At 38.9% G+C, this 144,179-nt stretch overlaps 3 protein-coding genes and 1 pseudogene across 3 annotated transcripts; 2 read left to right on the forward strand and 2 right to left on the reverse strand.

Annotated features, from left to right (window-relative positions):
- The first annotated feature begins 210 nt into the window (after positions 1–210).
- meox2a (mesenchyme homeobox 2a) lies at positions 211–10,741 on the forward strand. Its single transcript, XM_086312274.1, has 3 exons — positions 211–1,105; positions 5,224–5,396; positions 9,835–10,741. Exons 1-3 carry the CDS (start codon positions 553–555, stop codon positions 10,051–10,053), a joined length of 945 nt encoding a protein of 314 aa, XP_086168400.1. The 5' UTR covers positions 211–552; the 3' UTR covers positions 10,054–10,741.
- A 3,008-nt stretch (positions 10,742–13,749) lies between these two features.
- Positions 13,750–61,373, forward strand: agmo (alkylglycerol monooxygenase). The gene is made up of 13 exons (XM_086312275.1): positions 13,750–14,175; positions 18,284–18,414; positions 19,146–19,297; positions 31,734–31,837; positions 32,974–33,069; positions 36,301–36,367; positions 36,556–36,621; positions 38,408–38,487; positions 38,890–39,024; positions 41,089–41,205; positions 44,672–44,754; positions 45,909–46,014; positions 60,764–61,373. Exons 1-13 carry the CDS (start codon positions 14,068–14,070, stop codon positions 60,845–60,847), a joined length of 1,329 nt encoding a protein of 442 aa, XP_086168401.1. The 5' UTR covers positions 13,750–14,067; the 3' UTR covers positions 60,848–61,373.
- Positions 61,374–80,083: 18,710 nt separating this feature from the next.
- On the reverse strand, positions 80,084–84,452 carry LOC147319570 (macrophage mannose receptor 1-like). The gene is made up of 6 exons (XM_086310061.1): positions 84,405–84,452; positions 82,988–83,035; positions 81,315–81,719; positions 80,663–81,004; positions 80,457–80,545; positions 80,084–80,362 (listed from the first exon to the last, which is right to left on the reverse strand). The coding sequence occupies exons 2-6, from the start codon at positions 83,022–83,024 to the stop codon at positions 80,264–80,266; spliced, it is 972 nt and encodes a 323-aa protein (XP_086166187.1). The 5' UTR covers positions 83,025–83,035; positions 84,405–84,452; the 3' UTR covers positions 80,084–80,263.
- A 32,313-nt stretch (positions 84,453–116,765) lies between these two features.
- Positions 116,766–121,114, reverse strand: LOC147319571 (macrophage mannose receptor 1-like; annotated as a pseudogene).
- Between the last annotated feature and the right edge of the window lie 23,065 nt (positions 121,115–144,179).

Here is a 144,179-nt window from a genome sequence, read left to right on the forward strand (position 1 = left end):
AGGTCAGATCCAAGTCCAAAATAAATTGCCTTCTTTCCTGAGGCTCAGCCATTTTAATAGTACAGATTTATTATGCTGTGCTTTTTGGAGGGTGATCATATGTATGTGGTCAGTAGCGCGTATGCAGTCTATGACCCAGCCTCCCTCTCACGTTACACCCTATTTATAACATCCCCTGCGCTGGCTCCCCTCGTTCTGCAGTTCCTAGGAACCTCCTTCTGCTCCCAGCCTAGAGCTCCAGTCCCGTGTTCCTCCTGACATCTGAGAGGCTCAGCTGCAACTTGTCCTGGGCTAACTGTTTATCCTGTACAGCCGGGCAACTGGCCGCATGCTCTGGATTACCACAGGACACCCATTTCAAAACACATTTTACTTGCTGCTCTGACTATTTTTTTGTAACTGAAGAGAAAAGTTTTGGGATAGTCAAGGGAGAAAGGGAAGCATCTTGGATATGCGCTTGTGATCTTTCTGTTTTTGGTTGATTTAGTAACATTGCCTCTTACGCTTGCCCTTCTCCCTTTTCCTGGAGGGCCGTGTGTGTGTTTGCACACAATGGATCACACACTGTTCGGCTGCCTGCGGAGCCCCCACGCCCCGGCGCAGGCCCTACATCCCGCCTTCACCCAGTCTCCCCTGGCGCTTCACGGACGCTCGGACCACGTCTCCTACCCTGACCTGGCCTCTTCGTCGTCCTCCTCCTCTACCTCCTCACCCTCGCCCTGTATCATCTCCAGCTACCCGGGTGACGACAGCCTGTTTCCTGGGCAGCACCACCACCACCCTCACCGCGGCCACCTGCCCTCCCAGCAGCATCACCACCCACCTCAGCACCATACATCTTGGCATATCCCGCAGATGCCGTCACCTGGCAGCAGTACTCGCCACAGTCTTTGCCACCCACACTCCCACTCATCCCACGACAATGGGCCCACGCCTTCAGACCTGGGCCACCCCGGTGGGCCCAGTATGTGCGCCAGCACCCCCAGTCTAGGCAGTGGCAGCACCCCTACAGGGGCCTCTTGTGTGCCTGCAGACTTTGGCAGACAGACTTTGTCACCTGCTGAGGCCGAGAAGAGAAACGGCAAGAGGAAAAGTGACAGTTCAGGTAAGAGAAGCTGGGATTTTCTGAAGCGAGAAGTGAAGCAGTTCTAAAGGCAGAGATTTCATTCGTGTGTTTTTTAAAGCTGACACATTGCACAACCCGAGACTTCATGTAAAATACATTGGAGGCATTTCTAAAATCTCTTTGTTCATTATTTTACTTGGATAAACATTTTAACATAAATATCAGCGTTTAAGAAATTCCACACAGAGCTCAAGAATAACAGAAACATCTGTACACATCACTCTAAATCATTCAACAGCACGACTGTTGGGAATTCTGCAGCTCTGATACAAAAACAAAAAAACGTCTGGAAAGCAGTTTGTAGGTGCCGGCTGACACGCAGCAAGGCAGGAGGCGACAGGCGGACTGAAGCGTGGAGCAAAGGCCACATCATAAGTGTGCGGGCACATCTGACTACTGGCATGTTTTGTTTAAAAATCACATCTGGTTTGTTGCGACACTTTTTAGAGAGCTGAGAATAAAGAGGGCAGTAAAGAATTAATGTCATGGATTGTAAAAGACTACACCGGTGCCTCATGGCACACTAAACAACTGGGCGGACGCAAATTGTTTTCATTTACTAAAAACTGCAGTTAAAAGAAATCGCAGGTTTACTGAAGTAAAATGAAAGTGAAAATATTTGAGTGTCATGTTTAACAAAGGCCAAGTTTAGATAGGGAACTTCCTACTGTTACAAAATGAATGTAGCTAATCATATTAATATTTGATCTTTTTTCATTGATTTTAAATTATCTTATTATCACAACAAAAAAAAACCACCACTTAATTCCTATAAAATTTAAAAGACCATTACAAGTTTCCTTTATTTTTATCTACAGGCAGTTGTATGTTCAGTACAGTAAAGGTCCCGAGGGCAGTGAGCTTTAACAACACCTTTTTGTTAAATTTTACATTTGTGATTCTCCCAAAAATCACCCTTGAACTATGCATGTATAATCATTTTATTGTTCTTAAATCGGGCCTCATTCATACAAATGTATTTAAAAATTCAAAACCACAGATAATTATAAAAAGCACACTTCTCACAAATCATTAATAAATAAACACCTTTTTAATACAATTTTTAAATTGATGCTAAACCAGCTGATGACCTGCAAAACCTTTGCAACCTGCAGGCACCACAATAATCAATCACACAATGACAAATGGCCGGGGTCGGGTCGCAAGAAATCTCACTAGCAAAGTGATATCAGTGAGAGTTTCTCACAGAAAGTCTGCTTGCCAGTTTGTTTCCATTTGAGGATTGCAGCCTGTCATTGCTAATCCTGCACCCTTTGGATAAGGTCTCTGTACTCACAGTGCATCATCCGCAGTTGACCGGTGATATTCCCACATCTCCACAGGATACTTGGAGAGTGTGTTTTTTCTCCCTCTGACTGGTTGGGTGTTGCTGTAGCTGACAACAAGTTTATATACCAAAAGTTGGGGAAATATAACAGGATTAACTTCAGACTGACTTTAAATAATAATACAAAACAAAACACCACTGGCACTAATTTAGTTTTCAATCCAAATTCTGCGGTGATTATTAGAAACTCCATAAGTGAACTGAAATATTTGCCATTTTACAACATAAAAAGACAAAGATTTCAATGTTTTATTTTCCTTTGCACTAAATGTCCAGTTGTCCACATGCAAAATGTTGAAATAGTACATTTAACCCATTAATTCATTACTCTACCTCCTACTCCCTTTCCTCTTTTGTCAAATCACTGGAAAACTAAGCCCTTGCCTCCAGATCCCACTTCCTCTGCAACAATAGTCACTACTCATTACATGTGCAGTGCATTCTCCCAATGCTAACACCAATCATGCTGATTATTGGGGCTAACTAGGCTGCTGACTCATTCAGCTGTCTAAATATCAGAGCGCTGCCTGTTGCATGAGATAGAGCTCTGATTAGGTTTCACCATCTGGACGAGAAACTTGAGCAAAACCTGAATTTAGATACAGAAATAATAACAAAACCCGAGAGCTCACTTCCATGCTAGAGTTTACCCCCTTTTTTGCTCAAATATGAAGCTTCTCGGCTTTCTGTCTTTAATACCCAACTGTGAATGTTTCCTTAAGGAAGGACGGAGGGTCAGCTAATGAGATGAGTCCGTGTGTCTGGTTTCTGGGGAACCTGCAGCAGACTTTCAGCTGCAGTGACGGCAGAGGGCCTTTGCTGAGTTTCTCAGTCACATTTGCACAGTACTGTCAAGGGAGTGGTCGTCCTTTAAAAGTTACTAGATTTTCTGTGGGGAACAATAAAAGGTGCTTCAAGTCTTATTTTGTTGAGGCAGAGTTGTAAAACAGACGAGTGAAGTGCCGAAGGCGTTTTGCTGGCATTCAAAATTTCTTTTAAAGCAGTTTAAGAAAAACATTGCGGCATCGTTGATGTGTTTGAATCCTTTTTTGTGCATAAAAATAAAATTTAAAAAAATAAATACATTTTTCAGTAAAGGGAAAACAACCAGTGCTTATGTTCCCAGCATAAGAAAAATAACCCGATCATTATTTTATCCATCCAATCTTACATTATTTTTTAAAAGCGTCACTCCTGTAATGCGCTAAGTTCATTTGGGAACCCTCAACGATGTGCCCTGTCTGGGTGCATGTATTTTTCTCATATTATTCCTGCTTTTTTGTGGAGAGATGAAAGTTACAGGGAGAACCTAATTGCTGTGGTGTAGTGGCTGGGTCATAAAAGCTCGCCGCTTGTTTCAGCTCCAGGCCTATTGGTCTGGAGCAGCTGGCTCTGTTATACTTTTATTTCTCTTTACACAATGTGTTTACCAGAGAGAGTGGATGAACACATCTGAAAGGCCTGCTTCAATAAGACACACACTGTAGCAAAAGGACTGAAATTACAGAGAGGGAAAGGCAAGGTCAAGGGGGAGCTGGACACAAGTTGCGGGTCAAGCAATGATCGGTTTCATTTCATAAAACCCGTGAGGGAATTCTTGCAGTCTTATATATGTTTTGTTTGTCCTTGGCTCTAAAACTGTGTGACTACCATACAAATATAACTTTTGTAGGGCAGTTTCAGTTTACCTCTCATCTTCTCTTCAGACTCAAGGGAGTTATTTTGCTTGAGAAAATATACACTTAATTAGAAGGAAGATTCTCTTTATGACAGGAAAACAGAACCAGCAGGGGTCCCCGATGGGACAAATCTGAGTTAAAGTTGAAGTTTCCTCTCTTATGTGGCTTCACACTTTGCACCGTTTGTGAGTCTGGCTCTGAGCTGCACGCCTATTTACAGTTTGGCTTGACGTAGACCTGCTGGATTAACACACACGACAGAACAGGACCGCAGATGAATTAGCATGCAATCGCTGCTGCCTTCAACTGCAATGTGCAACTGAAGCGTGTCCAACAGAGAAACCACAAAGACTGCTCACAATAGGAAAATTTTGGAGGGCAAATGAGCCGTATGTGTTTTCTTCGGAAAGTTTGTGGAAATACCAAAACAAAAAGTATTTTTCTGGCATGATGAATTAAAGTGGAGATGTCACAAGCTAGGAATTTATATTTTTTTAAGGAAGTGCATAATTTGTTCCAAGTTCCCACTTTGCCCATATTTGTATTACTGATATATGCATTTTTGAAGACGTTCATTTGCAGCTTCCTGGATTTTACATATCTAACATCTGATCTTATGACTGCAGTATATTTGCTTTCTGAAAACTGCAAACTTAATGGCAATCAAAAGACACACAGTTGAAAAATAATAGGATCAAAATAAATGCAAATAGCAGCACTTCAGACACTTTTTCCTTTCCTGATATAAAATTTAAAGCTGGAGCAGCAGACTTCTTCAAGCCAAATTACATCCATGTTGACAGTAAAAGAGCCAGCCTATTGTAATAGCACAGCTGCCGTCGCACAGACACACGTGTTGCCGCCCACGAGTCCTTCCAGCCACTTAAAGTATTCATAAACAATGTCTGAACAATAAAGTGTGACTGACAGCTCTCACTGTTTCTCTTACTTTGCCCCTTTTCTCCCCCTGCTGATTTGCACCTGCCACGTAACATTTGCCTTATTTTTATTTTTGCTGCATATAAATCTGCTCTGAGTGCAACACAAACCTGTGTGGTGTTTGGTTTCAGAGTCCCAGGATGGGAATTACAAGTCAGACGTGAGCAGCAAGCCCAGGAAGGAGAGGACGGCATTCACCAAGGAGCAAATCCGAGAGCTGGAGGCAGAGTTCGCCCACCACAACTACCTAACCAGACTAAGGCGCTACGAGATTGCTGTCAACCTCGACCTCACTGAAAGACAAGTATGTTCCTACCCACCACTGTTTGTTTTCCCCTGGGTTTAGACATTATTGAAACCCCCCCCCACCCCCCATTAGCACATTAATGCCATGTTGTGAAAACAAAGGCGGCCTCGGGACGACGAGGAGGCTTTTCAGCTTGCTACTGTGTTTTTGTAACTTCAGTGTGAGGGCTATTGTACTCCAGATGTGGCTGTATGAAGGGACTATCATATTCCAGATGTTCCTGACTATTCTTTCAGGCCATCCACAGTCAAGACAGGGAGACGGGTTTAAGGAAGTGCTGTCTAGCAAGTCACTTCCTCTCTCCCACTGCCCCTGCAAATACAAATTGGTCTCTGAGCGTGGGCCGATTGCTGTAAAATGCAGGCACATGAAATAAATAACAGGAGACAAATGGTTGAGGGAAGGAAAAAGTGTAGTGTCTGTTGTTCTGTGACACCCGTTTGGAAGCTTTAACTCACACTTAGTTGACCCCATGCCAGCAATATTTTGCGTTGTGATAAGGTGTAGTTTGAATGTAAAAAACAGACGTTTTATGAGATGCTCTTAGAAGCAAATCACCACATTAGACCCACAAATTTATATATATATATATATATATATATATATATATATATATATATATGTGTGTGTGTGTGTGTGTGTGTGTGTATCACACCGCATAATATTGCGGGCATGGGGTCAAGTTAGTGCGAGTTAAAGCTTCCAAACGGGTGTCACAGAACAACAGACACTACACTTTTTCCTTCCCTCAACCATTTGTCTCCTGTTATTTATTTCATGTGCCTGCATTTTACATCAATCGGCCCACGCTCAGAGACCAATTTGATAGCATGCATTTATAGCGTGCATGTTGGTTAAATTCCAGAGCTTAGTGGAACACATTAATGATTTTAGTTCCACTTACTCTTACTGCTTTCACATATAAATATGTCAGCTACAAGAAAGTAAAAAAAGTTGCACTAAAATGTATAATAGATTAAGAGGTGATTTGTTAGGGAGGAAAAGAAAAGATTAATCTTAAATTGATTTAAGATTAAATCAAGAAAAAGTCTTGATTTACGACCCTGTCCCCCCATTTAGAATGTAAATAAATACATAATTAAATGCAAATAATTTAAAAGATATATTTAAATGCTAAGATTACAAAAGCCAATAAATAGGTGTGTCAATCTATTTGAGAATCATACATTTTTAACATATAATTTCATTTTAATTTGATGCCAAAAACACAGTAAGAAACTGGAACTGGGACATGTTTCCCCTTGTTGCGTCATCCCTTCATTTAACAACAATTGGTTTGGGAAAAGTGTTTGGGAAAAGGTTTTCACCCTCTTGCTTGTCATAGGATTTCAGCAGTTGAGCCTCAAATTTTTTTTGTTTGCTTTGTAAGCCACCGAATGTTTTAAGTGGGCGACAGGTCAACACTGCAAATAGGCCAGTGTAGCACCAAGGGTCTATTACTGTGCACTGTAAATGTCCTCATTTAAAATTATGTTTTAATAAATTTAACCTAGTTTTTACTGGGCTGTGTGCATTACTTGCATAATAGAACACGTTGTTAAAAAGTTTCTACTTGACTTTTCTGAGAATGGAATATTTCCACGAGTGCAAAGGATCATGGGACTGTTAATGTTTAATTTAGTACTGTAGTGTTGTGATCTTTTTTTCAGTCATGTGTTTAGACTTTGATTCTTGTGGATATCTGATGTGGTTTCCAGGGTTTGTGCTTCAAAGGACAGTGTAAAGGTTTAGCTATTAATAGGATGAGACGGTCAGTGATGCTGTTTAACTGTGCGATTTTGTAACTGTGTGGTGTGGGGCAGAAAAAAACACACTGATATCTTTGTTTCTTAACATGTTATGCAAATAATGTGTAAAAGTACTTTTTTAAAATAAAAGACTTTACAAGTTTTATGAATATGCAAAACTACAGTTGTAAAAAAGTACATTTAACAAAACTGAATAGAGATTTGTTTGGTATATACTCACCAACCACTTTAATAAGCAGAGATTGTGGTCCATACTGACATGAGAGCATTACACAGTTGCTGCAGATTTTTCTGCTCCACATGCATGATGGGAATCTCCCATTCCTTCACATCCAAAAAAGTGCTCTCTTGAACTGAGTTCTGGTGACTATGGAGGCCATTTGAGTACAGTGAACTCACTGATATGTTCAAGAAACCAGTTTGAGATGATCTGTGACATGGCATGTTAGGGGCACGAAGATGGGTACGCTGGGGTCATAAAAGGATGGCCGTGGTCAGCAGCAATACTCGGGCATGTTGTGGTGTTTAGTCGATGCTCACTTGGTATGACGGAACTCCAAGTGTGCCAAGAAAGTTTTCCCTCACACCATTACAACACTACCGCCAGCATGAACTGTTGATGCAAGGGAGGATGAGCCAATCTTTTATGTTGTTTACGACAAATTCTGACCCAACCATCCAAATGTTGCAGCAGAAATTGAGACTCATCAGAACAGCCAATGTTTTTCCAATCCTGTTCTCCAATTTTGTTTCCCGTTCTTTGGTGACTTGTAGTGCATTCAGAGAGGCTCTTCTTCTTGTTCTTCTATCAGCACAAAACTATCTGGCCATTCTCTTCTGACCTCTGGCATCAACAAAGCAATTTTTGCCAAGAGAACTGCTGCTCTTTGGATAGCTCCTCTTTTTCTGACCATTCTCTGTAAACCCTAGAGATGGTAGTGTGGGAAAATTCCAGCAGATCAGAAGTTTCTGAAATACTCAGACCAACCCATCTGGCAACAATAACCATGCCACATTCTGAGTCACTTAAATCACCTTTCTTTGCCATTCTGATGGTTGGATTTAACTTCAACAGAGCTGCTTGACCACGCCCACAAGTCTAAATATATTGAGTTGTTGCAATGTGATTGGCTGATGAACATTTGCGTTAACAAGCAGTTGAGCTGGTGTACCTAACAAAGTAGACAGCTACAGTGTATATTGAGTTTATATGAAAAGGTAGTGAAATCTTTGAATCCCACTAAATGTGGTGACTGTAGACTTTCAGAGTAATGTGCTTCTCAGGCTGAAAGCAAATGTAAATTGTAACATGAATGTGAAATGTACCATGCTCTGCTTTTCCATCACATTTCAAAGTCGCAAAAACTCAAGAAAAGGTCCAACTTTTTTTCAGCCTTCTCCAAGACTATCGCAATTAATCTTTACGTGGCTTTACAGAGCAGGAAATGTGTGTGAAATTTTGTCAGCTTATGCAGCATATGTTGTGTGTGACCTCAGTTTGGTCTGGGAAGTAGAGATAGTGAGGTAAATATTGGCAAAGCAATCAGTTCTTGATTTATGTTGTGTGTGCTGTTTGGGGAAATCTGATGGATGTTTTATGTCTTGCAAAAATAAAAATATTTTCAAAGATGGCAGCTGTAAAGCTCCAACGCCAATGCTTGACTGGGTTTAACAGAGAGTTTATTATAGATTGAGAGTAGATAAGAGAGTAGATTGTAGCTACACACCTAATTGCAGTCATTAAATGTTGTAAACAAAAATGTGATATAAACCTAATCAAACTTTGAAGGTTTTAATCAATATCATTTTTATCCAGATTTGACTTGAAAATTTAAATTGCATGAACCAGTGCGTCTTGTCTTCTTTTGTACGTGTATTACATTAGTGCACCAGAGTGTTTCCAGAGAGGCCATTTCCAGAAAACCAAGTGCCTTATAAGTTCTCCCTATATGCTTGTTTCACACCTGTAGATTGACCTACCCAAACCTGAGTTCAGGGTCTTTGGTATTTTGTATAAAGTGAGTGTCACTTTCAGTGTAATGTTAAGCAGTTCAGGTACACTGCAGGTGAGTCTGAATAGTAATTTTTTCTGATGTCTTGAGAATATTACTAAATAAATGCTGCTCAGCTTCAGTCCTTGTCCCTCTCCTGCTTTTAGCAAAGACCCCAAAGCCTGTGAAGAATCTCAGGTGGTGCTCAGTCCATTGTACACCCTTAACATTTAAGACAAACGTTTGTGCTGTCAACTAACTTCCTGACCATGTGACTGCTCACCCCCCTGGGAATGACACTCCCCAAAAATAAACCGCTTCCACCCTGCATGACAGGGACAAGCTCGGCTTCCCATCTCATCCTCCCCCTCCCTTCGAGCGCGTGTGTCGACACTAACGGAGCCACTGCTTCTATTTGACGTGTAAACCGTTTTAAGCAACAGCTTAATCATCAGTCTGAGAGACGTAAATACGGTCGGGGCTGTTGAGTCAGGGAAAAACAGGTAGACACCAAGTGCCAGATGTAACCGAACATCCATACATAATTGTTGGTGCAGAAATAGCTGCCAAACTTTAACAGAACGTTGCTGTCGAGAGCATTAAGGCTTCCTAATTACTTTTTGGTGATTTATGTTGAGTTGTGCAACAACATTGATATTTTCTGTCTCTCTGCAGGTGAAGGTGTGGTTCCAGAACAGGAGGATGAAGTGGAAAAGAGTGAAGGGTGGCCAGCAGGGGGCAGCAGCTCGAGAGAAAGAACTGGTGAACGTGAAAAAGGGGACGCTGCTGCCTTCAGAGTTCTCTGGCATTGCGGCGCTCCACCATTCGACGGACTCCTTAGCCAATGAAGACAGTCATGACAGCGACCAGAGCTCTGAGCATGCCCACTTATGATGCACACACATGCAACCCTGTGCCCCCGGAGCCTCCGCCTCAGGACCGTCCTTAGAAGGACTGCTGTTTGCTGATTCGCCATCGTCATACAACGATGCTAAAAAACATGTACAAATGTACAGAGGAATGATGTATAGTAGAGACGGAGTTGTCATGCAGGCAAAATGTAAATTTGATGAACTGAGCACATAAAAGGAGACGGTGCCATTGGTTTAGAAAGTCCTCAATAAATGCCAAAACAGAGAAAAATATTATGAATCTGGAAATGTGAGATCATTGGTTATAGAATTCTTCTGGACAGTACAAACAAATTTGGAAATCATATTCATTTAAACATTCCATGTTTGCCTTGAGAAAAGCAGGCTGTGGCTTTGATTTGCACTGTTAAACATACAGTCTGCTCCTCAATCGGTTTCTACTGTAAAAACTGTAAATTAGAATGTAATGGAGTTATTGGTCAAATCAAGTGCCAGGAAATGAAATTTGCCTAGCTAATATAAATGATTTGTAAATAAATATCAGTATTGTTTTACCTTAACAACGATTCTATACCCAGACTATTCAGCTCGTGCAGTAATAAACACTGATGGTTCTTAAGCTGACACTTTTCTGCCTGGAGATGATGTTTTGCAAACAAATCTGAAACCCCCTTTTCAGGGTCTGTTGCAAATTGAATAAAAATTTAACCAGTGGTAAATGGAATTTCTTATGTACAACTTTTTCCCCCCATTTATGCAGCCATCCACACTTATGAATCCAAGGTGATGAATGTATGTTCCACAAAGTGAAGCCGAAACCAATTAAAAATTGCAGAGTGTGTAGAAAGCCGGTGATGTGGGAGCAAACTAAAATCACCTTTGCCTGGGGGCAGGGTAGGGGCTCCAGCCTGCAAAGGATCGGATTCTGTTACAACATCCAGTTGAAAATAATTTCATGTCTTGATCTCATCTTTCAGCGCGTTGTGATTGTGCATGCTAATTTGTTTAAGAGGCACCACTGCATTTTTTTTCGCTCCCCCAAACCCACAGCATGAGCGTGATTTCTTTTTCCGTTTTCCCTGCCACTTTATTACCATGCATTATTCTTTAGAAAGTATTTACAAATATGAAACACTCACCGTTTCCACAATGTCTTAAATTTTAAGCTGGGAACAGTATCGTCCTCGATGTAACAGACCATATATGTAACTGATAAACAAGTCACAGATATGTTCTTGCCACAACCAGCTTTCCCCTGACCTCTGGAGCTTGGCTGCTGTAATTAAAACAAAAGCAAGTAAGTAAAATTTTCTTTAAGCCTCTAAAGTTTACGTATAAACTCTTGAATAAATATAAAAATTGCCCAACTTCAATCTGCCTGTATATGGCTTTATGTATGCACATAACATCATGCCAAAACCTCTATAAATCAGATCTCGATTTATAGAGGTTTTTGCATGATGTTATGTGCATACAGCTCAAGAGTTGTCTGCCATAGCAGATGTGACACAACCACAGCTACAGAGGGAAAATGTGCATTCCCTGACTGGTTGTCATGTGGTTCCTGGTGGTTGTTTGCTGTCACTAGGCAAAACTGGTTGCCAACAAATTATTGGGGTTGCCCATAGTTTGCATGGAAGATGCAGGCATGTCTGCAAACACTTGCTAACTACTAGCAAAATGGCAGTAAAGCTTGAAAAAGTGCAAAACAAACTATAAATGGAGACTATTTGACGTCAAAGTAAAAGTTGTACCTTAGAGCTGTGGTCAACGTGTTTCAAAAGCCACAGCTTTTACTTTGAAGGCAAATGGTCTTTGTTTCTGCTTTGTATCACACTTTTCACAGTTTCACTACTGCCTTGTAAGTATTTGGTGAGTGTGTTCCATGCAACTTGGAACCAAAGAAATCACAAGGTGGTCTTCTTTAACATGGCAAAGAATGTATATTCTTTGTAACCGTATGTCACAAATGGTCCACAAATTAATGTCATGTGGTTAATGATCATGTGACCACAAAAAAAAAAACTTAAAATAAGGACTATACACAATTACACTTATTCGTATGCTAAGTATGACAGCATAACATATGCTAATAGCCCGGTGAACAGAAAATGTTAAATATGTTATCCAGCAGTGAGTCTTATTATCAGCTAAGGATAGCTCTGGTTGGCTATCAAGCTTAGTTAGCAAGGCACTCACTAATTGTACATCATGATATAGGATGCAATGCACACATTTGCATGGTCAAAAACAAGTGTAAAACAATAAGTAAGGCTAAATCCTTAGAATTTATTTTAGTTGAATGGAACAAAACCCTTCAAGAATCAAATCCTGTTACTTGGTAGCCATCTTGGGCATTTTCTTAGGTAGCATTAAAAAAGTAACTTTAATTTCAAAACTGCGTATATAAAACTTCAAATCTGACATAAAATGCTTAAACAAAATAAGATTATAAAAACTTTTTTTTCTCCTGCATTTAAGGATCAAAAGGCCTAAAAAGTCAATGACAATCAAGGACTTTAGATGATTACAAGCGAAATAACTGCTAGCAACGCTAAGCGGGCGGTGACCGAGTTAATGTTTTATAAACTTTGAGGTAAGGAGTTGAAGTGACTATCAGTGACAGGACATGATACTATTGATTGACTGATAGTAGATACATTATAGGGTTATCAGTTAGCAACCAACAATCTGAGAGAAAGTGGTGCACAAAAAGCAAATTGCCCTAAAGCGGCCCCAATCTTATCAGTGCATTTAAACCTAAACTACATTCAAGGTGTGGTGCTTATAAAAAAATTAATATTCCCTTGTTACCTGATACTGAACAAATAGATGAGTTTAAGTTGTCTTTCTTTAACTTTCAAATAAGCTACATGATTAAAAACAAACAAATAAACAAACAAAAAAAATCTGTGTACACGATGACGACTGCATAAAACTGTAAAAATTAAACTTTCGTTTTCATTTATACTCACAGTATTTACATAGTGATACATTTGGGAAAACAGACCCCAAATAATACAATGCTACTGTGAATTTGTCCTTCACATGATCAATGACAGGCCTACAACATGCACAGTATGTGTCTCTATGGTTTAAGTAACGTGTCTCCTGCAAACACAAGATCTCACATTTAGTTTATGACCTTTAAGGGTCCAGGTCTACCCAATAAGTTACTGCTGTTTGAGCTCTGTCTAATCATTCGGTTCACAGTAGTTTGGGACTTCTGCACCAATCATGTACCCAGCTTGACTGAAGAGGACACTGAGCTGATTGTCCATTGCAGGTCAGACTTTGGGAAGTACCCCTCGTGTCTCTTTAAAACCAAAAAAGAAGTCATTCATAAGCTTGTGCAGCTAGTTTTAAAGCATGACCAAGAATAAATGGAAATGTGTTGAGGGAACTGTCAGCTGTTCTAGTGTGTGGTGATCTTATTCACTCACTTCTGTGCTTGGATGCATCTCTCAGTATGCCTCTGTAATCTATATAAACTGTAAACTATATATAATCTATACATATATGCCCCTTGTCTAGTTCATATTGGCTGTAACCCTGTCGAATACTTTGAACAGTTTTACCTGACATTCAGACAAATAGCAACAGTGCGTGAAGATTAAACAGCTGGATAACTTCACTTCAGCTCACAAAAAACATTCTCCACCCTCCAATACACGCAGACAGTAAGCTGCGTAAACAAACTCTCGCGAGATAAAATGACGTCAAATGATACTAATGTATCAGCCTGACCAAAGGTAAACTTTCGTCCTATAAAGGGGATTTAAAGGTAATTGGTCGCAGTAACAGAACCCTGCGGCCACTTTAAACCCGGGCAGAGTCGGTTTCCTCGATGTGAGAAGTTTACTCTTCCGCTTGCACGCTCTCTATTTCGTAAGCGACCTACTTTAGGTGAAAGGGGCAGGGCACTTAGACTGTGAGCAGACGTCTTGAAGTGGTTTAGCAGAACTTCGCACCTGCACAGGTAACAGAAACTCACCTGTGTAGCAGCTGTGAGTGATCCGCTGTCAGATCTGAAACCATGGAATACGATTCGGTGTCGAGGGGAGCCCGAGCCATGTTTTTCATGCTCACACCGAATGAATCATCTTTTGAGAAGGTGGAGGATGTCCCTCAGTATGTGCAGCAGGTGGGTGTCGCCTCGTTCTCGTTCACAACTAATACATCTGGTGTTTTAGGGTTATGCTGAACCCGCCCCATTGTCCCCTCACTTTATCAGATACAGTTGACAGAGCCTTTTCACCTGGTCAGCAAAGTATCGATTTGAGTTGAGTCAATCAACTCAAAATCGGCATATTTAAAACCGTTGAAGTATTCGTCAGAAGAAAAAGGGTCAAACAGTCTGTTTTGCTTCTTTCTAAATGAGACTTTTGAACTGAACAGTTTTTATTCAGAGCACTTAGAGCTCTGGGGAGTAAGTGCATGAGTAAATATGAAGTGAAATTTGAAGTTTAACTTAATAAATGTCAACCTATGGAGAATATTGCATTAAGTATGGAAAAGTTACATTTGTATCAACACAGTAACCAATCTGCTTCAAAGGAGCTTGCAAATAAAAGCGTCTGGACTTCTTTAGGTTGCTTGAAGACGTTTCACCTCTCATCCGAGAAGCTTCTTCAGTTCTAAGGTCAAATGGTGCAAGCTCCTTTGACTACGATGACCTGGATGACTGAGAACCTTCAGAGACATAACCAATCTGCTCAACTTGTATAAATCTAATTACTTCTGCCTAATGAAAAATTTATAGCAACGTTCTTTCTTTTCTCCTTCTGTCACTTTACAGCATCTCAATTACTCTTTTATTGTGACAAATGGCTGGTGCAGGTTTAACAACACATGTTTGTTATGAGTTTTTATGAGCAAATCAGGGGAGGAGAACAATTACCCTCGCAGCAGGAGTCCTAAAAATCCACTAACAAGTGTGATAAAGCAAATTTGTTGTTGCTGCAGGGCTTACTGGTGATTAATATTTTGCTTGGGCGTGCCTGAGCAGTTTAGTGACTCGGCACTGTTTACAGCATGTCGTTAATTATTCTTCACCACTGTCATTCTGTGATCCCAACAGGCCAAATTAGTCAAAGGGGGGAAAATCACAATGCAATCTTGTGATTTTTGGAGTTATTTGGAATTGTGGGCTGGGTTGTTGCCAGTTCTCTCAGCTGTTTGGTGATTTGAATGCAAACACAAAATTTCTCAGACAGCAGTGATAAAAGTGTTTTGTCAGTCTGCATGTTTTTAGCCAACATCACTCAACTGTGACCTTTTAAAATGGCTGTTTGGGGGGGGACATCTGGTCCACAAATGTCATTTTCCATGTAGGTTTGAATTCAGAAGAAAATAAAATACAATTATTACAACGCCACAACAAACAGTCCACACAAGCTCAAAGTATACTCAAGTTTAAAAGAAAAAAAGGCTTGTGCAATTTTTAGTTCAAAATATAATTGCGAACAGTGTGACCGCATGCAAGATCATAAAGAACTGAAAATAAAGAAGGTGATGCAAGTATTAAAAAGACAAAATAATGAAGAGAAGCTTTTTTTTTTTTTTGATGCGCCGTTTGAGAATCGGCTTGCCTTGCTGAAAAGTCTTGCCGCAAGCTGTCAAGAACTCAGGGGTGCAGCGGTAAAACTATCTGCTAGATTGGAGATGGGGGTGATGTCGGGGGGTGGGGGTTTTAGGCCAGCGTCCAGAATGATAATCTCTCTCTCAGCGGGTTTGGAGGAGGTCTGCCTACGCAGCGAGCCCATTTGTTTGCTGCAGCTTTGCAGTCTGCTGCCAGATGTTGGAGTGTTGCGTGTGATCACTGGTCTCTGGTGGTGCTCTCGCCTCTGCTTGTGCGCACACATTCACACACACACTTGCATCACACACCTGCATGTTAAAGTTGAATCATTCACATGGGGATTTGTACACGCACACACACTCTCACTTTAATCCACACATGAATACGCACACTTCCTCCCTCCTCACCTGCAGATGTGCTCCTCTGTGGTCTCGTCACGCCTTTCATTCCTTGCTGCTCTTGTGGGGGCCGTGTGTCCCCTTTATGACTGCAGTCACTTGGTCAATGAGCACATTTGAGCTAAAGCTAAGCAGCAGGGCTCACATGCTGCCAAAGTCGTTGTTGTGACCCGTTTGCTAACCCCGTTCCTCACTAATTTGTTCCATGTTTGACAAACCCATCAAGAGGTTATTACGGCTTTCCACGACTGTTACAAATAAAGGCATGTCACTGACTGTTTGCTTGGTGCTCACCATTTGTTTTGTCAAAAGCAGTTATTGTCATGTGTTCATGGCAACTTTTTCTGTTTGCTATTTGGTTCTTACAATGTAAGAAGTTATTCTTTTAAAGTAGGTTTTATTCATTTACAGGCATTTTACCCCATGAAACTCTTTCTGCTGTTGTTCGTTTCTCTTTAAGTGTGAACTTTCAGTTTTTAACTATGTATCTTTAAAATGAGTAAAAGTTGGTGGACATCTTTCCAGATGAGTGTTTTCCAACTTGCGAAAACACCAAAAGTTTATGTACAGTCCATTACAATTGAAAAAGATTATACTTATTTGACTTATGAGCATTTTAAACTGCTTTTTAAAATTATAAAATTATCAAACATTCATCTGAAAGAAAAAAAAATACTAAAAACCAACTTGCATAGCGGATGAGGCTCTTCTTAAAATATTATTTAAGGTTATGCTAAAAATGCCATATTTGTTTTCCGAGACTTAAAGAATGAATTTCTAGGCACAGCCAAGTGTTGGGGGGTTTCCAGTTTGGTGCTTTTTGCAGATTATGTGGTGGTTCTAGCTGCTTCAACCATTGACCTCCAACTCACAAGGTTTGCAGCTGAGTATGAAACAGTGTGATAACAATTAGTCCCAAGTATGAATTTAGTCCCAATTAGTCCCGAGGCAATGCTTCTCAGCCAGAGAAGGGTGGAGTGTGCACTCCATTTCAGGATCAAACTTCTGCTCCAAGTCAAGGAGTTTAAATATATTGGGACCTTCTTGACTTAGTGGAGAGGGTGTAGAGAGCAGCGTCAGTAGTAACATGGCTGCTGTACCATCTGTTGTGGCGAAGAGAGCTAAGAATGAAAGTGAAGCTGGCAATTTACTGGCCAGTGTACTTGTGTACTTGCCTGCCCTCCTCAATGACTGTGAACTGTGAGTATTGAGTGAAAGAATAAGATCATAGATAGAAGTAGTGAATATGAGTTTCTGGGCTCTCCTTTAGAGATAGGCTGAGGAGCTTGGTCATTCAGGAAGGGTTCAGAGTAGAGCTGCTACACATCAAAAGCAGAAACGTTGATGTGCTTTGGGTATCTGACTAGGATGACCCCGCCCCCCCCGACACCTAAAACCTTAGACGTCAGTTTGCCTGAAACGCTCAGCTGTCATTGTCTCTTTTTTTCCTACCAGTGTGCCTACCTGATGTCAGCTCAAAGAATTCCATGTTTCATGAAACTGTGGCTCAGAATGTGCATTGAATACAAAGGTGGATGAATCCATGTGTAGATCAGCCAGTTAGAAGAAATTTGACTGTTTAGGGAGAATGGCCTTAAAGTGATAATGAAGTGGGTTGTTTCTAATAGAAGAGGAACTTAAGAATTGCATAAAGGCACAGTATAAGGTGAGTAAGAATTCTACTGAAATGTGAATCATGCAAAGTTGATTTAGTAGAGGTCCATGATGAAATTGTGGAGCTGGAAAAGGGCACATCAGCCCTTTACGTGTTCCTGTAACATAAGATGCGTAGCTTGTTTACCTGCGGTCTCCATCTACTTACGTAGCCTAACAGACTTAATGCGCTCTCTCTGAACATGTATGACTTTATATTATCAGTGAGCGTGAAGACAATTAGGTTTCTTAAAATAAGATCTTGCTCCTCATTCTATTTTGCTTGGGTTCTGCCTGACATCACTGAAATGAAAGCTTGCTGTTGGTTAGCACTGATGTTTAATTCATCCACTGAGATAATTTCTACCTCCACTGCTGCCGTGCTTGGATAAATGTTTTTGTTCACCAATCTGCCAATTGGTTGTGGTTTTATACCCGTTGCTCCAGGCTCATACAGTGAAACAAACATCATGGATCACAAGACATGAAAGTCCTGCAAGCTTTTAGCTCATCTGCCAAAACAAATGCTCAACACAACGGGTAATGGCAACAGAGAACTTGGAACAGTTGTGTTTTCATGGTTTGTAACACTGCTGAATCATGATTTTGTGTCTGTGCAGGCAACTCCTTTCTTTGTGGGACTGATGACTCTGGAGCTGGTGGTGGGCTTTCTGAAGACGGGGGCCCCAGTGATCACAATCAGTGATGGAATCACCTCCCTATCTGCTGGAATGGTCTCCAGACTCCCACTGTGAGTGTTTAGGCAGGTCAGGTCACATAGCAATAGTGCAAGTAAGGCATAATTTGGCTTCTGTTCATTTTAAACACCGTGTTTTTTTTTTTGTTTTTTTTTTATATGGCTGAGCAATGTGGTTTTTTGTTTGTTTGTTTGTTTGTTTGTTTGTTTGTTTGTTTTTTAGTTTAGGTTTTTTAGTTTATTTTTTTAGGTGCTGTAACTCTGGATCTTGTATTAAAGAACCATTACCTGTTAAAAGTGAGTTCATGTGAGGAGGCCAGCAGGGAACAGATAAATTAGGCGATAAAAGCATGCAGTATGGCAGGTTTAGGATGTGCAACAGAACTGAATATAACTATTAAAACTATTAATCAAACAAACTTCAGCTTACTGAAATTGGTTTTAAGGTGGTTCTTCTAAAATGGTTCTTATAGTGGTTCATCTTCAATGTAAATATAACGTTAGTTGAACATAATCTTTTCTAGTTCTGCATCATTTTAAAATGTAGATTGAAATGGGGAGCAGTAATACGGCTGAATGATGGGAACTCAAACAGGGGAGGCTTTGTAATACCTGATGTACAAAATTACTTACAAATTAAACAAATTTCTGTCAAGGTAGAACACAAGGTGAACAGATGACTATCGTGATCCTTGGAGCGCAGCTGTACATGATCACAAACTGAATGCTGTACTTGCATAAGCACATTTGAGCCGACACTGAGCTTTGACCTTTCCTCTCCACAGCTTGCTGATGAGAGGCTGTGAGCTGAGCGCTTACATGCATGTGTGGAACCACTACCGCTTGGTGGAGCTGCCCTGGGACTCTGCCTGGACCTGGTGGTTCACCTTCTTGGGAGTGGACTTTGGCTACTACTGGGTCCACCGTTTTGCTCACGGTACCAGTCGTACACTCACTCACAGCTGAAGGGAATTTATTGTGCAGATTTTAATTTACAAAAAAAAAATGTTTTGTGTAACAAGCTATGTTAATAGTTGTTGTTTTTTGCGTGTGTTCTGAAAACACAATTGCTCCTTTACCTGAAGGGTGCAGCTAAAAAGTTCTGAGTCCCGCCCAAAAAAAACCAACGACATACCTGATTTTAAATTTGCGTGCTCACCTTCTGTTGTGTTCACCATTGTTAGTCAGTCAATACAAACTATAGCACAGGAAGAGTCTCTTTTGTTACATGCTTGTTTGTTTTTTTGTTTTTTTGTTTTAATTACAAGTTTATAGTCATTATTTCTTTGGCTGAAAAATTTGAATGTAGACACATTGTAACATATTAAATGCGAGATTCTATTTATTCAGGAATTTCAACCATAATGAGCACAGTACATTCAAAATATTCTTACCTGTTCCAACAGGTAAGGTTGTTAATTGACAACACATCTTGATTTTGTTTTACTCAACTAAATATCACAACAGGAATAATAGCAAACCAAATCTAAAGTTCAGTTAATTGACTAAAATAGAAATAATAAAAGTTGGATCTTTTTGCCGCTAAGTTGCTCCACGTGGTTTGCGAAGCGTCTTGTTTTCCCTGATATCACACGCAAAATGTTTCCATTCTTCTCTTCGTCCCGTGTTGACATTACTTTTCATTTTCATGGGAAACGGAGCATGGGAGCTAGTTGTACCGTTTCCAAAAAAACCACTGTGCAGTTTCCCAGGGTTGGATTAAATGTGCCCGTCTAACCTTACTGCACAAGAACATTGCTTGTGATTGCATCACTTCCACATTGGTCGCACCTTTCTACACAACTTGATTGGGTCTAGTCTCTCCACAATATTTTCCTTATAGTTGAAGCAAGTGTTCATACATGTCATCATCGTTTTTGTCCTTGTGCGTTAGTTTTTATTCATTGTCTGCATTTCTTTAGAAAAAGGTCGTTGACAAATAATTGCTTTACAGAATTATCACTACCTGGCACCATTGCCACTGGCAAAAGCATAGACCTGAGATATTCCGGTCATTCAGTTGGGGCTGATCCTCCATTTCCATGGCTTATTTCTTCAAGATGTGTCTTGTGTTCCATAACTCCAGGTGCACAAGTATCTAGATCCACACTGTTTTGTAACATTGCTTGAAATCAACTTATAAAGAGCATTGTCCTGGTCAAGGTTGGTAACTCCTGTCAGTTTGGATTCATGGTGTTTGTTGTAAAATATTCACAATGAGCAATTTGTCAATAGTAATAAAACCATTTAAAACATGTATCCAGGTTAATGCTGCTGAGTTGTGAATCACTCTGCTGCTTTTGGCTGCTCCCTTATTCACAAGAGGATGTCGTAGCAGGTAGCTCTGCATGTTTGATTGTTAGTAGATTTTATTTCATTTTTTTTAATATACACAGAATGCTCTACCTCACAAAATGGCAAAGGGATTTGTCTCCTCTTGGGATCAAACTGGTGATCTTACGCTTGTTAGGCCAGTATGTAAAGTAATAACAAAAGCTGCAAAGTTAGCTGATGATAAATGGCTGTAAAATATTGATTTAGTTGCCATCCCCACAGGGAGGAGTCGTGAAGATAGGATGCACATCATGCTTTTCTGGACGTTGTAGAGGAAGCAATTATTTTTGAGTTACATCCAGCTGCTTTAGAGCTGTGCAGATGTGAGAGGCCATGGTCTCCAGAGGACTCCGGTCTTAACCCAGAGTTGTTGCAGCAGCAGGCTGTATAAAGTCATGTCTCAGAAGTAGCAACGTCCTTCAGAATATGTCTTAAAAAAAAAGCATATTAAAAAAAATGTACATGTCAAAGAATTTTGTAGAGTAGTGGCTCTACAAAAAAAGGCTTCTCCACATGTCTTGTCTGATGTTCATGCCAGATGCTCAGCTGCCACTCAGCACATCGGAAGAGAGCTATTTATCTGTGGCCTGCGCTGATGTTTATTTGTGTCAGAGGCACATCAAGCTGACCGCTGTCTAGTCCACATAGCTTTGGATGAAAGTCCACTGGTTCTGTGTTGATGTTAGAATCTGACTAAACAGAAGCTGTGTTGTTTTTTTTTTTTTTTGTTTTTTTGTTTTTTTTTAAACTTTCTGCCACAGCTGAACTGGCCTCTGTGCTTTTGAGGTGACTGAGAACATCAGCTCAAGATGCTGGTGGTCAGTTTTACTTTGACTTTTACTGTGCACTTTCAGAGTGCAAGGCATATAACCATCATGGTTATGTCTTTGTGTAAGTTGGAGTTTAGGCACTTTGGAATACAGTGTAAGATGGTAAATTACAATCAGACATTCAGTGTCTGGTGTAACTATGAATGATGAACATACAGCATTCAAGTTTTAAAAATCTACACGGCAACCTCTGTAGTGCCTGCAAAGATGAGTAACTTGGATTTTTTTCTTTCAGTACACACTGTTTAATTGAGGAATAGCTTTAGATGCACACATATTACTTTATTATTTTTATAGGGACATAAGGGATCCTCGTTTCTTGTTAGCATCACCTGCACACTAAACCTTTAAATGATCAATGACCTGGTCATGAAAACGAGTGTCAAAGTACACATGCGAATTACCTCGTCTTACATGGACTGGGACTGCACCACACTTTCCTGGCAGGATGACAGGATGCTCATATTTTTCTGTGAGCTGAGGAACTCATGAGTCCATGTGGCATCTGTTTTAAAAAGCCTGCTTTCCTTTTAAATGGGAAATGCATGAAAGAAGAAAAATGCATTTTTAAAAAAGTTTAATAACTTAAAAGAAGCAAGTGAATCTGCAAAAAGCCAAAGTTGCAACATAAGACTTGGCTAATGAATACAAAAACATCAGCTTGTGTCAATGTATTGCATCATATTTGAAAAATGAGAAAATCTGTGTAGCTGCTCAGCAGCTGTATTGATGATGATAAGCTTTTATGTTGTCTGGATGCTCACCGGTGATTCAAAGTATCTGTAAATCATTAAGGCAGGGATTGGCAGTCCTATTAATTGGGTCTCTCAGTTCAACTGTTGGGACAGAATAAATCCAAACCACTACCTGATCTGGGAAAAAAAAAAAAAAAACTGGGCAAGGATCAACTTTCTGACTGGAAAAGTGCAGAGTCCATCTATCATGTATACAAAGCTCCAGATTTTCGTTTTGACAATCCAAGAAAACTGAGTTAAGTAACATTCACTGATTTTAAGAAGTATTCTGTCTGCTGAATAACATCCAATAACACCTGAAAGGCGATCTCATGACGTTTTCCCACTGTTGTCGTCCTCTTGGTGTCACATGATGCAGAGGAATGTCGCCAATACTGTGACATATCTCTGTGGTGTGTTCGGTTGGAATTATTTTATTTTTGAACTGCAGAATCAGTTTTATGTCTCAAAAATGTTCCACTTACTTTCATTTCCTCTTTCTCCAGCCTCTTTGGGTTGTTATTATGGAAGATTGTGAGGTTGCAGATAGTCATCTGGTGCAGTGCTTGCTCAGGAATATAAGCTTTTTCCCTTGTTACCAAAGGGAAGTGGCTGTCCCTGACCACAGGACAGGGCCGGCACGGTCCTCACTCCTCACTCTGGTCAGGCGAGGTCATCTTGGTCAACCATTTTCTGACCTCCAGCTTCTTCCAGAGGAAGGTTCAACCAAAATGTTCCAATGTGAGTGAGGCATGTTTCCTATAAAGAAGCACTGAAGAATGAAATGGATGTAAGACGAGCACTGTTGCCATTTGTTGCCTCAACAGTCTGAACACTGCAACTGTAATTGTAGTGTCCAAATGAATAAGATAGAACTTGTAATATTGCATAATAAGAAAAAGATCACAATAGAAAAATGCTAGAAGAACCAACTACATGCTTGGAAACGTCAGCCTCAGCATGAAATATCACTTTGTTTGACCAGCTTTATGGATATTTTCATAGTTTCCCCTCTTTGACTTCCACATGAAAAGATGATTCAAAGATAACTGGAAGGGCAGCAGTCGTCTGTGCTGATGCCATCTTTACTAAGGAGACCTTATTAATTTGATGTTGCTCTTTCCAGACACTGATCTTGGGGATAACATCAAATTAAAGAAGACTGAGCGGTCCAATGTCCAGCTCTGTTTTTTAATTTGAGCTGGATGAAACTCGGGATTCTCATTCACAAAAGAAATGGCGAAAGCCTTTTACTACACTGTATTTATGGCCTTTGGCACTTGGTGTGATTCTGCTTAGGAAAACACCCGTTGTGGTTAAAGTTGAGGCAAATCTGGAATTCCAAACATTTGAATGACCTTTGCGCACACACAGGCTCAAATGAAGTGTTTGTTTATGCTAACTCCCGATATCAGTATTTGCTTGATCACATTGCTAATACCAGAATTTTCACGAATCATTGCTGTAACTTTACTTGGTACTGCTTGGTAATGTTTATCTATCTTTTCATGAAAGAAAAGATGTAAGTGTTCAATTGCTGACAGATTTCCAGAAAATTTAACTCCTCTGGCCTCTGAAATAATATGACCCTTGGTAAACATTTAGCCGCTAGTTTATCTATTAGCAGCCATAGAAGCCACCTTCTATAAACGCATTGATTCAATAACCTGATGACTGACAAGAATAGAAAACAGATTCCCATTTTAACCCCGCGCTTTTTTTGGGTTCCTTCTCCCCACAGTTCTTTCAGCAGCAGACGCACTATATATGTTAAAAACGCTGCTATTATGAACCAGCCTGAACGCAGATGGTTTTGGGTGAGCAGCAGGCCAGCTTGATTCAGATGCGGCCATGTTGTTGACAGCACTGTTGATTCTGTTTATTCTAACCTCATATCGCGAGTGCCACTAATAGCAGCTCTGCTCTTGGGCAGCATCTATATCCAGGCATGCCTGCCAGAGTAAAGCCATTAATCAGCTAGTCAGCTGTCTGTACTCTGATTATATGTGAGGTAATGGAGTTATGCTGCAGTTGTCTCACCACAGTAACTGCTGCTGCTCACAGAGCTCAGAAACACCAGAGCATCACTTAAAGGTCCTGTGAGATGGTATCATTACTTCCACAAAGTGATGTATTTTGAGACAAGGGCAGTTTAATCTGATTTTAACAGCACAGAACTGGAATTGGTAAACAGTGTATGTTGGCATTTTTAACTGGATTTTTTTTTTTTTTTTTTTTTTTTTTTAAAATACTGGCTAGTGCATTTCTAGATTAAAGTAGTTTTGGATTATTCATGATGCAAGCTGGAACAGAAATATGATAAGAAGTAGCACTCAAAATTCAGTTGTATATGTTGTAATCCTTATAAAGTAGTGCACTTTACATTTATCCATGATAAAGCAAAGGAACTAAACTATATAAAGTGGACACAGGATTATTTATCTTCTACTTTCGGTGACAATTAGATAGGAGTACTTTAAAAAAATTTTGGTTAATCAATTTTAATGTTTACACACGTAATATTAACCCTGTTAATCATTACTTTTGGTTCAGAGAGGACCATTATAGTTAAAGATGTTTATTTACTTCCTTATATTTGTCATTATGCCTCTAATGTGGGCCCTCTCTGACTTTCTCTGCATGCACAGTAGATCAGAAGCAGCAATATCCAGACAGTGGTGTTGTTTAGTTGGTCAGTGACAACAAATTGTTTTGGTCTGATGCAGCATAGGAGGAGGAGAAGCTGGGTAGAGGTAGGTTTCAACATGGATTGCGGTTTAGCAGCAAATATGATGCAGCTGCACCACTGCAGCTGATACTATGTGACATTTTCCAGTGTCACATATCAGCTGAGGCATCAGCTTGATGGCATTTTATTTTTTATTTTTTTTAAGCATACAAGTTAAAATGATTTAGAGTGAAGGAAATGGATGATTTATTAGTTCATACAGACAATTAAATTTAGCTGCAATCCCAGTAGATAACCTGAACTCAACTCGACAAACAAACCTAACTTTAACTTTCTGCTGGTGTGTCCAAACACCCGCTGTCATTCAGCCCTGCAGACAGCAGCAGTTGTTGAGACAAACAGATGTGCTTATCACTGTCCTCCATCCCAAAGGAGAGCTGGGCGGTGTGGATGTTGTTTAAAGAGAAGCACCTTCTGGCTGTGGGGCAAGGTTGAGAGGGTCTGGGCCTTGAAAAGGCCCCCAGGCAGCCAGGTCTTCATAAATCTTTATTCTGACAGCAAGTTCCTGGCCTAGTGCAGGTTGCAGGGCCAACAGAAGAATCTGGACTCCTGCTTGGTTTGCTGGTTCTGTCTGTACAGTTTGGTCAGGATGTGGGAGTCTCACTCACGCAAGCAGAACAGAGCAAGTGAAAGACCTCATGGGAGGTAAAGATAACATCAACAGTGATCTATAGGCCTCTTTGCTCATACTGTCTGCTCTGTGTGCGTTGAGAGGGAAAGAACTGTAGAATGAGACCAAGAAAAACTGGTCTGATTGAACCTACACATCACAAAGAGATAATATCCACAGTGCCTGTATGTACAGCTTTAACCAAAGTGTGGAAAAGAAGTGTGTGTTATGATCACTGAGAGGGTCGCTGAGCTCAGCAGAGGCCAGAGTCAGGCTGTCTGCTGCCCTCGTGTGCTCTGCTCGCTGCATGGACAGACTTCCCTCTGTCAACAGTTTTGACAGAAGAGGTGATTTCAGCTGCAGACATAGCTGAGGACAAACTTCCACTGAGTGGAGAGATGAAGTGTGAATGTGAAAAATGAATATGAGGATAGATTAGTAAAACTTTTTTTTTTACTTTTGAATTTTAACCAAACCTGCATTTTTACGTAGGATTTTCTCATTTCCTGTTAAATTTTTCACTATTACTACATTGCTTGTTCTTGAGTGGTAAGACATTACTTCAGCAATTATTGTTTTTATTTGATTTGCTGGATATAGTCTTTTTATGTAACATTTAAAATGAAAAATAAAATGTCTCTCCTTTTCATGTGAATGGGGTCTGATTACCTGAAACATACACATGCAAAACAGTTATTGAAATTTCTCTTTAAACTTGGACATTATAAATGTCATTTAAACTCTTATTATATACTAAAAACTATAAATGGGTTCAACTGTAAATGTTTTTGTCTTTTCATCATATTATCATAACCCTGCTAGCTGAATAAAATGTAACTAAATATATCTGAACTCTGTATTTAATGGACAGTTTTACAAAGGAAACACATCAAATGCTGAAACCAAAATTAAATTTTTTATAATATACTCAGTTTTAATTTGATGCCACCAAGGCATTTTAATGAAGCTGGGAAAGGTGTATGCTAAACAGTGTTTCACCACTTTTTAAACAGTTCAGTAAACCTCTGGGAACTGAAGAGGTGGATTCTGATGTTGGGTCTGCAACAGAAAGCAATAAAAGGGAGGGCAAAGAACTGGTGCTTTGGATTTCAGCACACTGAAATAATGGACGTGGAAATATGATCAATTAAAGCACAATGTTGATATAACAAAATTAAACAGAAAATCAATTTTATTTCTCCTGTCACTTTCTTTGCATAGTTTTTACACCCTGTTTGTGAGAGCTGCAAGTGGGCCTGACCAGGGTTAGTGTGTTTACTTTAGAGTGTGTGACTGAACTGTGTGGACAGCATGAAGTATGGCAGAGATGGAGGAGAGTTGGCCGACCATCCCACTGAGCCCTGCGTTGCTGTTTGGGTTGGCACCCTATCCAAGAGTCCTCCAATCCAAACACTGGAGAGCTGTTCACAGCCCATTAGTCCTGTGATTGACAGGGCAGCCCACCACTCAGAGGGCTGCACATGATGGCTGAAGGATGTTGCTTATTACTGCCAAGTGTTTGTCTCTGCGGGTGATGATTTAGACATCTAATTGATGTAACTGTAAAAGCATTTTATATGGTTAAGAGTGTCAGTTTGGATCTACTCCTATGGTGATTATTTTTCTTTTATTTAGTCATATTTTCTTCTTATAGAAGCATTATTCAAGGTATAAATTGGCACTTGTAGGGGCTTGGTGGTGGCCTTGACTAGAGCTAAATTTATGGATCTCAATTGGACTTTGGCTCTTGTGTTTACATGACTCTGGTTATATAAACACTGCTCCTGACATGGTTTGGATAGATGTAAACAGGCCGTGTCAAAGTTTAACCTAGTCACATTACATGACTGATTATGATTTCATTATTATGGACCTTGATTACGTGCCAGATAATGATTCTAAAAAAAGTTATAACGTAGACGTCCTGCAATATCTCTTCAATTGAGCCCATGTACTTGGACAGTAAGTTTCTGCTGCTGCAGTGTTTAAAATGTTGCAGAACAAACTGTTCAAAAGATGAATGAAAAGGAAAAACATGAACATTTACAGTAAAGGGATTCTGTGGGTATTTTATCTTGGATGAACCCCCATTTTGTTGCAATTGACTCTAGGTTGTAACAAAAAAAGTGTGTCCACAATATTGAGTTTTAAGTGATTTATTTACAGGAGGAAAAGGAAATCAGTTGTGTGGTATGTGGTGAGTCTGTTCTTTAGCCTAGAAATCTCTCTTTTGTGAACAGAGAAGAACAAGAATAAATCTCCAGGTCACAAATGGTCCCCAGTGACGGCCAGCTGTTCAGGCTTCCTCTGCTCCTGCTCAGGGTCAAAAATAAAATGACATGAGTGAGTGTTATTAAAATTGGCTTCATCACACACTGGATTGTTTATGACTTTGAGACCCTGACCCAGGGGAAAATTTCACTTCCTTTAATAATTTCCTAGTTCGAGACTTTCATCCTCAGCAATATTTGGTCTTTAGTGCCCGTTAGTTATTGCACTAATAGGTATAAATATGCCATAGTTGAAACCTTCTTTTTAGCATTTGCTTACCTATTAAACATCACATTTTAAGTGTTTCTATTCTCGGTCTGTTAGCAGGCTTCCATTAGCATGGCAGCAAAGAGCCCAAAATCCATTACCATTTTTAATCTTAAATCGTGAGTTGTTTAAATTAATAAATTTAAGTTAACTAATTAATCAAAAATCTTTTAGAAAAACATTTGAAAGTTCAAAAATGCCTTTATTCCAAGTGAGTCTTTTTTTGGAGGGGGGGTGTTTTGTTGTTTTGTCTGATTTCATTTTAACGCATATGAACCATGTGCTGTGGCCATACTTATGTGGTAGCAGTGTCTTAGAAAAGAGGAGCGAGCTTCAGGAGAAAGTTGCAAGTTTTGCTTTATCTTTTAGTTTCTTTAGCTTTTCTGCTAGCGGCCACTTTTAAATATCTGCTAGTTTGGGTTCAAGACAGAGATCCCCTTTTTGATTTTTACGATTTGGCTTAAAACCCTTAATAAAGCTTAGTTGGGGTTGAACCAGGTGACCTTGAGCCATCTCTTAGTTGTGCTGCTATAGGTTCAGCCTACTCAGACTTCCAATGTACTGAACACTCATAAGCACACATAAGTGAAACTACGGTTGCATATCACAATCGTAACCTTTTTAAAAAATAAAAAAAAATGCTACGCTTTTATTACCCATCTATTTCACACCTGTGACAGTTGATTGTTTCTCCCTGAAATTGGTTCTGCTGGAGTGGGGGTGGGGGATACTACCACCCTATTTATACCAAGTGCCTTCACATAAGGGATTGTCTGGTTGTTGAGGTTGTTTTTGCTCTAATATTGTACGTTCTGACAATAAATAAAAACTAAATGAACTAAATAAGATTACAACTGCTTTTGGTACCTGCAGTTACACTGATATGCACTAGGGGTTAAACAGTTGAGCAAAGCAGTGGCACATTTAGGTTTCCCAAGTTTACTGGGGAACTGACAGTCACAAACATGTATCTCCTGTGGGTGTGGTAAAAAAGTGTCATAAATGTCCATCACCTGATTAGTATGCACTCATCCTTGTTGTTCCCTAGAAATCCTGATTTAAGGCTCACTGGAGGACAGATGGAAGGGCCGTCCACAGCATTTCTGTGCTCTTGCTGGGAACGTGGGCTCTGTGGCACTGGTTCTCACCATTAACGGGGCTTCCCTCCTGAATAGACCCTGCCAAACTATGCAGTGTCCCGCCGAGTCCAGAGATGAGGACATGGGCTTGCAGTGAAGCTTAGCTGTTCCAACTTCCTATCAATGACAACAAACATCAATCTTAGCCGCCCTTAGTCTTGAACCCCGCCAAGCATGACTCCAGTTAGAAGAAAAAAAGCAAGAGCTTCAGGCTGCTGGAATTGAACAAAGGCTGGCTTATCCTCTGAATATGTCTCTTAGCAGGACAGTTCATCTTTGAATACCCTATGGTTCAGAGCGGAAGAAATATCATAATTTTTGTGCTTGACTGTTGTAGTTCAGTCACTCTCCTTCCTTCTTCCTCTCCTCCCACACTTCTCTCCTCTGCCTCATCAGCAGATTTCAGTGGCACTTAGGTTTAATAAAGTTTGAAACAAAATCCAACCCTGTTGCTTCCATTTTGAGTCAATCCAAAATATGCCATTTAACACGATAAATGACACTTCCAAAAACAGTCTGTGACATTTATTCTCACACCTGCTGAAGTCCAGCAATAACCCTGTTAAATATTAGTGGTGTGGACTTTTGCTCAGGAGCGGTAGTTTTCTGGTTGGTTTTCTGAAACTGAATTCTGCCTCACTGTCACTGATTAGAAATGTGTTAGAACAGATCACCATGCTCCTCCGCTCTCTTACCACTCACCTTAGGTTTTCAGCAGTTTGTTTGTTCAGGTGCAGAGACCCGCGACCCATTTTTGTTTCATGACTGCTGGCCTTAATACAACTCACAGATTTGTGAAATGGAGAGGAAGGAAGAGTTAAACTTGTCAACATTATATATTTGTAATTTTCTTGTTTTTTCTATAAAGGTGTCACTGAGCTGTTCATAAACCATTGTCCTCGAAGTGTCTCTTCCTGTGTAGTGTCCTTCCATTAACAGTGTTCTAATTGGTTTGTACAGTGAACACATGAACATCAATATCAGCAACCTGCAAAACGTGAGGCTCTTGGGTTCTTGTTCACAGCTTTCATCTTTATATGGTGTTCTCATGTATGATCTGGTCCTTGGAAATCCTTAGTAGGCTTCTGTAGCTTCTATGTAATGCTTATTCTTTAGTCATTTGTAAGCAAGACATTGCTAACACCAACCAATCCGTAAATGACAAGAGCAGATTTGTCAAATATTGATTTACAACTTTATGTATTGATGGGTAATTTTACAACCCGTATTTTTAATTTCACTTGGACATGTTAGTATGGAAGTTCTTGTAATTATTATTTTATTTTTATTAAGCCTGGACTGTGATTGATTTTGCTCTTGTCTACAACTGAGATGTGAAAAGAACCTTTTACCATCCTTCACTTCAGGGGTGGTCATGAAGTGGTTGACAAAGTTGCCTGACAACAAGGTTCCTGATTTGAGTTTTCTATTCTGTGTGAAGGTTGCATTGTAGCCACACTAGGGGCATGCTCAGGTTAATTGCTGCTCTAATTTGGCCATCTGCATCAGCTGTGACAGGTTTCAGGCTGTGAAAGTCTTAGATGAAGATTGACTACATTTGATTAGTCAATGTTGAAGTCCTAGGAATTCCAAAGAGTTGGCGAACCTAGACAGAAAAGATATGGGCATGTCTTGATGAGACAACATTTAGATGAATGAATAATAATAATAATAAAACAATATAAAGTGCCGTTTGAGCCAATTCTAAGCGTAGGTTATTTAATTTTCAACTACCCAATTGTGACCACATTCACACATCCTAATGCCTAATTTAACTCAAATGTAATCGCATTACACAGCAAGGCTGCCATATGAAACTCAAACCTAATTTAATCACTGGGGCTTTTACTATAAGGAATATATTACCATATATAGTCTGCATATAGGGTTATGTGGTTCTGAAGTATTTGAAGGTTACTATTCTCCTTGTACAGCAGCAGAAGCCAAAGTAGCCAGGAGGTGCCAAAAAGCACAGACCAGACGGGGTGGTCCGGAAACGATCTGGAGATCCAGTGAAACTTAACAAGCATGTTCCCTTTGGATGTTAAAATGAAGTGTAACACAGATATTAATGTAGCAAGTATCACAACACAGCAGAGGAATGTAAACTGGAGCACTGGGACATCAAGCTGGACGCTAACCAGCTGCAGCCAAATACCCCCATAGTCATAATAGCCTGAAATCCCTACCCCCTTATGACCAGCAAGGCTCAGGTCTCAGGTTTTCTTCACAGCTGGCCAGAAGCAAGGTTAAAATGGCTCCTCCTGGGGATAAAAGTGTATAGTTGCTTATTTGGGGATTGGGCAGGGTTTGATTGGCATAAATCATTTGTTATACTGAGAGGCTTTAAGGCTAGTGCATGAATTGTATATAGAGGGCTACATGGCTGCTGTCTAATCTTTAACTGTGTGTGTGTGTGTGTGTATGATTGCTCTTCAGAGGTTGCTGTCCTTTGGGCTGCTCACCAGGTTCATCACAGTTCAGAGTACTACAACCTTACCACTGCCCTCAGACAATCTGTCACCCAGCCGTTTACCTCATGGGTAAGACAATATTCATTCTTTTAAAGGATGTTTCAAGTGATAGCCTTTGTTTTAAACACACAGATTTTTTTTTTCTAATAGAACAACATGATTGCATTCAAACATAAGTTACAGTATTAGACAGTTGTAATTTGAAAAACGAGATTCGGCTAACTACAGTAACTAGCTATCTCCAAAGAGTCTCTCATTCCACAGTCAAACTCCAAGTCCACTGTAGCAGACTGCATCTTTTACTGCTTGTGGTGTAGAAACATGCTCTGAGCTGGAGGGCCACTCTAAACAGAACCTGTGCCAGGTGCAGACCTGTACAGCTGCAACGTAGAACATGGACTACCACCAGTGCCAGCAGTAGTTTTAGGTTGATGAGATGATGACTTCACTGAAGAGTCAGTTGATGTCATTGTGACATACGTTTTTAATTTAAGCCTGGGTGCATCAAGTGTCATTGCTAACAACAAGAATACAGTGTAATTTCATGGGAAACATTGGATGATGAACGACTGAAATATTGTCTGCATATCCAAAACTTGATGTTTTTTTTTTATTTCTCTGCACCATGGAGCTGCCTCATTGTCCAAAAACAATGAAAAAGAAATCTAGTCACACTTTAGTACTAGATAACTTGATTCTTCTGATCACAGTGGACTTGGAGTTTGACTCGTTTACTCAAGTGCAATCCAACTGCTGTAAAGACTCTTGACCACCAAATCTGCCCAAAATATGTCCCTAACAAATGGACTCCTAATATATAACGTCTAATATAAAACACTTTGAGGCAATTGACTATTGGGATTTGGCGCTACATTTAAAAATTGAAATAAATGACAATAGATGGAATAGAAATATTAATTTAAAGTGCTTCACTTAAATCTTTGAAAGCTTCAAGACTCAAATCTCTGACTGTGGAAAGAGTTTTATTCAGTTTTGAATAATAAACACTTAAACCTACAGGACATTGTTACCTGGATTGTTTTACTTTTGTTTAACATAGTCAGTCAGGAAAATAATAAAAGCATCATTTAGCAAAAACAGGCTTGTAGTTCCACCTTATTGGAGCAATAAACCTGTGTTATTGGGACCCTGACACATTGTACTCTGGTTCCATTAGATTTCTGTTGAAATCTTTCTTTCTTCAGGTTTTCTATTTGCCGATGGCTCTGGCTGTACCTCCATCCATATTCGCTGTTCACATACAATTAAACCTGCTCTACCAGTTCTGGATCCATACTGAGGTAAATGCCAAACAGGCTCATTCAACAGTGTATGTGTTTGTTTTTTTTTGTTTTTTTTTCTGTGGAAAAATGCCAAAACAAGGACCTGATTTTAATACTAACCCACGGTAGTTTTCCATATTCTTTGCTTACGTTTTCACTAGGTGTGTATTTATAAGAGATTTGGTGTCAGTATATTATAAATATGACACTGTTTCTGTTTAAAGGTTTGGAATGGCATTTTCCTATAAAAACGACTCACTTGTTATGTTTTTATGTATATATATTTTTCCCTTAAACTGAATCTAAATCATTACTGACTCTGGATGTATGTCGTCATCAAACTGCATTTCCTGCCTGGTTGAGTGGTTGCTTGTAGGTTAATAGTCATTTTTCATGGAAGATCTAGAGTTGTCTGCAAACACCTGCTACCTACTTTCTGAGGAGTAGTGAAACTTAAAAAAGTGAAACATTCCCAAAAAGGAGAACGTTTGCCTTCAGAGTTAAAGTTGCAATATTTTTAAATTGTTTTGTTTGCAGCTGTAAGAACAGCTGTTACTTTGAAGCTAAATATTTTAGTGCATATGTAAGAATTCCTTTTCTAACAATAACGAAATTTCAATGAGGTACAATTAAGTGCTGAAATGAAACGTTTTTGCATGTTATATTTGGTTCTACAACAGACTCTAAATGCCTTCAGGCATTTTTGAGCAGTTATTTAGAAGCATTATCTAAATAGACATTAAGTAGTCACCTGGCTATAGACATTGGATGTTGAGAACTGGCAGATAATCACCTTACCGTTGGGGAATTCTTCTGCAGATTTCAATTCAGGGTAGTTTTTCAAAGTTCTGTTTATCTATGGTGACATAATGTCTGGAAAAATGCTTATATGTCAATTATTCAATGGCATAATTCAGTAACATGGCTGCAACTTCATTGTTTAGTCAAAGAGGTATTACACCTCTATGATGCAATTATAAAATATTTTCAGGCAGCATGTAGCACTACCAGATTAGTATTACCTGAATTAATGTGGTTGTTGTTTAAAGAATCAATAGGAAAATAAAATCTGTAAAGTTGTCTGTCTCTCTGTGCCAGTGCTAATCTGTCTGTTAAGCCAGACTTTTGTGGACTCCATGTTGCAGTGGAGCCTGTATTCAATAAAAAATAATGAGATTTTATGAAATATTCCAAACAGAAGCATGACCATTCTGTCTGCCTTTTAAAGTGACTGAGAGTATCACTTTTACAATCCCCACAATCGTTAGAGGGAATGAATGGATTTGGAACGCCCTCGATCTTTTAGTGCGCTATTAGTGAGAACAGTCGTAATAGTCACAATTTTCTGAGGGATGTAATTTATGCCTTCTGTTTTTTTTTTTTTTTTTTTGATGTCATAGAATTTACTGGCTCACTATTCGCTGCAGCTTCAGAGCTGGAGTGAAGTGGTGGAGACCCCTTTCATTCAAGATAAAACTCTCACGCTCGGCTGCCAGGCGCAGCCATTATGTGGAAATAATGAATCGCAGAGAAATTCTGTCCAACCACGCACATTTCTCCGTCTGTCATACTGATGTGATCCATCGAAATATGACTTGCAACCAAAAGAGAAACATGAACTGTGTGAAATATGCTCAGTGTGACCTCTTTAATCTATAATGACTCACGGAGGAATCAGTTTGGTACCTTCCAACAAGAAATGAATAAGAAAATGTATTCCTGATGGTTTAAACCTCATGGGTGTTGGACTAGACTCTGTGTGTGTGTGTGTGTGTGTGTGTGTGTGTGTGTGTGTGTGTGTGTGTAACAATGTCTTTTTTCCAACACTGTAGTTGTTGTGCTAACATCACCATAAATAACATTATTTATTGGAGAAATTAACTCTTTTGAGTGTGTTAATCAGGGCAACAAATGTAATTATGGATGTTATGAATATTTGAAAGTGATTCTGACAGCTATAGTAAGGCTTCCAACAGCAATTTGCTGGAATATTTAACTTTTTTTAGTACTAGTTTAGATTTAAAGTTGCCCAAATTATTTCCATCGGCCAGTCTTGGTAGCTGGGTATCGGCCCGCCAGGACCTCTGCTCCTGGCCGCCGCCTGGCTCACAATGCACCCAACCCCTATGGCACCTCCTGCGGGGTCTCTCTCTTAGAGATAGGGTGAGAAGTTCGGCAATTCGGGAGGGGCTCAGAGTAGAGCCGCTGCTCCTCCACGTTGAAAGGAGACAGTTGAGGTGGTTCGGGCATCTGACAAGGATGCCTCCTGGGCGCGGTGTTCCGGGTATGTCCCACCGGGAGGAGGCCCTGGGGCAGAAGGAGGCCCTGGGGCAGACCCAGGACACGCTGGAGAGATTATATCTCTCAGCTGGCCTGTGAAGCCCTTGGTGTTACCCCGGACAAGCTCTAGGAAGTGACTGGGGAGAGGGCGGCCTGGGCTTCTCTGCTTAGGCTGCTGCCCCCGGAACACAGCCCCGGATAAGCGGAAGAAGATGGATGGATGGATATTTCCATTGGTCAGAGAAATGGTTTTGCCAATTGAAAACACTAGGGCAACAGTTTTATTCAAATTCAAATAAAGTTTCATCATTCCACTATTTAATGTTTGTTTCTTAAGCATCCACAGTTTTCAAGAAAATTCATTGTGATCATTGACAGTTTTCTTTGTGGTAGCTACATGAATACTTCTGTGCTGCCACCATCAGACCAGTTATACCAGTTGCCTTCACTTACAGTACTGTAGCATTCCTGCTCTCCAGAAGATGAAACTTTGTGAGTTTACCCACTGCAGCAAAAGGGTTTTCTGTCCACTTCATTCCAAGCAGAATTGTTATTGCATGTAAAGTAATATATATTTGGTACTATTGCTCTGTTTTGGGACCCCCTGCGCCCTTCAACATACACACAGGTGTTAATGACTGCAGACATTACATTGAGATGACTGAATGGGACCAGATGGAAGAAGAGTGATTATTCTAGTGTTTCGACAAACAGGCAGTTGGACTAGTGGCAATAACAGCAACAACTGTTTCATTCTGGTTTCTCTGGGAGATGGAAAATAATAAGTTAGGGTTACTGTCTGAATTTTGTCTTTACTGGAGCATAAATGAAGCAAATAGGACAAAAAGAAATTAAACACGTCAATGCTGTCACTGGGAAACCAAGTAAAGACCGTTTATTTGTATTTTAATTTGTATAAGGAAAATGAAACTTTATTACTTTAAAGTTGATTTTATATCTTTCTTCCAGTTAATCAGAGACCTTGGACCTCTGGAGTGGATCTTGAACACTCCAAAACACCACAGAGTTCATCATGGTAAGAGGACGCTAATTTTATCCAACCTTACGCTGTTTACATCAAACATTGCGTAAGGACTGAAAGATTGAATGAGTAGACATGTTGGAGATGTTTTATGGATCAGAGTTAATTCTGAAAATGTTTATATCTATCTATCTAAAATGTGAATAAGTAATACAGCAACCTCACGAATGTAAACTCAACAGGGCGGAACCTTTATTGCATTGACAAGAACTATGGTGGTATTCTGATTATTTGGGACAGATTATTTGGTAAGTCATTTGTATTTGCTTCTTATTGTTTTTCTTTTGAATGCAAGTGAATGTACTTTATTTATGACAGTGTAACTTTTAGTCTGTGATGGCATTTGTAGAGTGTGACAGCTGGATCACCACTGAGTTGTATCAACATTTGTATCTGTTCTAAAATAATAAAATTCCTACAATGGGATTAATTCTTAATGCCACCAGTGCTGCCCCCCACATCTGTTTTGTGCAAAAGGCAAATGGTTCTTCTTGCACTGACTATACCATTTATAGCTGCTGTTGACATGCATTATTTTTAGCCACACAGACCTCAAATACACAAAACTGCATAGTAACCCTTGCACGGGAAACTGTATTTCTATAGATTTTTTCTAAAATTTGAAATCTGAACTTTCCCTTCAAAGATTCAAAGCATTCAGGTGAAATACTTTAATTATGATCAAATTTCTGTATGATGGACTTTCTGTACCATGAAAGTCTTCCAGGTGTTGTTAGTTTCTCCTGTCTGTGATGATCTTGATTACTTGAGTTCAGAACAACTGAAATTCTTTGGTTTATGAAGATATTTTACCTCTCATCTGATTTTCTTTAGTTTCAAAAACTATTGGAGACCCCTATTGAGGTTGTCCCTTCGGAGGTGGTCCTGAGAGTGATTGTGAGTCTACATGAGTGAGGCTGTGAACCCAGGCATGGGTCATTATGCTCACAGGAGTAAAGATGTGGAGTCTGAGACATTGCCATGCCACACGGCCATAAAAGTTAAGGTCATCTGGTTCAAGGTTTGAGTGGGGATTGAAATGCCTGCAAAGGGATGTCAAGACTGTGACTTATAGGTGGGGAATATTTGGTGTCGTATGCTTCAATTTGGTGATGATGGCTCACAGTAGAAATAGATGGCCTCCTCTCAAATTGTTGTCATTGTCCAAAATATGAATATTCAGAGGCACTCCTCCTGAAATACCTGGGACTCCATCAGTTTTTAGAACCAAAGAAACATCACAGATGAGAAGTGAAACCTCTTCATGAACTTGAAAAGAAATCCTGTTCCTTTCAACTCAAATGCTTAAGACTACCGTGGCCTACATAACTGAGAACATGCAGACATACCTGTGATGCTTGGGCTTGAAAAATTAAGGTATCACCCAATACTACAGTGATGAAAATAAAACAGTTTGCCACAAATGTCTGTGCAGGGTATCTGTTTAAATCATGAGAAACACACTTCTCTGTAGTTGATGGTGGTTTTATAGATGTTGAATAGATGTTCCTGGTGTTTTTATAGTACCTTATTGTTTTTAGGGTATATGTTCAAAGAAAAGTCAGTTTATGCAAAGGATACTGACTCAAAGGAGCGTTTCTACATTCCCTTAGTAGCATTTTCACTGTTAAACTGGAGGCCGAATTAACCTTTGTTAACCATTGTCTGTCACTAACCCTCTCAGAGTTTTAGCATCTTTTAGTTCATTTTCGTTTTACACTTCAGTTTTATTGTCTTGGTCAAGTGAACAACAGATAAAATCAATGAAAAGCTGGTGAACGTGGAGCATTTAGCAGCTGGGTGGAGGGACAAATAGCTTAAAGATGAAGAAAATGCTAATAACAATAGAAACATGTGATTCATTTCATGTTTGTCTTTCTGGTGACACGTTTTCTTTGTTGGATATTTAAACATCTTAAACTTTTAAACCTTAATGTATTACCTCAGGTTTTAAGAATAAATAACAGGAATAGAAGTTTGAGTCATTTATTCACATCATTTTGTTTTGCACACCGCTATTCATACCATCCCCAGGTACCTTTGCTCAAGAAGCCAACCAAGTCGTGTACGGCCTGGTTTTCCCCATCAAAAGATTTGAAATCCTCTATGTGCAGGTTAGTCTCATCTTTCATCATTGATGTGGCTACCACAAGTTGGCGATTGGTCAAGCAGCTCACCTCCATCTGGGTATAAACACCTTTGGTAGATGAGGTGTGAGCTCATGTTTCCCTCACTGGCCGAGTGTCCATTTTGTAACTATAACATTATGACTCTACTCTAAACAAACTGCCCAGTTGAGGTGAAAGAGGCCAATAAAATGTAATGCCAGGTGGATGTTATGATTATTTTTGCTGCCATCACTGTTGGCAGAGCACTGCATGAGCAATGTTCTGCCCAAAGAAAATAGAAACATTCATTCTAGGATTATTGCTGTTCCTTTGTTAGCATTCATCAGTTAAATGTAGTGTTTGATTATGTATTAATGTCTAATTTGGTTGTATTTTTTTCCCTTTTAGTTGCATTACTACTTGTATTTGTGGAAGAAATCCAAAACCTACAAAACTATCAGCAACAAACTGTCAACTTTCCTCAACGGTCCAAGTTGGAAACCTGGTAAACGTCGGCTGGGTGACCACAATGACAATCCAAAGGTTTGCATCATTTCTAAGGACAAAATGCCCTCATGCTTCATTACCCATCATTTTGACAGACACAACACACAGGCCTAAATGACTCAGAGCATTCCTTATTGAAGGACTCGTATATTCTGCCAGTTTTACAAGAAACTGCCACATCAAATAAAAGCTGCAAAGCCTTTGTAGAGGCGACACAATAAGTTTAGTTTCACTGTCTTTAAACACAGTCTGCGTGAATAAAACCACTTGCAGTTTAGCGTAAATGTGCATGTGTGTGCGTGACTTTGTGTGTATGCAGAAAGAAATACAGGCTCCAGCTGAATGCCCCGGTGGTTAGCTTTGAAATAACGCTGATGGTGTCGCATATTTAGTTCCCTCATGCTTCAGACTGCAAAAAAAAAAAAGTCCCCTTTGACTTTACGATTAAATTGGCTCTTTAAACCCAGCAGGGTAATTCTAAACATGGTCAGAGCTGGAACTTAACTGAAATATCTTGAAAGGCTTTATGTAGGCGGCTACTTCTTGATATCTGCTGGTGAAGGAAAGAGGAAAAAGAGGGGAGTGAAAGAGGAAAAAGGGTTCAACGTGTTTCAACTCTGAGAATAAGCAGAGCAGCAGACTGGAATATCTACAGGGTTGGGGATGGGATTTTGAGGGGGAACCCACATGTGATGGTTTGGTTCCTCAAAATCCTGGGAAACCCCCTGAATGAGAAACAGGCATTGCTGATTGGCCAGTTATTTTTCATTCCCATAAAGTCCTCAGGGCTTAATTACTTATTGTCTTGGACAGAAGGGAAAAACAGGTCAAATGACTCAGGGAATTCTTACAGAAGGACTCAGATATTCCTCAGTGTTTAAGGGAAACCGCTGCACCCAATAAATCCTGGATGACTTTGTAAATGGAAAACAACAAGCTAATTTTCACCAGTTCTGAAATTCCACTAGTAGGATGCTAAAGTAAGAAAATGTCTTTTTGAAGAAAGGCACATTGGGTGGGTTTACAAGTTTGTTTGTTTTTTTTTAAATTAAAGTTTAGCATCTTTTCCTCATCTTTATCATACCCTTTTGTTTTTTCACCACCAGCATGCAGTGTTTATACATGGCATATTCTCAGAGTTAGCCACTGGGTGCAATTGCATTCTACAAATGGCATTTTCTTTGTTTCTGTTATTACTGGTAGAGAATAATTTTGCCATGCATGACTCAGATGATTTGCTGGAAATGATTCATGCACATATCTGAACATGCTGCAAAATGGTGACATGCATTTAGAGAAGAAAGTTTGGTGGTTGCAGACGGTTTCCTTTAATCCAGTCTGTTAACCTAATATGAGACGACTGGACCGCTTAGCTCGTTATTTGTTCAACAGATTCTGTTGTTGTTTATGTTCTGTTGCATGTCATAGTACCCTTAAAGTCGTCTTTTTCTTTGTCCAATGGGAGCTATGTGTATCATTTTAAGGCAAACTAGCGTGAGGTGTAGCAAATAATAAAACCTATATTGACCTAACACCCTACATCTAATGTTATTAAAAATTAGCATAGCATTGCTGTCAGTACCTGTGTGTCAAATGTTAAGGAACATGCCTCAAATGCCCAAGCATGCAGTTGTACAGGGGTACGTTGCTTGGGCATGGGTGACTATAACTTTGTTTGTGTAAACATAACATCTGAGAAAATTTATTGATTATCAATCTGAAATTTTTAGACTATTGTGATAATGCCACAATCATAAAGCAGACATGTGTTGTTGTTGTGTGTGTGGACGAAGAAGCCTGTGAATAGTCTTGGTGCATGTTCTATCATCATTTGAACTATTTTAACTATTCACAGGCTTCTGTGAATGTGGGGTAATGTGTCACTGGTTAATGGCTTCAGTTGTTTTTTGAGTCAGAAATAATAGCATACATGATGTTTTTAGAAGATTTTTTTTGTACTAGTTTTGAATTCAAATGACAGCATGACATTAAAACTGTTACCATCAGGGTAAAATTAGTATTTAAGCCTTGTTGGCTGTGAGAAACTGTTCAAAAATATCAGGGTTCGGGGAATTAAACATGTTTATTTTCCATTCACAGGTTACCGGAAAGGAAGTGCCTCATAATCCCAGCTGGTCACTGCCTGTACAAATTTATGCAGTCATACATTTCCTTTTGGTGCTGAAGACTTACCATGATTTGTTTGAAAACAAGATGGTATGTATTTGTCACATTAGACAAAGTGATTGTTATTAAACTTTATTTGGAGGGTGACACTTCAGCTCCCTTCATAGAGTTCTTTAAATTCCCTTTTTTTTAGTTGGATTTGTCAGATATATAGGATTAAATCTGGGGTAGCTTAGTCTAGACTAACTACTGATTTGTTTAGGCTACTGTAATCCCTCAAAGTATGACAAGGTGGTCCAGAGTTCCCAATTTAAGACTGAGTTTACGTGTTTGTTTTCCAACACTGATTCATCCAGTTATCCAGTTTGTTGTGGCTGGTCCATAATGGAGCAGAGTCCTCTACTTAGCCAGCAGAAAAAGACTAGCTGTGTCTAACATCATGACAGAATGACGGATCAGCATTCCCCTTTAAAGCAACCTTGTCTATTATTTTCCACCCAACAAGCCAAAAGACCCCCTTCCTCCTCCTTCAGGAAAAAAAAGAAAGAAAAGAACCTCCCCAGCAGTTATCTTTGGAAGGATTTTTTTCCCCCAGGCACAGTTTTGGTTAGCCAGAAAGAGCTGTCACACCCAACCTCTTCAAACTCTAAATAAAATGCCCTGTCTTCTTCCCCCCCCCCCGATTGCTACCTCCATTGGGGCTCTGTTAGTTGTGGTCACCTCTCACACACACCTCCTCTCCAGCATCGAGGGATCCCCTCCCTTTTGGCGAACGAAACACCAGCTGGTGGTCCAGCAGTGAACACAAACGCCTTAATTGTGTCGAGTCAACCATTTCCCAAACCAAATAGCCTTCAGGATGCAGCCATCAGACTTGGAGGGAAAATAACAAAGTGAGCTCCTTGGCCCAACAATAAATCATGTCACTCTTATGTATTTATACCCACATGTTCGCTAGCTGCTTATTTAGCTTGACAATTGAAGACACGCTGCCGGACAATTTATGTGCTTTGTGTTAATTCGAAGCCATGAAAACATGGCTATTTCAAACAAGTGAAGCTACTCTTCAATTACATCATCATCAGGCCAGTGTGTATGCTTTACATGTACGTATTTTAAACGGTTATTATTAGAGGCAGTGAGGGAAATTGACCATCAGAACTTTTTCTCATTTAAAGTATGTTTGGGCATTTCTACCCAGCAGACCAAAAGTGAAACACACACACACACACACACACACACACACACACGCACAAACACAGGTTTTGCTTTCACTCTTTTGAAGTTTTTGCAAATTACCGAAAGTACAAAAATATTCACTATTTGAGCAAAAGTACTGAGCTTCACTGGTAATCTCTGAATTAAGGTGTTCTCAATAGCATTGCCACAGGTGTATGAAATAAAGCAATAAGTGCACTGTGACTTTACAAGCAATGTTCTAAAGAGCTCACTGAATTAGTTTGCTAATATAATAGGATTCACTGATGCAACAAGTCAATTTTTGAGATTTTTACTCTGCTAGATATTCCACGATCAGATGGTGGTATTGTGAAGTATTTCAGAACAGCTGCAACGCAGATTGTAAAGTTGAAGAGTGCATATAAGAGTGCATGTAATAGTTACCAATGCTCTCAATAACTGACTTAATAACTACAGACTCCCAAACTGCCAGGCATTAACATCAGCACAAAAGCTGTACGCCAGAAGCTTCATGGCATAAAGTCCCATTTGGAGCCTTATAAGTGAAAGTTTTTTTTTTCTTTTTTCCCACCACAGTACATTTCAGATTTTTGAAGGTAGACACATGAGCATGGGGGCATTTCTGACTGTAAAATCAAGAGCTACTATAAGCTCATTGGCTAATGAATCACACAGTAGAGCAAGCCCTGCTTTTTTCCCCCCATTTGAATCTAATACAGTAAGAGTGCAATCAGTTCTACAAAATATAAAATGCTGAGACTACTTTACTTTAGAAGAGAGGTTTATTCAGATGTGTGGTCACTTTGGATGATGTCGTTTGTAGAGCTGTCCTTGTTACTTTACATTAACAGGTGTGTTATTTTGTTATCCCATTTAATGGTTTGCTGGAAACACACTCTCCTTAAAATAGTTCAGTATAACAGGAATCATGTTTACTTACCTGATACCTGATTCATTATTACATGTTACTGGCACTGTTTTTTTTTTTTTTTTTTTGGTTTGCTTGTTTTTTCCTGTTTGATCAGTCTTCATCAATAATGGCCTGGGTAATTAGTTAATTTGCTCATCTCAAGAGACAACATAACACAATCAGTCCTTACAGTGTTGCCACCAGATGTTAACTGTCATTTCCGACCTCTGCTGATATTGCTACAAGTTGTCAGTTGATCACTTGAAAAATTACCATGACAAAAGAAGCACAAAGTGTTTCTTTAAAAACTCTTGGAAATGAAATGTGAGTTGATGACACTTAGGGCTTTATGGAGGAATTTCTCTCTAGTGTAGTGTCTCAGCTGCATGCCCCCTGGATGATAGAAAGACAAACAAACAACAACAAGAAATAAAGATTAGGTTACTAAATACATCTGGTCTGCTGAGCCTCTCAGGTTATCAGACACAGAAAAGTTCACATAACCTTTGATATCAAAACAATTCTCCTCTCATTATACGCTTACCAAAAATAATGGTATCCGTAGCCCTTGAACTCCATTGCAGTGATTAATCTGCCTTAATAAACTATGAATGAAGGTCACCCTAGACTGTCAGTCCTTCACAGATGGACTGAGCTCAAATTATTTCCTTGTCTGATTCATGGAAAGCATTATTGTATCTGTGTTCCTGTAAGAGGCTCCTGGTAATATTGTGCTTATGGCAGCTTATGGGTTATGACTTGGATAAACGTATAGAAATACAGTTTTATTGCATCCTGTTGATGGGTTGATTTTTGTGCTGGCAAGCGCGAGCCCTCTGGGTATTTACAGCATGGGAGCAGTCAGTGAGATTTGGCTGTTAGACTCTGTATTGAGTGTCAGAGAAATATAAACCAAAGCTGACAGCCCACAGCATCCTCAGGAGACAATGGCTTTCCAACGGCTGCCCTTAGCCAAGGCCATAGGTTAGAGAACACAGATTAGAGCGTACGTTACTCTTTGTGTTTATGCAAGTCTGTTTGTGTGTATGTTCCAAATAGCTTGTAAAGGTCAGTGAGAATCTGCATTGGATTTCTCCTCCAAAGTTGGTTGTTTTGGCTCCATTTAGGGGATTCAAACTACAGTCTCTTCAACTGTGGTCAAGTCCCCTGTCAAGACCCATCTGGGATGATTAGAGCGTCTATGTAAACTAGGCATGTCAGTGTAAAGTAAGAGGCAGCATATCGTGTGTGCCAGTACACTTATTCCGAAGGTCAGACATGTTTTGGTTGGCATTACAGCTCTGCGGTTTATGACTGCTCTCCCAGTAAGGTCTCCTGTGATTGTAACTTGACTGGCCATGATATTGATTTAAGGGTTTGAATCTACGGTAATGTATTTTTTCCTGACCGCATTTCTCATGGTATGCAAATGTATCTCAATCCTAGATACTGTCCCAGTTAACTATTCTGGGTATGACTGGCTACGTTCTGCTCACTCTCACGTCTCTGGGGTTCCTCATCGACCAGAGGTACAGTACAGATATTTCTTTATGGATTCATTTTCAAAGAGACTTTTAGAGGATTTAAAAATTAGACTAAACAGTTAAAAATGTCTCGGGGAGGTTAGAGAAAAGCAAGACTGAGAACTATTCTGGCTTTGGTAGAGGTTCTCAAGCTTTGAGTGGCAATCATCCAAAGACTGAATTTGAAGGAATACAAAATGTGGAGTGTTAAAATTAGCATTGAAGTAAAAATGCCAAGTTGATTGTACTTATCTGTTTAGATTTCTTCAGTTGTTCTTTATTCTCCTCTGAGCTGCTAATTCCTAATAATGTATTTGCATCTTAAACTCAATGATTCTGAAAATGGCTTGCTTTTAGACAGTCCAACCTCTTTTGGGGTCCAAGAACGAGTCAAAGAAAAACTCTCAAAGAATCTCTGGGAGCCATAGGTCTTTGCCAGCCCAGAGTTAAAGGTCTGAACATTAGTATTAATATTACTGTGGGGTGGTCAGCAGTATGTACCCTTGTTTTCAGTAACTAAACTATGAACCTTGCATTGAATCATTTCATTTCTCTTCATTGTTACCAAATAAAACTCTGCATACTTAGCTTGTGAAATTCACTAAAAGAAACAGAAACAAGATAAAGACACACTCCTACTATACATGCTTTGTTGTGAGTGAATATAAGATTAAATTCAGTTGATGCAAGTACCACAACACTGGAGCTGACTTCAAAGTGGGGCGACCGTGGCTCATGGGTTGGGAAGCGCATCTGTAACCGGAAGGTCGCCGGTTCGATCCCCGGGCTCTCTGTCCTGGTCATTGTGTCCTTGGGCAAGACACTTTACCCTACCGCCTACTGGTGTTGGCCAGAGGGGCCGATGGCGCGATATGGCAGCCTCGCTTCTGTCAGTCTGCCCCAGGGCAGCTGTGGCTACAACCGTAGCTTGCCTCCACCAGTGTGTGAATGCGAGAGTGAATGAATAGTGGCATTGAAAAGCGCTATATAAATCCAATCCATTATTATTATTATTATTATTATTATTATTATATATCTCAAACCAAATCTCTCCTCATCAACTCTATTTGATCAGCACAGGAAGTTGATATTAGCTCACATTAAAATATAATTATTCCATCTAAGTGATGCGTTGTTGCTTAATGTGTCCTTATATTCAGGCCATCATCGGCTGTCTTGGAGCTATTTCGCTGTGTCGTCATGATGACATTGCTGAGGTACAACTACATGAAGCCCCTTGCACCTTCACTGGCAGTGCCTACAGAGGTAAGTGCAACTGTAATGTGTGGAGTGCAGTTTAAAATAGGCAGCAGGACTTGAGATTTTCTTTTCATTCTACTTAAATAATAAGCAAATATGTGTGCCGTATATGGAAGATGGAATTGGTGTTCATATCTGGAAAGTGAAGCCAGTGCAAAAGTACCTTAAACCTGCATTTAAAAAAATAGATGGGCTGATATTTTATATTATAAATAATAAATATATAAATAATAAATAGGTGCGCAGGGAAGAAAAAAGCCCTTACACTTAAACACATCTGTGAGCTCTGTCTTGAGAATTATTTAATCCATGTTGCTAGTTGCAAGTCTTGTCTTATGCAGCATGATAATGCAATTTAGCAATTCTAAGCACCTATTATTGCTGGTGTACAGCAGGTGACTTGGAATGTAGGACACACATATTAACAAGCATACAGTTCATGGAAAAACTCTGTTCGTTTGCTTTTTTGGCACTTTTTTTATGATTATTAGACATAACTTGTCTAGGACTGCCACGACAGACACTATAGGCAAAAGTATCGGGCCACATCTCTTAATCTCTGAATTCAGGGGATTTCATAGCACCTAGCTATGAAGTTTGCCTTTGCAAACATTTGTGAGAGAATAGGTTATTTTACGGAGCTCACTGAATTTGAGTGTGGTATTTTTAACAGATGCCACCATTGCAACAAGTCAGTTTGTGAAAAGTCTTTAGATATTCCATGATCAACTCTATGTGGTGCCAGGAAATTGCAGCTCAGCTTTAAAGTGGCAACCAACCTAAAGTTACAGAGTAGGCTCGCCGTGTGCTGAGGCAGACTGTGCATTAGTCGCTAATGCTTTGCTGAGTCGGTCACTGCAGCGCTCATAACTTCCTCTGGTCTTAACATCAACACAAACTGTATGCTGAGGGCTTCGTATTGTTTCCACAAACAAACAGCAAACTGGAACCAACTGAGCCTCAGAAAGAAAGAAACATTTAATAGTCATCGTACTGCGGCTTCAACACGCTTTATGGCTGGCTACTGCTAATGACACGTACTTTTCTGTTTCTGTGGCAACCCCATCAGACCTGCTAAATTGGACTGAGTCAGTTGCACAGATGCAGTTATGTGACAATTCATAAGACAGGTGAACTATGGAGGATTTATATATTTAATTAGCAGTTTATCTGCTCATTCCTGCTGCTTCTCGCTGTTTTCCAAAGTAACACATTGCTTTATTACTAGCTGCATTGTTAAAATGTGCTACTGTGCACCCTGATCTTTAGAGTCACTGCAGTTTCTGCTAAATTTATGATTACAAATACGTATTGCATATTTCAAAGGCTGTTCATTTGCTGGTTTAGCAACATCTTTCTTTAGCATTTTCTTTTAGCAGAATTGATTATTAGTGAATAATGGTCTGTCTTTATGCATTCCTTTGATGGTGTTAATACATCCTGGTAATGATGTTTGCTCTTAGTTGATATGCAAGTTGTAACTGGTTCACATTGCCCATTTGATCCACTAAACAATTTAGTTAAATTTTATCCACTGATTTTGTGATATCATCACTATCTTGAGTTGTTGTGCAACAATAATGGCGGCACCGTTGAATTAACAGCCACCTGTCTAGCTGCCATTTCCCTGTCTCAAAATGAGGTATTCGTCTAGATTACTTACAAAGGTGTTGTCCCTTTCACGAGTTAAACAATCTTTGATGGCGTGTCTACATGCACTGGTCCCAGAGGCCATGTTTACCCATTTTTAAGTTTGTAGTTTGGCCAAGTCTTGGAAATAACATTAATTAGCCACAGTGAAGTTGTTTTTTCAGCTGCAGATATTGGCGGTTACCAGTTAAAACAAAGAATGAAATCTGATGTATTAATCGAGTGCCCGGATCAGCAAAATGCGATGGCCTTATTGCTAAAAGAAAAAAAAAGTAGCACTAAAACATGATGGTAAAATGGATGTTTAAAAGCAGCGCTGTCGACAGAGAAAAATTTAAATTTGGCTAAAATCTTACCTTGAGTTCTCTTTTCACGTGTGTGTGTGCGTGTGTGTGTGAGCTTTTCATCACACGGCATGATGTTGTTCATCCGCAGTCTGATTTTGCTCATTCATCAGGAAATTGTAGCTGTTTGTACTACTATGTTTCTTTTGGCTCAGCAGCCGAGGTTCAAAGATCATGGAAACAGCAGTTGACAAAACAAACTAACCTCAGGTTAGTAGCTGTTCTGGAGCTTCCAGTCATATCGCATGACCTTTTTATTTAGGTTTTTTTAAATACCCCATACCCCATGGAACTTATACCTTTGATATTCACATTCTCAATGTGGTGACCTTCCGAATAATTTCCAAAAACTATTTCATATAATTTTTCAAAGTACCATAATTACATGTGGTGGAAATCCTTTATTCATTTGACTTGATATAGTGTTTGGCCGCATGTGTAATTCCCTCCATCAAAGCATAGTTCAGCTTGAAAACGAGAACCAGTTTTTGTCCAAAATACATTATATGCAACATTGAAACTGTCTAAACACAAAGTCCAACCAACAACACCTAATTAGTCTGTTATTAGGGTGTAGAATAAAGACTGGGTATACAGTGAATCATTGCATGAGCATGTTTTTCTAAGGCTACTTACTAATTGCTTTCTCTGGTGGTAGTATGTTTTCTATCTCTGTGCATGTTGAAACTAGTTTTATTTAGCATCAGTCTGATTATATACTTGGAGCCTAATTCCAGCTTGTTAACTATGGAAAATACTGAAAAAAATGTCTTAAGATGACAGTGGTATGATTTTCACAGTACAGCACTTAGAAATCCTTACTTTATGAAATCATTGAGGAAAAATATGTGAAGCTCTGGTATTAAATGCGCATATGCCTCATGTATCGTGTTTCTTCGGTTTGTGTGTGTCTAGCCTGTTTGCCTGTAATTGTGTGTGTTGTGTGGTCTGTGTTGTGTGTGTGAAATGTGTGAGCTGGGTGCTAAGTCCAGCCTCGCAGCCCTGTGATCTATGAGTCCAGATGCGTCGCCCAATTGACCATAAAATTGGCGTGCCTTTCTGGCTCTGGCAGCTCAACTGTAAGGCGGCTGACCTCTCATTACTTGCCCTCCCTTGCAGCTTTTTTTTTTTTTTTGTCCTCCCGCTTTCTGCCTCCGCTCACCGCTTGCCGTCTCAGCTAGTGTGAATGAGAGCAACACTTCTGGAACCAATTAACGTCGTCTGCTGCTAACTAGCGCTGGCTGATGAGATTTGCACGTGAGATTTGCAATCGCTGCTTTTATGTCCTCTGACTGCACATCTGTGGCGCTCAGGTGTTCAAATGACAACCCGAGGCTCTCCAACCTTTTCTTTTTCTCACCATAAAATGAAATAAAACTGAATGAATAATAATTCATCTAAAATGAAGCGCGTAACCAATCACCTCGAGAGCAACGAAACGGGGTGATTTATGCTGCACATGCTGCACGGCTGTGTCACTTTGACAGGGCTGTAAGTTTTATGCAGCCGTTTCCTTAAGCAAATCATTAGGCCTCATTTCAAGTCATAGTACATCAGTTTGAGCTGAATGAATGTCTTGCTTGCAGGTGGGGCTCATTGAAAATCCTCACAATTTACTTGAAATGGTTCCTGACATGTTTGTGCCCTTTGTTCAGAAATACAGCAAAGGGGAATATGGTTGAACCACCCCCAGACTTTAAGGTACTCAAGTGATATATGGATCTGACGCGTGAGGCGAACGGCGGGCTCTTTGTTACAGAGGGAGGGCTTGTTTTGAAGTCGAGCCAATCAATTAACAGTCACTCGAAATGTAAAAGGGGTAAATTCCCATTTAATTGTCTTCAGACTCACTGTACATTTGAGAGAGGGGGAGGGGGAAGTACAACAAAAAAAACTAGGTCGGTTTGTGGTCCTTCAAAACCAGTGGTGTGATATACTGCACCCTTAAAACTCACAGTGGTATTTATAGTGGCTCTGGAGATTTCCCTTGTAAAGCTGCAGGCTTGACCTGTAAACCAGGGCTGCCTCTTGCTCCCAGCCGCCCACTCGCCCGCCCAAACCCACGTCTGTGCGGCTCACATGACGGCCTCACTGCTTCAGAGGAGACTAAGCTGGTAACCAGGGCTGATGGAAGCTTTAGCTCTCTGTGCATGTAATATTTATTTGTATTTGTGTGTGCTGTTAGCTTTAATTTGCTTTAATTTATGTCATTTAAATAAAATTTTAATTACATATACATACCACAAAATATTGCAGCTTATAAATATAATCTGTGTCTTTCTGGTGCACAAACTATAGAAGAATAGAAGTTTAAATTACAGTCAATATTTAAGCACTTTATTGTGCGCAACATACTGAGTTTAAGAAATCATTTATACATTAATGTCAGCTTGGATAGCTTATCAGATTTGCATGCATGATAGACAATTTTAAAACATCTAAATAAACAAAGCCTGTTGTGCTGTGGCTGCACAGTTTAATCATTTAGGTTTGAAATGAGTGACATTTATTTAAGAAGGCTATGAATAACTGTACACTGGTCACAGCGCACTTCTGGGTTTTCTGGTCACACCAACACAACCTTTGCTAACCAGCACTACAAACCAGATTTTTCTTCCGATTATTTCCCATTCTCCACACTGAAACATAAGCTAAAGAGTCTCTGTTTTGATGCAGTGGGCAAGTTTGGGCGTGCATGGGGGTGTGCGAGTTGAAGAGGTCAAAATGAGACTTTCTCAGGGTGAAATAAAAATAGCCGCAGTGCAGGGGTGCACAAGGAGACGGGTCAAGTTAAAATGTTATTTTTCTTTTTTAAGCTTTTGTTCGGGCGGACCTCCTTACACCTCGTAAAGGCAGCTAACCGTGGCATTTGGAGAATATGTAATTTATGCTTAAAAATTGATTTAAATAAACATTTCTTTAAATCAGTAATTTGATTCTAAATAACTAAACATTTAATCGATTTAACCACAACGTTGTGCAGTTGAGGATGTCATCACCTAAAAGCTATATTTTTGCCTATGTTTGACCTCAAACATTTTGTTTTATTCTTTTACCCTTTGCGTCACCTATATTTCTGTGTTTGCAGTGTGGCTGGGTGGGTGGGGCATTTGCACTGTGATGTAACACATGGTTTTATGCTGTGTGGGCCTCTGGTTTTGCCTGAAGGCACAAGAAAACAGGCCACAGAGCAGATCGTAGACACTCTGTATCCCAGAGTAATTATGCAACTATTCTCTCAAAGACCACTAACAGCAATTCAAGAGGAGAGCTCATAAAAATTCACCTGCCAGGCTCAAACCAGTTTTTTGGTTTTAGTAAGAAATAAAAAAACAACAACTTTGTTTACAATTCGTTCCCCCCCCCCCCCCCCCCCCCCCTTCCATTATTCTTGATAGCTGCAGATGGATGTAAAATTTTAAAAAGGCATCCAACTAAAATAATTTAAAAAAGCCAGAGATGCTTTTATTATGGTCTGCTTTTCTTTTCATTTACAGTGACTGAATGGTTTCCTTGTAATAAAAGAATTTAAGTAGTTTATTAGCTCATGCGGGTTTGACTCTTGAAGGAAAAATAAATCTGTGTAATGCCTTTGATTCCAAAACGTATACATGTAAAAAATGTTTTAAACCCTTTAGGATTTTCACTCTCCGTTCTCCTGCTGATACCACTTACCAATCTCTCAGATCCCTTTTCTGTCAGACTAAACGGGAAGATGAGGTGCTCCACAGCTAAATGAAGAGGTCACAACAATATTATTAAGTTCATGTCAAACACAAAGGCTTCGCCTCAACACACATTCGCTTTATCTTCAACAAATCACCATACTTGTCTTTAAAAATTACAGCTCACACCCCGGCTTTCCCACCATCCCAGCCATGAGTGAGCAGATAAGGCAGTCGGCGGTGAGAGGTCGCTGTGTTGTTTCCACTGGACAAAACTCAGGTGCGAGGGGTTAGCGGTCTCTTCTTTTGAAGCAGGAATGTGTGGTGGCAAGAGGCAGTGCTGAGGTTAACAGGCTTGTTTGGGCCTGTGGAAACTCTGCGAGCATGACATCATCTGAGAGCTCGCAGGAATGGAAAAGGAAAGGAAATCTCCTCCCAGAGAGAAAATGGAGGGATTTGAAAGAGAAATGCTGGGTAGGACTGTTCCATTGGAGTAAACAGCGGGGTGGTCGAGCATACACAGTGTGAAATATTATCACTCAATGTGCAGGGGATCGTGCCCGTCAAAGACTAACCACTTGGTTTATGTTGTCAAACCACTTGCCAGGTAAAGTTATGGAAATCTAACAGAAAGTGGACCTTTGGGAGATTTCTAGGAATATTTAGTTTGGCTTTTGCGGTATCAGGTTTTCTGGTCTACAGTGGCTTTCTTTTAAATTTGTATTCCTATTTGTGCTTTAATTCATGGGTCATTCAGTTTGTGATATAGCTTCCGAGCCAGCGTGTGAACCTGACTGAACCTGACAAAAGCTCTTCTGGTGTGTGCACGTGGTTTCTCTCTATTCTAAAAGGCACCGAAAGCTGATTTCAGAGAACTTGAATGCCGGTTTCCAAAGAAGTCTGCTCGCAAATTCAAAACATTACAAATTATAAAAGGTTTAAAGTTCAGAATAAATTAAAGTTTTATACTGTAAAATGTTTCGATAGTGCTGAATGAAGGCTTAGCATATTAATTTAGCTATCTTTATCGCAGTGCAAGCTTTCATCACTCAGGACTCAGTTTATTAATCTCTCTTTCGAGGCTACGTTCATTGGATTACTGGCTAACAATCACACGTCTGATTTTGTAGTAAAATTCTTTGTGGTGTATTTTTTTCCTTAGTAGTTCAAGCTACAGCTTTTTGCCTGAAGTGAGCTGGAAAATGTCTCCTTCTGCCAGGATTTGTGAGCAGTGGGGGGGTTTCAAGTTTGGAAAGTCTTCAAATCTGAGGCTGTAAAAGTTTGAGTGGCTGCTATCAGAGAAGTGACCACAATAAGCACATTCTCTGCTGTCCGGTCACAAAACAAACTGCATGAACTGAGGCTCAATTAATATTTTCTACCCTGACAATTAAAAAGGTGTTTTAAAAAACAAAAAGGTCTGTTTGCCAACAGCATTTTTCTTCTTGGAACTTCATGTGGAACTTTCAGACTTTGTTTGAGTCCTTATCTACCACTTAAAGCCAAAATCTCCAATCCACATTTTAACACCTGCCACATGTTTCTCATGCTGGGGTCCAAACATTCAAGCATGCACCTGCACTTTTACAATCATATAATTGACATGGACCTGGTTTTGGCCACTCAAAATGTGACACATTGCACTACACAGGCAATGCTGACTGTGTGCAGCAGCTTGTTGATAATGTGGTTCATAGTAACAAAAACCAACCAAAATCTTGTTCCTTTCAATGAGCCATACTTTAATGATGAAGATGATAATAAATATAATAATAATAATAATAATACAGTATATTTTTTGTGACTGTCTTTCAACTTTTCTTTGGATACTAGCTGCTCTCTAACTCCAGTCAGCTCCTTGTACTCGATCATTTTCAAGGGATTTTTTTTTTATTTTTCATTCAAGCATAAAAAGGCACCTAACTCAAACAAATTTCCAATTTTATCTTAAGGCTGTTGCTACATCACATTTGCCAAAGATAACAGTTGGGCAGTCGTAAAATAGCATTTTTTCAACAGCGTGATGATTCCCAAAGAGCTATTTAGATGAAAACTTGGCGTGTCGTTATGTGATGTGCAGCGTGTCCTTTAAGAACATGAGGAAATTGGGCAAATGGAGGAGAAAGACAGTGACGTGTCTTAAAAAATGTACAGCACATAAACGGTATCAGAAAGTTATGTCCTTAAGAAATTCAGCAGTTGCTGTGTACAGAAAAGACCTAATACAGGACCTGAAGTCTGTCTACTGCTTTGCCAAGGTCTCAGCAGTAGCCATAACAAGGCCACTTATCATTCTTAGATAGTTTTTGTTGGACAAATCCTTCTCTGTAAAGACGAAGGTCTTGAAGCTCTGAGACAGTGACTTACTTGCAAAGGTGACCAAACTCACTAATACTTTCCTAAAATGATGGACTTCTTCCTCTGCAGAAGCTAAAGCTTCATTTTTGCTTATGAAAACCAAATTATCATCTTTGCACGGACGTGTCTTACTGGCTCGTGGTAGATTTGTGTCCTTCTTTCATATTGCTGCCACATTCCTTAATGTTATCTGTGCTGCTGATTTACGTGTTCTTTTGAAGAGGTCTGATTTTTGTTTCAGATTGCCATAGTTAAATAAACTTAAACTGGGCTGTAGATATTTGTAGAGAAGTTTTGCTGCTGTACCAGTGGTTTGGCTCAGGCCTGCAGAGATGCACTTGGCACCAAACTCCACAGTAGGAATGTACAACAGAGACTGTTTTAATTTTTATAAATGTCAGTGGGTGGATTATAGAAATCAGGGTAAAGATACACGTCTTAGAGGCCCTTGGAGGCTCATTCATGTGTACTTCTTCTTAGAGGAATGTATTGAGCTAATCCACAGTGGACCCAAACATCTTCTCTCGGCTTCATAAAAATACAAACGGGGGCTTCATTTTGCAAGAGCATAACCTCCTGTCTGCTCCATACACTGTTTTTGCTTTCATTTCCTTTTCTGGAGTTTTGCCAAATAGCTCGCCTTCTGCTTTCCTGCTGGCTAGTGTGCTCTTTAGCAATTAACCAGCCAATCTGGCCACCCAGGGAACCACGGTTAATACTGAGGTGATGACTTCTTCTCTTATTGAGGCTGAAGCGGTGCCAGGCTGCTGGACTCTGAAGTGTGCTGAAGAGATATGAAAGCTGGTGTCCTCTGGGTTTTCTCGTATGGTCTCAATGAGGCATAGTGGTCTGGATGAGTTGTAGCTGACCTTACATGTGACCTTCGAAGAGACACATGGTAGATGACTGCAGCTCTCCAGATGTGTAAAGTAAAACTTCTAAACAACTGTATCACTCTAAACTAGCATATCATCAGGCCACTTTGTGTTTTGCTACACTTCGCCATGCAGCCACTACTGTTTCACATGTGTTTTGTCTGGCTGTGTTGTGTGTGCGTGGGAGCGTAACGGCGATATTTCTCATGGCAGCGCTACAGAGTAGGCACTACACTCATTCTCTGGTGGGACGTTAAACTGCTCGGCGTATCCTTCCTGAGTCTGCTCAAACAACCAGCACAGAGACTGTATATCTGCTCATAATGAACAGACAGGAAGTCGTGTGTGTGTGTGTGTGTGTGTGTGTGTGTGTCTCTCTCTCTCCCTCTCTCTCTCTGTACACATGTTTTGTGTATATGTGCAGGTGTACTTGTGTGGGACTGTGCACAAAAAGCTACCTATGCTCATGTGTCCATACTTCTGTAGATGAAAATGGTGATTAGTTAACTTCCAAGTGTAAATTTCAAACTTCAACTATTATTTACCGCAAGTATGTACAGAGTAAACGCACTACTACAACTGTAAAATTATGTTAAAGCTGTAATGGAAAGTGTGTAAATATTAATAGAAAAAAAGATTTGGTGTTAAAAGAAATGGATAATTAAAACAAAAATCAGATAACACAGAGATGACAAAATGCAAAAACACTGGAACTAAGTGGATGATCTTAAACAAGAGGATATGAAAGAGTAACCTGGGGGGGGGATTATAAAGACGTCAATGTTTGGCATTTTAATTAGTTTTATTACTCATATATTTGGTAAAGGTACTTATGAACTGTATACAAAACCTGTGGGCTAATTGAACCCATGTGAGAGCAACTTTGAACGTTTTTCCTAGTCCCAGAATAGTCCCACCAGAATTTTTAATGGTTAAAGGTCACTGTTAATTTGCATCATTCCACACCATGTGAGCAAGTGACTATTTCCCCTTGATAAAAGTTTATATAAGACAGGCTAAAATCTATAATATTGTGTATGTGTATAATATGTGCACTCTGGTGACAGTGGCAGAGAAAAGGACATTAAAGAAACTGATGGACATTATGGACAATGCCAGGCATCCTCTGCACACGGCCATTAACAACCAGAAGAGTCTGTTCAGTGACAGGTTGCGTCTCCCAAAGACAAGAACTAACAGACTTAAAAACTCCTCTGTCCCACACGCCATCAGACTGTTTAACTCCTCCCTGGAGGGGAGAGGGAGGGGAAACAGGAGGACAAAGGAGGGGGAACAACTAAGCTGTAGTGCCTCTTCACCTCACTGTGCAATACCTTTTGTGTATGTATATATATATATATAAATATATATATATATAAATATAAATAAAATATTCTGTAACTTCTGTCGGTGCTGTGCTTTTTTGGAAATCGAATTTCCCAGAGGAACCCACCCGAGGGATTAATAAAGTTCTATCTAATCTAATCTAATGTGTATATTTTATATACATGTATTTAAAAATAAAATGCAGTACATAAATTTGCACAATTTATAAAATCTTTCTTGCCAAAACCCCCGAAACTTAATTTCTCCCATGTTTTTGTTTGAAGTAAAGAATGCAGAAATTCGTGTAACAATATTCAGACTCTTCAAGATGCTTTTTCTGATCTTAGTGGGTGTTCGTGTCAATCTGAAACTCATGTTAATAATTTTTAACACTACATGAACCTCCAGTAATTAACACCTCACCAGTGAACTAATCAGACACCTGTGTCTGCATTTCTGTTTATTAACAAATGCTATCAAATGTGGCGTAGTTGCGTTAGAGCGCTGGTACGTGGCAAGCAGCACAGAGTTGCTATATAAACTTAAAATTAACCAAATTGTTATAACAAATCAAACAGAATGCAAACTGTAATTTCATTTCTCTCAAGTCTTTAGAAATGTGGCGTTTGGATTATTAACAAGAATTTTATATAGTTTATTTTCACCAGTTCAGCAATGTCCTGATGTAGCACGCTACACCCACACAGGCAGTTTCAAACAAAAAAAGCTCCGAATAATTTTCCGATGCAGTTCAGTCCAGGTCTGGTGGACTGTAGGCAGCCATATGGAGAGGGAGCTCTGGAAACATCCCATTACAGGTCATATATCACACGTCTGACAGCAGCCATTCTGCCTTGTTTTCATTTCAATCACGAGTGCAGCTGCATTGGAGAACAGCAAGACTCCGCCATGTTAACCCACTGAAGGCTGGAAGGTTGTTACTGTTATTGTTAGAGGACACTAAGGCGCACCCTGGGGTGTCTAATGTCTCCTTCATGCTTAATATCCATCAGCGGCACCCAAAATGACCCAGCTCAATATGGTGTTGGATGAGTGTGGTTCTCAAGGCCAATACATGTGTGGGAACTGGTCACATTGAAGCGACATTTCACTGAGAGTAAAGCACTAAAATGTTATCCAGGCAGAGATAATTGTTTACTTACAGTAAAGTTGGTTAATCGTGATTAAATGTAGCTTGAAAGAGACACACAATAGGTGTTGCAAGTCTTTAGATGTCAACTAATCTATATGTTTATGCAGACTTGAAATTTATACAAAGAGCCGCCATGCTTCATTTCATCCCTATTTTAGTTTTGTAGTTTTTGAATTTTTAAGCTATTGCCAAAAACAAGTTCTAGCTTAGCCAAGTGAAGAAAACAGTTTTTCAATGAATGCAGTTACATTTCAGGGAGATGCATTTTTATTATTTATCTGATCTCATTGATAATTTAGGTAAACAAAAACATGACATGACAAATGTCTATTTTTGTAACACGGTGCAGTTTATACAAATCAGAAACTACAGCTGAGCATCCTTATTAAGAATATTTAAACATTACCACTATACTACATAACATATTCGACTACGATAGAGTATTACTAGACTATTTTTTGGTATCTAATAAACTGGCATCTTGAAGTAACTGAGCTGCTTTTGAGCAAAACATGTGGTGTGCATCAATTTCTTAGTGGAGCTTGGAGCGTGACTACTTTCTAACCAGACTGGTATTGAAATGGAATAAGCAAAGGTAAACAAAGAAACAAGAAAAAACCTACAGAACCACATGTTAGTGGCTCCTTGAAGCACTACCCTTAACTAAGTGCTTTCTGCCCCAAACTGAGTGAGTGTGAGTCGATCTGCTGAGATGTCTACTTTGGGAGTCAGTGGTGTCTGGCCGTAGTGCTTATTTGTAGATGATCAAACCTGCTTCCTTCCACTATGTAATCTGTCCCACATGGATTTCCTACAGACTCTATATACATGTAGCATAGTGGCTCAAACGGAGAGATGGGAACAGGGAAAAATTGGTGCCCTCAACATGCGGCTTTGATAGAAACCTCTGTCAGGTTTCGGTCCTTAGTTTGAGTGAAATGTGATTTGCGAGGTTCTGCCAATTCTGCATACTGCTCTCGATCTCAATCCATCTTAGACAAACACAATGCAGCTTTACGGATTTGTAATCTTCCATCTGTTTTTCCTTCTGGGAGTTGTTGAAACTATTGAAATACCTCTACCCAATATTTTGCAGAGGCAGATCGCTGATTTAAAATTTGAGTTTCTACATGATTCTCAAGCCTTATCAAAAACACACTGAACCTAACTGAAAACATCTCACTTAGTGATAGTTTGTCTATAGCATGTTTTTGTCTTTTACTTAATAAATGTAGCAGTAAATTTATTTTTATTTTATTTTTTGCTGAAGTGTTGTTATCAGAAAGTGTTTTCTTACAACTTACCAAAATGTGTGTTGTGTTCCTGTTTTGCTAATCTTACCAGACAGCTGATCAGTGTTTGTATATCCGAGGTGAACTACGCTGATCAAAATGCTCACATTAAAAATAAGTATCTGCAGTTTCAAGGAGGTTTTCCTCTGACTTACATTCAGATATTTTTATCAGTTACTCAACTTTATGAAGATAGATATTATAATTAACAGTAACACTTCATTATTATTATTTTTTTGAGTCAGTGACCAATTATTTCTCTTAATTACATTTTAATGAACTAAATAGAACTAATATTACCAGTGCATTATAAAAAGTTAGTCTTAGGTTCTTAAAAAAATTATAATACCCTTCTTTACAAATGTTCTCCAGAGTAAATCATTCAATTCAAAGTTGTTTGTATGAATGTAGGTATGTTTTTATTTCAGTAGTACTACTCATAAATGTATCAGCAGCATTTTAATGTTAGATGGCAAAACTACAGGTATTTTTATCTACTTTATATACTGTTAGATGGTTTAATCTGTTTGTGTCAAAACACGTTTTGTAGAAAACCCTTGGTGGTGTAGCTGCCAATTAAATGTAGTGTGGAAAAAGTTTGATACCTTCCCTTCAAATCTATTTTCTTTTGTGTATATAAGTACTGGTGTTCAGTGTTACAATCAACGTCATTTGAAAAATGAATGAGACTTTGGTTTGATTCTATCATCACATTCCGAGTTCCTTCTTTGCTTTTGTTTCATCCAGTGGTTCATACAGCAGGGAGGCTGTTCTCAGAGCAGGTAGCGAGAGGTGGAAAAGCAGAGAGAGGTCTGTGCTGTACGTCCTCTCTCTGTCTCTGAGGAGAACAGCTGTCGTGTCCAGGAAGAAATTGGGCTTTTTTTTTCCCTATTGGCCTTTTTTGCCTATGATGGACAACGGTCTGATTTTGGCTTGAGTTGTAATGTAGGATGCAGTTTATGAGCCAGAACCCAGTGAGGAGTGGAGGCAAGGGCTGTTTTGGGCAAAGCCCCCCTTCGTTCTCTCTGAATAGCAAGGTTCCCTATGGCTGTGACCCTTGTGACCCTGTTGTGAGAGCATCGGGGGAGAAGCCCTGCTTCTTAACCTCTAAGCCTACTTTCTGCATCATCCTGAGACTGGCTGCATCTGAGGTGTCTGTTTTCTTTCAGTTGCAGCATTGCTTTCACAGTTTAACATCATGTTGTAATAGAAATGTTTTTTTTTATCTATTTTTTTAACTCTTGTGACAGCACAACATTTTATAGGCTACACTTAAGCTTTGTAAATTAAAGAGCATGTATACATACAAAAGTGAGCAAATATACAGCTTATAGTACTTTCAGTGCTCAAATAGTTCTAAGTGGAGGAGACTTTTTTTGTAGCTCATAAACCAAATGAAGAAAACATTTACATAACATACAACGTATTCTCTGTATATTGTCAAGCACCTATAAAATTGTATTACCACTATGTTACAAATAAATTAGTTTTCATTCCAAGACCATCATGCCCTATAACTTGTATACATAAACTCAATCCATCCACTAGCGATAACCACATCTTGATCCCAGTCACGTAAAATGTTGCTGTTCTTTGAGGCACAAGAGTTCTGTTGGGCACAATTGTTAATCAAATTTGAATGCGAAAGTTATCAAATGTAAACATTTTCTTAGTCTTACATGATATTAATCACAACAATGGAGTTGTTTTGCAACAAGCTTTGCAGTCTTGTGGCCTGAAAGTGCGACCATATCAATAATTCACAATTTAAAAAAATTGATCAATGACATAATCTCCCTAAATCATTTGTTACGTCCATTTATGTAAATAGAAAGTCAGACTGAGCTCAGGAAGTTTTACAGAGTTGTTTTCTAGTCAAAGTTTGAACAGATTTCACTGTGATTTTGATAGCACAGCGCTGCAGTTGCAAGTTTTTAGATTTTTAGTTTGTTTTTTAATTTTATCTCCCAGTAATGTTGGTGGTAATGGTAATCTTAACACAAGTATTAACAAACTGCGGTAGTTGTCATTTTGAATGAAATGGATCAACTCGAGTCTTCTGATCCTAACCACCTCTGTCAAACTTGTCCAGGCCTTTGTCTCCCTCTCTCTGCTGTACTGGGCTCTGCACAGCATCGTCTCTCAGCTGCTCGGCATCAAGAAGAAGGCTAACTGATCCAGCTGAAGATGGCACAAAGTGATGGATGGAAAACCTTTGGCATTGTCATTGCTGAAATAATTTCCATATTATCATGATTTTAATCATTTTAAACACTGTGCATCACTTTATGTAGTACTGATATCTATATGTTCAAGATAAAACTATTTTTTGCTTGATTAATTTTTACAAAATTTTATAAGTAACTTCAAGGTTCATCTTAAAGGTTTTTGTCATGTAAAACTGTCACAACCCAAGGCAAGGTGCTCACCATATGTTTTTGTTCTCCAAAACAACTCGTTCTGTTTAATGAAGTCATATTTTTTGCGTTTGCTTAAAATGTGTTCAAGTGGTGCTGCAGTAACTAACTCGCTTAATTTCAAAATAGTCACGTTTATTTTCTGTTGTTTCACATCAGTTACTATGCAACTATATATACTTTTTTAAAACAAATGTTCTCATTGATGAATGTTAATCTTGCATCTGAGTTTCAGTTTTTTGCACAACATTGCACAGTGTTTTTTTTCTTTGCTCAATTAAATAAAGCATTGTAATTTTTTGCCTTATGTAAGACTCCTTTAATGTCTTAAAGATTCTAGAGGGTGTGCAGCTTGTCAGATTCAACTTAGTTTTGAAACATCAGATTAGTCATGTGAATTATTCTTCCCAACCTCCAGATCTTGTGTGGGAGTGACAAACAGTCCACAGCAGATGGTGCTGTCATCACTCATAGTTGGTTTCTTTTCAATCAAACATCTTGTTCTCAAGAGACACCTGCTCAGCCTTTTAACATTAAGGCATTTATCAAAAGCTTGAGGTTGAGTAAAGGAAAACAAGCCTGATCAAAGAAAGCAACCACCTTATCGGAGTGCTTGTTTGATTTAAAAGACAAAAAAAACCCACATCAGTACAACATTTTCGGCATGGAAATTCAATTTTTTTTTTCATCTGGCTGCTGCTTAAGCTTCATAAGTCACCTTAAAGCCAGAGTCATGAAAGTATCTGGTGATCCAAATGAAAAGTGTGCATTTAAATTAATGTTGAATGAAAGCTGAAGGAGCAAAAGCTAGAAAAAAGGAAAAAATTAGAAAAAGGAAAAAGCGTAAGTGTATGGGAGTCTGACAAGAGCCATATAGTGATGGTTAGATGAGAGGGTCAGAGCTACCCCACAATGGTAGCTCTTGTGAGGTGTTCCTGGTCTGCAGTGGTCAGTATCTATCAAAGGGACCAAGGTAGAAAAAGTGGTAAACCAGCAATGGGTCTTGAGCAGCCAAGGCTCACTGAAGCACGTGTTGAGCAAAGGCTGGCCCATGTGGTGTGATCTTACAGACCAGCTACTGTAGCTCTAATTGCTGAAAAATTTGGGGGGCCTCCATGGTTCTTGTTTCTCTAGCAGATCTCACAGATGCTCGATTAGATTAAGAGCTGAGAGAGCAGGGAAGGGCGACAGGTAAGTGAAGAGAGCGATGCTGGAGTATCGTGAGAGACTGTGAGATCTCTGCATCATTGAACATGGCGCACCACTGAAAACATTTTAGCTACTAATGTTTTTTTCTGCAAGATTATTCATTGAAGGCTTTTAAGGCAACAACAGGAATTACAGTGGCTTGCAAAAGTATTCGGCCCCCTTGAACTTTTCCACATTTTGTCACATTACAGACACAAACATGAATCAATTTTATTGGAATTCCACATGAAAGACCAATACAAAGTGGTGTACACGTGAGAAGTGGAACGAAAATCATACATGATTCCAAACAAACCGTGACACTTGGACACTATTTTGAGTGTTGTTTTTGCGAAACCATGTAACAATGTAACTGTATTCGAAACAAAGCCAGCTTCATCACACAACAGCAACGTAGTGGACATGTTGCCATCCAAAAAAAAGAAAAAAAAAAACCCTTTCCATCTTTGGCCATCCTCAAAATCCTCCATAAAGATTTTCAGGCATTACGCCTGCAGCAGGTGGAAACATTCAGGTCTGTGAAATTCCTCACTGAGGGTACGGCCCAGATCTCAGAAGAAATTTTTTTTTTTTTTAATCTAAGAAACTGTCATCGAGCACCACATGAAGGACAACTTGGTGTTTTCATGAGTACCAGAGAAGGCAGAAGAGGACCCCAAAACAACAGCAAGTCATTTCATCCAGACTCACCTCAAACTTCGGAATATGTAGTTAAAAACATCAGCTTCCATCGTGTCCATTGTTTGGGAGGTTGACGAGCTGATGCACGCAGAAACAGACCAATTGTGGCTAAATTTGAACACTTTAAACAAAAAGAGCTGGTGAAGAACTGTGGCTGGGAGCCTGTAGGAACGGACTTCAGTTTCAATGACTGGTTTCCCAAAGAGATCCTAGTGCAACACAAGGTCCTGTTCCCAATCCAAGATAAGTTTATTCCAGGAGGCTCCTGACTTGTCATCACTAACATCGCGCCATGGCTGTGCCGAGTCAGGCGAAAAAACAATGAAGATTTTGATGTTGTTATTTTTCTTAAGTCACTCAAAATGGTTCTTGGGTGGCTGCACCACCTTATTCCCTTTGTCACCTTTCACATCTCTTCTTGTCTTCTTCTGTACTCAGCATAATTTATGCTATGTCTCCAGTGCTACAATTTACCACATAAACATATGGAAGTCATACAGCCATACCAAAAACACACACATCAATATACACAACAGACATACACAACCATAAACACACCAACATACAGCCATACAGCACCAAGCAGGACAGACAAGATCTGCAAAGGGTGGTGCGCTCGGCAGAACGCATCATTCAATCAGAGCTCCCTGACCTGCTGTCCATCTACACCAAGCGGTGCAAGTCCAAAGCTAGGAAGATTATGATGGACCTCTCCCATCCCAACAATGGACTCTTCTCACTGTTGAGGTCTGGGAAGCGCTTCTGCTCCCTTAAGGCCAAAACAGAGAGAATGAGGAGGAGCTTCTTCCCCCAGGCTATTCGGGCCCTGAACCAGGTGTAGGACTGGACTCTCCCAAACACGTCTCTATAAGACTGGACTCTCACACACGTCACCACACGCACCACCACACATTTCCTATAATCCTTTAATTCCTATAATTTATAATCCTTATCTTTATAATCTCTTCTGCTATTTGCACATTCTTTACTGTAAATTCCTAAGTTAATTTGTAAATTTTTGTAGTAAATTGTAAATATTGTAAAACTTTTCTTCTGTCATTTAATGGTCGGGCATTGTACAGCTACAAGCATTTCACCCCCATGTCATACTGTGTATGGTTGTGTGTGTGTGACAAATAAAATTTGAATTTGAATTTGAATACAAGACAGACAGACACACACCTCTTTAGTAAACATTCAATAGTCTAAACATGACCATAGTGAGGTTTGTCACTACTAATCTACAGTATCTCACAAAAGTGACTACACCCCTCCCATCTTTTCATGGGACAACATTAAAGATTTGGCACTTTGATACAATGTAAAGTAGTGAGGGTACGGCTTGTATAACAGCATAAATTTACTGTCACCTCAAAATAACTCAACATACAGCCATCAATGTCTAAACCACTGGCAACCAAAGTGAGTGAAAATGTCCAAACTGTGCCCAAAGTGTCAATATTTTGTGCAGCAACAATTATTTTTCAACACTGCCTCAACTCTGTTGGGCATGGAGTTCACTAGAGCTTCACAGGTTGCCACTGGAATCCTCTTCCACTCCTCCATGATGACATCATGGAGCTGGTGGATGTTCGAGACCTTGCGCTCCTCCACCTTCCATTTGAGAGTGCCTCACAGATGGTCAATAGGGTTTAAGTCTGGAGACATGCTTGGCCAGTCAAGTACCTTTACCCTCAGTTCATTAAAGCATGTTTGGGGTTGTTATCATGTTGGAATACTGTCCTGTGGCCCAGTTTCTGAAGAGACGGGATCATGCTCTCCTTCAGTGTGTCTTAGCCATATTACTGTATGTCTTGATGCATGCTCAATCATCCAGGTAAGTAAATCCCAAAAAAGTTGATTCTGTTCATGTGCATGTAGGATTTTCAATGGGAGAAACGTTTAACCACTCATCCAAGTGACTTCTTCAGTCCCAGCGGACTGCAGGTTTCTCCAACCTTATAAACAGTACATTTGCACAATTTAAACCAGCCCACTGAAGCCGAGGAGTGTTGCCCCATAGCAACAGAGAACGACCTCTCTGAGAGGTAGGATTTAAACCAAGTTAAAACCGTACCTTTGAGACCAACAACATGTTCCAATCTTGATAGAAGAATGTTGTGGTTAACCGTGTCAAAAACAGCAGTCAAGTCAAGTAAAACTAAAACCAAAGCCAAAGTCATAGCCAAAGTAACCATAGTAATAGCCAAAGTCAACAGTTAAGAGAAGATCATTAAAAACTCTAAGTAAGGCTGTCTCTGCGCTGTGGCGAGGTTTAAAACTAGACTGAAACTTTTCATTAATACCATTTGCATCTAAAAAGGCTTGAAGTTGTTTTAGAACTACCTTTTCCAAAATATTTTGGAATTAAAAGGGAGTTTGGAGATGGGCCTGTAGTTAGTGAGACCATTAGGGTCAAGATTTTTTTTTCATAATAGGTTGCACAACAGCATGCTTAAAGACAGACGGTACACAACCTGATGACAATGATGCATTCAGCAGAAATAAGATACAAGGACAAATAATATGTAAAGCTTCCTTAACGAAACGACAAGGAAGAATATCGTGTAGGGAACCAGAGATTTTGAGATGATCAATTATATCTTTTAAAGCAGAATAAGACACTGGATGGCTGCAAACTTTCTGCTTTTTAATTCAGATAAAACTGAGGTTATTGTACTCGGCCCTGAAAATCTTAGAAATATGGTATCTAAGCAGATTCTTACTCTGGATGGCATTACCTTGGTGTCAGGGACCAAGCAGTAAAGCATAAAGGACACAGGTGGTTTTAATTTAAAAAAAAACAAGGGGGGTTTTATTGACCCAAAAATATGAAAATAGATTTAACAAAGCCAAAACCTAAACAGGCAGACCAATAAAAGAGGTCAACTCAATAGACTAAACTCAAGATAATAATTAACAAAACCTCAAACAAAACCTATGAAAAACTGACCTGCTGAAATGACACACAGGGGAACTTAAATACTGGTTTAGCTAAACCAAATGACACACATGGGGGAAAACAAGATGGCTGCCGTATAACCAACTAATACAAAACAATTAAACAAACATGAAACACCCCCCAGGCAATGAAGCATGTGGTGCAATCCAATTAAGCTGTCAGTGGTACTTCAGGTCTCCCAGCCCTTTGCCACACCTTTTGCCAGACAAGAGGAGAAGCCAACCCCCAGGTAACTTAAACAAAGATGTATTAACATAACATAAAACAGAACTTTGACATTGCAAGGTTAATATGTGTGCACGCCATATAAACATTGGAAGGTGTGATGGAAAAATAAATACATTTAATAAAGAAACAATATTGAACAATAAGTAGAATATTTCAAAGTAGTGACTGTAAATTAAACTAAAGTGAATCAACGGGTGGTGAGGTGTGGAGCTTACCATGTGTGGCATGCCATCTCATACCTCCCCTCTTCAGAGCTCTCGCTGGAACAGCGAGAGAGCTAGTCAGCAGTAAGGTTCTCCTTGCCTGGTACGTGGTGGACAGTGAATCGGAATGGCTGTAAGGCCAGGTACCAGCGGGTAATTCGCCCATTTGTGTCCTTCATCTGCTCAAGCCACTGGAGTGCTTTGTGATCAGTTTCCAAGGTGAAGTCTCTTCCCAGTAGATAGTAGTGGAAGGAGTCCAGGGCCCACTTGATTGCTAAGGTCTCCTTCTCTACTGTGGAATACCGAACTTCCCGTGGAAACAGTTTCCGGCTGATGTAAGCCACTGGATGGCGGCCTTCCATGGTTTCCTGAAAGAGGACAGCTCCCAGGCCCCGATCTGAAGCATCAGTCTGTAATATGAACGGTTCATCAAAGTTGGGACTGTACAAAACCGGTTGCTTACTTAGTGACTGTTGTATGTCATGAAATGCTGCCACTGCCTCCTCTGTCCACTGGATGTGATTGGGGGAACGTGATCCCGTCAGGTCTGTGAGCAGAGCTGCCCTGTTGGAGAACTGAGGGATGAAACGACGGTAGAAACCTGCCATGCCCAAAAAGGATCTCAGCTGCTTCCTTGTTTGGGGCAGGGGGGCTGATTCCATGGCCTCGATTTTGCTGACCTGTGGCCTGATAACCCCCTTGCCGATGACATGCCCCAGGTATTCTGTCTCAGCAGCGGCGAAAACACACTTTGACGGATTCACCGTAACCCAGCTGAGTGCAGGTGGTCCAGAACAGTTCGCAGGTGTTCCACATGCTCCTCCCAGGTGTTGTGTGGATAACAATATCATCCAAGTAAGCAGCAGCAAAGTCAGCGCAGTCATGTAATACCTGATCCATTAGCCGTTGGAAAGTTGCTGGAGCTCCATGTAGTCCAAATGGCAAGACTGTAAATTGGAAAAGCCCCCATGGTGTTCTGAATGCTGTGAACTCTCTGGACCGTTGAGTGAGTGGGACCTGCCAGTAACCCTTACACAGATCTATTGTGGTCAGGTACCTTGCTTTTCCCAGACGTTCAAGTAGATCATCAATTCTTGGTGTCGGGTAGGAGTCAAACATGGATATGGAGTTCAGGTACCTGAAATCAATGCAGAACCTCATACTCTCATCCTTTTTGGGTACCAAGACCACAGGGTTGCACCATTCACTCTTAGATCTTTTGATGATCCCTAGGGATAACATCAAATCAATTTCCTTCTTCAATGAAGGCAACAGACGTTCCGGGATCCTGTAACTTAATCGTCTCACAGAGGCACCTTCTCGTACCACAATATCATGTTCGACAATGTCAGTTCTCCCCGGATTCTCTTGAAAGACTGCTGATTTACACATTTCTCTCACATGCTGCTGCTTGTCCTCTGCGAGATGGCTGAGATCATAATCCAGAGAGCCAGCAGGTGGTAGATATTGCTCATCTGCTTCATCTTCTTCAGGCACTCGCCGTAGGAGCATTGCATCTGCCTTGTGCTCAATACGCTCCACCCACTCCTTCAGAAGGTTTATATGCAAGACCTTGCTGGAGCGCAACTGCCCTGGGGTGGACACCTCATATGTGGTGGGTCCCAGCTTCCTCATGACTTCAAATGGCCCCTGCCACTTTGCCAACAATTTGTTGTTGTCACTGGGGAGGAGCACGAGCACCTTTTGTCCTGGCTCAAACGCACGCTGACTAGCAGATTTATCATACCAAGACTTCTGCTGCTGCTGGGCCTCCACCATATGTGATTGAGCAAGTTCACTCATTTTCTCCAACCGTTCTCTCATCTGAATGACATAAGACAAAATGTTCTTGGGTCCCTCCTCCGCCTTGTCTCCCTCCCAGATCTCCTTTAACAGAGTTGGAGGGCCACGAACCTCATAACCATACAACAGCTCAAAAGGGGAAAAACCTGTGGAGGCTTGGGGGACTTCTCTATAAGCAAAGAGTAGATATGGCAGCCATTGATCCCAATCGTTACCACTGTCGTTGACAAACTTCCTGAGCATCTGTTTCAATGTCTGGTTAAACCGTTCTGTCAGCCCATCAGTTTGAGGGTGGTATGGTGAAGTTCTCAGACTCCGGATACCCAACAACTGATAAACTTGCTTTAACAAAGTAGACATGAAGTTAGTGCCTTGATCAGTTAGTATTTCTCGTGGAAACCCAACTCTTGCAAAGAACTGCACTAAACAAAATGCAATGGGCTTGGCCTTTATAGATTTTAAAGGGAACACCTCAGGATATTTTGTGGCATAATCTGTTACAACAAGCATGTAACGATTTCCTGCTTTGCTCCTCCCAACAGGCCCTACAATATCCATTCCAAGATGCTCAAAAGGAGTGCCGATGACAGGGAGAGGTTGGAGTGGAGCTCTATGGGGGATTTTAGCAGATGTTATCTGACACTGTGGGCAACTTTTACAAAACTGAGCCACATCTTTGCTAAGACCGGGCCAGTAGAAATGATGTTTGATGCGAGCTGTGGTCTTGTGTTTACCAAGGTGGCCAGCCCACGGAATAGAATGCCCTAAGGTGAGAATGGCGTTTCTAACCTTCTGGGGAACCACCAGCTGCAGCACCGACCCCTGCTGACAATAGAGAATGTCATTTTGCAAGATGTACTCACTGTTAAGAACCTGCTCCACTCCAGGTTCCTTTTCTTTGGCCTTCCGGAAAAGAGATATTAAAGATTGATCAGATTTTTGGAGTTCAGCGATTTCAGTCGGAATATTAAACCCTAGGGGTGACTGTGTTGGCTCAGCGTCTGTTAGTGTATCCACAGGTGAAAATTTGAATTTCTCCTGCCTTCTTTGTCTGCGGGTCTTCCGTGGCTTCACTACAGTTATCTCAAACTCCTCATTAAAAAAAGGAAGGGCACTCAGGGTCTCAGAGTGGGTACTGACTTGCTTAGCCTGAGCTCTGGTAACGGCTACATTGCACTCCTCAGTCTGCTCAGACTCCAACAAATCAAAAAGCACAGGAAGGTCACGCCCTAACACAGCAGAGTAAGGCAAACTGTTCACAACACCCACATTCAGCAGACACATCTGGTCCTGAACTTTAATGTAGATGTCAGCTGTCGGATATCTTTTCTCATCTCCATGGACACAACAGATTGAAATTGTATCACTGGTGCGAACAATATTAGGTGGGGCAAAATCTGAGTGAATAAGAGACCGAGAACTGCCAGAGTTAAGAAGGGCATTGAGTAGAACCCCATTCACTTCAATCTGACTCATTTTGATGGATTTGTCACTCTCCTACTCATGATCAGCATTAGAACGGGGGGCAAAGCACATTTGCACCATTTTAACAGAATTTCTTGGGAACATAGGTTTTGTATGGCCCTCAAATCCACAAAGATAACAAATGAGCTTCTTACCGGAGGCCTTTGGTGGTCTAGTGGTAGACTGAGGGGTCTTACTGGTGCTTGTATTTGCTGAATCCAGATGGTTTTGTTGAGGTATCTTCCGGGTGTCCCTCGATGCCTTCCATGCATTATGGCTCCATGCTTGGCCCCTCTTTCTGGCAGCAACAAAAACATCAGCTAACCGAGTCGCTTCCATTGCTGAACCAGGGTTGTGTAAAGAAACAATATGGAACAATAAGTAGAATATTTTAAAGTAGTGACTGTAAATTAAACTAAAGTGAATCAATGGGTGGTGAGGTGTGGAGCTTACCATGTGTGGCATGCCATCACACTTGGCCTCCAGTAACGCTGTGAGGAACCTTGGAGTCATTTTTTACCAAGACATGTCCTTCAACGCACATATTAAACAAATATGTAAGACTGCTTTCTTCCATTTGCGCAACATCTCTAAAATTAGAAATATCCTGTCTCAGAGTGATGCTGAAAAACTAGTTTATGCATTTATTACTTCCAGGCTGGACTACTGTAATTCATTATTATTAGGAAGTCCTAAAAACTCCCTAAAAAGTCTTCAGTTAATCCAAAATGCTGCAGCAAGAGTACTGACAGGGACTTATACAGCCGCATATCACCTAGCACGCAAGTGATCAGCATGGCTGAGGGAATGACATCAATGGAACATCAACAACAAGACTGCAAAAGGAAGCAATTAGGGACATCCGATCTACGAACTGAGCCACTGGAGCATCCGTATCTCACCTTCTATACAGACAGATATTCATACAGGGGAGGAAATTTGCTATGGAGAGATGTGGAACATCGGTACAAGGAAACATCACACAACCTGCCTTAGCTCAGATGGCAGAAATCGTGGCTCTCACCAAAGCTCTACAACTTTCAGAAGGAAAAAGAGTAAAACATCTATACAGACTCAGCAATTCATGTCAATGGACCACAATGGAGACAGTTTTTACAGCCAATATTCCAGTAAAACAGAAAGAACAATTGGAAGAACTGATACAAGCTGCCCAAGGGAAGTGGCAGTGAGGAAATACAAGGACATCAAATGAACCAAACATGGCGGGAAAAGGAAAAGTACCACCTTCTCTCTTCCACACTCTGTTCACCAGCATCTTGTTGTTTTTCTCCCTCTGCATCAGGTTTTCCTTCAGGTGTGACATCCATTATCACTGCATTCAGGGTTGCTGGATGACTGGTGTCCCCAGGTGTGCTGTCAGATTTAGGCAATCTAAAACAGTCAGGTAGTTCAGGGTAGAGTTTAAGCACAGTAGAAACTCCAGGAGTTGTAGTTGGCAGCCCAGTTCTTTGTGATGATGACTGTGATTTTTGGTCTTCCCCTTGTAACTTGCAGTCTGGATCTTGGATTCTTACTCGTCTTCCTTTTCCTCTTAGCATCCAGTAGCACATATCTATTGTCATCATGTGCTCTCGCTTTTTGTCAGTTTCCTTCCTCTTGGAGTCTCCTGATTTCCTTCCTTCTTCCTTCCTTTCTCAGTGTGCTTGCTCATATTCTTCATTAGCTTGTTTCTCTATTTGGAATATGGTTTCACTCCTGGGTATGTAATTTCTTGTTCCATTTGGGCGATCGTGGCTCAAGAGTTGGGAGTTCGCCTTGTAATCGGAGGGTTGCCGGCTTGGACAGTCTCGGTCGTTGTGTCCTTGGGCAAGACACTTCACCCGTTGCCTACTGGTGGTGGTCAGAGGGCCCGGTGGCGCCAGTGTCCGGCAGCCTCGCCTCTGTCAGTGCGCCCCAGGGTGGCTGTGGCTACAATGTAGCTGCCATCACCAGTGTGTGAATGTGTGTGTGAATGGGTGGATGACTGGATATGTAAAGCGCTTTGGGGTCCTTAGGGACTAGTAAAGCGCTATATAAATACAGGCCATTTACCATTTGTTATCCAGTGTAGATCTTGCTTTCTTATCCTTTATACCATCCAGCATCCGGTTGTTGACATATTTCTCTAATTGATCCAAATTCTCCATTCTGGGTGAAATTGCAATGCTCGCCATTACATTTTTATTTAAATTCTCTTTTTATTGTTTTTGTTCAAGTTCCTCCCTTTTTCTTTTTTTCTATCTGGTTTTTGTTTTCTTCTAGGAACAAGGGCTCCCTTACTCCCAGGTCTAATTATTATTACGTCTTTCTTTTATTCTTTGAAACCGAAACCGAAATTCAACTTCACCAATGACTAAGAATTAGACACTCAATGTCTATTTTGAAACGATGACAAAGCAATGGTTTTCTCTTTTCCCAAAACTGCAAATATCAATTTTAACAATAAAATAATACTGAAAATAAAAACTACAAACTTAATGATTTTAATTCAAAGCAAGCAAAATCACAGCTATTCAACCCAGCTGGTAATTAATTCAAAAAAGAAAAACACTGTGTTGGAGCTATTTGTTCTTTATTTTTTATTATTTTGAAATTAGTTAAAGTTTGTTAGTTTATTTATATTTTGGGGTTTATTTGTTGGTTAATATTTTGTTTTAAATGATTTGTTTTGTTTGTTGTTATTTTGTTAAATTAGTCAGTAAGAGCTGTAGGGCCATTTTGTTTCTATAAATAAAGAGACTGGTATAGGACCAGCATGCATTGGGGTGGGCCTATGGATTCTCAGTGTGCTGTGCATCTTTATAAAGTTTGAAATAATCCAAGAAGACAATAAAAATGTCGGATATTAAGAGTAAACGAGAGGATGACACTGAGATGCAAGCAGAGAAAAGAAGCGTTAAATTTACGCCAAAAGGTTTGGATTTGTATATAAAGACATGCCAAGAAAAGTGCAGTTCAATGTGTAAGCAAGCATCTAAGTACATGGGGAAAATTTCCGCTTTAATGACCTCACATGAAAACGTTAAGGAAGTGTCTTCTGAATTTGGGAAGTTTATTAAATGCTATCAAGATGCAAACGCTTTGCAAGAATCCTTTTTAAGTTTGCCACTGCCAGAAGATGAAGTGAAAAGGCAAGTTGCACATTTTCAGTCGAAGGTGACAGCATTCTCTGTTTTTATGGACAAAGTAAAGGTTTGGTTGCAGGAGGCGGGCGAGCCGTATACTGAACAAAACAATACTGTTCGCAATAATAAAGCTGTTGAAAGTTTGGATGAAATAAAACCTGAAGACAGTGTCTCTAATATCTCAAGTGTAAAACCACCTTCAAAAACCTTGTCACAGCAAAGTCGAATTTCATCAACATCTTCCGCATGCATTAAAGCTGCGGCTGACAAGGCAGCGCTCATGGAGCGACTCGCTGCATTAAAGAAAAAACATTCTATCGAAGCGCAAGAGGAAAAACTGAGAAAAGAAAAGGAGAAACTGAGAAAAGAAAAGGAGACATTATCCTTGGAAACAGAGCTGGCAGCCACTAATGCAAAGCTTCGTGTCTTAAAAATAAATTCAGTTTGTAGCTCTGAGCATTCTGATGGAATGAACTCTTATTTTGAAAGAGGGCACGTACAAGAAGCGCCTAGTTTAAATCCTTGTGCCGATACATTTGTTCCAACATCAAGAGATTACTCTGGTATAAATTCTGCATCTGAATCACAAGTAATCGTACCTAGACAAAGTCAAACCCAACATCAGGTTGATGATTCAGCTCAAGTGACGCAGCAAACACAGCCTCAGTCTCCTACTTTGACTGGGAACTGCACGAAGGAGATTGTAAATATTATGCAAAAACAAAATGACATCACTACTTTGCTTGTAAAACAAAACTTATCTTCTGTCCTCCCCGCCAGAAACATCCCTGTGTTTGATGGAGACCCTTTACAGTACAGATCATTTATGAATGCCTTTGAAAATGGAGTGGAAGTTAAAACTGATAACTGGAGCGACTGTCTGCATTTTTTAGAGCAGTTTACTAGGGGGCAACCTAGAGATTTGGTGCATAGTTGTCAGCATTTACCTCCTGAGCAGGGCTATTCCACAGCTAAAGATCTTCTTGAAGAACATTTTGGGAACGAAAATAAAATTGCCTCTGCATATATGGAGAGGATTGTGAGTTGGGTACCTATTAAAAGTGAGGATGTGAAAGGTCTACAGTCATTCTCTCTTTTTCTTCAAGGATGTTCGAATCTAATGCAGCAAGTTGTTTATATGAAGGAGTTGGATTTGCCCTCAAATATGAGAATGGTTGTTATGAAACTTCCATACAAATTGAGGGAAAAATGGAGAGTTGTTGCCTATGAACTGCAGGAACAAAATGGTTACAGAGCAGTGTTCACTGATCTGGTTGCCTTTATAATAAAACAGGTAAAAGTAGCATCAGATCCAGTGTTTGGCAACATCCAAGACTCACAATCTGGAAGCAGCTTTAAAGCTTCAAGTTCTACCAAGCAAAGGAGAAAAGGAAGTAGTTTTGCCACTAATGTCAGTACAGTGCCAGGAATCAAAGCTCAATCAACTGGAAGCAGAACAACTTCCGTTGTTCTGCGTAGTTGTTTGTTTTGTTCACACAGCAACCATTTACTAGAGAATTGTAAGCAGTTTAAAGCTAAAACGCATCAGGATAAGTTGACTTTTATCAAGGAAAGGGGAATTTGTTTTGGTTGTTTAAAAGTTGGTCACACAAGCAAAGACTGTAGGAGTCGTTTGGATTGCGACGTGTGTCACCAAAGGCACCCAGGGGTTCTTCATATAGAGCGAAAGGATCCAGGTGCGTCTTCGGAACAAACTCAACAGAGGACAAACTCTAATGTCAACTTTTCAACTGCAACCACTCAGACATGTGGGTATATTGGGGCTGGTCATGAAGTTGATGCAATTTTTTCTATAGTTCCAGTTCAAGTTAAGAGCCAAAAGAGTAATAAAATTGTGCAAACTTATGCGTTTTTGGATCCTGGAAGTTCAGGTACATTCTGTACAGAAACTTTGGCAAAAAGGCTGAATGTAAAAGGTAAAAAGACCAATATCTTTTTGAGAACAATGAGTCAAGATAGGATTGTTAGTACACAAGTTCTGTCTGGTTTGGAAGTGTCTGGTTTGGAAGCAAATGATTTCATGCCATTGCCAGATGTTTTGACTCAAAAGACTATGCCAGTTTCTACAGTTAATATTCCCCAGCAAAGCGACATCGATCAGTGGCCTCATCTTAAACCTGTTAAACTGTACAACGTTAATGCAGATGTGGAGCTACTGATAGGCACTGATGCTTCCAATGTTTTGGAGCCATGGAAGGTGATAAACAGTGTGGGAGGTGGACCTTATGCTGTAAAAACAAAAGTTGGCTGGGTCATAAATGGTCCCCTGCGCACTGGAAGTAACAGTGGAAATAAAACCAACTGCACTGCTGTAACAGCCAATAGGATTTCTGTTGAGCGTCTTGAAGACATGTTGATTAAACAGTACAATCATGATTTTAATGAAAGATCATCAGCGGAGCAGACTGAAATGTCTAGAGAAGATCTGTGTTTCATGGATATTGTTAGTAGTTCAATAAAGCTTATTGGAAATCATTATCACATTGATTTGCCTTTCAGGAGAGAAGGTTCCAGTTTGCCAAATAACCTCTGTGTCGCGGAGCAGCGTCTCCAGAGTCTCAGACGGAGATTTGAAAAGGATACTCATTATAAGGATGAATACACTAAATGTGTAAACAACATGCTTGAACGAGGATATGCCGAGTTTGTGCCTGTAGATGAGTTGCACAAAGATGATGGAAAGGTGTGGTACATCCCTCATCATGGAGTGTATCATCCCACAAAGGGCAAATTAAGAGTTGTATTTGACTGTGGAACAACTTATAAAGGAGCATCATTGAACAGTCAGCTTCTACAGGGACCTGATCTCACAAACTCGCTGGTTGGGGTTCTGATCAGATTTAGACAAGAGCCTGTTGCATTAATGGCGGACATTGATTCCATGTTTCACCAAGTTCACGTCTCAGAAAAACATGTCAACTTTCTCCGTTTCCTGTGGTGGCAACATGGCAACACTTCAAGGTCTGCACAGGAATGCAGGATGAAAGTGCATTTGTTTGGAGCTGTATCTTCGCCAAGTTGTGCAAATTATGCTCTACAGAGAACTGCAGATGATAATGCACAACAGTTTCCAGCTGAAGTGGTTGATACAGTCAAAAGAAACTTTTATGTGGATGATTGTTTGAAATCTGTTGCTTCAGAAGAGGAGGCAGTGCACATGGTGAAGAGGCTGACAGATATCTGCGCTAAAGGAGGATTTAAGCTTTCAAAATGGATCAGCAACAGTCGCACAGTGCTCATGTCAATCCCAGAGGAAAGAAGAGCAAAGGAAATTAAGGATCTGGATTTGGACACAGATCAACTTCCAGTTGAGAGAGCACTGGGTTTACAGTGGTGCATAGCAACAGACAAGTTCCAGTTCAGAACCTCCCTGCAGGACCGTCCAACAACCAGAAGGGGCATTTTGTCTGTGGTCAGCTCACTGTATGATCCTTTGGGAATCTTGTCTCCCTTCAGTATGCCAGCTAAACTGTTGCTACAAGAGCTTTGCCGACAAAATTTGAAGTGGGATGAAGTTATTCCCCACTCTCTTTCCCAGCGGTGGCGTGATTGGCTGGAGGATCTCCAGCTGATTTCAAAGTTTAAAGTGGAACGTTGCATTAAACCAAATTGCTTTGGAAGACCAGATAGGGCACAACTTCATCATTTTTCTGATGCAAGTCAAGATGGGTATGGAACGGTGTCATATTTAAAGTTGGAAAAGAATAACGTCACGCATGTTGCTTTTATCCTGGGAAAGGCTAGAGTTGCTCCTCTCAAGCAAACTACAATTCCCAGGTTGGAATTGACGGCTGCAGTTCTTGCAGTTCGGGTGGACAGGCTTCTGCAAAAGGAGCTGCAAGTCAGGTTGGAAAAATCAGTTTTTTGGACTGATAGCACAACAGTACTGAAATACATCTCCAATGAAACCAGAAGATTCAATACTTTTGTTGCAAACAGAATTGCTGTTATTCGGGAAGCAACAGATGTGAATCAGTGGAGATACGTTTCTTCTAAGGAGAATCCTGCAGATGACGCATCCAGAGGTATGAGAGCTGGGGATCTCCTCAAATGTAGGAGATGGATAAAAGGGCCAGAATTTCTCTATGAGTCAGAAAAGGAATGGCCTAAACTGGATGTGGAGTACAGTGTAATTTCTGCAGATGACCCAGAGGTCAAAAGGGACCTGACAATGAATGCCATTGTGAGAGAATTACAAAATCCTACCAGCTATTTTATCCTCTACTTCTCGTCTTGGGCAAAACTTAAAATCTCTGTAGCCTGGCTTTTAAAGATGAAAGAGGTCTTGGTGTTGTTGGCACAGAAGAGGAAAGAGTTGCTTGCTGCAGGTTTGAATAAGAATGATCCGGAAGGTCAGAAAGAAGTGGAGATAAGAATGGAAAGATTTAAGACCACTTTGAAGAAAGGAAATCTCACTCCAGAAGACTTGGCAAAGGCAGAACAAGCTATTCTTCAATATGCACAACAACAGAAATTTACGACTGAAATGGCTTTAATCTGCAATGGCCTCAAAGGAGTCTCTAAGGGAAATTGTCTCTACAAACTTGATCCAGTGTTGGATGCAGGAATCCTCAGAGTGGGTGGCCGATTGAATAAAGCAGCCATGCCTATGGAATTAAAGCATCCTGTAATTTTGACAAAAGATATGCATGTGTCAACACTGATTTTACGCCATATCCATCAAAGGTTGGGACATGCAGGAAGAGCACACATGTTGTCAAAACTAAGACAAAATTACTGGATATTAAATGCAAATTCTGCTGCCAGGAAAATTATCTCTCGTTGTATCACGTGTAGACGCAACAGAGGAAAGTTTGTTGAACAAAAGATGGCGGATCTGCCTGAAGAGAGAGTCCTGCCAGACATAGCTCCATTCACAAAGGTTGGAGTGGACTATTTTGGACCTATAAGTGTTAAAAGAGGACGAAGTCTCCTTAAAAGGTATGGAGTTCTTTTTACCTGTTTCACCAGTCGTGCAGTACATCTGGAGATTGCATATACACTTGATACGGACTCTTGTATAAATGCTGTGAGGAGGTTCATCTGTAGACGAGGCCCAGTTTCGACCATCAGATCTGATAATGCTACAAATTTTGTTGGGCCGAATCGAGAGTTGAAAGAAAGTTTGACTGAGCTGGACCATGCCAAAATTCAAAAGGCTTTTGTTCAGGATGGCATGAAATGGAACTTCAACATTCCAGCAGCCTCTCACCAAGGTGGTGTGTGGGAGCGTCTCATTCGTTCAATAAAGAATATTTTAGCCTCAGTTCTTAAGGAGCAAGTTCTGGATGATGAAGGACTCCACACAGTCTTCTGTGAGGTTGAAGCTATAATGAACGACAGACCCATTACTAAAGTTTCAGATGACTCAAATGATCTTGAAGCACTGACACCCAATCACTTGTTGTTGCTGAAAAATAAACCAGTTTTTCCACCAGGACTGTTTCATCCAAGTGATTTGCATGTCAGGAAAAGGTGGAAACAGGTACAGTACATGGCAGAGTTGTTCTGGAAGAGATGGCTTTCTGAGTACCTACCTCTGATGCAAGAAAGACAAAAATGGATGAGGACTAAAAGATGTCTTATACCTGGAGATGTTGTTTTAATTGCAGACGCTACAGCTCCAAGAGGATCATGGATGATGGCGAAAGTCTTAAATGTAAACCAGGATGCAAAAGGCTTGGTGCGTTCTGTGAGACTACAAACAAGGACCAGTGTTTTGGAAAGGCCAGTGACAAAACTTATTTTGCTACTGGAAGCCTCATCGTGAAGAAAATCATCAATGAAAATTAAGGATTTGTTTAAGGGAATAGCTCCTCCTTTTGGGACTTTAAAGTAATTGTGATAGTATGCACAATTAGGGGCCGGAGTGTTGGAGCTATTTGTTCTTTATTTTTTATTATTTTGAAATTAGTTAAAGTTTGTTAGTTTATTTATATTTTGGGGTTTATTTGTTGGTTAATATTTTGTTTTAAATGTTTTGTTTGTTGTTATTTTGTTAAATTAGTCAGTAAGAGCTGTAGGGCCATTTTGTTTCTATAAATAAAGAGACTGGTATAGGACCAGCATGCATTGGGGTGGGCCTATGGTTTTTTACCAGAGCAGGAGAAGCAGTAGGAAGGATCTTGTTATTGCTTGCCAAATGGATAAATAAACCAAAACCAAAACTCTCAACTAAAAGGTTTGGACAATGGACTTCTTTTGCCTGCGTACGAAATATTACCTCAGTGCAGCAGTGGCTTGTGGACTTTAAGTTGTGGGACGTTTGATCATTCAAAAGTAAAGGAATTGCCACTACACACTGTATTAAACTAATAAAAGATGAGATCAACCATGCCAAAATTCAGCTTAGGAATTAACTCAAAAAGAATCTCTAACAAGACTTGATAAGAAATTAATCAAACATAATAAGATTTGATTTATCAATAAACGTAACAGTAATTATTTCAGAATCGAACAAAACAAATATGAGAATGAATTGAGGAATTGATTCACTCAGTTAACTATACATTAAACAGATAAGAGTCAATCAAAGAAAATTATACAGCATAAACAGAATAGCAGTTAATTTAGAACTGTTAACATTTATCAGTCCGACAAAAATCAAATATAAGATCAAATGTAAAAGCAAAAACTAACCCCAAGACTATTAACTTGTCACCAACTGATAATGAAAAATTAATCTCAAGATTAACTGCAAGGATCAGAAACATATACCGGAAATTCTATAGCTTTCAGCTGATTACAGACAGATAACAATATCAAATTAAACTGATCAATATTCAAAAACAGACACGAAAACAAATGCCAAACTTTATAGCTGTTTCCTGATGTCAGAAATCAATTTAAGGGAGAATCAGAATAGAAACCCAATTAGCGGTTAACTCTATAGCTGTTAACTGATAACAACAAATTGCAAATCAGTAGAAGGATCAAAAATTCAAAAAATAAACATAAAACAAATACCAGTTAATTCTTTTAGCTACTGACTGACGATAACAAACAAAAAATAAGAGTCAATTTAATATTTATCTTCAGAAAAACCAAATTGTTTATCAAACAAAACCAAGTCAGACATTTCACATTTAACCATATCAGATAAAAACAAAACCGTAGGTCAATTTAGTATTTAAGGTTTCAAAATCATTAAACTGTTTATCAAACCATTTAGCCTAATGAGACAAAAGTTAAACTTTCTGGAGATTTTTACTGTGCTATGCAAAAAACAATCACACAGCATTTCATAAAAAGAATATCACATCAAAAAAAGCAGTTGTGGTAGTCTAATGCTTTGGGGCTGCTTTTATGCTTTGGTAACTGGGTGACTTGTCATAGTTTAACATAAAAAATATATATATATTTTTTTCTAAAACATTAGAAAATCCTTCAGGAGAATGTCTGGTCATCAATTTCTGCCCTGAATCTTTAGCACACTTGAGTTATAAGGCTGAGCAATGATCCAAAGCACCCCAAATCTCTCTAAGTTTCACTATTCTCCTCGTTCTCTTGTTTCTTGGGTTGAATGTTCCATTGCAGTTTGAAATCAGTCAATCCTTGACTTGTTAGCTTGGCTCTTAGCTGTGATAGAATGGAAAGATAAGTAGGTTGCTCTTTCAGTTTTTGTTTGTTTGTTTGCTTTTTTTTTTTCCAGAAGCAAAAACATGGATTTTACCTGCTGGAGGATCTGGGCATTAGTTGCAGAGTCACTTAAGTCAACATCAGTCACAAACTTCAGCTTCACTGTCGTCCTCAACTTTGCAACTTAGAAGGAGACATGTTGTTATAAAATAACAGTAAGTTTTGACAAATTGAGAAACAGGAGTTAGGGTTAGTCAGGACAAGTTTTCTTTATGTGTGTGTGTGTTATTGAACATTTACCTTGATGGCAAATGAAAACATATTTTTCTGTACATGTGCCGTCATCCCACTCGTGGAGGTTATTCTCCGCCACACAATGCTGGGTACCCGGAGGGTTATTTGGGCTGGAACTTCGCCAGTTTTTAAAGGAGCTCTGACTCTTGTCAGACCAGGTCCATGGCACTCGGTACAGACCGATCCAAATGTCATCACTGTTTGGTTTTAATGAACTGACCTCAGCGTTCTCCTCACTGTTTTCGATCACTGCCAAGTTCATGCTTAGTTTTATGCAGTGTTCTCGAGCAGAGGTCCAATTTTTTGTAGTAGAGATGTACATGTAGTTTTTCTTGTTTTGCTCTGTAACTGCAGCAGATAGAAAATGAACCAGTGAGGGGGAAACACATGAAGCAAGTGTTTAAGCATCCATGGCAGATGATAGATGTTCAATTTATTAGGGATATTAATCAGTTAGCATTGCAGTGAATGATTACAAGTTTTGGATAATCAATTTAATGTTTTCAAATAAGTTCAAACTTTTTGAGCTAAGGTTTTTCTTATATTTTATACAGCAAATCTTCAGTGATGCTTTCTGTCAAATCTGCCAGTGAAAAATGCAGGTGAAGTCAGTAGTCAGGTCAGTAGGTGAAATCCATGAATGAAAATATTTTCTTACCATTGTAGCAAGCAAAAGTTTTGTTTTCACCACAGTTTTTATCGTTCCACTTTCCTCCAAGACCCATTATCACACAGGTTTCTTTTGCAAGATAATAATTTGGCTGAGTAGAGTCCCAGTTGTGGTAATCAATTTTGCTCGTTTCACCAGTTATTGCCCATCTCCAGGAGTTGGTGTCATTGCCTAACGTATTCTTCCAGGATTCAGGGTCATCCTGCAGTCCAATCCATGCCCAGTCGTAGGAAAAAGATGAATTTAGCCTGCTTATATCATCCATGCTTTCAATGGTGGCCAGGTCTGTGTACTTCTCTCTGCAGTATTGTTGAGCATCGTTCCAGCTAATTTTTTTGTCAACGTAGTAGTACTTACGAGGAGGGAACTTTGAGCAGGAGCAGAGACTAAATCCTTAACAATGATAATAGATAGTATAAGTAGGATTCCTCACAGTACACACAAGAAAAGGGTAAAACAAACATTAAAGATTCTTTTTGCCCTTATAATTTTTTAATTTTTTTTTTGACAGGCTACACAGGGTACCAGTCTACTACTATAAAAACTGCTAAAGGAGGGCAGTAACGTTGCAGTAATGACCAAATGTTATATGATCAATATTGAATTCAGTGTTTGCCATTATATTTGGGATTTAAGTATCTGCATACAGTTTTTGTAATAGAAAATATTTTTATTTTTAAACATATCCCAACAGCATATTTTACTTCGTTGCTGGGGTCATGAATGGGTCATAACTACTCGATTATCTCAACCTTGTTTTAAGGTTGAGATCTGAATGCTCCACATATGAATGCAGACGATGAATTGGCCACCCTTCAGTCAGTCAGTCAGTCTTCGACTTTATTTTCATATGAAAATCATAAGACAAATTAGCTGGTAACACGCATCCAATAAGTCACTGTGACATACTTGACATACTTTTTGGATTAAAGTAAACATATCCCAACAGCATATTTTACTTCGTTGCTGGGGTCATGAATGGGTCATAACTACTCGATTATCTGAAGACGAAACAATAATTCAAGTTTATTTCAACCGTGGCATATTTACCTTTTTAGTCAGAGCTTAGACACAATGTTAGAATTTAGCAACTCAGCGCTGAGTTGCTCCTGAAAGACTTGATTTTGGGCTCTTTTATGGATTCCAGTTCAAATAACAATGGGCAACACTGTAACACTGTAAGGAATCTTGAAATCATTTTATATATGTCCTTCCAGTATATATCCTTCTGTGTGCATATTAAACAAATATATTGGACTGCTTTTTTGCATTTACACAATATCTGTTTGTGTATGCTCTGCAGCTCTCCATTGAAACAGACACATGGAGCAGAGCAGTTGCTCATAAAAGAGAGACGTGAAGTTCTTGTCCCTGAAAATTTATGAGTGAGAGTTGAGGAAGTGTCTGCATGGGAGTAGTTCATGTTATGCACAGTGTCAAAGGTATAGCTTTAGAAGATCATTTTTAGGGGTTTATATAATGCCTGGAAAAGGAGTATCAAGTTATTGTTTCACCTCTTTGCACCTCCTCAAAGTTTTAATAAAATGAAACATATAATTCTTTTTGACACACTGTTTTCATAATTGAATGTTTTTTATGGCTTCCTTTTCAACTTTACAATTCAAATCACACATTTCCATTATACAAATTTGGGATCTTACCAAAGAAGAGGAGAGTCAGTGTTGGGAAACAGCCCATTTCTGATTTCACTATAAAGAGAAGGAAATAGGTATAAATAAAACACCAACTTTAGAGCTTTTGCATTACTTTGCATTTGTTTCCAGTTTTCTCTGACTGACGTGTTAATCAGTTAAAGAATGACATAACATGCTTTTGAGAATGAGAATAAGCTCAGAAAATAATGACTTTAAAAGTTTACTTTGGGGATATGTTAAAAAAAAGAAGATTACTATTGTTAATAAATAAATATATATTCTTAGTGCTTATTTTCTGATTATATATTCTTTTATGTATTTTAATAAGAGAGGGCCAGCTCTGAGTGTAAACTAGGTCGCAGGCTGACAGGAAACTGCATGCTTTTGCAGAGCACAGAAGGTGCAGACGGAAAGGTGCGATCTGATATGAGGCGGACACGAGACCGGTCTAAAAAGATTTAAAGGTAAGCACAAGCCTGTTCAAAGAAAATGCAAATTTGTGCACATTGGATGAATTCTAAATTATCTGTTCGCCGAATGGAAGATCTCAACCTTTAAATTGGCTCAGGAGTGGTTAAATTAAAGTAAATTATAAAATCTGGTAAGTAGATTTCGGGTGACATGTCCATGGTAATTTTGGGTAATTTGTGATAAATTAAATTAAAGTTTGGGGATATTTGATGAAAGCTTATTGTTGTTAATGCTGGGGTGAAGTTCAAAGTTGTTGTGACGTGTGTTTTGAAAATATACGACACTAGATATGGTAAATGGTAAATGGCCTGTATTTATATAGCGCTTTACTAGTCCCTAAGGACCCCAAAGCGCTTTACATATCCAGTCATCCACCCATTCACACACACATTCACACACTGGTGATGGCAAGCTACATTGTAGCCACAGCCACCCTGGGGCGCACTGACAGAGGAGATACTTAAATTGTAAGAAATAAATGTATAAAAATTACAGTAAAAATTGTTCTAACAGTCTAATTGCCCAGATAAATTATTTGTTTACTTATTTTACTGTAGACACAAGAGAAAGAAACAGATTTTTTTTTTTATACTACATTATGAAAAAACAGGAACTTTTCTGTCATTTAATTGTTTATCTATTACTTCATCACTTTGATGTAGTTTGAATGGCTCTGGGGGACGTCTTACAGCTAAGAGTCCAAAAGTTAAGCCCTCTGTCACATTGTTGAAAGATGTCTTTCATTTTCTTTTTCAGTGTTTATTTTTGGTCAATATTAAACTAAAAAGAGACAAACACTGTTCATTTATTGACATAGAATATATGCAATAGAATGAATACATATTGTTCCATCTGTAATTTCTATGTAAAGAGACAATAAAAAAACATTAACAATAACAAAATCTAAATGTATTATAACACTCAAATGGTGAAAATATAAAGATATATCTACAAGTTTGTTGAATATTGTTTTAAGGTTGAGATCTGAATGCTCCACATATGAATGCAGACGATGAATTGGCCACCCTTCAGTCAGTCAGTCAGTCTTCGACTTTATTTTCATATGAAAATCATAAGACAAATTAGCTGGTAACACGCATCCAATAAGTCACTGTGACATACTTGACTAGAAGACCAACAGTGATGTTGTGTAAAAGAAGGAGATGAGATGAAGCTCAGATCACTTTCTACATGCAGCAAGATGTTAGAAAGCTTCAATCACTTCGCCGGTAGTTGGATGGGGCCGGTCCCTTCTGGGGGTCCTTAAGGATCAGGACTGTCCGGCCTTCTGTTAGCCAGAAGGTTCCACAGAGGCAAGCTCTGAGCACAAGATCTATAAAGGCTGGAGTTCATCACACCAGGCAAGATCCCATGTGCTGTGTAAAGATGCCCCTGAAACAATCCAGCACATAACAGCAGTGTGCAAGATGCTAGCAGGCAGGGCATACATGAAACGCCATAACTAAGCAACATATGTTGTATGTACTTGTGCAAGTAGTTGGACCAGTACATACACTGTAGGCAAATATGTGTTTATGTGCGCTTAACGTATAATGCAAACTTATAGATTACGATCCAGACACAAAAAACTTTGTGTAGTTCATTTTGATGGGGTTGTAATTCACATTACTGCCCCATGAAATCACCAGATTAATTACAGTTTTTGAAAAAAGATCAAAATGAGCAAAATCCCACAGAGCTGGAAACATCTGTTTCTTCTGTTGCAGATAGTGCTGATTTCTGTGGCTTCAAACATTTTAACTGATCTCACTTTAACCTCCAGCAGCTGTTAAAATCAAAACACTTACTGTGACATGACTGCTGAAAGGGATGTGGCCAAGCATTCAACTTGCTGCAAGGGTTGAAACCAAGGTAGGGACCACATAGGACACATTTCACACATTCTTGTCCCTTTTACATTATGGTGGTACCCACAGAACTGTCATGCCTTGTGGTGTTTTCATCTCGCCAGCCTGCTTCACCTACTGAAAACATCATTTAACAACATTTCAGGCAGTCGTAACTAAAATGAACTTTTGTTTTTTCCTCCTCCCCCACATACTTACAAACATCCAAGTAATATTTCTTTGTAGTTGCCTGGTGTTAAAACCTGCAATGCAGAGGCAGTGTTCTGCTCAATGTAATTTAAGGTTGTTTAACATTCCTTTTTTCTAACTTTAAACCTTAGTAAACAAAAATTATTAGATAAACAGCTAATTGCCTCCAACTCTCACACAATGATAAAAGGTTTTTGCAGACTACCCAAACACAAAATGCAGCAATTCTACTTCAACAATTCAACTTTTTTTCAAGATCTATTGAGTCCAGAGTCCAACCTAATATTTCTGGCTCACAGTATTTCTGGTGCATTAACTTAAACATACAGCAAATGTAAATGAAAAAGACAGAAAACCAAAGATGCCAGTCTCAGTTTCCTGAATGAATGTTGTGCATATTCGTGCCTCTCAGTTGAGTCCTGGCAAAGTCTTCATAGCCTGTGTCCTGTTGTTGGGAAGGTTTACAGTAGTGGTGTTGACTTTAATAAATTACAAAATAACACAAGCAAAATAATATAGAGTATTGAAATTACATATTGAAGTATTTGCATTATTTTTTGCAAGGGTTATAACATGAATGTCAGCTGATAATGCCTTCAAATTATGAAGAAGTGCAAACAAGCTAAGTACAGCTCCATAACACTGGTGGTGAGGCCTGTGGAGGAGAATGATGCCTTTAGCTAAAGCTGTCACTCTGAGTGAAATTAAGGAACCTGATTATGTGATGGAGGGGATGCTGCCAATATCAAATATGTAATGACATAAAGTCAATACACTGAGAGGTCGATTTAATGAGCTACCAACTCTCTGAACAATATCACAAACAAATGGAATGGAATAATTATTTGTACAAATTTTGTTTCTGAAAGTAGGGCTATAATGTAATGGATTACTTTTTTGATAGTAGTAATCTTGATGTGGAGTAAAAGAAATTGTCTTTAAAAGTGATATTGCACAATGCTGCATGTGAATTTCTTTCTATGGTTGGAACAATCAATTTCTGACTAAGTCTGAGGACGTTTTTTTGCTATTCTTGATATTATATCTAAGGTTTTGTTACTATTACAGTTATTTTTCAGTTATTTATTTATAGAGCTAGAGTTTTAAAAGTTATATTTAACTTTTAGTTTTTACCTTTTGTTGGAATTCCAATAGAAACTAATTAACATTAAACATGATAAAATTTGTACCTGCTGATGTAATGAACAGTAATAAAAACTATTATGGAAAACAAATGTGTTGCTGACACCTTCAAACTGTTTTTCAAAATCCCGACTCCTCCATGCTACAGAATGGATCAGTCATTAGGCAGTTAGTTTGCTTCAGGCTCGTGTTATGTTCAGTCTATTTTTACAAATCATTTCTGAGGAGGAAAAAAAACTAAACAGAAATGCTATGAAAAGAGTTTGTTTACAATTCTCTTTTCTACAACAATAAATATGGAACAATGGAAACATTTTAGGTATAGGTGTAAAATGTGTCATTTTACTAAAAATATAACAATTAATCTGTCAACAGTCCTCCTCCTTTCAGCGGTGTTCGAATTCTCTTCAAAGGATGTATTGCTTTTAAATTTATCCACTGACAGAATGAGATGCTGGCATATTGAGCCCAGCGTGAATTAGCTTTCACCTTACTAAAGAGGTGTAAAGGGGATTCTGCCTAAAGCTTCAGTGAACAGATAGAGGAGGTGCTGCTCTAAATACTTGATCAATAAGACATCAATGAGAATTAGGTCTCTCTGGGCTTGTTGCAATGTAAAAGAGAACAAAAATAAACCAGGAATCATTTTGTCCTCCACAATATAATTGCTGTTATTTACAATGATAACCTCTGAATTACTTCATTTGGTTAAGTTAAAAATGTTTTGACCTAAAATTTGTTAGTAATGATACAGGTACGAGTGATGGCTGTAAACTTGTAAAAAGATGGAATATACAAAGGTCTTTCAGTGAAGTCATGGCTATTAATATCTGTGAGTCATACAACAGAGTTTTAACTCAAAGTTCAAAATCGATCATTCAACAGTTTTCATCTTTCCCCACCAGATTGTAGCTCTAAGTCTCGCCTACTGAAGAGATGCAGTAAATCATTAAACAGATCCAATGATTAGGTGCATGTAACAAGCTAAAACTTCAGTATAATTGTGTGTATGTGTGTGTTTTATGTTTTAATTGCTATTTGTTAGAATCTTTACATTATTTTAACAAGTGTTAAATTTTCTATAACAGATGCAATGTAGACATCTTTTTTAGAAAATATTAGCAAATGTTATTTAAACAAGAGCAAATGGTATTTGAAGAGGCTATTTTCAGCCGTGGATTATTACACATTTGTTGCCCCAGGGAAGTATTTACTGCAGCAAATATGGAACCTAAGTGCGAACATCCATCACAATAAAGGGGAATCCATTGCTGTGATCTGCGACACAAAGGCTGTGTAACAGTTTAGATACAGGCAATATTAAATGAGTAAATTATGCATTTTGATCTTTTTATTGAAGAGATTTAAAAAAGAAATCACATGGTTTATTGAAATATAACACAAAAATATGTAATCCCTGAATGTACAAAACTGCCCAATAGGCAAACTATAAGATACTTTGGACCTGAAACTATCTGCCGGTGAGAGGAAGATGAATGATTGATGATTTTCCACAATCTGCAATGCTGCTTAATAAAATGTGTCATTCATTTGGTTCATCTTAGCAGCCATAAAATGTAGGGGAGACCGGGGATAGTTGTAACATTTTTGACATTTCTGTCTGTAAATTGGAGCTCGTTTAAGGTAGTGGATTCAAAATGTAATGCAAAGTATTTACATGTCTCTGCTATTAAATAGTGCAGCTATTTTCTCTATTGTTGACATATTTCTCTAATTGATCCAAATTCTCCATTCTGGGTGAAATTGCAATGCTCGCCATTACATTTTTATTTAAATTCTCTTTTTATTGTTTTTGTTCAAGTTCCTCCCTTTTTCTTTTTTTCTATCTGGTTTTTGTTTTCTTCTAGGAACAAGGGCTCCCTTACTCCCAGGTCTAATTATTATTACGTCTTTCTTTTATTCTTTGAAACCGAAACCGAAATTCAACTTCACCAATGACTAAGAATTAGACACTCAATGTCTATTTTGAAACGATGACAAAGCAATGGTTTTCTCTTTTCCCAAAACTGCAAATATCAATTTTAACAATAAAATAATACTGAAAATAAAAACTGCAAACTTAATGATTTTAATTCAAAGCAAGCAAAATCACAGCTATTCAACCCAGCTGGTAATTAATTCAAAAAAGAAAAACACTGTGTTGGAGCTATTTGTTCTTTATTTTTTATTATTTTGAAATTAGTTAAAGTTTGTTAGTTTATTTATATTTTGGGGTTTATTTGTTGGTTAATATTTTGTTTTAAATGATTTGTTTTGTTTGTTGTTATTTTGTTAAATTAGTCAGTAAGAGCTGTAGGGCCATTTTGTTTCTATAAATAAAGAGACTGGTATAGGACCAGCATGCATTGGGGTGGGCCTATGGTTTTTTACCAGAGCAGGAGAAGCAGTAGGAAGGATCTTGTTATTGCTTGCCAAATGGATAAATAAACCAAAACCAAAACTCTCAACTAAAAGGTTTGGACAATGGACTTCTTTTGCCTGCGTACGAAATATTACCTCAGTGCAGCAGTGGCTTGTGGACTTTAAGTTGTGGGACGTTTGATCATTCAAAAGTAAAGGAATTGCCACTACACAAAGTAAAAAACCTTCCCGTGGACAAAGGAATAATTCTTCATTAATGGATATAAGGATTTCAAGGATCACCGTCGAACTCGAATAAAAGGTATTGGATCGTCTGGTGAGTAATCCAGACGGATTTGATGTTGAGGCCTGGATCAACATGTCACTCGTTCATCAAAGCTGGTGAGTGATAATATTGTTTAAGCCGTAAAGGAAAACGGTGAAGCTATTGGAGTTTAAAGACATTATTTCACTACAAAGACTGATGAACTGAGTTTTGACGTACTAAATTGGTGCAAAATTGGATCGCTAATTGAAACATGCCAACGCCCTCTGTGGAAATGTTTGTTCGCTGCAAAAGGCAGGTAAATGGATGTCATGTTTGTACTTTAGGCTATGGATTCTCAGTGTGCTGTGCATCTTTATAAAGTTTGAAATAATCCAAGAAGACAATAAAAATGTCGGATATTAAGAGTAAACGAGAGGATGACACTGAGATGCAAGCAGAGAAAAGAAGCGTTAAATTTACGCCAAAAGGTTTGGATTTGTATATAAAGACATGCCAAGGAAAGTGCAGTTCAATGTGTAAGCAAGCATCTAAGTACATGGGGGAAAACTTCCGCTTTAATGACCTCACATGAAAACGTTAAGGAAGTGTCTTCTGAATTTGGGAAGTTTATTAAATGCTATCAAGATGCAAACGCTTTGCAAGAATCCTTTTTAAGTTTGCCACTGCCAGAAGATGAAGTGAAAAGGCAAGTTGCACATTTTCAGTCGAAGGTGACAGCATTCTCTGTTTTTATGGACAAAGTAAAGGTTTGGTTGCAGGAGGCGGGCGAGCCGTATACTGAACAAAACAATACTGTTCGCAATGATAAAGCTGTTGAAAGTTTGGATGAAATAAAACCTGAAGACAGTGTCTCTAATATCTCAAGTGTAAAACCACCTTCAAAAACCTTGTCACAGCAAAGTCGAATTTCATCAACATCTTCCGCATGCATTAAAGCTGCGGCTGACAAGGCAGCGCTCATGGAGCGACTCACTGCATTAAAGAAAAAACATTCTATCGAAGCGCAAGAGGAAAAACTGAGAAAAGAAAAGGAGACATTATCCTTGGAAACAGAGCTGGCAGCCACTAATGCAAAGCTTCGTGTCTTAAAAATAAATTCAGTTTGTAGCTCTGAGCATTCTGATGGAATGAACTCTTATTTTGAAAGAGGGCACGTACAAGAAGCGCCTAGTTTAAATCCTTGTGCCGATACATTTGTTCCAACATCAAGAGATTACTCTGGTATAAATTCTGCATCTGAATCACAAGTAATCGTACCTAGACAAAGTCAAACCCAACATCAGGTTGATGATTCAGCTCAAGTGACGCAGCAAACACAGCCTCAGTCTCCTACTTTGACTGGGAACTGCACGAAGGAGATTGTAAATATTATGCAAAAACAAAATGACATCACTACTTTGCTTGTAAAACAAAACTTATCTTCTGTCCTCCCCGCCAGAAACATCCCTGTGTTTGATGGAGACCCTTTACAGTACAGATCATTTATGAATGCCTTTGAAAATGGAGTGGAAGTTAAAACTGATAACTGGAGCGACTGTCTGCATTTTTTAGAGCAGTTCACTAGGGGGCAGCCTAGAGATTTGGTGCATAGTTGTCAGCATTTACCTCCTGAGCAGGGCTATTCCACAGCTAAAGATCTTCTTGAAGAACATTTTGGGAACGAAAATAAAATTGCCTCTGCATATATGGAGAGGATTGTGAGTTGGGTACCTATTAAAAGTGAGGATGTGAAAGGTCTACAGTCATTCTCTCTTTTTCTTCAAGGATGTTCGAATCTAATGCAGCAAGTTGTTTATATGAAGGAGTTGGATTTGCCCTCAAATATGAGAATGGTTGTTATGAAACTTCCATACAAATTGAGGGAAAAATGGAGAGTTGTTGCCTATGAACTGCAGGAACAAAATGGTTACAGAGCAGTGTTCACTGATCTGGTTGCCTTTATAATAAAACAGGTAAAAGTAGCATCAGATCCAGTGTTTGGCAACATCCAAGACTCACAATCTGGAAGCAGCTTTAAAGCTTCAAGTTCTACCAAGCAAAGGAGAAAAGGAAGTAGTTTTGCCACTAATGTCAGTACAGTGCCAGGAATCAAAGCTCAATCAACTGGAAGCAGAACAACTTCCGTTGTTCTGCGTAGTTGTTTGTTTTGTTCACACAGCAACCATTTACTAGAGAATTGTAAGCAGTTTAAAGCTAAAACGCATCAGGATAAGTTGACTTTTATCAAGGAAAGGGGAATTTGTTTTGGTTGTTTAAAAGTTGGTCACACAAGCAAAGACTGTAGGAGTCGTTTGGATTGCGACGTGTGTCACCAAAGGCACCCAGGGGTTCTTCATATAGAGCGAAAGGATCCAGGTGCGTCTTCGGAACAAACTCAACAGAGGACAAACTCTAATGTCAACTTTTCAACTGCAACCACTCAGACATGTGGGTATATTGGGGCTGGTCATGAAGTTGATGCAATTTTTTCTATAGTTCCAGTTCAAGTTAAGAGCCAAAAGAGTAATAAAATTGTGCAAACTTATGCGTTTTTGGATCCTGGAAGTTCAGGTACATTCTGTACAGAAACTTTGGCAAAAAGGCTGAATGTAAAAGGTAAAAAGACCAATATCTTTTTGAGAACAATGAGTCAAGATAGGATTGTTAGTACACAAGTTCTGTCTGGTTTGGAAGTGTCTGGTTTGGAAGCAAATGATTTCATGCCATTGCCAGATGTTTTGACTCAAAAGACTATGCCAGTTTCTACAGTTAATATTCCCCAGCAAAGCGACATCGATCAGTGGCCTCATCTTAAACCTGTTAAACTGTACAACGTTAATGCAGATGTGGAGCTACTGATAGGCACTGATGCTTCCAATGTTTTGGAGCCATGGAAGGTGATAAACAGTGTGGGAGGTGGACCTTATGCTGTAAAAACAAAAGTTGGCTGGGTCATAAATGGTCCCCTGCGCACTGGAAGTAACAGTGGAAATAAAACCAACTGCACTGCTGTAACAGCCAATAGGATTTCTGTTGAGCGTCTTGAAGACATGTTGATTAAACAGTACAATCATGATTTTAATGAAAGATCATCAGCGGAGCAGACTGAAATGTCTAGAGAAGATCTGTGTTTCATGGATATTGTTAGTAGTTCAATAAAGCTTATTGGAAATCATTATCACATTGATTTGCCTTTCAGGAGAGAAGGTTCCAGTTTGCCAAATAACCTCTGTGTCGCGGAGCAGCGTCTCCAGAGTCTCAGACGGAGATTTGAAAAGGATACTCATTATAAGGATGAATACACTAAATGTGTAAACAACATGCTTGAACGAGGATATGCCGAGTTTGTGCCTGTAGATGAGTTGCACAAAGATGATGGAAAGGTGTGGTACATCCCTCATCATGGAGTGTATCATCCCACAAAGGGCAAATTAAGAGTTGTATTTGACTGTGGAACAACTTATAAAGGAGCATCATTGAACAGTCAGCTTCTACAGGGACCTGATCTCACAAACTCGCTGGTTGGGGTTCTGATCAGATTTAGACAAGAGCCTGTTGCATTAATGGCGGACATTGATTCCATGTTTCACCAAGTTCACGTCTCAGAAAAACATGTCAACTTTCTCCGTTTCCTGTGGTGGCAACATGGCAACACTTCAAGGTCTGCACAGGAATGCAGGATGAAAGTGCATTTGTTTGGAGCTGTATCTTCGCCAAGTTGTGCAAATTATGCTCTACAGAGAACTGCAGATGATAATGCACAACAGTTTCCAGCTGAAGTGGTTGATACAGTCAAAAGAAACTTTTATGTGGATGATTGTTTGAAATCTGTTGCTTCAGAAGAGGAGGCAGTGCACATGGTGAAGAGGCTGACAGATATCTGCGCTAAAGGAGGATTTAAGCTTTCAAAATGGATCAGCAACAGTCGCACAGTGCTCATGTCAATCCCAGAGGAAAGAAGAGCAAAGGAAATTAAGGATCTGGATTTGGACACAGATCAACTTCCAGTTGAGAGAGCACTGGGTTTACAGTGGTGCATAGCAACAGACAAGTTCCAGTTCAGAACCTCCCTGCAGGACCGTCCAACAACCAGAAGGGGCATTTTGTCTGTGGTCAGCTCACTGTATGATCCTTTGGGAATCTTGTCTCCCTTCAGTATGCCAGCTAAACTGTTGCTACAAGAGCTTTGCCGACAAAATTTGAAGTGGGATGAAGTTATTCCCCACTCTCTTTCCCAGCGGTGGCGTGATTGGCTGGAGGATCTCCAGCTGATTTCAAAGTTTAAAGTGGAACGTTGCATTAAACCAAATTGCTTTGGAAGACCAGATAGGGCACAACTTCATCATTTTTCTGATGCAAGTCAAGATGGGTATGGAACGGTGTCGTATTTAAAGTTGGAAAAGAATAACGTCACGCATGTTGCTTTTATCCTGGGAAAGGCTAGAGTTGCTCCTCTCAAGCAAACTACAATTCCCAGGTTGGAATTGACGGCTGCAGTTCTTGCAGTTCGGGTGAATAGGCTTCTGCAAAAGGAGCTGCAAGTCAGGTTGGAAAAATCAGTTTTTTGGACTGATAGCACAACAGTACTGAAATACATCTCCAATGAAACCAGAAGATTCAATACTTTTGTTGCAAACAGAATTGCTGTTATTCGGGAAGCAACAGATGTGAATCAGTGGAGATACGTTTCTTCTAAGGAGAATCCTGCAGATGACGCATCCAGAGGTATGAGAGCTGGGGATCTCCTCAAATGTAGGAGATGGATAAAAGGGCCAGAATTTCTCTATGAGTCAGAAAAGGAATGGCCTAAACTGGATGTGGAGTACAGTGTAATTTCTGCAGATGACCCAGAGGTCAAAAGGGACCTGACAATGAATGCCATTGTGAGAGAATTACAAAATCCTACCAGCTATTTTATCCTCTACTTCTCGTCTTGGGCAAAACTTAAAATCTCTGTAGCCTGGCTTTTAAAGATGAAAGAGGTCTTGGTGTTGTTGGCACAGAAGAGGAAAGAGTTGTTTGCTGCAGGTTTGAATAAGAATGATCCGGAAGGTCAGAAAGAAGTGGAGATAAGAAAGGAAAGATTTAAGACCACTTTGAAGAAAGGAAATCTCACTCCAGAAGACTTGGCAAAGGCAGAACAAGCTATTCTTCATATGCACAACAACAGAAATTTACGACTGAAATGGCTTTAATCTGCAATGGCCTCAAAGGAGTCTCTAAGGGAAATTGTCTCTACAAACTTGATCCAGTGTTGGATGCAGGAATCCTCAGAGTGGGTGGCCGATTGAATAAAGCAGCCATGCCTATGGAATTAAAGCATCCTGTAATTTTGACAAAAGATATGCATGTGTCAACACTGATTTTACGCCATATCCATCAAAGGTTGGGACATGCAGGAAGAGCACACATGTTGTCAAAACTAAGACAAAATTACTGGATATTAAATGCAAATTCTGCTGCCAGGAAAATTATCTCTCGTTGTATCATGTGTAGACGCAACAGAGGAAAGTTTGTTGAACAAAAGATGGCGGATCTGCCTGAAGAGAGAGTCCTGCCAGACATAGCTCCATTCACAAAGGTTGGAGTGGACTATTTTGGACCTATAAGTGTTAAAAGAGGACGAAGTCTCCTTAAAAGGTATGGAGTTCTTTTTACCTGTTTCACCAGTCGTGCAGTACATCTGGAGATTGCATATACACTTGATACGGACTCTTGTATAAATGCTGTGAGGAGGTTCATCTGTAGACGAGGCCCAGTTTCGACCATCAGATCTGATAATGCTACAAATTTTGTTGGGGCGAATCGAGAGTTGAAAGAAAGTTTGACTGAGCTGGACCATGCCAAAATTCAAAAGGCTTTTGTTCAGGATGGCATGAAATGGAACTTCAACATTCCAGCAGCCTCTCACCAAGGTGGTGTGTGGGAGCGTCTCATTCGTTCAATAAAGAATATTTTAGCCTCAGTTCTTAAGGAGCAAGTTCTGGATGATGAAGGACTCCACACAGTCTTCTGTGAGGTTGAAGCTATAATGAACGACAGACCCATTACTAAAGTTTCAGATGACTCAAATGATCTTGAAGCACTGACACCCAATCACTTGTTGTTGCTGAAAAATAAACCAGTTTTTCCACCAGGACTGTTTCATCCAAGTGATTTGCATGTCAGGAAAAGGTGGAAACAGGTACAGTACATGGCAGAGTTGTTCTGGAAGAGATGGCTTTCTGAGTACCTACCTCTGATGCAAGAAAGACAAAAATGGATGAGGACTAAAAGATGTCTTATACCTGGAGATGTTGTTTGAATTGCAGACGCTACAGCTCCAAGAGGATCATGGATGATGGCGAAAGTCTTAAATGTAAACCAGGATGCAAAAGGCTTGGTGCGTTCTGTGAGACTACAAACAAGGACCAGTGTTTTGGAAAGGCCAGTGACAAAACTTATTTTGCTACTGGAAGCCTCATCGTGAAGAAAATCATCAATGAAAATTAAGGATTTGTTTAAGGGAATAGCTCCTCCTTTTGGGACTTTAAAGTAATTGTGATAGTATGCACAATTAGGGGCCGGAGTGTTGGAGCTATTTGTTCTTTATTTTTTATTATTTTGAAATTAGTTAAAGTTTGTTAGTTTATTTATATTTTGGGGTTTATTTGTTGGTTAATATTTTGTTTTAAATGTTTTGTTTGTTGTTATTTTGTTAAATTAGTCAGTAAGAGCTGTAGGGCCATTTTGTTTCTATAAATAAAGAGACTGGTATAGGACCAGCATGCATTGGGGTGGGCCTATGGTTTTTTTACCAGAGCAGGAGAAGCAGTAGGAAGGATCTTGTTATTGCTTGCCAAATGGATAAATAAACCAAAACCAAAACTCTCAACTAAAAGGTTTGGACAATGGACTTCTTTTGCCTGCGTACGAAATATTACCTCAGTGCAGCAGTGGCTTGTGGACTTTAAGTTGTGGGACGTTTGATCATTCAAAAGTAAAGGAATTGCCACTACACAAAGTAAAAAACCTTCCCGTGGACAAAGGAATAATTCTTCATTAATGGATATAAGGATTTCAAGGATCACCGTCGAACTCGAATAAAAGGTATTGGATCGTCTGGTGAGTAATCCAGACGGATTTGATGTTGAGGCCTGGATCAACATGTCACTCGTTCATCAAAGCTGTAGAGTGATAATATTGTTTAAGCCGTAAAGGAAAACGGTGAAGCTATTGGAGTTTAAAGACATTATTTCACTACAAAGACTGATGAACTGAGTTTTGACGTACTAAATTGGTGCAAAATTGGATCGCTAATTGAAACATGCCAACGCCCTCTGTGGAAATGTTTGTTCGCTGCAAAAGGCAGGTAAATGGATGTCATGTTTGTACTTTAGGCTATGGATTCTCAGTGTGCTGTGCATCTTTATAAAGTTTGAAATAATCCAAGAAGACAATAAAAATGTCGGATATTAAGAGTAAACGAGAGGATGACACTGAGATGCAAGCAGAGAAAAGAAGCGTTAAATTTACGCCAAAAGGTTTGGATTTGTATATAAAGACATGCCAAGAAAAGTGCAGTTCAATGTGTAAGCAAGCATCTAAGTACATGGGGAAAATTTCCGCTTTAATGACCTCACATGAAAACGTTAAGGAAGTGTCTTCTGAATTTGGGAAGTTTATTAAATGCTATCAAGATGCAAACGCTTTGCAAGAATCCTTTTTAAGTTTGCCACTGCCAGAAGATGAAGTGAAAAGGCAAGTTGCACATTTTCAGTCGAAGGTGACAGCATTCTCTGTTTTTATGGACAAAGTAAAGGTTTGGTTGCAGGAGGCGGGCAAGCCGTATACTGAACAAAACAATACTGTTCGCAATGATAAAGCTGTTGAAAGTTTGGATGAAATAAAACCTGAAGACAGTGTCTCTAATATCTCAAGTGTAAAACCACCTTCAAAAACCTTGTCACAGCAAAGTCGAATTTCATCAACATCTTCCGCATGCATTAAAGCTGCGGCTGACAAGGCAGCGCTCATGGAGCGACTCACTGCATTAAAGAAAAAACATTCTATCGAAGCGCAAGAGGAAAAACTGAGAAAAGAAAAGGAGAAACTGAGAAAAGAAAAGGAGACATTATCCTTGGAAACAGAGCTGGCAGCCACTAATGCAAAGCTTCGTGTCTTAAAAATAAATTCAGTTTGTAGCTCTGAGCATTCTGATGGAATGAACTCTTATTTTGAAAGAGGGCACGTACAAGAAGCGCCTAGTTTAAATCCTTGTGCCGATACATTTGTTCCAACATCAAGAGATTACTCTGGTATAAATTCTGCATCTGAATCACAAGTAATCGTACCTAGACAAAGTCAAACCCAACATCAGGTTGATGATTCAGCTCAAGTGACGCAGCAAACACAGCCTCAGTCTCCTACTTTGACTGGGAACTGCACGAAGGAGATTGTAAATATTATGCAAAAACAAAATGACATCACTACTTTGCTTGTAAAACAAAACTTATCTTCTGTCCTCCCCGCCAGAAACATCCCTGTGTTTGATGGAGACCCTTTACAGTACAGATCATTTATGAATGCCTTTGAAAATGGAGTGGAAGTTAAAACTGATAACTGGAGCGACTGTCTGCATTTTTTAGAGCAGTTTACTAGGGGGCAACCTAGAGATTTGGTGCATAGTTGTCAGCATTTACCTCCTGAGCAGGGCTATTCCACAGCTAAAGATCTTCTTGAAGAACATTTTGGGAACGAAAATAAAATTGCCTCTGCATATATGGAGAGGATTGTGAGTTGGGTACCTATTAAAAGTGAGGATGTGAAAGGTCTACAGTCATTCTCTCTTTTTCTTCAAGGATGTTCGAATCTAATGCAGCAAGTTGTTTATATGAAGGAGTTGGATTTGCCCTCAAATATGAGAATGGTTGTTATGAAACTTCCATACAAATTGAGGGAAAAATGGAGAGTTGTTGCCTATGAACTGCAGGAACAAAATGGTTACAGAGCAGTGTTCACTGATCTGGTTGCCTTTATAATAAAACAGGTAAAAGTAGCATCAGATCCAGTGTTTGGCAACATCCAAGACTCACAATCTGGAAGCAGCTTTAAAGCTTCAAGTTCTACCAAGCAAAGGAGAAAAGGAAGTAGTTTTGCCACTAATGTCAGTACAGTGCCAGGAATCAAAGCTCAATCAACTGGAAGCAGAACAACTTCCGTTGTTCTGCGTAGTTGTTTGTTTTGTTCACACAGCAACCATTTACTAGAGAATTGTAAGCAGTTTAAAGCTAAAATGCATCAGGATAAGTTGACTTTTATCAAGGAAAGGGGAATTTGTTTTGGTTGTTTAAAAGTTGGTCACACAAGCAAAGACTGTAGGAGTCGTTTGGATTGCGACGTGTGTCACCAAAGGCACCCAGGGGTTCTTCATATAGAGCGAAAGGATCCAGGTGCGTCTTCGGAACAAACTCAACAGAGGACAAACTCTAATGTCAACTTTTCAACTGCAACCACTCAGACATGTGGGTATATTGGGGCTGGTCATGAAGTTGATGCAATTTTTTCTATAGTTCCAGTTCAAGTTAAGAGCCAAAAGAGTAATAAAATTGTGCAAACTTATGCGTTTTTGGATCCTGGAAGTTCAGGTACATTCTGTACAGAAACTTTGGCAAAAAGGCTGAATGTAAAAGGTAAAAAGACCAATATCTTTTTGAGAACAATGAGTCAAGATAGGATTGTTAGTACACAAGTTCTGTCTGGTTTGGAAGTGTCTGGTTTGGAAGCAAATGATTTCATGCCATTGCCAGATGTTTTGACTCAAAAGACTATGCCAGTTTCTACAGTTAATATTCCCCAGCAAAGCGACATCGATCAGTGGCCTCATCTTAAACCTGTTAAACTGTACAACGTTAATGCAGATGTGGAGCTACTGATAGGCACTGATGCTTCCAATGTTTTGGAGCCATGGAAGGTGATAAACAGTGTGGGAGGTGGACCTTATGCTGTAAAAACAAAAGTTGGCTGGGTCATAAATGGTCCCCTGCGCACTGGAAGTAACAGTGGAAATAAAACCAACTGCACTGCTGTAACAGCCAATGGGATTTCTGTTGAGCGTCTTGAAGACATGTTGATTAAACAGTACAATCATGATTTTAATGAAAGATCATCAGCGGAGCAGACTGAAATGTCTAGAGAAGATCTGTGTTTCATGGATATTGTTAGTAGTTCAATAAAGCTTATTGGAAATCATTATCACATTGATTTGCCTTTCAGGAGAGAAGGTTCCAGTTTGCCAAATAACCTCTGTGTCGCGGAGCAGCGTCTCCAGAGTCTCAGACGGAGATTTGAAAAGGATACTCATTATAAGGATGAATACACTAAATGTGTAAACAACATGCTTGAACGAGGATATGCCGAGTTTGTGCCTGTAGATGAGTTGCACAAAGATGATGGAAAGGTGTGGTACATCCCTCATCATGGAGTGTATCATCCCACAAAGGGCAAATTAAGAGTTGTATTTGACTGTGGAACAACTTATAAAGGAGCATCATTGAACAGTCAGCTTCTACAGGGACCTGATCTCACAAACTCGCTGGTTGGGGTTCTGATCAGATTTAGACAAGAGCCTGTTGCATTAATGGCGGACATTGATTCCATGTTTCACCAAGTTCACGTCTCAGAAAAACATGTCAACTTTCTCCGTTTCCTGTGGTGGCAACATGGCAACACTTCAAGGTCTGCACAGGAATGCAGGATGAAAGTGCATTTGTTTGGAGCTGTATCTTCGCCAAGTTGTGCAAATTATGCTCTACAGAGAACTGCAGATGATAATGCACAACAGTTTCCAGCTGAAGTGGTTGATACAGTCAAAAGAAACTTTTATGTGGATGATTGTTTGAAATCTGTTGCTTCAGAAGAGGAGGCAGTGCACATGGTGAAGAGGCTGACAGATATCTGCGCTAAAGGAGGATTTAAGCTTTCAAAATGGATCAGCAACAGTCGCACAGTGCTCATGTCAATCCCAGAGGAAAGAAGAGCAAAGGAAATTAAGGATCTGGATTTGCACACAGATCAACTTCCAGTTGAGAGAGCACTGGGTTTACAGTGGTGCATAGCAACAGACAAGTTCCAGTTCAGAACCTCCCTGCAGGACCGTCCAACAACCAGAAGGGGCATTTTGTCTGTGGTCAGCTCACTGTATGATCCTTTGGGAATCTTGTCTCCCTTCAGTATGCCAGCTAAACTGTTGCTACAAGAGCTTTGCCGACAAAATTTGAAGTGGGATGAAGTTATTCCCCACTCTCTTTCCCAGCGGTGGCGTGATTGGCTGGAGGATCTCCAGCTGATTTCAAAGTTTAAAGTGGAACGTTGCATTAAACCAAATTGCTTTGGAAGACCAGATAGGGCACAACTTCATCATTTTTCTGATGCAAGTCAAGATGGGTATGGAACGGTGTCGTATTTAAAGTTGGAAAAGAATAACGTCACGCATGTTGCTTTTATCCTGGGAAAGGCTAGAGTTGCTCCTCTCAAGCAAACTACAATTCCCAGGTTGGAATTGACGGCTGCAGTTCTTGCAGTTCGGGTGAATAGGCTTCTGCAAAAGGAGCTGCAAGTCAGGTTGGAAAAATCAGTTTTTTGGACTGATAGCACAACAGTACTGAAATACATCTCCAATGAAACCAGAAGATTCAATACTTTTGTTGCAAACAGAATTGCTGTTATTCGGGAAGCAACAGATGTGAATCAGTGGAGATACGTTTCTTCTAAGGAGAATCCTGCAGATGACGCATCCAGAGGTATGAGAGCTGGGGATCTCCTCAAATGTAGGAGATGGATAAAAGGGCCAGAATTTCTCTATGAGTCAGAAAAGGAATGGCCTAAACTGGATGTGGAGTACAGTGTAATTTCTGCAGATGACCCAGAGGTCAAAAGGGACCTGACAATGAATGCCATTGTGAGAGAATTACAAAATCCTACCAGCTATTTTATCCTCTACTTCTCATCTTGGGCAAAACTTAAAATCTCTGTAGCCTGGCTTTTAAAGATGAAAGAGGTCTTGGTGTTGTTGGCACAGAAGAGGAAAGAGTTGTTTGCTGCAGGTTTGAATAAGAATGATCCGGAAGGTCAGAAAGAAGTGGAGATAAGAATGGAAAGATTTAAGACCACTTTGAAGAAAGGAAATCTCACTCCAGAAGACTTGGCAAAGGCAGAACAAGCTATTCTTCATATGCACAACAACAGAAATTTACGACTGAAATGGCTTTAATCTGCAATGGCCTCAAAGGAGTCTCTAAGGGAAATTGTCTCTACAAACTTGATCCAGTGTTGGATGCAGGAATCCTCAGAGTGGGTGGCCGATTGAATAAAGCAGCCATGCCTATGGAATTAAAGCATCCTGTAATTTTGACAAAAGATATGCATGTGTCAACACTGATTTTACGCCATATCCATCAAAGGTTGGGACATGCAGGAAGAGCACACATGTTGTCAAAACTAAGACAAAATTACTGGATATTAAATGCAAATTCTGCTGCCAGGAAAATTATCTCTCGTTGTATCATGTGTAGACGCAACAGAGGAAAGTTTGTTGAACAAAAGATGGCGGATCTGCCTGAAGAGAGAGTCCTGCCAGACATAGCTCCATTCACAAAGGTTGGAGTGGACTATTTTGGACCTATAAGTGTTAAAAGAGGACGAAGTCTCCTTAAAAGGTATGGAGTTCTTTTTACCTGTTTCACCAGTCGTGCAGTACATCTGGAGATTGCATATACACTTGATACGGACTCTTGTATAAATGCTGTGAGGAGGTTCATCTGTAGACGAGGCCCAGTTTCGACCATCAGATCTGATAATGCTACAAATTTTGTTGGGGCGAATCGAGAGTTGAAAGAAAGTTTGACTGAGCTGGACCATGCCAAAATTCAAAAGGCTTTTGTTCAGGATGGCATGAAATGGAACTTCAACATTCCAGCAGCCTCTCACCAAGGTGGTGTGTGGGAGCGTCTCATTCGTTCAATAAAGAATATTTTAGCCTCAGTTCTTAAGGAGCAAGTTCTGGATGATGAAGGACTCCACACAGTCTTCTGTGAGGTTGAAGCTATAATGAACGACAGACCCATTACTAAAGTTTCAGATGACTCAAATGATCTTGAAGCACTGACACCCAATCACTTGTTGTTGCTGAAAAATAAACCAGTTTTTCCACCAGGACTGTTTCATCCAAGTGATTTGCATGTCAGGAAAAGGTGGAAACAGGTACAGTACATGGCAGAGTTGTTCTGGAAGAGATGGCTTTCTGAGTACCTACCTCTGATGCAAGAAAGACAAAAATGGATGAGGACTAAAAGATGTCTTATACCTGGAGATGTTGTTTGAATTGCAGACGCTACAGCTCCAAGAGGATCATGGATGATGGCGAAAGTCTTAAATGTAAACCAGGATGCAAAAGGCTTGGTGCGTTCTGTGAGACTACAAACAAGGACCAGTGTTTTGGAAAGGCCAGTGACAAAACTTATTTTGCTACTGGAAGCCTCATCGTGAAGAAAATCATCAATGAAAATTAAGGATTTGTTTAAGGGAATAGCTCCTCCTTTTGGGACTTTAAAGTAATTGTGATAGTATGCACAATTAGGGGCCGGAGTGTTGGAGCTATTTGTTCTTTATTTTTTATTATTTTGAAATTAGTTAAAGTTTGTTAGTTTATTTATATTTTGGGGTTTATTTGTTGGTTAATATTTTGTTTTAAATGTTTTGTTTGTTGTTATTTTGTTAAATTAGTCAGTAAGAGCTGTAGGGCCATTTTGTTTCTATAAATAAAGAGACTGGTATAGGACCAGCATGCATTGGGGTGGGCCTATGGTTTTTTTACCAGAGCAGGAGAAGCAGTAGGAAGGATCTTGTTATTGCTTGCCAAATGGATAAATAAACCAAAACCAAAACTCTCAACTAAAAGGTTTGGACAATGGACTTCTTTTGCCTGCGTACGAAATATTACCTCAGTGCAGCAGTGGCTTGTGGACTTTAAGTTGTGGGACGTTTGATCATTCAAAAGTAAAGGAATTGCCACTACACAAAGTAAAAAACCTTCCCGTGGACAAAGGAATAATTCTTCATTAATGGATATAAGGATTTCAAGGATCACCGTCGAACTCGAATAAAAGGTATTGGATCGTCTGGTGAGTAATCCAGACGGATTTGATGTTGAGGCCTGGATCAACATGTCACTCGTTCATCAAAGCTGTAGAGTGATAATATTGTTTAAGCCGTAAAGGAAAACGGTGAAGCTATTGGAGTTTAAAGACATTATTTCACTACAAAGACTGATGAACTGAGTTTTGACGTACTAAATTGGTGCAAAATTGGATCGCTAATTGAAACATGCCAACGCCCTCTGTGGAAATGTTTGTTCGCTGCAAAAGGCAGGTAAATGGATGTCATGTTTGTACTTTAGGCTATGGATTCTCAGTGTGCTGTGCATCTTTATAAAGTTTGAAATAATCCAAGAAGACAATAAAAATGTCGGATATTAAGAGTAAACGAGAGGATGACACTGAGATGCAAGCAGAGAAAAGAAGCGTTAAATTTACGCCAAAAGGTTTGGATTTGTATATAAAGACATGCCAAGAAAAGTGCAGTTCAATGTGTAAGCAAGCATCTAAGTACATGGGGAAAATTTCCGCTTTAATGACCTCACATGAAAACGTTAAGGAAGTGTCTTCTGAATTTGGGAAGTTTATTAAATGCTATCAAGATGCAAACGCTTTGCAAGAATCCTTTTTAAGTTTGCCACTGCCAGAAGATGAAGTGAAAAGGCAAGTTGCACATTTTCAGTCGAAGGTGACAGCATTCTCTGTTTTTATGGACAAAGTAAAGGTTTGGTTGCAGGAGGCGGGCGAGCCGTATACTGAACAAAACAATACTGTTCGCAATGATAAAGCTGTTGAAAGTTTGGATGAAATAAAACCTGAAGACAGTGTCTCTAATATCTCAAGTGTAAAACCACCTTCAAAAACCTTGTCACAGCAAAGTCGAATTTCATCAACATCTTCCGCATGCATTAAAGCTGCGGCTGACAAGGCAGCGCTCATGGAGCGACTCACTGCATTAAAGAAAAAACATTCTATCGAAGCGCAAGAGGAAAAACTGAGAAAAGAAAAGGAGAAACTGAGAAAAGAAAAGGAGACATTATCCTTGGAAACAGAGCTGGCAGCCACTAATGCAAAGCTTCGTGTCTTAAAAATAAATTCAGTTTGTAGCTCTGAGCATTCTGATGGAATGAACTCTTATTTTGAAAGAGGGCACGTACAAGAAGCGCCTAGTTTAAATCCTTGTGCCGATACATTTGTTCCAACATCAAGAGATTACTCTGGTATAAATTCTGCATCTGAATCACAAGTAATCGTACCTAGACAAAGTCAAACCCAACATCAGGTTGATGATTCAGCTCAAGTGACGCAGCAAACACAGCCTCAGTCTCCTACTTTGACTGGGAACTGCACGAAGGAGATTGTAAATATTATGCAAAAACAAAATGACATCACTACTTTGCTTGTAAAACAAAACTTATCTTCTGTCCTCCCCGCCAGAAACATCCCTGTGTTTGATGGAGACCCTTTACAGTACAGATCATTTATGAATGCCTTTGAAAATGGAGTGGAAGTTAAAACTGATAACTGGAGCGACTGTCTGCATTTTTTAGAGCAGTTTACTAGGGGGCAGCCTAGAGATTTGGTGCATAGTTGTCAGCATTTACCTCCTGAGCAGGGCTATTCCACAGCTAAAGATCTTCTTGAAGAACATTTTGGGAACGAAAATAAAATTGCCTCTGCATATATGGAGAGGATTGTGAGTTGGGTACCTATTAAAAGTGAGGATGTGAAAGGTCTACAGTCATTCTCTCTTTTTCTTCAAGGATGTTCGAATCTAATGCAGCAAGTTGTTTATATGAAGGAGTTGGATTTGCCCTCAAATATGAGAATGGTTGTTATGAAACTTCCATACAAATTGAGGGAAAAATGGAGAGTTGTTGCCTATGAACTGCAGGAACAAAATGGTTACAGAGCAGTGTTCACTGATCTGGTTGCCTTTATAATAAAACAGGTAAAAGTAGCATCAGATCCAGTGTTTGGCAACATCCAAGACTCACAATCTGGAAGCAGCTTTAAAGCTTCAAGTTCTACCAAGCAAAGGAGAAAAGGAAGTAGTTTTGCCACTAATGTCAGTACAGTGCCAGGAATCAAAGCTCAATCAACTGGAAGCAGAACAACTTCCGTTGTTCTGCGTAGTTGTTTGTTTTGTTCACACAGCAACCATTTACTAGAGAATTGTAAGCAGTTTAAAGCTAAAATGCATCAGGATAAGTTGACTTTTATCAAGGAAAGGGGAATTTGTTTTGGTTGTTTAAAAGTTGGTCACACAAGCAAAGACTGTAGGAGTCGTTTGGATTGCGACGTGTGTCACCAAAGGCACCCAGGGGTTCTTCATATAGAGCGAAAGGATCCAGGTGCGTCTTCGGAACAAACTCAACAGAGGACAAACTCTAATGTCAACTTTTCAACTGCAACCACTCAGACATGTGGGTATATTGGGGCTGGTCATGAAGTTGATGCAATTTTTTCTATAGTTCCAGTTCAAGTTAAGAGCCAAAAGAGTAATAAAATTGTGCAAACTTATGCGTTTTTGGATCCTGGAAGTTCAGGTACATTCTGTACAGAAACTTTGGCAAAAAGGCTGAATGTAAAAGGTAAAAAGACCAATATCTTTTTGAGAACAATGAGTCAAGATAGGATTGTTAGTACACAAGTTCTGTCTGGTTTGGAAGTGTCTGGTTTGGAAGCAAATGATTTCATGCCATTGCCAGATGTTTTGACTCAAAAGACTATGCCAGTTTCTACAGTTAATATTCCCCAGCAAAGCGACATCGATCAGTGGCCTCATCTTAAACCTGTTAAACTGTACAACGTTAATGCAGATGTGGAGCTACTGATAGGCACTGATGCTTCCAATGTTTTGGAGCCATGGAAGGTGATAAACAGTGTGGGAGGTGGACCTTATGCTGTAAAAACAAAAGTTGGCTGGGTCATAAATGGTCCCCTGCGCACTGGAAGTAACAGTGGAAATAAAACCAACTGCACTGCTGTAACAGCCAATGGGATTTCTGTTGAGCGTCTTGAAGACATGTTGATTAAACAGTACAATCATGATTTTAATGAAAGATCATCAGCGGAGCAGACTGAAATGTCTAGAGAAGATCTGTGTTTCATGGATATTGTTAGTAGTTCAATAAAGCTTATTGGAAATCATTATCACATTGATTTGCCTTTCAGGAGAGAAGGTTCCAGTTTGCCAAATAACCTCTGTGTCGCGGAGCAGCGTCTCCAGAGTCTCAGACGGAGATTTGAAAAGGATACTCATTATAAGGATGAATACACTAAATGTGTAAACAACATGCTTGAACGAGGATATGCCGAGTTTGTGCCTGTAGATGAGTTGCACAAAGATGATGGAAAGGTGTGGTACATCCCTCATCATGGAGTGTATCATCCCACAAAGGGCAAATTAAGAGTTGTATTTGACTGTGGAACAACTTATAAAGGAGCATCATTGAACAGTCAGCTTCTACAGGGACCTGATCTCACAAACTCGCTGGTTGGGGTTCTGATCAGATTTAGACAAGAGCCTGTTGCATTAATGGCGGACATTGATTCCATGTTTCACCAAGTTCACGTCTCAGAAAAACATGTCAACTTTCTCCGTTTCCTGTGGTGGCAACATGGCAACACTTCAAGGTCTGCACAGGAATGCAGGATGAAAGTGCATTTGTTTGGAGCTGTATCTTCGCCAAGTTGTGCAAATTATGCTCTACAGAGAACTGCAGATGATAATGCACAACAGTTTCCAGCTGAAGTGGTTGATACAGTCAAAAGAAACTTTTATGTGGATGATTGTTTGAAATCTGTTGCTTCAGAAGAGGAGGCAGTGCACATGGTGAAGAGGCTGACAGATATCTGCGCTAAAGGAGGATTTAAGCTTTCAAAATGGATCAGCAACAGTCGCACAGTGCTCATGTCAATCCCAGAGGAAAGAAGAGCAAAGGAAATTAAGGATCTGGATTTGCACACAGATCAACTTCCAGTTGAGAGAGCACTGGGTTTACAGTGGTGCATAGCAACAGACAAGTTCCAGTTCAGAACCTCCCTGCAGGACCGTCCAACAACCAGAAGGGGCATTTTGTCTGTGGTCAGCTCACTGTATGATCCTTTGGGAATCTTGTCTCCCTTCAGTATGCCAGCTAAACTGTTGCTACAAGAGCTTTGCCGACAAAATTTGAAGTGGGATGAAGTTATTCCCCACTCTCTTTCCCAGCGGTGGCGTGATTGGCTGGAGGATCTCCAGCTGATTTCAAAGTTTAAAGTGGAACGTTGCATTAAACCAAATTGCTTTGGAAGACCAGATAGGGCACAACTTCATCATTTTTCTGATGCAAGTCAAGATGGGTATGGAACGGTGTCATATTTAAAGTTGGAAAAGAATAACGTCACGCATGTTGCTTTTATCCTGGGAAAGGCTAGAGTTGCTCCTCTCAAGCAAACTACAATTCCCAGGTTGGAATTGACGGCTGCAGTTCTTGCAGTTCGGGTGAATAGGCTTCTGCAAAAGGAGCTGCAAGTCAGGTTGGAAAAATCAGTTTTTTGGACTGATAGCACAACAGTACTGAAATACATCTCCAATGAAACCAGAAGATTCAATACTTTTGTTGCAAACAGAATTGCTGTTATTCGGGAAGCAACAGATGTGAATCAGTGGAGATACGTTTCTTCTAAGGAGAATCCTGCAGATGACGCATCCAGAGGTATGAGAGCTGGGGATCTCCTCAAATGTAGGAGATGGATAAAAGGGCCAGAATTTCTCTATGAGTCAGAAAAGGAATGGCCTAAACTGGATGTGGAGTACAGTGTAATTTCTGCAGATGACCCAGAGGTCAAAAGGGACCTGACAATGAATGCCATTGTGAGAGAATTACAAAATCCTACCAGCTATTTTATCCTCTACTTCTCGTCTTGGGCAAAACTTAAAATCTCTGTAGCCTGGCTTTTAAAGATGAAAGAGGTCTTGGTGTTGTTGGCACAGAAGAGGAAAGAGTTGCTTGCTGCAGGTTTGAATAAGAATGATCCGGAAGGTCAGAAAGAAGTGGAGATAAGAATGGAAAGATTTAAGACCACTTTGAAGAAAGGAAATCTCACTCCAGAAGACTTGGCAAAGGCAGAACAAGCTATTCTTCATATGCACAACAACAGAAATTTACGACTGAAATGGCTTTAATCTGCAATGGCCTCAAAGGAGTCTCTAAGGGAAATTGTCTCTACAAACTTGATCCAGTGTTGGATGCAGGAATCCTCAGAGTGGGTGGCCGATTGAATAAAGCAGCCATGCCTATGGAATTAAAGCATCCTGTAATTTTGACAAAAGATATGCATGTGTCAACACTGATTTTACGCCATATCCATCAAAGGTTGGGACATGCAGGAAGAGCACACATGTTGTCAAAACTAAGACAAAATTACTGGATATTAAATGCAAATTCTGCTGCCAGGAAAATTATCTCTCGTTGTATCATGTGTAGACGCAACAGAGGAAAGTTTGTTGAACAAAAGATGGCGGATCTGCCTGAAGAGAGAGTCCTGCCAGACATAGCTCCATTCACAAAGGTTGGAGTGGACTATTTTGGACCTATAAGTGTTAAAAGAGGACGAAGTCTCCTTAAAAGGTATGGAGTTCTTTTTACCTGTTTCACCAGTCGTGCAGTACATCTGGAGATTGCATATACACTTGATACGGACTCTTGTATAAATGCTGTGAGGAGGTTCATCTGTAGACGAGGCCCAGTTTCGACCATCAGATCTGATAATGCTACAAATTTTGTTGGGGCGAATCGAGAGTTGAAAGAAAGTTTGACTGAGCTGGACCATGCCAAAATTCAAAAGGCTTTTGTTCAGGATGGCATGAAATGGAACTTCAACATTCCAGCAGCCTCTCACCAAGGTGGTGTGTGGGAGCGTCTCATTCGTTCAATAAAGAATATTTTAGCCTCAGTTCTTAAGGAGCAAGTTCTGGATGATGAAGGACTCCACACAGTCTTCTGTGAGGTTGAAGCTATAATGAACGACAGACCCATTACTAAAGTTTCAGATGACTCAAATGATCTTGAAGCACTGACACCCAATCACTTGTTGTTGCTGAAAAATAAACCAGTTTTTCCACCAGGACTGTTTCATCCAAGTGATTTGCATGTCAGGAAAAGGTGGAAACAGGTACAGTACATGGCAGAGTTGTTCTGGAAGAGATGGCTTTCTGAGTACCTACCTCTGATGCAAGAAAGACAAAAATGGATGAGGACTAAAAGATGTCTTATACCTGGAGATGTTGTTTGAATTGCAGACGCTACAGCTCCAAGAGGATCATGGATGATGGCGAAAGTCTTAAATGTAAACCAGGATGCAAAAGGCTTGGTGCGTTCTGTGAGACTACAAACAAGGACCAGTGTTTTGGAAAGGCCAGTGACAAAACTTATTTTGCTACTGGAAGCCTCATCGTGAAGAAAATCATCAATGAAAATTAAGGATTTGTTTAAGGGAATAGCTCCTCCTTTTGGGACTTTAAAGTAATTGTGATAGTATGCACAATTAGGGGCCGGAGTGTTGGAGCTATTTGTTCTTTATTTTTTATTATTTTGAAATTAGTTAAAGTTTGTTAGTTTATTTATATTTTGGGGTTTATTTGTTGGTTAATATTTTGTTTTAAATGTTTTGTTTGTTGTTATTTTGTTAAATTAGTCAGTAAGAGCTGTAGGGCCATTTTGTTTCTATAAATAAAGAGACTGGTATAGGACCAGCATGCATTGGGGTGGGCCTATGGTTTTTTTACCAGAGCAGGAGAAGCAGTAGGAAGGATCTTGTTATTGCTTGCCAAATGGATAAATAAACCAAAACCAAAACTCTCAACTAAAAGGTTTGGACAATGGACTTCTTTTGCCTGCGTACGAAATATTACCTCAGTGCAGCAGTGGCTTGTGGACTTTAAGTTGTGGGACGTTTGATCATTCAAAAGTAAAGGAATTGCCACTACACAAAGTAAAAAACCTTCCCGTGGACAAAGGAATAATTCTTCATTAATGGATATAAGGATTTCAAGGATCACCGTCGAACTCGAATAAAAGGTATTGGATCGTCTGGTGAGTAATCCAGACGGATTTGATGTTGAGGCCTGGATCAACATGTCACTCGTTCATCAAAGCTGTAGAGTGATAATATTGTTTAAGCCGTAAAGGAAAACGGTGAAGCTATTGGAGTTTAAAGACATTATTTCACTACAAAGACTGATGAACTGAGTTTTGACGTACTAAATTGGTGCAAAATTGGATCGCTAATTGAAACATGCCAACGCCCTCTGTGGAAATGTTTGTTCGCTGCAAAAGGCAGGTAAATGGATGTCATGTTTGTACTTTAGGCTATGGATTCTCAGTGTGCTGTGCATCTTTATAAAGTTTGAAATAATCCAAGAAGACAATAAAAATGTCGGATATTAAGAGTAAACGAGAGGATGACACTGAGATGCAAGCAGAGAAAAGAAGCGTTAAATTTACGCCAAAAGGTTTGGATTTGTATATAAAGACATGCCAAGAAAAGTGCAGTTCAATGTGTAAGCAAGCATCTAAGTACATGGGGAAAATTTCCGCTTTAATGACCTCACATGAAAACGTTAAGGAAGTGTCTTCTGAATTTGGGAAGTTTATTAAATGCTATCAAGATGCAAACGCTTTGCAAGAATCCTTTTTAAGTTTGCCACTGCCAGAAGATGAAGTGAAAAGGCAAGTTGCACATTTTCAGTCGAAGGTGACAGCATTCTCTGTTTTTATGGACAAAGTAAAGGTTTGGTTGCAGGAGGCGGGCGAGCCGTATACTGAACAAAACAATACTGTTCGCAATGATAAAGCTGTTGAAAGTTTGGATGAAATAAAACCTGAAGACAGTGTCTCTAATATCTCAAGTGTAAAACCACCTTCAAAAACCTTGTCACAGCAAAGTCGAATTTCATCAACATCTTCCGCATGCATTAAAGCTGCGGCTGACAAGGCAGCGCTCATGGAGCGACTCACTGCATTAAAGAAAAAACATTCTATCGAAGCGCAAGAGGAAAAACTGAGAAAAGAAAAGGAGAAACTGAGAAAAGAAAAGGAGACATTATCCTTGGAAACAGAGCTGGCAGCCACTAATGCAAAGCTTCGTGTCTTAAAAATAAATTCAGTTTGTAGCTCTGAGCATTCTGATGGAATGAACTCTTATTTTGAAAGAGGGCACGTACAAGAAGCGCCTAGTTTAAATCCTTGTGCCGATACATTTGTTCCAACATCAAGAGATTACTCTGGTATAAATTCTGCATCTGAATCACAAGTAATCGTACCTAGACAAAGTCAAACCCAACATCAGGTTGATGATTCAGCTCAAGTGACGCAGCAAACACAGCCTCAGTCTCCTACTTTGACTGGGAACTGCACGAAGGAGATTGTAAATATTATGCAAAAACAAAATGACATCACTACTTTGCTTGTAAAACAAAACTTATCTTCTGTCCTCCCCGCCAGAAACATCCCTGTGTTTGATGGAGACCCTTTACAGTACAGATCATTTATGAATGCCTTTGAAAATGGAGTGGAAGTTAAAACTGATAACTGGAGCGACTGTCTGCATTTTTTAGAGCAGTTTACTAGGGGGCAGCCTAGAGATTTGGTGCATAGTTGTCAGCATTTACCTCCTGAGCAGGGCTATTCCACAGCTAAAGATCTTCTTGAAGAACATTTTGGGAACGAAAATAAAATTGCCTCTGCATATATGGAGAGGATTGTGAGTTGGGTACCTATTAAAAGTGAGGATGTGAAAGGTCTACAGTCATTCTCTCTTTTTCTTCAAGGATGTTCGAATCTAATGCAGCAAGTTGTTTATATGAAGGAGTTGGATTTGCCCTCAAATATGAGAATGGTTGTTATGAAACTTCCATACAAATTGAGGGAAAAATGGAGAGTTGTTGCCTATGAACTGCAGGAACAAAATGGTTACAGAGCAGTGTTCACTGATCTGGTTGCCTTTATAATAAAACAGGTAAAAGTAGCATCAGATCCAGTGTTTGGCAACATCCAAGACTCACAATCTGGAAGCAGCTTTAAAGCTTCAAGTTCTACCAAGCAAAGGAGAAAAGGAAGTAGTTTTGCCACTAATGTCAGTACAGTGCCAGGAATCAAAGCTCAATCAACTGGAAGCAGAACAACTTCCGTTGTTCTGCGTAGTTGTTTGTTTTGTTCACACAGCAACCATTTACTAGAGAATTGTAAGCAGTTTAAAGCTAAAATGCATCAGGATAAGTTGACTTTTATCAAGGAAAGGGGAATTTGTTTTGGTTGTTTAAAAGTTGGTCACACAAGCAAAGACTGTAGGAGTCGTTTGGATTGCGACGTGTGTCACCAAAGGCACCCAGGGGTTCTTCATATAGAGCGAAAGGATCCAGGTGCGTCTTCGGAACAAACTCAACAGAGGACAAACTCTAATGTCAACTTTTCAACTGCAACCACTCAGACATGTGGGTATATTGGGGCTGGTCATGAAGTTGATGCAATTTTTTCTATAGTTCCAGTTCAAGTTAAGAGCCAAAAGAGTAATAAAATTGTGCAAACTTATGCGTTTTTGGATCCTGGAAGTTCAGGTACATTCTGTACAGAAACTTTGGCAAAAAGGCTGAATGTAAAAGGTAAAAAGACCAATATCTTTTTGAGAACAATGAGTCAAGATAGGATTGTTAGTACACAAGTTCTGTCTGGTTTGGAAGTGTCTGGTTTGGAAGCAAATGATTTCATGCCATTGCCAGATGTTTTGACTCAAAAGACTATGCCAGTTTCTACAGTTAATATTCCCCAGCAAAGCGACATCGATCAGTGGCCTCATCTTAAACCTGTTAAACTGTACAACGTTAATGCAGATGTGGAGCTACTGATAGGCACTGATGCTTCCAATGTTTTGGAGCCATGGAAGGTGATAAACAGTGTGGGAGGTGGACCTTATGCTGTAAAAACAAAAGTTGGCTGGGTCATAAATGGTCCCCTGCGCACTGGAAGTAACAGTGGAAATAAAACCAACTGCACTGCTGTAACAGCCAATGGGATTTCTGTTGAGCGTCTTGAAGACATGTTGATTAAACAGTACAATCATGATTTTAATGAAAGATCATCAGCGGAGCAGACTGAAATGTCTAGAGAAGATCTGTGTTTCATGGATATTGTTAGTAGTTCAATAAAGCTTATTGGAAATCATTATCACATTGATTTGCCTTTCAGGAGAGAAGGTTCCAGTTTGCCAAATAACCTCTGTGTCGCGGAGCAGCGTCTCCAGAGTCTCAGACGGAGATTTGAAAAGGATACTCATTATAAGGATGAATACACTAAATGTGTAAACAACATGCTTGAACGAGGATATGCCGAGTTTGTGCCTGTAGATGAGTTGCACAAAGATGATGGAAAGGTGTGGTACATCCCTCATCATGGAGTGTATCATCCCACAAAGGGCAAATTAAGAGTTGTATTTGACTGTGGAACAACTTATAAAGGAGCATCATTGAACAGTCAGCTTCTACAGGGACCTGATCTCACAAACTCGCTGGTTGGGGTTCTGATCAGATTTAGACAAGAGCCTGTTGCATTAATGGCGGACATTGATTCCATGTTTCACCAAGTTCACGTCTCAGAAAAACATGTCAACTTTCTCCGTTTCCTGTGGTGGCAACATGGCAACACTTCAAGGTCTGCACAGGAATGCAGGATGAAAGTGCATTTGTTTGGAGCTGTATCTTCGCCAAGTTGTGCAAATTATGCTCTACAGAGAACTGCAGATGATAATGCACAACAGTTTCCAGCTGAAGTGGTTGATACAGTCAAAAGAAACTTTTATGTGGATGATTGTTTGAAATCTGTTGCTTCAGAAGAGGAGGCAGTGCACATGGTGAAGAGGCTGACAGATATCTGCGCTAAAGGAGGATTTAAGCTTTCAAAATGGATCAGCAACAGTCGCACAGTGCTCATGTCAATCCCAGAGGAAAGAAGAGCAAAGGAAATTAAGGATCTGGATTTGCACACAGATCAACTTCCAGTTGAGAGAGCACTGGGTTTACAGTGGTGCATAGCAACAGACAAGTTCCAGTTCAGAACCTCCCTGCAGGACCGTCCAACAACCAGAAGGGGCATTTTGTCTGTGGTCAGCTCACTGTATGATCCTTTGGGAATCTTGTCTCCCTTCAGTATGCCAGCTAAACTGTTGCTACAAGAGCTTTGCCGACAAAATTTGAAGTGGGATGAAGTTATTCCCCACTCTCTTTCCCAGCGGTGGCGTGATTGGCTGGAGGATCTCCAGCTGATTTCAAAGTTTAAAGTGGAACGTTGCATTAAACCAAATTGCTTTGGAAGACCAGATAGGGCACAACTTCATCATTTTTCTGATGCAAGTCAAGATGGGTATGGAACGGTGTCATATTTAAAGTTGGAAAAGAATAACGTCACGCATGTTGCTTTTATCCTGGGAAAGGCTAGAGTTGCTCCTCTCAAGCAAACTACAATTCCCAGGTTGGAATTGACGGCTGCAGTTCTTGCAGTTCGGGTGGATAGGCTTCTGCAAAAGGAGCTGCAAGTCAGGTTGGAAAAATCAGTTTTTTGGACTGATAGCACAACAGTACTGAAATACATCTCCAATGAAACCAGAAGATTCAATACTTTTGTTGCAAACAGAATTGCTGTTATTCGGGAAGCAACAGATGTGAATCAGTGGAGATACGTTTCTTCTAAGGAGAATCCTGCAGATGACGCATCCAGAGGTATGAGAGCTGGGGATCTCCTCAAATGTAGGAGATGGATAAAAGGGCCAGAATTTCTCTATGAGTCAGAAAAGGAATGGCCTAAACTGGATGTGGAGTACAGTGTAATTTCTGCAGATGACCCAGAGGTCAAAAGGGACCTGACAATGAATGCCATTGTGAGAGAATTACAAAATCCTACCAGCTATTTTATCCTCTACTTCTCATCTTGGGCAAAACTTAAAATCTCTGTAGCCTGGCTTTTAAAGATGAAAGAGGTCTTGGTGTTGTTGGCACAGAAGAGGAAAGAGTTGCTTGCTGCAGGTTTGAATAAGAATGATCCGGAAGGTCAGAAAGAAGTGGAGATAAGAATGGAAAGATTTAAGACCACTTTGAAGAAAGGAAATCTCACTCCAGAAGACTTGGCAAAGGCAGAACAAGCTATTCTTCAATATGCACAACAACAGAAATTTACGACTGAAATGGCTTTAATCTGCAATGGCCTCAAAGGAGTCTCTAAGGGAAATTGTCTCTACAAACTTGATCCAGTGTTGGATGCAGGAATCCTCAGAGTGGGTGGCCGATTGAATAAAGCAGCCATGCCTATGGAATTAAAGCATCCTGTAATTTTGACAAAAGATATGCATGTGTCAACACTGATTTTACGCCATATCCATCAAAGGTTGGGACATGCAGGAAGAGCACACATGTTGTCAAAACTAAGACAAAATTACTGGATATTAAATGCAAATTCTGCTGCCAGGAAAATTATCTCTCGTTGTATCATGTGTAGACGCAACAGAGGAAAGTTTGTTGAACAAAAGATGGCGGATCTGCCTGAAGAGAGAGTCCTGCCAGACATAGCTCCATTCACAAAGGTTGGAGTGGACTATTTTGGACCTATAAGTGTTAAAAGAGGACGAAGTCTCCTTAAAAGGTATGGAGTTCTTTTTACCTGTTTCACCAGTCGTGCAGTACATCTGGAGATTGCATATACACTTGATACGGACTCTTGTATAAATGCTGTGAGGAGGTTCATCTGTAGACGAGGCCCAGTTTCGACCATCAGATCTGATAATGCTACAAATTTTGTTGGGGCGAATCGAGAGTTGAAAGAAAGTTTGACTGAGCTGGACCATGCCAAAATTCAAAAGGCTTTTGTTCAGGATGGCATGAAATGGAACTTCAACATTCCAGCAGCCTCTCACCAAGGTGGTGTGTGGGAGCGTCTCATTCGTTCAATAAAGAATATTTTAGCCTCAGTTCTTAAGGAGCAAGTTCTGGATGATGAAGGACTCCACACAGTCTTCTGTGAGGTTGAAGCTATAATGAACGACAGACCCATTACTAAAGTTTCAGATGACTCAAATGATCTTGAAGCACTGACACCCAATCACTTGTTGTTGCTGAAAAATAAACCAGTTTTTCCACCAGGACTGTTTCATCCAAGTGATTTGCATGTCAGGAAAAGGTGGAAACAGGTACAGTACATGGCAGAGTTGTTCTGGAAGAGATGGCTTTCTGAGTACCTACCTCTGATGCAAGAAAGACAAAAATGGATGAGGACTAAAAGATGTCTTATACCTGGAGATGTTGTTTGAATTGCAGACGCTACAGCTCCAAGAGGATCATGGATGATGGCGAAAGTCTTAAATGTAAACCAGGATGCAAAAGGCTTGGTGCGTTCTGTGAGACTACAAACAAGGACCAGTGTTTTGGAAAGGCCAGTGACAAAACTTATTTTGCTACTGGAAGCCTCATCGTGAAGAAAATCATCAATGAAAATTAAGGATTTGTTTAAGGGAATAGCTCCTCCTTTTGGGACTTTAAAGTAATTGTGATAGTATGCACAATTAGGGGCCGGAGTGTTGGAGCTATTTGTTCTTTATTTTTTATTATTTTGAAATTAGTTAAAGTTTGTTAGTTTATTTATATTTTGGGGTTTATTTGTTGGTTAATATTTTGTTTTAAATGATTTGTTTTGTTTGTTGTTATTTTGTTAAATTAGTCAGTAAGAGCTGTAGGGCCATTTTGTTTCTATAAATAAAGAGACTGGTATAGGACCAGCATGCATTGGGGTGGGCCTATGGTTTTTTTTACCAGAGCAGGAGAAGCAGTAGGAAGGATCTTGTTATTGCTTGCCAAATGGATAAATAAACCAAAACCAAAACTCTCAACTAAAAGGTTTGGACAATGGACTTCTTTTGCCTGCGTACGAAATATTACCTCAGTGCAGCAGTGGCTTGTGGACTTTAAGTTGTGGGACGTTTGATCATTCAAAAGTAAAGGAATTGCCACTACACACTGTATTAAACTAATAAAAGATGAGATCAACCATGCCAAAATTCAGCTTAGGAATTAACTCAAAAAGAATCTCTAACAAGACTTGATAAGAAATTAATCAAACATAATAAGATTTGATTTATCAATAAACGTAACAGTAATTATTTCAGAATCGAACAAAACAAATATGAGAATGAATTGAGGAATTGATTCACTCAGTTAACTATACATTAAACAGATAAGAGTCAATCAAAGAAAATTATACAGCATAAACAGAATAGCAGTTAATTTAGAACTGTTAACATTTATCAGTCCGACAAAAATCAAATATAAGATCAAATGTAAAAGCAAAAACTAACCCCAAGACTATTAACTTGTCACCAACTGATAATGAAAAATTAATCTCAAGATTAACTGCAAGGATCAGAAACATATACCGGAAATTCTATAGCTTTCAGCTGATTACAGACAGATAACAATATCAAATTAAACTGATCAATATTCAAAAACAGACACGAAAACAAATGCCAAACTTTATAGCTGTTTCCTGATGTCAGAAATCAATTTAAGGGAGAATCAGAATAGAAACCCAATTAGCGGTTAACTCTATAGCTGTTAACTGATAACAACAAATTGCAAATCAGTAGAAGGATCAAAAATTCAAAAAATAAACATAAAACAAATACCAGTTAATTCTTTTAGCTACTGACTGACGATAACAAACAAAAAATAAGAGTCAATTTAATATTTATCTTCAGAAACACCAAATTGTTTATCAAACAAAACCAAGTCAGACATTTCACATTTAACCATATCAGATAAAAACAAAACCGTAGGTCAATTTAGTATTTAAGGTTTCAAAATCATTAAACTGTTTATCAAACCATTTAGCCTAATGAGACGAAAGTTAAACTTTCTGGAGATTTTTACTGTGCTATGCAAAAAACAATCACACAGCATTTCATAAAAAGAATATCACATCAAAAAAAGCAGTTGTGGTAGTCTAATGCTTTGGGGCTGCTTTTATGCTTTGGTAACTGGGTGACTTGTCATAGTTTAACATAAAAAATATATATATATTTTTTTCTAAAACATTAGAAAATCCTTCAGGAGAATGTCTGGTCATCAATTTCTGCCCTGAATCTTTAGCACACTTGAGTTATAAGGCTGAGCAATGATCCAAAGCACCCCAAATCTCTCTAAGTTTCACTATTCTCCTCGTTCTCTTGTTTCTTGGGTTGAATGTTCCATTGCAGTTTGAAATCAGTCAATCCTTGACTTGTTAGCTTGGCTCTTAGCTGTGATAGAATGGAAAGATAAGTAGGTTGCTCTTTCAGTTTTTGTTTGTTTGTTTGCTTTTTTTTTTTTTCCAGAAGCAAAAACAAGGATTTTACCTGCTGGAGGATCTGGGCATTAGTTGCAGAGTCACTTAAGTCAACATCAGTCACAAACTTCAGCTTCACTGTCGTCCTCAACTTTGCAACTTAGAAGGAGACATGTTGTTATAAAATAACAGTAAGTTTTGACAAATTGAGAAACAGGAGTTAGGGTTAGTCAGGACAAGTTTTCTTTATGTGTGTGTGTGTTATTGAACATTTACCTTGATGGCAAATGAAAACATATTTTTCTGTACATGTGCCGTCATCCCACTCGTGGAGGTTATTCTCCGCCACACAATGCTGGTTACCCGGAGGGTTATTTGGGCTGGAACTTCGCCAGTTTTTAAAGGAGCTCTGACTCTTGTCAGACCAGGTCCATGGCACTCGGTACAGACCGATCCAAATGTCATCACTGTTTGGTTTTAATGAACTGACCTCAGCGTTCTCCTCACTGTTTTCGATCACTGCCAAGTTCATGCTTAGTTTTATGCAGTGTTCTCGAGCAGAGGTCCAATTTTTTTGTAGTAGAGATGTACATGTAGTTTTTCTTGTTTTGCTCTGTAACTGCAGCAGATAGAAAATGAACCAGTGAGGGGGAAACACATGAAGCAAGTGTTTAAGCATCCATGGCAGATGATAGATGTTCAATTTATTAGGGATATTAATCAGTTAGCATTGCAGTGAATGATTACAAGTTTTGGATAATCAATTTAATGTTTTCAAATAAGTTCAAACTTTTTGAGCTAAGGTTTTTCTTATATTTTATACAGCAAATCTTCAGTGATGCTTTCTGTCAAATCTGCCAGTGAAAAATGCAGGTGAAGTCAGTAGTCAGGTCAGTAGGTGAAATCCATGAATGAAAATATTTTCTTACCATTGTAGCAAGCAAAAGCTTTGTTTTCACCACAGTTTTTATCGTACCACTTTCCTCCAAGACCCATTATCACACAGGTTTCTTTTGCAAGATAATAATTTGGCTGAGTAGAGTCCCAGTTGTGGTAATCAATTTTGCTCGTTTCACCAGTTATTGCCCATCTCCAGGAGTTGGTGTCATTGCCTAACGTATTCTTCCAGGATTCAGGGTCATCCTGCAGTCCAATCCATGCCCAGTCGTAGGAAAAAGATGAATTTAGCCTGCTTATATCATCCATGCTTTCAATGGTGGCCAGGTCTGTGTACTTCTCTCTGCAGTATTGTTGAGCATCGTTCCAGATAATTTTTTTGTCAACGTAGTAGTACTTACGAGGAGGGAACTTTGAGCAGGAGCAGAGACTAAATCCTTAACAATGATAATAGATAGTATAAGTAGTATTAGATTCCTCACAGTACACACAAGAAAAGGGTAAAACAAACATTAAAGATTCTTTTTGCCCTTATAATTTTTTATTTTTTTTTTTGACAGGCTACACAGGGTACCAGTCTACTACTATAAAAACTGCTAAAGCAGGGCAGTAACGTTGCAGTAATGACCAAATGTTATATGATCAATATTGAATTCAGTGTTTGCCATTATATTTGGGATTTAAGTATCTGCATACAGTTTTTGTAATAGAAAACATTTTTATTTTTAAACATATCCCAACAGCATATTTTACTTCGTTGCTGGGGTCATGAATGGGTCATAACTACTCGATTATCTGAAGACGAAACAATAATTCAAGTTTATTTCAACCGTGGCATATTTACCTTTTTAGTCAGAGCTTAGACACAATGTTAGAATTTAGCAACTCAGCGCTGAGTTGCTCCTGAAAGACTTGATTTTGGGCTCTTTTATGGATTCCAGTTCAAATAACAACACTGTAACACTGTAAGGAATCTTGAAATCATTTTATATATGTCCTTCCAGTATATATCCTTCTGTGTGCATATTAAACAAATATATTGGACTGCTTTTTTGCATTTACACAATATCTGTTTGTGTATGCTCTGCAGCTCTCCATTGAAACAGACACATGGAGCAGAGCAGTTGCTCATAAAAGAGAGACGTGAAGTTCTTGTCCCTGAAAATTTATGAGTGAGAGTTGAGGAAGTGTCTGCATGGGAGTAGTTCATGTTATGCACAGTGTCAAAGGTATAGCTTTAGAAGATCATTTTTAGGGGTTTATATAATGCCTGGAAAAGGAGTATCAAGTTATTGTTTCACCTCTTTGCACCTCCTCAAAGTTTTAATAAAATGAAACATATAATTCTTTTTGACACACTGTTTTCCTTTTCAACTTTACAATTCAAATCACACATTTCCATTATACAAATTTGGGATCTTACCAAAGAAGAGGAGAGTCAGTCTTGGGAAACAGCCCATTTCTGATTTCACTGTAAAGAGAAGGAAATAGGTATAAATAAAACACCAACTTTAGAGCTTTTGCATTACTTTGCATTTGTTTCCAGTTTTCTCTGACTGACGTGTTAATCAGTTAAAGAATGACATAACATGCTTTTGAGAATGAGAATAAGCTCAGAAAATAATGACTTTAAAAGTTTACTTTGGGGATATGTTAAAAAAAAGAAGATTACTATTGTTAATAAATAAATATATATTCTTAGTGCTTATTTGCTGATTATATATTCTTTTATGTATTTTAATAAGAGAGGGCCAGCTCTGAGTGTAAACTAGGTCGCAGGCTGACAGGAAACTGCATGCTTTTGCAGAGCACAGAAGGTGCAGACGGAAAGGTGCGATCTGATATGAGGCGGACACGAGACCGGTCTAAAAAGATTTAAAGGTAAGCACAAGCCTGTTCAAAGAAAATGCAAATTTGTGCACATTGGATGAATTCTAAATTATCTGTTCGCCAAATGGAAGATCTCAACCTTTAAATTGGCTCAGGAGTGGTTAAATTAAAGTAAATTATAAAATCTGGTAAGTAGATTTCGGGTGACATGTCCATGGTAATTTTGGGTAATTTGTGATAAATTAAATTAAAGTTTGGGGATATTTGATGAAAGCTTATTGTTGTTAATGCTGGGGTGAAGTTCAAAGTTGTTGTGACGTGTGTTTTGAAAATATACGACACTAGATATGGTAAATGGTAAATGGCCTGTATTTATATAGCGCTTTACTAGTCCCTAAGGACCCCAAAGCGCTTTACATATCCGGTCATCCACCCATTCACACACACATTCACACACTGGTGATGGCAAGCTACATTGTAGCCACAGCCACCCTGGGGCGCACTGACAGAGGAGATACTTAAATTGTAAGAAATAAATGTATAAAAATTACAGTAAAAATTGTTCTAACAGTCTAATTGCCCAGATAAATTATTTGTTTACTTATTTTACTGTAGACACAAGAGAAAGAAACAGATTTTTTTTTTATACTACATTATGAAAAAACAGGAACTTTTCTGTCATTTAATTGTTTATCTATTACTTCATCACTTTGATGTAGTTTGAATGGCTCTGGGGGACGTCTTACAGCTAAGAGTCCAAAAGTTAAGCCCTCTGTCACATTGTTGAAAGATGTCTTTCATTTTCTTTTTCAGTGTTTATTTTTGGTCAATATTAAACTAAAAAGAGACAAACACTGTTCATTTATTGACATAGAATATATGCAATAGAATGAATACATATTGTTCCATCTGTAATTTCTATGTAAAGAGACAATAAAAAAACATTAACAATAACAAAATCTAAATGTATTATAACACTCAAATGGTGAAAATATAAAGATATACTTACAAGTTTGTTGAATATTGTTTTAAGGTTGAGATCTGAATGCTCCACATATGAATGCAGACGATGAATTGGCCACCCTTCAGTCAGTCAGTCAGTCAGTCAGTCAGTCAGTCAGTCTTCGACTTTATTTTCATATGTAAATCATAAGACAAATTAGCTGGTAACACGCATCCAATAAGTCACTGTGACATACTTGACTAGAAGACCAACAGTGATGTTGTGTAAAAGAAGGAGATGAGATGAAGCTCAGATCACTTTCTACATGCAGCAAGATGTTAGAAAGCTTCAATCACTTCGCCGGTAGTTGGATGGGGCCGGTCCCTTCTGGGGGTCCTTAAGGATCAGGACTGTCCGGCCTTCTGTTAGCCAGAAGGTTCCACAGAGGCAAGCTCTGAGCACAAGATCTATAAAGGCTGGAGTTCATCACACCAGGCAAGATCCCATGTGCTGTGTAAAGATGCCCCTGAAACAATCCAGCACATAACAGCAGTGTGCAAGATGCTAGCAGGCAGGGCATACATGAAACGCCATAACTAAGCAACATATGTTGTATGTACTTGTGCAAGTAGTTGGACCAGTACATACACTGTAGGCAAATATGTGTTTATGTGCGCTTAACGTATAATGCAAACTTATAGATTACGATCCAGACACAAAAAACTTTGTGTAGTTCATTTTGATGGGGTTGTAATTCACATTACTGCCCCATGAAATCACCAGATTAATTACAGTTTTTGAAAAAAGATCAAAATGAGCAAAATCCCACAGAGCTGGAAACATCTGTTTCTTCTGTTGCAGATAGTGCTGATTTCTGTGGCTTCAAACATTTTAACTGATCTCACTTTAACCTCCAGCAGCTGTTAAAATCAAAACACTTACTGTGACATGACTGCTGAAAGGGATGTGGCCAAGCATTCAACTTGCTGCAAGGGTTGAAACCAAGGTAGGGACCACATAGGACACATTTCACACATTCTTGTCCCTTTTACATTATGGTGGTACCCACAGAACTGTCATGCCTTGTGGTGTTTTCATCTCGCCAGCCTGCTTCACCTACTGAAAACATCATTTAACAACATTTCAGGCAGTCGTAACTAAAATGAACTTTTGTTTTTTCCTCCTCCCCCACATACTTACAAACATCCAAGTAATATTTCTTTGTAGTTGCCTGGTGTTAAAACCTGCAATGCAGAGGCAGTGTTCTGCTCAATGTAATTTAAGGTTGTTTAACATTCCTTTTTTCTAACTTTAAACCTTAGTAAACAAAAATTATTAGATAAACAGCTAATTGCCTCCAACTCTCACACAATGATAAAAGGTTTTTGCAGACTACCCAAACACAAAATGCAGCAATTCTACTTCAACAATTCAACTTTTTTTCAAGATCTATTGAGTCCAGAGTCCAACCTAATATTTCTGGCTCACAGTATTTCTGGTGCATTAACTTAAACATACAGCAAATGTAAATGAAAAAGACAGAAAACCAAAGATGCCAGTCTCAGTTTCCTGAATGAATGTTGTGCATATTCGTGCCTCTCAGTTGAGTCCTGGCAAAGTCTTCATAGCCTGTGTCCTGTTGTTGGGAAGGTTTACAGTAGTGGTGTTGACTTTAATAAATTACAAAATAACACAAGCAAAATAATATAGAGTATTGAAATTACATATTGAAGTATTTGCATTATTTTTTGCAAGGGTTATAACATGAATGTCAGCTGATAATGCCTTCAAATTATGAAGAAGTGCAAACAAGCTAAGTACAGCTCCATAACACTGGTGGTGAGGCCTGTGGAGGAGAATGATGCCTTTAGCTAAAGCTGTCACTCTGAGTGAAATTAAGGAACCTGATTATGTGATGGAGGGGATGCTGCCAATATCAAATATGTAATGACATAAAGTCAATACACTGAGAGGTCGATTTAATGAGCTACCAACTCTCTGAACAATATCACAAACAAATGGAATGGAATAATTATTTGTACAAATTTTGTTTCTGAAAGTAGGGCTATAATGTAATGGATTACTTTTTTGATAGTAGTAATCTTGATGTGGAGTAAAAGAAATTGTCTTTAAAAGTGATATTGCACAATGCTGCATGTGAATTTCTTTCTATGGTTGGAACAATCAATTTCTGACTAAGTCTGAGGACGTTTTTTTGCTATTCTTGATATTATATCTAAGGTTTTGTTACTATTACAGTTATTTTTCAGTTATTTATTTATAGAGCTAGAGTTTTAAAAGTTATATTTAACTTTTAGTTTTTACCTTTTGTTGGAATTCCAATAGAAACTAATTAACATTAAACATGATAAAATTTGTACCTGCTGATGTAATGAACAGTAATAAAAACTAGAAAGTGCATTTTCTGAAGAAACTGCAGTGTGAATGCTTGAATCTGAATGTATGGACTGAAATGAATTAATTGCTGAATTTTGAGTTAAAAATTTTGAAAGAGATAAAAAAAAAAAAAGAAACAACCTGAATTTAACCTGAAAACAACAGTGCTGAACTGCTAAAAGCTGAAGGTTACACAGAAGAAGAAGTTGGAAAAAAGCTGAAAATGTTTTAATTGTAAATTAGAAAAACCTAAGAAATGAGAAAAGAACATTTAGAGTCAGAAAACATCTGAATGAATATTAAAAGGTCATATTCTTTGAATCACTGAATGACTAAAATGTGATCCCTCCACTTGGACCCACACAGTTTAAAAAGTTTACATCTCTGAGCTTTGAAAGACAAGATGTTGGAAAGAGAACAACGATGGCGACGTTTTGAGGGTAAAATGATGGCTGTAACACTGTGGAGACAGCAGCAGTTGAAAGAGAAGTGTTTAAGTTGAATCTTGGCAGAGTGAGAGAGAGAGCTCGTTAAGCAGGCAGGTGTGAGCCTGGTTGCTATAGTGACTGCACCCAAGGGCTCCATACACACGTACACAGACATGCGCCTCACTTTTGCTGCTTAAAATGAACAGAAAAGTCAGGCCGAAACAAATCGCTCCCAAATGAAAAGTAAAAGTCGTATTGACAAAATTCTTTCACCGTGAGCGACAGCAATGTCTAGTCTACCTAATTCTCAGTTTTCATGCCTGTGGAGTTTATTATATGGACGTGGTGACAGTGGAAAGACACCATGCTCTTCTGATTTTCAAACGAACCTTCTGAGCCATTTTAACATTAGAGTCTATGGAAGAGTTGGAGGGAGGAGGCTGTGCATTGGTGACATTTATGAAAGAACCATAACACCTAGGACAATAGTAAACACATTGGATGAAAGAGGACAGCGATGGCTACGTTTTGAGGGTAAAATGGCGGCTGTAGAGCAAACGCTGTGGACACAGCAGCAGTTTTAAAAAAGATTTTAAGATTAATTTTTTTGCTCCTCTCACTCTAGCAGTTGAGCTCTCTCACTCTAGCCCCAACATTCCGTCCCATACACACCCATTATAAACTCTGAAACGGGTGAAAAAACATCATGAAACTTAAACTGGAACTGAAGAAAAAGTATAATAGATATTGAAAAGATAAATACAAGTTGAATAGTTGAATGTCTTGTCTTCGTTTTAAAGTTTGAATGGTGGCTCTATGTCAATGTATGTGGAAGTAGTAAGAGTTTAAAAATGAATAAGTTGAATGAGAATTTGAAGGGTCTCCCCATTGAAATACATGGGAAATTTTGGGAAATTTTTGTTGAATAAAGTTGAATAAAATTAAAAATATAAATGTTAAAAATATGAAAAATAGAAGCAGTGTTGTCCAAAAGAATAGGAATCTAACGGTGTTTGAATGGTTTTTCTAAGTTGAACGGTTTTGAAGGAGTAGGCTTACAAAAAACGTACGGAAAAATAAAATATAACTAGAAAGTGCATTTTCTGAAGAAACTGCAGTGTGAATGCTTGAATCTGAATGTATGCATTGAAATGAAATAATTACTGAATTTAAGTTAAAAATTTTGAATGAGATAAAAAAAAAAACCCGAATTTAACCTGAAAACAAAAGTGCTGAACTGCTAAAAGCTGAAGGTTACACAGAAGAAGAAGTTGGAAAAAAGCTGAAAATGTTTTAATTGTAAATTAGAAAAACCTAAGAAATGAGAAAAGAACATTTAGAGTCAGAAAACATCTGAATGAATATTAAAAGGTCATATTCTTTGAATCACTGAATGACTAAAATGTGATCCCTCCACTTGGACCCACACAGTTTAAAAAGTTTACATCTCTGAGCTTTGAAAGACAAGATGTTGGAAAAAGAACAACGATGGCGACGTTTTGAGGGTAAAATGATGGCTTTAACACTGTGGACACAGCAGCAGTTGAAAGAGAAGTGTTTAAGATTAATTTTGGCAGAGTGGCAGAGAGAGCTCGTTAAGCAGGCAGGTGTGAGCCTGGTTGCTATAGTGACCGCACCCAATGGCTCCATACACACGACACAGACATGCACCTCACTTTTGCTGCTTAAAATGAACAGAAAAGTCAGGCCGAAACAAATCGTTCCCAAATGAAAAGTACATGTCGTACTGACAAAATTCTTTCACCGTGAGCGACAGCCATGTCTAGTCTACCTAATTCTCAGTTTTCATGCCTGTGGAGCTTATTATATGGACGTGGTGACAGTGTAAAGATACCATGCTCTTCTGATTTTCAAACGAACCTTCTGAGCCATTTTAACATTAGAGTCTATGGAAGAGTTGGAGGGAGGAGGCTGTGCATTGGTGACATTTATGAAAGAACCATAACACCTAGGACAATAGTAAACACATTGGATGAAAGAGGACAGCGATGGCTACGTTTTGAGGGTAAAATCATACCTGTAGAGCAAACGCTGCGGACACAGCAGCAGTTTTAAAAAAGATTTTAAGATTAATTTTTTTGCTCCTCTCACTCTAGCAGTTGAGCTGCCTCACTCTAGCCCCAACATTCCGTCCCATACACACCCATTATAAACTCTGAAACGGGTGAAAAAACATCATGAAACTTAAACTGGAACTGAAGAAAAAGTATAATAGATATTGAAAAGATAAATACAAGTTGAATAGTTGAATGTCTTGTCTTCGTTTTAAAGTTTGAATGGTGGCTCTATGTCAATGTATGTGGAAGTAGTAAGAGTTTAAAAATGAGTAAGTTGAATGAGGATTTGAAGGGTCTCCCCATTGAAATACATTATAAATTTTTGTTGAATAAAGTTGAATAAAATTAAAAATATAAATGTTAAAAATATGAAAAATAGAAGCAGTGTTGTCCAAAAGAATAGGAATCTAACGGTGTTTGAATGGTTTTTCTAAGTTGAACGGTTTTGAAGGAGTAGGATTACAAAAAACGTACGGAATACAGAATAAAATATAACTAGAAAGTGCATTTTCTGAAGAAACTGCAGTGTGAATGCTTGAATCTGAATGTATGCACTGAAATGAATTAATTGCTGAATTTTGAGTTAAAAATATTGAATGAGATTAAAAAAAAACAAAAAAAAAAAACGAATTTAACCTGAAAACAAAGGTGCTGAACTGCTAAAAGCTGAAGGTTACACAGAAGAAGGAGTTGGAAAAAAACTGAAAATGTTTTAAATGTAAATTAGAAAACCCTAAGAAATGAGAAAAGAACATTTAGAGTCAGAAAACATCTGAATGAATATCAAAAGGTCATATTCTTTGAATCACTGAATGACTCAAATGTGATCCCTCCACTTTGATCCACACAGTTTAAAAAGTTTAAATGCCTGAGCTTTGAAAGATACGGTGTTGGAAAGAGAACAATAATGGCGACAATTTGAGGGTAAAATGATGGCTGTAACACTGTGGACACAGCAGCAGTTGAAAGAGAAGTGCTTAAGATGAATCTTGGCACAGTGGCAGGCAGAGCTCGTTAAGCAGGCAGGTGTGAGCCTGGTTGCTATAGTGACCGCACCCAATGGCTCCATACACACGTACACAGACATGCGCCTCACTTTTGCTGCTTAAAATGAACAGAAAAGTCAGGCCCAAACAAATTCTTCCCAAATGAAAAGTACATGTCGTATTGACAAAATTCTTTCACCGTGAGCGACAGCCATGTCTAGTCTACCTAATTCTCAGTTTTCATGCCTGTGGAGTTTATTATATGGACGTGGTGACAGTGTAAAGACACCATGCTCTTCTGATTTTCAAACGAACCTTCTGAGCCATTTTAACATTAGAGTCTATGGAAGAGTTGGAGGGAGGAGGCTGTGCATTGGTGACATTTATGAAAGAACCATAACACCTAGTACAATAGTAAACACATTGGATGAAAGAGGACAGCCATGGCTACGTTTTGAGGGTAAAATCATACCTGTAGAGCAAACGCTGTGGACACAGCAGCAGTTTTAAAAAAGATTTTAAGATTAATTTTTTTGCTCCTCTCACTCTAGCAGTTGAGCTGTCTCACTCTAGCCCCAACATTCCGTCCCATACACACCCATTATAAACTCTGAAACGGGTGAAAAAACATCATGAAACTTAAACTGGAACTGAAGAAAAAGTATAATAGATATTGAAAAGATAAATACAAGTTGAATAGTTGAATGTCTTGTCTTCGTTTTAAAGTTTGAATGGTGGCTCTATGTCAATGTATGTGGAAGTAGTAAGAGTTTAAAAATGAGTAAGTTGAATGAGGATTTGAAGGGTCTCCCCATTGAAATACATTATAAATTTTTGTTGAATAAAGTTGAATAAAATTAAAAATATAAATGTTAAAAATATGAAAAATAGAAGCAGTGTTGTCCAAAAGAATAGGAATCTAACGGTGTTTGAATGGTTTTTCTAAGTTGAACGGTTTTGAAGTTATAGGATTACAAAAAACGTACGGAATAGATAATAATAATAAAATAGAATAATAACTAGAAAGTGCATTTTCTGAAGAAACTGCAGTGTGAATGCTTGAATCTGAATGTATGCATTGAAATGAAATAATTACTGAATTTAAGTTAAAAATTTTGAATGAGATTAAAAAAAAAACCCGAATTTAACCTGAAAACAAAAGTGCTGAACTGCTAAAAGCTGAAGGTTACACAGAAGAAGAAGTTGGAAAAAAGCTGAAAATGTTTTAATTGTAAATTAGAAAAACCTAAGAAATGAGAAAAGAACATTTAGAGTCAGAAAACATCTGAAAGAATATTAAAAGGTCATATTCTTTGAATCACTGAATGACTAAAATGTGATCCCTCCACTTGGACCCACACAGTTTAAAAAGTTTACATCTCTGAGCTTTGAAAGACAAGATGTTGGAAAAAGAACAACGATGGCGACGTTTTGAGGGTAAAATGATGGCTTTAACACTGTGGACACAGCAGCAGTTGAAAGAGAAGTGCTTAAGATGAATCTTGGTACAGTGGCAGAGAGAGCTCGTTAAGCAGGCAGGTGTGAGCCTGGTTGCTATAGTGACCGCACCCAATGGCTCCATACACACGCACACAGACATGCACCTCACTTTTGCTGCTTAAAATGAACAGAAAAGTCAGGCCGAAACAAATCGCTCCCAAATGAAAAGTAAAAGTCGTATTGACAAAATTCTTTCACCGTGAGCGACAGCAATGTCTAGTCTACCAAATTCTCAGTTTTCATGTCTGTGGAGCTTATTATATGGACGTGGTGACAGTGGAAAGACACCATGCTCTTCTGATTTTCAAACGAACCTTCTGAGCCATTTTAACATTAGAGTCTATGGAAGAGTTGGAAGGAGGAGACTGTGCATTGGTGACATTTATGAAAGAACCGTAACACCTAGGACAATAGTAAACACATTGGATGAAAGAGGACAGCCATGGCTACGTTTTGAGGGTAAAATGATGGCTGTAGAGCAAACGCTGTGGACACAGCAGCAGTTTTAAAAAAGATTTTAAGATTAATTTTTTTGCTCCTCTCACTCTAGCAGTTGAGCTGTCTCACTCTAGCCCCAACATTCCGTCCCATACACACCCATTATAAACTCTGAAACGGGTGAAAAAACATCATGAAACTTAAACTGGAACTGAAGAAAAAGTATAATAGATATTGAAAAGATAAATACAAGTTGAATAGTTGAATGTCTTGTCTTCGTTTTAAAGTTTGAATGGTGGCTCTATGTGAACGTATGTTGAAGTAGTAAGAGTTTAAAAATGAGTAAGTTGAATGAGAATTTGAAGGGTCTCCCCATTGAAATACATGGGAAATTTTTGTTGAATAAAGTTGAATAAAATAAAAAATATAAATGTTAAAAATGAGAAAAATACAAGCAATCATGTCCAAAAGAATAGGAATCTAATGGTGTTTGAATGGTTTTTCTAAGTTGAACGGTTTTGAAGGAGTAGGCTTTCAAAAAACGTACGGAATAGATAATAATAAAATAGAATAATAAAGATTAGAAGAACAATACTGTGAATGCTTTTCAAGCATTCACACTAATAATAAAGATTAGAAGAACAATACTGTGAATGCTTTTCAAGCATTCACACTAACTAGAAAGTGCATTTTCTGAAGAAACTGCAGTGTGAATGCTTGAATCTGAATGTATGCACTGAAATGAATTAATTGCTGAATTTTGAGTTAAAAATATTGAATGAGATTAAAAAAAACCAAAAAAAAACCCGAATTTAACCTGAAAACAAAGGTGCTGAACTGCTAAAAGCTGAAGGTTACACAGAAGAAGGAGTTGGAAAAAACTGAAAATGTTTTAAATGTAAATTAGAAAACCCTAAGAAATGAGAAAAGAACATTTAGAGTCAGAAAACATCTGAATGAATATTAAAAGGTCATATTCTTTGAATCACTGAATGACTAAAATGTGATCCCTCCACTTTGATCCACACAGTTTAAAAAGTTTAAATGCCTGAGCTTTGAAAGATACGGTGTTGGAAAGAGAACAATAATGGCGACAATTTGAGGGTAAAATGATGGCTGTAACACTGTGGACACAGCAGCAGTTGAAAGAGAAGTGCTTAAGATGAATCTTGGTACAGTGGCAGGCAGAGCTCGTTAAGCAGGCAGGTGTGAGCCTGGTTGCTATAGTGACCGCACCCAATGGCTCCATACACACGCACACAGACATGCACCTCACTTTTGCTGCTTAAAATGAACAGAAAAGTCAGGCCGAAACAAATCGTTCCCAAATGAAAAGTAAAAGTCGCATTGAAAAAATTCTTTCACCGTGAGCGACAGCAGCTTCTAGTCTACTGAATTCTCAGTTTTCATGCCTGTGGAGTTTATTATATGGACGTGGTGACAGTGGAAAGACACCATGCTCTTCTGATTTTCAAACGAACCTTCTGAGCCATTTTAACATTAGAGTCTATGGAAGAGTTGGAGGGAGGAGGCTGTGCATTGGTGACATTTATGAAAGAACCATAACACCTAGTACAATAGTAAACACATTGGATGAAAGAGGACAGCCATGGCTACGTTTTGAGGGTAAAATCATACCTGTAGAGCAAACGCTGCGGACACAGCAGCAGTTTTAAAAAATATTTTAAGATTAATTTTTTTGCTCCTCTCACTCTAGCAGTTGAGCTGTCTCACTCTAGCCCCAACATTCCGTCCCATACACACCCATTATAAATTTTGAAACGGGTGAAAAAACATCATGAAACTTAAACTGGAACTGAAGAAAAAGTATAATAGATATTGAAAAGATAAATACAAGTTGAATAGTTGAATGTCTTGTCTTCGTTTTAAAGTTTGAATGGTGGCTCTATGTCAATGTATGTGGAAGTAGTAAGAGTTTAAAAATGAGTAAGTTGAATGAGAATTTGAAGGGTCTCCCCATTGAAATACATGGGAAATTTTTGTTGAATAAAGTTGAATAAAATTAAAAATATAAATGTTAAAAATGAGAAAAGTAGAAGCAGTCATGTCCAAAAGAATAGGAATCTAATGATGTTTGAATGGTTTTTCTAAGTTGAACGGTTTTGAAGGAGTTAGATGCCAAAAAACGTACGGAATATATAATAATAAAGATTCGAAGAACAATACTGTGAATGCTTTTCAAGCATTCACACTAACTAGAAAGTGCATTTTCTGAAGAAACTGCAGTGTGAATGCTTGAATCTGAATGTATGCACTGAAATGAATTAATTACTGAATTTAAGTTAAAAATATTGAATGAGATAAAAAAAAAAAACCCGAAGTTAACCTGAAAACAAAAGTGCTGAACTGCTAAAAGCTGAAGGTTACACAGAAGAAGAAGTTGGAAAAAAGCTGAAAATGTTTTAATTGTAAATTAGAAAACCCTAAGAAATGAGAAAAGAACATTTAGAGTCAGAAAACATCTGAAAGAATATTAAAAGGTCATATTCTTTGAATCACTGAATGACTAAAATGTGATCCCTCCACTTGGATCCACACAGTTTAAAAAGTTTAAATGTCTGAGCTTTGAAAGACAAGATGTTGGAAAGAGAACAACGATGGCGACGTTTTGAGGGTAAAATGATGGCTTTAACACTGTGGACACAGCAGCAGTTGAAAGAGAAGTGTTTAAGATTAATCTTGGCAGAGTGGCAGGCAGAGCTCGTTAAGCAGGCAGGTGTGAGCCTGGTTGCTATAGTGACCGCACCCAATGGCTCCATACACACGTACACAGACATGCGCCTCACTTTTGCTGCTTAAAATGAACAGAAAAGTCAGGCCGAAACAAATCGTTCCCAAATGAAAAGTAAAAGTCGTACTGACAAAATTCTTTCACCGTGAGCGACAGCCATGTCTAGTCTACCAAATCCTCAGTTTTCATGCCTGTGGAGTTTATTATATGGACGTGGTGACAGTGTAAAGACACCATGCTCTTCTGATTTTCAAACGAACCTTCTGAGCCATTTTAACATTAGAGTCTATGGAAGAGTTGGAGGGAGGAGGCTGTGCATTGGTGACATTTATGAAAGAACCGTAACACCTAGGACAATAGTAAACACTTTGGATGAAAGAGGACAGCCATGGCTACGTTTTGAGGGTAAAATCATACCTGTAGAGCAAACGCTGCGGACACAGCAGCAGTTTTAAAAAAGATTTTAAGATTGATTTTTTTGCTCCTCTCACTCTAGCAGTTGAGCTGTCTCACTCTAGCCCCAACATTCCGTCCCATACACACCCATTATAAACTCTGAAACGGGTGAAAAAACATCATGAAACTTAAACTGGAACTGAAGAAAAAGTATAATAGATATTGAAAAGATAAATACAAGTTGAATAGTTGAATGTCTTGTCTTCGTTTTAAAGTTTGAATGGTGGCTCTATGTCAATGTATGTGGAAGTAGTAAGAGTTTAAAAATGAGTAAGTTGAATGAGAATTTGAAGGGTCTCCCCATTGAAATACATGGGAAATTTTTGTTGAATAAAGTTGAATAAAATTAAAAATATAAATGTTAAAAATGAGAAAAATAGAAGCAATCATGTCCAAAATAATAGGAATCTAACGATGTTTGAATGGTTTTTCTAAGTTGAACGGTTTTGAAGGAGTAGGCTTTCAAAAAACGTACGGAATAGATAATAATAAAATAGAATAACTAGAAAGTGCATTTTCTGAAGAAACTGCAGTGTGAATGCTTGAATCTGAATGTATGCACTGAAATGAATTAATTGCTGAATTTTGAGTTAAAAATATTGAATGAGATTAAAAAAAACAAAAAACAAAACGAATTTAACCTGAAAACAAAGGTGCTGAACTGCTAAAAGCTGAAGGTTGCACAGAAGAAGGAGTTGGAAAAAAACTGAAAATGTTTTAAATGTAAATTAGAAAACCCTAAGAAATGAGAAAAGAACATTTAGAGTCAGAAAACATCTGAATGAATATTAAAAGGTCATATTCTTTGAATCACTGAATGACTCAAATGTGATCCCTCCACTTTGATCCACACAGTTTAAAAAGTTTAAATGCCTGAGCTTTGAAAGACAAGATGTTGGAAAAAGAACAACGATGGCGACAATTTGAGGGTAAAATGATGGCTGTAACACTGTGGACACAGCAGCAGTTGAAAGAGAAGTGTTTAAGATGAATCTTGGCAGAGTGGCAGAGAGAGCTCGTTAAGCAGGCAGGTGTGAGCCTGGTTGCTATAGTGACCGCACCCAATGGCTCCATACACACGTACACAGACATGCACCTCACTTTTGCTGCTTAAAATGAACAGAAAAGTCAGGCCGAAACAAATCGCTCCCAAATGAAAAGTAAAAGTCGTATTGACAAAATTCTTTCACTGTGAGCGACAGCAATGTCTAGTCTACCTAATTCTCAGTTTTCATGCCTGTGGAGCTTATTATATGGACGTGGTGACAGTGGAAAGACACCATGCTCTTCTGATTTTCAAACGAACCTTCTGAGCCATTTTAACATTAGAGTCTATGGAAGAGTTGGAGGGAGGAGGCTGTGCATTGGTGACATTTATGAAAGAACCATAACACCTAGTACAATAGTAAACACATTGGATGAAAGAGGACAGCCATGGCTACGTTTTGAGGGTAAAATCATACCTGTAGAGCAAACGCTGCGGACACAGCAGCAGTTTTAAAAAAGATTTTAAGATTAATTTTTTTGCTCCTCTCACTCTAGCAGTTGAGCTGCCTCACTCTAGCCCCAACATTCCGTCCCATACACACCCATTATAAACTCTGAAACGGGTGAAAAAACATCATGAAACTTAAACTGGAACTGAAGAAAAAGTATAATAGATATTGAAAAGATAAATACAAGTTGAATAGTTGAATGTCTTGTCTTCGTTTTAAAGTTTGAATGGTGGCTCTATGTGAACGTATGTTGAAGTAGTAAGAGTTTAAAAATGAGTAAGTTGAATGAGAATTTGAAGGGTCTCCCCATTGAAATACATGGGAAATTTTTGTTGAATAAAGTTGAATAAAATTAAAAATATAAATGTTAAAAATGAGAAAAGTAGAAGCACACCATTCCAAAAGAAGAGGAATCTAATGGTGTTTGAATGGTTTTTCTAAGTTGAACGGTTTTGAAGGAGATAGTCGGCGAAAAACGTACGGAATAGGAAAAAATAATAATAAAGATTCGAATAACAATACTGTGAATGCTTTTCAAGCATTCACACTAATAACTAGAAAGTGCATTTTCTGAAGAAACTGCAGTGTGAATGCTTGAATCTGAATGTATGCATTGAAATGAAATAATTACTGAATTTAAGTTAAAAATTTTGAATGAGATAAAAAAAAAAAAAACCCGAATTTAACCTGAAAACAAAAGTGCTGAACTGCTAAAAGCTGAAGGTTACACAGAAGAAGAAGTTGGAAAAAAGCTGAAAATGTTTTAATTGTAAATTAGAAAAACCTAAGAAATGAGAAAAGAACATTTAGAGTCAGAAAACATCTGAAAGAATATTAAAAGGTCATATTCTTTGAATCACTGAATGACTCAAATGTGATCCCTCCACTTTGATCCACACAGTTTAAAAAGTTTAAATGCCTGAGCTTTGAAAGATACGGTGTTGGAAAGAGAACAATAATGGCGACAATTTGAGGGTAAAATGATGGCTGTGACACTGTGGACACAGCAGCAGTTGAAAGAGAAGTGCTTAAGATGAATCTTGGTACAGTGGCAGGCAGAGCTCGTTAAGCAGGCAGGTGTGAGCCTGGTTGCTATAGTGACTGCACCCAATGGTTCCATACACACGTACACAGACATGCGCCTCACTTTTGCTGCTTAAAATGAACAGAAAAGTCAGGCCGAAACAAATCGCTCCCAAATGAAAAGTATAGGTCGTATTGACGAAATTCTTTCACCGTGAGCGGCAGCAATGTCCACTCTACCTAATTCTCAGTTTTCATGCCTGTGGAGTTTATTATATGGACGTGGTGACAGTGTAAAAACACCATGCTCTTCTGATTTTCAAACCAACCTTCTGAGCCGTTTTAACATTAGAGTCTATGGAAGAGTTGGAGGGAGGAGGCTGTGCATTGGTGACATTTATGAAAGAACCGTAACACCTAGGACAATAGTAAACACATTGGATGAAAGAGGACAGCCATGGCTACGTTTTGAGGGTAAAATCATACCTGTAGAGCAAACGCTGTGGACACAGCAGCAGTTTTAAAAAAGATTTTAAGATTAATTTTTTTGCTCCTCTCACTCTAGCAGTTGAGCTGCCTCACTCTAGCCCCAACATTCCGTCCCATACACACCCATTATAAACTCTGAAACGGGTGAAAAAACATCATGAAACTTAAACTGGAACTGAAGAAAAAGTATAATAGATATTGAAAAGATAAATACAAGTTGAATAGTTGAATGTCTTGTCTTCGTTTTAAAGTTTGAATGGTGGCTCTATGTCAATGTATGTGGAAGTAGATACAGTTTAAAGAGGAGGAAGTTGAATGAGAATTTGAAGGGTCTCCCCATTGAAATACATTATAAATTTTTGTTGAAAAAAGTTGAATAAAATTAAAAATATAAATGTTAAAAATGAGAAAAAATAGAAGCAATGTTGTCCAAAAGAATAGGAATCTAATGGTGTTTGAATGGTTTTTCTAAGTTGAACGGTTTTGAAGGAGTAGGCTTTCAAAAAACGTACGGAATAGATAATAATAATAACTAGAAAGTGCATTTTCTGAAGAAACTGCAGTGTGAATGCTTGAATCTGAATGTATGCACTGAAATGAATTAATTGCTGAATTTTGAGTTAAAAATATTGAATGAGATAAAAAAACAAAACAAAAAAAAATGAATTTAACCTGAAAACAAAGGTGCTGAACTGCTAAAAGCTGGACGTTACACAGAAGAAGAAGTTGGAAAAAAGCTGAAAATGTTTTAATTGCAAATTAGAAAAACCTAAGAAATGAGAAAAGAACATTTAGAGTCAGAAAACATCTGAAAGAATATTAAAAGGTCATATTCTTTGAATCACTGAATGACTAAAATGTGATCCCTCCACTTGGATCCACACAGTTTAAAAAGTTTAAATGTCTGAGCTTTGAAAGACAAGATGTTGGAAAGAGAACAACGATGGCGACGTTTTGAGGGTAAAATGATGGCTTTAACACTGTGGACACAGCAGCAGTTGAAAGAGAAGTGCTTAAGATGAATCTTGGCAGAGTGGCAGGCAGAGCTCATTAAGCAGGCAGGTGTGAGCCTGGTTGCTATAGTGACCGCACCCAATGGCTCCATACACACGTACACAGACATGCGCCTCACTTTTGCTGCTTAAAATGAACAGAAAAGTCAGGCCGAAACAAATCGTTCCCAAATGAAAAGTAAAAGTCGTATTGACGAAATTCTTTCACCGTGAGCGACAGCAATGTCTAGTCTACCTAATTCTCAGTTTTCATGCCTGTGGAGCTTATTATATGGACGTGGTGACAGTGTAAAGACACCATGCTCTTCTGATTTTCAAACGAACCTTCTGAGCAAGTTTAACATTAGAGTCTATGGAAGAGTTGGAGGGAGGAGGCTGTGCATTGGTGGCATTTATGAAAAAACCATAACACCTAGTACAATAGTAAACACATTGGATGAAAGAGGACAGCGATGGCTACATTTTGAGGGTAAAATCATACCTGTAGAGCAAACGCTGCGGACACAGCAGCAGTTTTAAAAAAGATTTTAAGATAAATTTTTTTGCTCCTCTCACTCTAGCAGTTGAGCTGCCTCACTCTAGCCCCAACATTCCGTCCCATACACACCCATTATAAACTCTGAAACGGGTGAAAAAACATCATGAAACTTAAACTGGAACTGAAGAAAAAGTATAATAGATATTGAAAAGATAAATACAAGTTGAATAGTTGAATGTCTTGTCTTCGTTTTAAAGTTTGAATGGTGGCTCTATGTGAACGTATGTTGAAGTAGTAAGAGTTTAAAAATGAGTAAGTTGAATGAGAATTTGAAGGGTCTCCCCATTGAAATACATGGGAAATTTTTGTTGAATAAAGTTGAATAAAATTAAAAATATAAATGTTAAAAATGAGAAAAATACAAGCAACAGTGTCCAAAAGAATAGGAATCTAATGGTGTTTGAATGGTTTTTCTAAGTTGAACGGTTTTGAAGGAGTAGGCTTTCAAAAAACGTACGGAATAGATAATAATAAAATAGAACTAGAAAGTGCATTTTCTGAAGAAACTGCAGTGTGAATGCTTGAATCTGAATGTATGCACTGAAATGAATTAATTGCTGAATTTTGAGTTAAAAATATTGAATGAAATTTAAAAAAAAAACAAAAAAAAACAACCAAATTTAACCTGAAAACAAAGGTGCTGAACTGCTAAAAGCTGAAGGTTACACAGAAGCAGAAGTTGGAAAAAAGCTGAAAATGTTTTAAATGTAAATTAGAAAACCCTAAGAAATGAGAAAAGAACATTTAGAGTCAGAAAACATCTGAATGAATATTAAAAGGTCATATTCTTTGAATCACTGAATGAAGAAAATGTGATCCCTCCACTTTGATCCACACAGTTTAAAAAGTTTAAATGTCTGAGCTTTGAAAGACAAGATGTTGGAAAGAGAACAACGATGGCGACGTTTTGAGGGTAAAATGATGGCTTTAACACTGTGGACACAGCAGCAGTTGAAAGAGAAGTGTTTAAGATGAATCTTGGCAGAGTGGCAGGCAGAGCTCGTTAAGCAGGCAGGTGTGAGCCTGGTTGCTATAGTGACCGCACCCAATGGCTCCATACACACGACACAGACATGCACCTCACTTTTGCTGCTTAAAATGAACAGAAAAGTCAGGCCGAAACAAATCGTTCCCAAATGAAAAGTACATGTCGTATTGACAAAATTCTTTCACCGTGAGCGACAGCCATGTCTAGTCTACCTAATTCTCAGTTTTCATGCCTGTGGAGCTTATTATATGGACGTGGTGACAGTGTAAAGACACCATGCTCTTCTGATTTTCAAACGAACCTTCTGAGCCATTTTAACATTAGAGTCTATGGAAGAGTTGGAGGGAGGAGGCTGTGCATTGGTGACATTTATGAAAGAACCATAACACCTAGGACAATAGTAAACACATTGGATGAAAGAGGACAGCCATGGCTACGTTTTGAGGGTAAAATCATACCTGTAGAGCAAACGCTGCGGACACAGCAGCAGTTTTAAAAAAGATTTTAAGATTAATTTTTTTGCTCCTCTCACTCTAGCAGTTGAGCTGCCTCACTCTAGCCCCAACATTCCGTCCCATACACACCCATTATAAACTCTGAAACGGGTGAAAAAACATCATGAAACTTAAACTGGAACTGAAGAAAAAGTATAATAGATATTGAAAAGATAAATACAAGTTGAATAGTTGAATGTCTTGTCTTCGTTTTAAAGTTTGAATGGTGGCTCTATGTCAATGTATGTGGAAGTAGTAAGAGTTTAAAAATGAATAAGTTGAATGAGAATTTGAAGGGTCTCCCCATTGAAATACATGGGAAATTTTGGGAAATTTTTTTTGAATAAAGTTGAATAAAATTAAAAATATAAATGTTAAAAATATGAAAAATAGAAGCAGTCATGTCCAAAAGAAGAGGAATCTAATGGTGTTTGAATGGTTTTTCTAAGTTGAACGGTTTTGAAGGAGTAGGAGTACAAAAAACGTACGGAATACAGAATAAAATATAATAATAATAATAAAGATTCGAATAACAATACTGTGAATGCTTTTCAAGCATTCACACTAATAATAAAGATTAGAAGAACAATACTGTGAATGCTTGAAAAGCATTCACACTAACTAGAAAAATTTGCATTTCCTGCGAAAATGCAGTGTGGATGCTTAAAGCTGAAGCTGTATGCAAAAACTAGCTGAAAAAGCTGAAAAGTTGCAGAAATTGTAAAAACTTTGCAGAAGCAAAAGAAGTTTGCTAAAATGTAATAACTTAGCAGAACTGCAATATCTTAGAGGAAACATAATACTTGGCAGAAATACAATAGCATAGCAGAATTTAGCAGAAATATTGTAACTTACCAGAAACATGATAACTTCTCAAAAATACAAGAATTTAGGAGAAATAGTATAAGATAACAGAAAGAATATATTTAGCCAAAAATACTTAAACATTACAGAAACACTATGATTTAGAAAAATAGTACAACAGAGCAGAAATATTGTGATTTACCAGAGACACTGTGATGAACTATGAATATTGTAATTTTAAATTAAGACTATGTTTTAGCACAAATATTATAATTTGGCAGAAATACTATAATTTAGCAGAAATACTATATTAAGCACAAATCCTATAAAAAGCAGAAATGGTATGATTAAGCATAAATACTACATTTAGTAGAAATACTTTGTTTTAGCACAAATCCCATAAAAAGCAGAAATACTGTACTATGATTTAGTAGAAAAACTATAATTAATCAGAAATACTAAATTTAGCAGAAATACTATATTAAGCACAAATCCTATGAAAAGCAGAAATAATATGATTAAGCATAAATACTACATTTAGCAGAAATACTATATTAAGCACAAATCTTATAAAAAGCAGAAATACTATATTAAGCACAAATCCTATAAAAGCAGAAATAGTATATTAAGCACAAATCTTATAAAATAGCAGAAATAGTATGATTTAGCACAATAGTAATAAGTTAAACAGAAAAATTGGAAAAGCAAAATGGACAGCTGAAGAAATGCTGAACATGCTGAGGGTCCCTCAAATATACTTGTTAAATGACAAAAATCTGAAAAAAAATTTATGACAGCCACACAATTACAAATATGTACACATGAGGAAACACACATGCACAGAGAGACACACACACAAGATCCAATTCAGTCAACCAGTCTAACTATATTCAATTTAAATCCTACAATGACATGCTGCCAAATAAGGGCAGGGTCCTCTCTCTCCCACTAAACACACACACACACACACACACACACACACACACACACACACACACACACACACACACACACACACAGACAGACACAGAGGGAGAGAGCTGCCGAATTTAAATCCACCAATCAGAGTGGCTGTTTACGTTTTCCCGCCAAAACAGGTGCATCTTTTTACACACGCAGCACAGAGAGGCACAGGATTATTGCAGCCTATTTCTCATAGTGAGGACTCCCCACAAACAAATGACCATAATTTCCTAACCGTAGGGGCTAGAACGGTCATTCTTAAACCGTTTTGTTCAGAAGAGATGGGGGAATCTTCCAGTGTTAAGAATTTATCATTAAAATGTGAATTTTTAGAGATATACGACATGGATGACTTGTTGACTTAGAAGCCACGAATTCCCCAATATGCAAATTTGAATGCCTGAGGCCACATATATGATTGGCTGCCTGGGAAGCCGTGCAGGCCCTGATTTGTGGATTTGAATTCCTCAGCCCTCAGATATGATTGGCTGGCTTAGAAGCCATGAAGGCCCCAATATGCAAATTTGAATGCCTCAGGACACATATATGATTGGCTGGGAAACCGTGCAGGCCCTGATTTGAAAATTTGAATGTCTAAGTCCTCACAGAGGATTGGCTGCCTGGGGACCTGGCAGAAATATATAGAAATACTATGATTAAGCATAAATACTACATTTAGTAGAAATACTATGTTTTAGCACAAATACTATAAAAAGCAGAAATACTATAATTTAGCAGAAATACTATATTAAGCAGAAATACTATATTAGGCACAAATCCTATAAAAAGCAGAAATAGTATGATTAAGCATAAATACTACATTTAGTAGAAATACTATGTTTTAGCACAAATAGTATAAAAAGCAGAAATATTATAATTTAGCACAAATAGTATAAAAAGCAGAAATATTATAATTTAGCACAAATAGTATAATAAGCAGAAATACTACATTTAGTAGAAATACTATGTTTTAGCACAAATAGTATAATAAAGCAGAAATACTATAATTTTATCAGAAATACTGTATTTAGCACAAGTACCAGAAATACTATGATTTAGCAGAATAGCAATAACTTACAAAATTACAAATATGGAGGCACATTGAAACAGAAATGCAGAGAGGGACACACAAACACAGGCTCTAATCCAGTCAATCAGTCTAACTATATTCAATTTAAATCCTACAATGACATGCTGCCAAATAAGGGTAGGGTTCTCTCTCTCCCACTAAACACACACACACACACACACACACACACACACACACAGAGGGAGAGAGCTGCCGAATTTAAATCCACCAATCAGAGTGGCTGTTTACGTTTTCCCGCCAAAAAAGGTGCATCTTTTTACACACGCAGCAGAGAGAGGCACAGGATTATTGCAGTCTATTTCTCATAGTGACGACTCCCCTCAAACAAATGACCATAATTTCCTAACCGTAGGGGCTAGAACGGTCATTCTTACACCGTTTTGTTCAGAAGACATGGGGGAATCTTCCAGTGTTTACAATTTATCATTAAAATATGAATTATTAAAGATATTTGACTTCTAATGCACCATAACTGAGTAGAGCGAAGCAAAAACTGCCTTGACTTGCCCTCAAACAACGCTTTGTAACTTGAAATCTGTTTGGAGTATCAATATCATTCTTTCACCGTAAGAGACAGCAGGCTTTGGTGAACAATCATGGAAATTTTCAGGTCTCTGTGGAAATCCAACAAAAAGTTATGACGAGAGAAAAAAGTGGTTCATTTCCACAGTTTGAAATCTGAAGAAATCTGAGCGAAGGACGAATTTCCTACCCTCAAACAAGTCCAACTCATTTCAGAACGGTAATAGGTGAGAAAGAAATTCTTGAATTGTGAGCGTCAGGGGTGTCTGAAGATATTCGGGGACAAGCCTCATGTCTTAAAGTCGCTTCGTTAAGGAGATATGACGATTCGAATATGCCTCTCATTACAAAAATCCAGCGATGATTTTGAACAAGCTCTCCATTGACTTTATATGGAGAGTTTTGAGACCTTGTGTTGGTCTGAGGAGATTTGCAAAAATTCTATAAATCCCACAACAATGATAGTGACATTTTCTGAAAGCCAGCAAAAATACCTACGTTTTGATGTATAATTTGTGGAAGTTGAGTGAAAATTGAGCAAGTAGCAAGAAGTTGTTCGGACATGAAGTGAAAATTGCAAAACCTTCAGTGGCACACTGGAAGCCAAGAGCATAGCAACCATAACAACGCATGTATTTTGTGAAAAATCACAATTTTGCAACTGAAAACTTTAAGAGGCATAAAAGTAAAACAGTAAAACATTTGAAAAAGCTGAATCATACCTGAATAGCCCAATAATTTGTGAACATTTTAAAGTTTGAATGGTTGTTCTAGGTGAAAATATGAGGAAGTAGTTAAGTTTCAAAAACAAGCAAATTTTAGCAGAATTGCAGAAGTTTCCCATTCATTTCAATGGGACAAATTAAAGGAAAAAAGCTTAATATTTTAAAAAGTATAATAGTTAAAAATAGCAAAAATCGTAGCGTAAATTAGCAGAAATAGCAGAATAGTTTAAAATTTGAACGGTGAAAATCGGCTGAAAATTGTGGAAGTAGTTAAGTGCCAAAAAGTGCACGGAAGCAACTAGAATAATAATAATAACTAGAAAAATTTGCATTTCCTGCGAAAATGCAGTGTGGATGCTTAAAGCTGAAGCTGTATGCAAAAAGTAGCTGAAAAAGCTGAAAAGTTGCAGAAATTGTAAAATCTTTGCAGAAGCAAAAGAAGTTTGCTAAAATGGAATAACTTAGCAGAACTGCAATATCTTAGAGGAAACATAATACTTGGCAGAGATACAATAGCATAGCAGAATTTAGCAGAAATATTGTAACTTACCAGAAACATGATAACTTCTCAA

The sequence above is a fragment of the Aulonocara sp. 'chitande type north' Nkhata Bay genome, linkage group LG11 (assembly GCF_057382095.1).
Source record: "Aulonocara sp. 'chitande type north' Nkhata Bay isolate Kocher_YH1m ecotype deep benthic linkage group LG11, A_spYH_male_GT1.1, whole genome shotgun sequence".
Lineage (NCBI taxonomy): Eukaryota > Metazoa > Chordata > Actinopteri > Cichliformes > Cichlidae > Aulonocara > Aulonocara sp. 'chitande type north' Nkhata Bay.

Coding starts and splice junctions, on each gene's coding strand:
- meox2a (XM_086312274.1), top strand. CDS start 553: ATGGATCACACACTGTTCGGCTGCCTGCGGAGCCCCCACGCCCCGGCG. Junction 1,106..5,223: donor GAGGAAAAGTGACAGTTCAG/GTAAGAGAAGCT, acceptor GTTTGGTTTCAG/AGTCCCAGGATGGGAATTAC. Junction 5,397..9,834: donor TCGACCTCACTGAAAGACAA/GTATGTTCCTAC, acceptor GTCTCTCTGCAG/GTGAAGGTGTGGTTCCAGAA.
- agmo (XM_086312275.1), top strand. CDS start 14,068: ATGGAATACGATTCGGTGTCGAGGGGAGCCCGAGCCATGTTTTTCATG. Junction 31,838..32,973: donor CCCAGCCGTTTACCTCATGG/GTAAGACAATAT, acceptor TTCTTTCTTCAG/GTTTTCTATTTGCCGATGGC. Junction 36,368..36,555: donor ACACCACAGAGTTCATCATG/GTAAGAGGACGC, acceptor TAAACTCAACAG/GGCGGAACCTTTATTGCATT.
- LOC147319570 (XM_086310061.1), bottom strand. CDS start 83,024: ATGGGCTGTTTCCCAACACTGACTCTCCTCTTCTTTG. Junction 80,546..80,662: donor TGTTTTCATTTGCCATCAAG/GTAAATGTTCAA, acceptor TCTCCTTCTAAG/TTGCAAAGTTGAGGACGACA. Junction 80,363..80,456: donor ATGCCCAGATCCTCCAGCAG/GTAAAATCCATG, acceptor ATTCTATCACAG/CTAAGAGCCAAGCTAACAAG.